This window comes from Toxorhynchites rutilus, chromosome 3, assembly GCF_029784135.1.
Source record: "Toxorhynchites rutilus septentrionalis strain SRP chromosome 3, ASM2978413v1, whole genome shotgun sequence".
In the NCBI taxonomy this organism is placed as follows: Eukaryota; Metazoa; Arthropoda; class Insecta; order Diptera; family Culicidae; genus Toxorhynchites; species Toxorhynchites rutilus.
Genome location: NC_073746.1, coordinates 75,305,646 through 75,419,895, shown reverse-complemented (window position 1 = coordinate 75,419,895; position 114,250 = coordinate 75,305,646). Strand labels below are relative to the sequence as shown.

At 40.2% G+C, this 114,250-nt stretch overlaps 4 protein-coding genes across 4 annotated transcripts; 2 read left to right on the top strand and 2 right to left on the bottom strand.

Annotated features, from left to right (window-relative positions):
• Positions 1–9,828: 9,828 nt before the first annotated feature.
• Positions 9,829–28,145, bottom strand: LOC129778550 (programmed cell death protein 10). The gene is made up of 5 exons (XM_055785518.1): positions 27,660–28,145; positions 27,030–27,207; positions 15,814–15,946; positions 10,359–10,523; positions 9,829–10,232 (listed from the first exon to the last, which is right to left on the bottom strand). Exons 1-5 carry the CDS (start codon positions 27,732–27,734, stop codon positions 10,148–10,150), a joined length of 636 nt encoding a protein of 211 aa, XP_055641493.1. The 5' UTR covers positions 27,735–28,145; the 3' UTR covers positions 9,829–10,147.
• Positions 28,146–46,447: 18,302 nt separating this feature from the next.
• On the top strand, positions 46,448–48,658 carry LOC129776232 (WD repeat-containing protein 55 homolog). Its single transcript, XM_055781762.1, has 4 exons — positions 46,448–46,606; positions 46,741–47,895; positions 47,959–48,110; positions 48,173–48,658. Coding segments are annotated over exons 1-4 (1,668 nt in total). The 5' UTR covers positions 46,448–46,604; the 3' UTR covers positions 48,532–48,658.
• Positions 48,659–59,855: 11,197 nt separating this feature from the next.
• Positions 59,856–62,291, top strand: LOC129775926 (beta-1,4-galactosyltransferase 2). Its single transcript, XM_055781193.1, has 2 exons — positions 59,856–60,312; positions 60,370–62,291. The coding sequence occupies exon 2, from the start codon at positions 60,449–60,451 to the stop codon at positions 61,403–61,405; it is 957 nt and encodes a 318-aa protein (XP_055637168.1). The 5' UTR covers positions 59,856–60,312; positions 60,370–60,448; the 3' UTR covers positions 61,406–62,291.
• A 17,311-nt stretch (positions 62,292–79,602) lies between these two features.
• Positions 79,603–84,849, bottom strand: LOC129773236 (uncharacterized). The gene has a single exon (XM_055776830.1). The coding sequence runs from the start codon at positions 84,847–84,849 to the stop codon at positions 79,603–79,605; it is 5,247 nt and encodes a 1,748-aa protein (XP_055632805.1).
• Positions 84,850–114,250: the final 29,401 nt, after the last annotated feature.

Below are 114,250 nucleotides of genomic sequence, written 5' to 3'. Positions count from 1 at the left end.
ATTATGGTATGCAGGGCTCGGCATAGTCATATTCAACTGAGTACAGTCAGCGAACTATGAGGAAATTCCCCTTGTATTCAACTGGAAATGACTTTTGGCTTCTTCACGCAGTTCACCGTCCATTAACGGTGTAACTACTTTTTTCACATTATAAATCAAGTTTTTGTTTCACTTTAAATGGACGCAAAAATAAGATTGTGTACGCGAGTAAAGTGATTCATGTCAGGGGGTAATAAAAGTGTGGATTGAAGTCAATTGAATGAAGAGGCAGGTTTGTATTCATTAGTCACGTCAATTAGAATAATGATTGACTAGAATAGTTCATCAGTCATTCTCGCTCTCAACGCTCGTCAATTCATTTTCTAGTCAATTCATTTTCTGTTGACGGCGAATGCCGAAGTAGTCCTAGTCGAAGCGAAGCTACAAAAATTTTCGAAGATTTCGGGCCATGCTGGTATGTAAACGAAGGTGCAAAGGATTCAACTATATCTTCTGCCAAACCAGTGATTATCTTTAGCGATTAGACAAACTGTATATAAGAGATGGCACTCACTTTCACTAAAAGCCATTGGCTCCTCTCTACCGAGATTTTCGCACTAGAGAGAAATATCTACTGTGACATTTTTAGGTCACTCTGGTATTCTCAGTGATGAGAAAGCCGACACACTGGCGGGTTTAGGTTGTAACTTTGAAATAAAGGCAATTGTTGGGTACTATTAGTACAAAAGTTTGGTAGCACAGACAAGGGTCGATGAATAAATGCTTTCACTGAGTGAGGGACGCTAACGTTTCGCGAAGCATTAATAAGCCAATTTGAGCAGATTCTCAAATTAACTCTCAAAAATAACATGTAATGTAGATTGCTCACTGTTCAAAGTGACACTGAGATGTTGAACATACTGAATATCCAAATGATTTTTCAGTATCTCTTGGCAAAATTACATTTCTAACGCTGCCAGAAACAACACTCCAAAAAACACTCAGAACGGCAACAGAAAAACAGGTACGGTGGAGTGACGGCGTCGACAGCAACCACTGCTGAACCAATTTTCACCTTCATTTTTCCACCGAAGAACGCAGCTCTCACTGCTAAAAAAATCCTTCTTAATTTCCGGCTTGAAATGCCGGAAATTAGTTTTGCAAATTGGCCTAGAGGCTATGAACTGAAAATGTCTGTCTGTAAATCTGAAAGAACCTCTATAATTCAAAGCATCAATATCATTACACCAATAAATCCGAATACGCTCCTAAATTCACAAAACCGACCATATTCAATATTTATCTTAAGCTTTACTCCTACCCATCAGTGGAAGCTCTGCACTGGGCTTACTTCGGGCATATTCTGAGAATGCTATTTACTTCTTTGCCGCTGGAAACAGTTGTTCACAGACGAAAAAACCACGCTCAACGTCCCTTGGGTTCAAATCATATATAACCCAAGTTCCTTATTGTTTAAATCATTCCCAACGCATGGAAGCACTTGGAAATGGCTTGGCGGATGATTCCTCCCAAGCTCTTCTTGCGTTTGGCAACGTACGCATCTGTGTGGCATATCAAACGCGATGTCAATAGAGCTTAACTTAGCGCTTAACCTGTTACGGGTTAGTACCATTACCCACCACCATTAGCGCAACAGTATGTAGCCGTTAAACGGGTAACGCTTCAACGCATACTCACACATAGACACGAGCCGAATATCTGCTCCTCCACATCACATCATTCCCACACTCTTTCATCGATACTTCACGAGGTGAGTTGCACATTTGGCGATCCTGCCATTTATTTAAAGTGAAACAAATGGAATCTTTTGTGTGAATTTTCAAATAAACGGGCCGCGCTTATAACAAGTGAATTGTGCAACCGCATTGCTAATGCATTCCAAAAAAGCCGGAAGTATGCTTGAATTGTTCTAAAACGACAACTGAGAAAAATGCAAAACTACAAAGCTGCTGTAATCGTTCAAAACGAGGCCATTGTAAAAATGCAAAACTGCAAAGCTGCTGGAATCGTTTCAAAACGACGCGTGAAATAATGCTGAATTGCAAAGCTGCTGCAATCGTTTCAAAACGATGCCATTGTGTAATGCAAAATTGTAAGCTGTTTCGTTTCAAAACGAAACCATTGAAAAATGCAAAATTGCAAATTTGCAGCAATCGTAGCAAAACGACGCCATTATAGAAAAATGCAAAATTGCCAAAGTAATCGTTTCAAAACGACTCCGTAGAAAAAGGTGCATCTACTGCAGTCAATCCATATCGACGCCATGAAAAAAATGCAAAGAAAAAATTTAGCCCAAAACGATGCATAAAAATTATTTGGCTAATTACTTTACAGCTCTTTTTAGCAATGGTTTATTAACTGGTGTCTAATAGCTGATATTAAGTATGCTGCATATCGCAAATCAAAACACGTAATCTCTACAACATAATTCCGAAAAGCTTGAACTATGGCATACGACGGAAAGTACGTTCTATCGAAAGAAAGATACGAGACGAGAAACAAGCATCCCAGCGGCATCGTTAGAGGTACGAGTCTTGATGATAGCAGTGAATTTTCAGCGCAGTGGGAGCATCTACGAAGAAGCTTTAGATGAAATCAATGTTAACGATCGGTGTTTCCAGTGATGTCTACGAGCCCACATCGAAAACCAAAAAACTCAGGCAAATCATGAATCGAGCCACAAAAACCGGCAATGGAAGCAACACGAGCGAATGGGTGAAGTAAACCCGGAAAAGTTTTTTGGTGATTTCTTGACGGCTATCATCACACTTCTCAAGTGTCCTGTTTTTACTGGCAGCTTTCCACAGTCGATGGTTTCCGAAGTCGATCAAAGCCAGAACTTTAGCCATGAGCAATCAAGAGCCCAGAATTACTAAACGACCGTACATCCAGAATGCAGCAAGCCTTCCCCCAGCTGTATTCGAGAATATTGCGTATATTGCTATGCGACTTTCAAGATTAATACCGTGAACGATTTACGCTCGATAACGGGCAGAGTTGCCGAACACCTATCATTCCAGAATATGAAGCAGCCACTCGCGACGAAGCCTTCAATGCAGAGACAATCGAACAAGCGCTCGACATAAATATACTTCTGGTTGATTCGAGCTACGGAGCAGAACAAGAACATACTCTTCAGCAATGATTGCAATGGTGATTGTAATTTTAATTAACATTTAGTTTTTTTTTTTTGAGAGAGGGGAAGATGTGTGGCATATCAAACGCGATGTCAATAGAGCTTAACTTAGCGCTTAACCTGTTACGGGTTAGTACCATTACCCACCACCATTAGCGCAACAGTATGTAGCCGTTAAACGGGTAACGCTTCAACGCATACTCACACATAGACACGAGCCGAATATCTGCTCCTCCACATCACATCATTCCCACACTCTTTCATCGATACTTCACGAGGTGAGTTGCACAGCATCCTTTTGGAACAATCCAATTCAGCGTCGTAAAAGGTTTCTGGCCGTCTTTCACGGTCGTCAACACCAAAATCACTATCTATGAAGCGACAAAACCAATCGTGGAACGTTGATTCATTTGGTGTAGCATCCGTAAACTCTTTGGTCCTCAAAATGAACTTCAGACATCTGAAATGTCTGATTTGGTGCAAAATGATCGTCATTGCGAGAAATGTTGTTCGCGTCAAAGCGATTTATTCACCATTTTTCTAAACTTGGTTTATGACGATTTGGATATAACGGAATCGACTAGGATTTATTGCTGAAGCCATCTATTGACAAACAGCGGGAACTGCGTATCCAACTAAAGAACACAGCTCTCACCGCTGGAGAACACTTTCTTCGCATCCGGCTTGAAATGTGCTGTCGTTTTTAACCCGGAAATAATGCATGAACCATCGAACCAGCACCATTATTCCACAATTCATAAACACCTCAAACTACTTTTGACTACGCTGAAACAATGTATGTGTGCGTGCGATGCAAAAATACAAAAGCACTCTTCACTAAACGACATGAAAATGCACACGGTTTTTCGGAATTCATTCGGGAATATTTAAATCTCGCAATTTCAACATCGTAACGCTGCAGGAGATGTGCTGGAAAAGTCCGACGGTGCGATTGTTTCAAGGTGATTTATCATCTACCAGAATTGCGGCAACACACACGAGCGTGGTACAGGTTTCATCGTGATGAAAGAGATGCAGAAACGGGTAATTGGCTGGTGGTCAATCAACGAAAGAATGTGCAGAGTGAGGATGCGAGGTCACTTTTTCAACATCAACATCATCAACGACCACAGCCCCCTTCTATGTAGCCCCAATGACAATGAGATTGAATTCTACTCGCAGCTAGAGAATACGATCGCTGCCCAAAACACGACATCAAAATCGTCATCGGTGATTCGAAGGCTCAGGTCGACCGAGAGGAGGAATTTAGACCGGTAATATGAAGGTTCAGCGCACAACTTCGAACCGACGAAAATGGTCTAAAATTTATCGACTTCGCTGCGTCCAAGAACATGGCCATACGTGGCACCTTCTCCCAGTACAGCCTCCAATACCGTCTCTTCGAAAACACCTCAGCAAACGAAAACATAAACGACCACAGCTTGATCCATGCGCGACCCTTCTCAGATATCATCGACGTCAATATCTGTCACGCTATCGTAGGTTCAGACCACTACCTGATGATGGTCAAATTGCGTTCTAATCTGTCAGCATATGCAGTAAACAAAATGACGAACCATCTCCGTAATGCACCAGGCAAACCTATGTTTCAAACTAACCAGGTAATCAGTGGAAAACAGGTTTGCGTGCGAGACACCGGCGCTTCCGACGGCGGGTTGGCAGTGGACTCGGATCGCGTCATCTTGGCGAATTGAGTCGCCTCGATTCCTTATCCTCGTTGAACAAGTTCTTCGTCCCCATTACATTGACCTCAGAATAAATTTCAAAAAACCAAAACGAGAAAATAAGTTTATAATAGAGGCATTTGTTTTTCCTGCGTCACAATATCTCTAGCTTACTACATTTCTTCTAAGCGGTTGTTTCTGTTGTAGTTTTTCACTGCGGCGATTTATCCCGGTCAGTAGTGATAACAATACTTTGAAAAAATAATCGATAGGAGTTCTGCGTATAGTTTATGCATCCAAAATTCTCATCCGTAAACTGAAGCAAATGCCGGCATACATATACCTAACCGGTCGCCTATTCGCGATAGTGCCGCAAACATAAACATTGCTGAATACAACACCCGAAGCAAAGTAAATAGTCATATATAAGTGACGCGCCGTTCGATTCACGTGCTTGCACAACGTGTTTCCCAGGTAAATCTTGTTATCCGTGAGGTGGTATCTATATCGCATACGTGCATGAAATCTTCTCTATTCTAGTTCTCAATCGGTTATGTTCTCACCGGTTACTTGTAACTTGTTGTTGACGCAACTGTATGTACTGTCGTAATCAGTACATACAGTCGCGTCAAAAACAAGTAATTTAAATAAATACAACAACCATCCCTTAGAAATTATGTTCCATATGTTCTCTGTTCCGCACTCTTTTTCGTGTGATTCTAATCCAAATTTCGATGTGATACAATAATGCACGGCGATGCGATGAAATACGTTTATACACTACGTCATACACATCCACAAGTACTCCGATGGTATTTGTTGTTTTCCTACCCACTAAAGCTTGTTTTTCAACCCTTCACAATAAAGGAAAGTATGCGCGAATTTTTGCGTTTTATTTCTACCAATAAATCAGAACGAAGCGCGGGATCACTTGCGAAAAAGCGCTGCGAAAAAACACTATTTCGTGTTGCTTTGACAGATAAGATGTCTGCGGTCTACACGTTATACGTTTGTTACTTATTGATCCAAAAACTTGTTTTAATAGCTCAATAATTGATTCAAAGCTAGCTATTGAAATTACAACAATCTAACTCATTGACGATGCTTGTTTTTGGGGTGATCGTAATGTGTTCCCGAACACGGAAGCAAAATCAAAGCGCCTCGGTTCTTTTCAGAGTTGAATTTCACGTGTATCCCTGTATAAATATTTTCATATTTATACTCATCCACTCACACACCAACTAGAAAACCTTCAGCGTTCTTTCAAAATATTCATTCATACATCCATTGAGAATTAAGGGACGAATGACCTTCGGGCTAAAGTCCCCTGAAAACAAGAACAGAAACTCAATGAGAATTGAATCAGATGCAGCTTCAAACAAATGGTTACCTTTCCAACGTTAGTCCTACGTCCTTCTTGCGGTTATATCACATATATAACCCACTTCTTGTTTTTCATGAGTCAAAGCGTAGCACTACAAATTAAAACATAGATAAATGTTATCATTCTACTGAGAAATATGATTTCCTTTCCGTTGCAACTTTGCTTTGCCACTTTGAAAATAAAAAAAAATCTTTTCAAAATATGCTCCATCTGTAAGTCACCCATCTTTGAAAAAAATTACAAATACTCAATCTTAAGATTTTCTGGTAGGGTAAATGATTTTGGTTTGTCCGATTTAGGATGTTTTCACGCAACTAGTAAACGCAAATCAGTTTTTCTTAATGAAAATCACATATAATCAAGACAAGTTTGGGTTTGTTGAAAAGCCCCATTTCTCTAGTTGCTAATAATACCATAAGGCGTTCAAATTATCTAAATTTTCATGTTTTTAACGATTTTCTTCAAAGCGAAATTATGGGCCCTATTATATAAATCGAATCGAGAAGTCGATACAATCACTATCGCTATCACACCAAGCAAAATCAGTTACCGAGCTCGAATTTCGTGTGTTGTAATTGCATATATTTAGGCGTTTATGAAATGTTTCTCAAAATAAGAGAGACGGAAAGCAAAACAAAATAATTCTCTGAAGATATGCGATAAGCAAACCAAACAACTCGAAAAATTCTAACAGTTCTATCGATAGCTATCACTCGGTTGATGCTATCGAATTGCTCGGTATCTCAGTATAATAGTAAAACAGAGCTAACGAGCAAAATTCTTATCGCCTCGATTTCTATAATAGGACCCTATGATCATGTTTTGTTCACCTCTGATCATGATTTGTCCGAAAAATGATCACGGTATGACCGGTTTTAGAAATCATGATTTTTGAATAAAAAAATTCGAATTTTCAAGTAAATGTTGCATTTCTCATTGCTTGAGTTTACTGTCATCATATGGATCCATTCATAATTTAGGCTTTCTTCACAATACTGTTTTTTCTTGGGCATTTTAAAGGTGAACACTCAACACAGAGAAACTTTGGACCCTATTATATAAATCGAATCGGGGATTCGATACATTAACTATCACTATCACACCGAGCGAAATCCTGTATTTTGTTAATCGAGATAATCTCGTACCGAGTGCTTAGAGGCGAATCAACTGAAAAGTTTAAAGCCTCTTTAATCCAACACCATCATCATCATCATCGTACCGAGTTCGAATTTCATGTGTCGTGGTTGCCTATATTTAGGCGTTTCTGAAATGTTTCTCATAGGAAAATATCAAGGACGCAAACCGAAACAAAATAATTCTCTGAAGGTATGCGATAAGCAAACCAAACAACTCGAAATTCTGTAATCTGCACCGGTATCTCGGTATCTATAATAGTAAAATAGGGCTAACGAGCAAAATTCTTATCTCCTCGATTTCTATAATAGGACCCATGAACAAATTGAAGCGGGCCCAGCGGCTGCCATAGTCAACCAACATCAGCGCATTGAACAAACCCTGATCAGAATTGAGGTCAACGAGATGAATTAATAACATAATTTAGTTATATAAAGCCCAATGGTGTGCAAGCTCGATGTTTACAGGAAAGGTCTGAATACGTACCAAATAATCATCTAGTGGTTCATTAAAAGTTAGCTCAAATGAAGGGCACATCGACACCAATGGAAGATGGACTTTATAAACCTTTAAAACTTCTGAAATCATGAAAAAGAGTATTTTATTTATATGTTTTGAAGCATTTGAATACCTGATTCAACACAGGTGCGCTGAACTAGAGCATTCAAAAAAATAATAGGAAGTCGTGTTCAAGACATGACCGAATTGTTGACGCAGAACTACGCTGTAGTTTAATTCAAGTCGCTTGTTTATAACTGCGGATATTATTTTATAATGCTACGGAAATTTTGAAATAACCATTCTACCAGTTTGGTCGCCCAGAAACGTTTTTTTTTTATTGTAGAATCAATTGGCGATAATTGTTTGATGGTTTATTCTTGTGCTCGCAGAACTATACATGCTCAAGATAAGTGCAGCTTTCATCCTTATTGGAGAAAGTTTTGCTACTGGTAAGCGAAACAAAATTCCAGAGTGAAATATATATTTTCACATACAAAATTCCAGAGTGAAATAAACTCTATCTGCACCCAAATAAATTCATGACTTATTCTAACTTATTGAATAACTTGGTATTCCCCTTTGTTCGCACGCAACCGTTCTGAACTTTTCGGATACTTTACAGACAAAACAGTTATTTAAATTCAAATACAGAACTTAACGCGAACACATATATTTGACCGATTCTGTATATTTCTGTCTCTGATTCTGTTCTCTGTCTAATCTGTTCACAATCAGCTGTTCTATTACGTGACAACGAAAACCCGCATAAAGCAAAATACAAAATAATTCTCTCTCGAGAGACGTGATCTTTGCTGCCTTCGCTGTTGTGGATCACATGTTGGCTCGGGGTGTTCAAAACTCATTCCTTGCTCAAACAACCTTAACACCTGCTTCACCATAGCGTCAGTTCAATGCATTGATGCAATGTCAAAGGCACCTACGAAGCCTTTATGACAAAAAACAAATGTAAACTGCTTGGAAAAAGGCTGAATATTTGCCTCAGCAGAGATTCATTACTAATAACCTAGCTATAAATAATTCCCTCCCGCTATCTCCCCCCCTTGTTTATATTTATCATTACCAATTGGGTTTTCGGCGTAACGAAGATGCACTATTTTTACGTACGGGTTATGAAGCACGCACGTACGAACACAAATATCCATATATTGATGGCTTGAAGCAACTAAATATACACACACTTATCTCTGTTTTGCGCTCTTCTCAACAGAAGCCCTTTCTGTTAATATTGCCAGTGTAGATTAGCTTAGCTGTCATCCTTTGTGGAGAGAGTTTTCCTACCGTCATGCGAAACCAAATCACTGACAAAATTCCAGAACATTTATTTTCTTGGTGAGCTGACGATAACCTAGCTTGATGATTCCCCACAAAATTGTGTAGCTCAAAACATGAATGCAATTTATTTCATAAAAACGTGACCTGTTTTCTGATTTGGCACCCTTAATGAAAGACGTAGTTCTACTTCAAAAAGTGGACAAACCATTATCATATTTTCGACTGGACAAACCATCATCATTTACCTTATTTTAAGACAAACCTTTATTCTGCGCCGCGAGTGACAAGAGATAACAAAGTTCCTCGTTTTATTCTGGAAGCAACCTCACTTTTTAGCTCATATTCGATACCCAAGTCGATAACATATGAGGACTTCAAATCTCATCAAATGACAAATTATATTCACGTCATTCGCTGTCAGGAATTATGTGACTTGTGTCATTTCACGACGTTTGTCGCGAGGAATAGAGGGAAAGAATTGTGCTTCGATGAGAATAGAATCGTGCTCCTATAGGATAAATTCTGATACTATTAAAAAAAATCCATCAATGAACAGATGTAAGTGTTAACATGATAGACAGCATTAAACTATTTTTGCACGATTCCTCAGAAGAAATTATTCAAAAACTGCAACTATGTATATGAGACATTTTCCTATTTGGTATTTCTTTTATTTGGTATTAAAGTGATTCAACTCATTTAAAAAATCTATTTTTATTCTTCTCTATCTCAATAATAATAATGATAATCATAATAGTAATAATAATAATATGAAATGATATAATAATACGACATCAGAAACGTTTTCTCAGTTCTGATAACGAAACGCATGCTGCTGCTTGCCAGTTCCCGTTTCCTGTTAGGTCTACTAAATAAAGAATTTCTTTACGCGTGTTTCGACCAGCATGGCTTCTATAGTTAGGACCGAAGCCTCAAGAAAACGTCAAGTAAAAACAACTTCTATATATATATTTTCTGTTCTCCAGAAGTTATCCTCCCACGTGGGCTAGCATCTCATTCGCACTTGTTCTTCACCGTGATCATAATTTGATTCGTCTGATGTATCAGGTACAAAGCACTTACGAAAACAGCGTTGGCTCTACGGGGAGAAAGAGCACAAAAAAAGAACCATAATGAGCTGCCCAGGAAACCTTACCTCAGACAGGCCACAAAATCGGAATCACGTTCAGACGACTTTGTGCTGTTAAAAATAAACTTTACTTACTCTCCCTCTTTGAAGTATTCTTTAAGCGTTGTGCTGAACTTTTTCGAATACTTTACGAACTCCTTTTTGCGTTGCTCCACCGCCTGCTTGCCGGAAGAGCCTGGAATGAAGCCAACCACTTCGTTCACTGCATCCAGCAGCTTTTTGATGGCACTGGCGATTTCCCTGTGGAGGAAAAGAATGGAAAAGTTTGTACCAACAGGTGCGGCAGAAAGGTTAACACGTTTTACAGAGTTTGCTGTGGATAACAATGTTTGGCGCATGCTGTTCGATGGTCATAGTTTGATGAAAAAAAATAGATTATGATGTTCAAGATACGACCACATTGCTGACGTAGGAATGCGAAATTAATTCATTCAATTCACTTATTCTTTATTATTATTATTTACTCTTTGAAGGAAAATATTAACTTTTTAGTATAAATTATTGACGGTCTTGAAAAAGGTCGATAGTTTACGTGGTTTCATAAAACCTGCTGGAATGGTTGATTCATGGTTGGTTTCTCACCTCCTTATACTTCGGGCAGACGCTCAAGGAATGCTCGATGTAGTTGTGAATGTTGTGGATGGTCGCAGAGTTGGTGGAAAGATCCCCTGTTGAAGTTACTTAGTTAGTTTATTGTATTATAGAGGCTTTAAACTTAAAAGTTCATTCGCTTCTAGCCCCTTTTGAAGCCGCGTGAAACCGAGCGATGTCCAGTCCTTATTCTAAACAGTACTCGCTGCTACCTCATTGGAACGATGGAATGAAATGGAATGGCGATGGAACCTTTTAATTTCCGCAGAAATAAACTTCCCTTTATGAATCGACTTTCGGCCCAATAGGTACGAAAGGAGTTGGTGATGCACAATTGCACATCGTCCAGCGGCATTTCCCGTGTAAGAAACTATTCCGTGTGACAGACAGACAGATGCCGGCAAGTCTGTTTCTGGAAACCAGTATGTTAAATCTGTCATTTAACCCGAAACAAACTTCCGAGGATGGCCTAGAACCGTCTGTGTACCTGATTCGTGGAAAACGATATTTTCCTGTTGTCATTGCCATGAAAGTCTGTGGTAGGCCAAACCCTTAGTGCCCTCCATCAATTCATTCAAAGATCCGAACTCTATCTAATGCATTTTACTCTGAATTAGATATCGTCGATAACGCCAGCAACATTTTCCAGTGATCGTACACCGATGTAAATATTGTCCTTTCCTGGATACCATCGACAGCACAATAAACTTCCTATCGTTACCATTATTTGGCAGTGGTGAGCGGCATAACTAGTAGCCACCATGACCCTTAGACCGTCTTACAAATCCAACGATGTACAGACGATCATAGACAAAAAAAGAGATTGTGGCTAGGGGACACCGGGAAAATTTTCTGTCTCTTGTATGTTTTGTTTTGTCCGAGTCCGAGAAGTCAAGAGAGTTGATAAACAACTGAGATGAAACCATTTCCATGAAACCAGATGCAGAAAAGTTACCAGTACTGTTTATCCATTCCATCATTTTAATGCGGTTTTTTCTTCTTCTTTTCCTTTGTTTACGGAGACTTTAAATATAACGATTCATTATTATTATTTTTATTTTATTATTCTCCGTAATACGGATTAGATATCCTATTCTTCGCCTCTTGTATGAAATTTGATGTGATAATATCTGGACTGTTTCTAGACGGATCTTGGCTCTTCTGTCAACATTAAAATCGTAATTAGTTCCGGTTTCAGAACACAATAAGAAACCAAACTGAAATGAGAACAATGAAGTTTGACTTCTCGCACACCGAGTGGACAAATGTGGGCTCCCAGAACAATAAGAAACAATAACAATAACAATATTACTAAGAAAGAATACAAGCTATGGGAATGAATGCGATGAATGCAATGCAACCGAACACAAGATGATATTATCCGTGTACCATCTAAAGGCGAATGAACTGCGAAGTTGAAAGCCAAAAAGAAGAAGAATATTCGCGCACCGATATCATTGTAAGTTATATTTACACCTCGATAATTAAGACGGTTTGCCGAGGCAAACGCATTATTTATTGCATGTAATTCTCATAATTTTTGGTTTGCTATAATGGTACCCGACGCTTAGCTTCTTATTCTTCTTTAATGGCCCTGACGTTCCTTTTTATTTACTTAAATTCTCTTTATTCTTTAATTTTGTTTACATTAAAATGTAATACAATGTAATTTTAACTGGGCGAACGTTAACTGGTCCTTGGACCAGTTAAAAAGCAGAATTTCGTAAGCAATCGACGCCATATTCAAATGGAAGATTTGCTATGAGGGGCATTCGAATGTGATTTGAAATGTTATGAAGATTGACATTATTTTCGCATGACAAAAAACATTGATAAAATTACAGAAAAATAAATTCCTCAAATTATATTTCATACCTGTTGTCGCACTCAATGTGAAACTTCCATTGGAAACCTTTTGTTTATCCAATTTCATGATCAACGCGAATCAAACAATTCATTTAAGTTCCCCTCGATTTTATTCGAAGTTTTATATGCCGGACCAGTTAAAACGCGAATATTGATAACTTTTTCTTCTTCTTCAATGGCACTAACGTTCCTAGAGGAACTTCGCCGTCTCAACGTAGTATTACTTGCGTCATTTTTATTAGTACTTAGTTGAGATTTCTATGCCAAATAACACGCCTTGAATGTATTCTGAGTGGCAAGCTCTAGAATACGCGTGATCACAGTGCAAGTCGGAGGAAATTTTTTTGACGAAAAATTCCCCCGACCAGAACGGGAATCGAACCCGAACACCCGGCATGTTAGTTATGACGCTAACCACTCGGCCAAGAGAGCACCCCAATATTGATAACTGGTCTTCCCATTTCGCCGCGAAATGCGAATGTTTACTGCGAATGTTTACTGTACTACATTTCAAGTGATCAACCGAGGGTTATATCGGGGTTTTCAATAAGAGTACTACAATAGTTTTTTTTAAATAAAACAAAAACGGTTTTGGATATCAATGGAATTATTCGTTCATTTGATGCCATTATGTATGGAACTCGATTTCTTTTACATGGTCACCACGGGCACGCTTGCAGAAGTCCAGACGCTCAATTTTCGACGGTTTTCAAGCATAAATCGGCCGATACTGCTGCAATTTCATGTTAGATATTCGTACGAAGTTCATCAATCGTCGCTGAATTGTTGGCATAGACCATAGACTTGACGTAGCTCCACAGGAAATAGTCTAACGGCGTCAAATCGCACGACCGAGGCGGCCAATTGACTGGGTCATTTCGTGAGATAACACGCTCACCAAACTTGGTTTTCAATGAATCGATTGTTAATTTCGCTGTTTGGCTTGTGATGCCGTCCTGTTGAAACCACATATTGCCCAAGTCCACATCATCTAATTCGGACCAAAAATATTCGGTTATCATTGAGCAGTAGCGATTCCCATTCACAGTAACGTGCCGGTCTTGATCATCACGGAAGAAGTACGGCCCAATGACGCCGCCGGACCATAAACTGCACCAAACCGTATTTTTTTCGGGATGCAATGGTGACTCATTGAGTACGCGTAGATTGCTGTCTGACCAATAACGCATATTTTGCTTATCGACGAAGCCATTCAGCCAGAAATGAGCCTCATCGCTGAAGATGATTTTTCGATGAAAATCCGGATCATTTTCAAGTTGTTGCTCAGCCCATTTCACGAACATGCGACGTCACAGAGATGCCCAACGCTTGAAAACGACCTGTGGGAGACTGATTTGGGTCTTCCTCAATTGATGCGCTAGCGGCAGCAATATTCTCGACACTACGGACGCTTCTTTGTCTCACTGGCACGGGAACATTTTATACTGTGCCTGTGGATTAAAATTTTTCCACTAGACGCTCAGTTGTTGATCTGGCAGGACGTTTATGAGGACCATAAATTGGACGTAGCGCTCTTAAAGTTAAGGCCATTGACTCCGAATTCCGGTAGTAAATTTTAATAATCTCGACTCGTTGTTGGACCGTATATCTTTCCATTATGAAATGGCAAACCTTACTGAAGAGAAATGTCAAGAGAGCGGGAAAAATATGGCGTCGTTTGCTGTCCCCATCGGTCTACTTTTGTAGCGTCCCTATTGAAATATCTGTTACATCTTTAAGTTGACACTAACATTCCTAGTAGAACTTCGCCGTCACAACGTAGTATTATTTGCGTCATTTTTATTAGCACTTAGTTGAGATTGCTATGCCAAATAACACCCCTGATCACAGTGCAAGTCGGAAGAAATTTCTTTGACGAAAAATCCCACGACCAGTACGGGAATCGAACCCGAACCCCCGGCATGATAATGTGTGACGCTAACCATTCGGCCACGGGAGCACATTCGATGCTTAGTTACGATATTGATGTATAATCGATATAAAAAAAATGCGCCTCTCCACTTAATTAGGTGTTCATTATTGTTTATTGATAGGTTAAAGGTTATTGATAGGTTAAAGGTTATTGATAGGTTAAAGGTTTTGTAGAATCATTTCGAGAAGCAACGATTCTTTCTTGCCTCTGCGACATTGTACATATACTAATTGGTCATATGTCGCAATTTGTTTCATTATATCAATGCACGCGTTGCACTGAAAATTTTACGAGACGCATCTTCCGTCCATCGCCATTCAACAAGCATCAAACACGCGTCTAACAGATGTACACAGTTGCAGCACTGAAAATTAAACATCGCTAGAATGACCGTTTATGAAAAATCGTTTCTCGACTTTCGGTCAAATCCGTCAACAAAGCTAGGAGCTTGTTGCATCAGAACAGAGCCGAATGGCAACTAAAAGAATCGAACGTGTGCTATTCACATGTACAGGAAATGAACAAGTTCTAAGTTTCGCGCAAAGAAAACAAGCAACACACACAAAGGATGGTTGTGTTAATTGCAATGCACTTGAAATGAAATATTCGCTAGCGTTCGCAGCTCGAGGGGAAACATAAAACGCAAAACGGAAGGATTCTGAGAATTTCCCTCAGAGGAGGATGCAATACTTATACGCTAGCGACAGCTTACTTAATATGCAAGGGGTTTGCTTCGTATATATTCTCTTTTCGATATCCGCCTTCGTTGTATCTATTCTAGCGGCTGCATGAGTTGCTTGTTATTAACAGCTCTGTTCGGGAAAGCATATAAATGGACAGAACAAATGTATGGGGAAATGGCAATGCTTCCAATTTAGTTCAATTTAAACCATATACAGACTATGGGATTGCAATGTATAGCATATAAAACAAATCTAAGAAAATTTCCGATTCGATTGGTATGCAAATCGTTGAAATCCGTTCGTAGCAAAAATAGTTATAACCATCAACTTTATTTCATAAAAACGTGATCGTTTTCTAATTTGGCACTCTCAATGTAAGACGTAGTCCTACGTCAAAAAATTCAAAAGAAGATGAACGCAGTCATACGTCCGTGAAGTCACTGATGCGTTTACTTACTTGATAGTTTCTAGGAACGTCTTCCGATCTGTGATTTCATCGGGGATCCGGCTGAGGATACGCTTAAGGGCGGACGATTTTTTGTTTAACTCCTGGAATGCATCCTCCGTACGATTCAAGCGATATTCAATTACTGTTAATAGAGAATAAGAGGTTAGTTACGTAATCAGATTTGAATGAAACAACTTTTCTCATATTTGTAGTTTTGTGTAGAAAAAGTTGATGGGTCTGAGCCTAGGGGCACGGACGGGATCTTGACATAGGACTGTGATTGTGTGTAGTAATTGCATTTAAATTGAATTTTTCATTGTTCAAAATCTGTATTTTTTCTCTTTTGATATCTCAAATGGTTGCCCTGGAAAAACCGTTTGCTGCATGTACTTGTATTCTTTAAACGGGTTAGATGACATAACGTAGTAGAATTCGGTACCGCATTCTGTCCAAAAATGTACACAAAAATACATTAAAGCCATTACTATCCCGTTCTTCGGTTTATGCAATCATACAGAAGAAGATAAAGAGTCATCATGTATCATTTTTAAACAGAAGTCTAAATAGTTAAGACCTACATAAATATAAGCCTGAGTCAAATCAATCCATGACTACAAAAATATATTATAGATAAAAATAGCATTATCTCCTTCGTTACCATGTTGTCCGGAACATTGTTTGTAATTACTTTATAACCTTGTAAGATCGCGACTACTCAAGCTATCATAATCTGATTTACGTGGGTATACCCTTTCGATCTTCTAAATCAGCAGCCATTCATTCATTGCATTTTCACATAACCGAACAATATACTCGATATTATGACATCCTGGACCACAATTACACAAATTGTTAGTAGTCAGACCTACACGATAAAAACATGAATTCAACACAAATTGATTAGACAACATACAATATCATAAAAAATTAATGCCAATTATCGGTAAATGAAGATTAATTCATTTTACGCATCAATTCACATTATGAGCTAACGCCCGAATTTAGATAAAAAGATTGCTCGTTGCGTCGGGGAGGAAGCAAGTGGATAGTGCAATCGAAAGAAAAGACGGGTGGGTAATGTCGGGGACATAACCGGAGTGACGTAGGACTATACAAAGGGGACAGCTTTTGTTAAATATATATTTTAAATATATTGTTTTATTTTCTTCTCCTACGTGAATACCTATCTATCTACCTGAAAAATGGATTAGTTTACTGTTTACTCTTTATGAACATGTTGATGGTTCTGAAAAGAACCTTTGGTGTTGTGTTTTTGTTATCACTCGATATTCCCATCTTGTTCGGTTAAACCTTCCTGTTTAGCTATTGCGTTTGCCACTCGCCACAGCTTTCACAGTTGGAAAATTTCTTCCCATCCAGCTTCTGACATGTTACATTTAATGCGATGTGCCGGAGAAACACTTTGCCACTCACTGAAACTAATTGTTGCCTTGATGAACGTCGAACCGAAGCTGCTCTGTTCTTGATGCGGGTTTTCTGATTGTCATGAGCAGTTTTGCAAGCCAACTCGAGCACTCCGACGGCCGAAACTCTATAATCGCTGTTAGGTATACTGGTGCTCCGGCACCAATCCGTTCGGCCTAGTTACCCTTGCGAAGCAATCAGTGAATGCGACCAACAGGGAACTGGAGACCTGCACGGTTCGAGTGAGACTTTCCCCTTTATTCCCCGCGCGAGTGACGTGAGATTTCAAAGTTTACTACTTTATTCTGGAACCCACTTTACTTTTTAGCTCCTATTTGACGCTCGAGTCGATAACAAATGAGGATACGACTTTAAATCTCACCTAGTGACGAACTATAGTCACGTCATTCGCCTACGGGAATGCAGTCACTTGAGCCATCTCACGTCATTCGCCGCGTAGAATAAGGGGGTTTGCCTTTCCCTTAACTTGTCCTCCTTTGTTACGTCCACGATGCCGATGCCGTACAACCACCCGGGTTTACGGTTTGAAAGAAAATAAGATTTTTTTTTGGGGTCCGCGTGTTTTATACTCTAGCGGTACACACTCACAGGATAGAGACAAATCGGCAGACTCAGCCAGAGGGGCGAGTCCAACGAGACGAACGAATGAGCGTTAAAAGGGAGCGATGGCAAAAAAATACATTCATTACGATTTGTTCGCTCGTTAGATTCACATGCAGGCTAAAAAGGGTCCTTTTCAGGATCACAAAATTATCTTCAATCTAAAGAGTTTATTGTTTTGTTATCTCTCGATATCCCCATCTTGTTCGGCTAAACCTTTCTGTTTAGCGATTGCGTTTGCCACTCGCCACAGCTTTCACAGTTGGAAAATTTCTTCCCATCCAGTTTTGTGACATGTTGTACAGTAAATTACATTCAATGCGACGTGCCGAAGCGCCACTCAGTGTCGCATTGGAGGCGATTTTAACCTGTAATTGAACATTTGCGATGACAGTGGTACAGTGTCGACTTTCAATGTGGGGTCATAATTTGGATCTCTATGTTTACAAAAATGTCCAACTAAATAAGTCGCATTACATGTCCGTCCAATTAGCTAAATGTCGAACTAATTGTAAATTAATGTACTTTCAATCTGGAAACAATTTAAGAATTGGTGAAAATTGAATAATCAGGAAAGTCCCCAACCATCAATAAGCTCAGAACAACTGCCAAATTCACATACTCATCATATCCTGGCAAACAAATTATGAAAAAATCAATTTGTGTTTTATTATTATTTTGGATATTGTTTTAGAAAGCATTGATCTGTATTTCCTAAACTCTTTTTTAGAAGGTTTAATGGCCCTGAAAAGCGCCTTGTTTTATGGAATGGTTCCAATTTAGAAAACTTAGTACTCGTGGTTTTGAAAAAAACCATTTCGAACGCCCTCGAAGCCGCCTTGTTCTGGATTTGCCACCAAAGCAGTTTGTATAAAGAACAAACCTTTTTCTTATGCTACCTGATGCCGTTTTGCGATTGCGTTTGCCACTCGCCACTCGCTGCAACTGCCTGTTGTCTTGATGTCCACCGAACCGAATGTGTTCTGTTCCGAATGCGGGTTTTCTTATCGTCGCGAGCAGCTTTGCCAGCTAACTCGATCACTTCGGCGGCCGAAACTATATAACGCCGGCTAGGTGGACTGGTGCACTGGTACTAACGCGCTCGGCCTAGCTACCCTTGCGGAGAATTCCAGATCAACACGGTTCGAGCGGGATTTTGCCTTTCCCTTCACTTTTCTTCCTTTACCATGTCCAGACATGGCTGCTTGGGTTGGTTTGTTGATGTGTTGTGATGCGAACCGATGTGGTGTACGGTTTGGATGAGAATGATCGTTACGGCAGCGGAGCGGGGTTTTTTAAGCTGACTGGCTGGCTCGAGAATTACGCATGAGTGAGACTGCGACCAATGTTTCGTTCATTTTTTTTCTTTTTCCTTTCCAATCGTGCTTCATTCTATTTCGCTGCTGCTCTGGTTGCCCGTTTTGGTCGGTTCGATTTGAGGAGCACAAAATGGACCAATCAAAAATGGGCACATAGTGCATTTGGACAATGCTTGATATTTCACAATTATTCAATTATTTATCTCAAGAAAAATTAAATGTTATTCGTTATGATAGATGCGTAGATATATTCCCTATCAATTGATGCAAAAACCTTTGCGATCTATTGATAAATGCTCGAGTTATAAGCGTTCCAAATCTTGCATTTTTTCCTACTTGTTCAGTGCCTAGATTTCCATTTCACCCCCTATATCTTCCGGTTAGACGTAGTCCTACGTCAAAACATACCCAATTTAATCGTCAAATTGTTAACTTTTTTTTACTATATTCACTGTTCGTGTTTCAAGCAAAAAAAAACTCTGGATAAATTTCCTGTCTAATGACATATTACACAATATATGTCGCAATAACCATTTTGAGTAATATGCGTTTGAAAACTCTTAATAAATCGTTACATTTTTCGTAGGATGACCCCCCTATATAGAAATCAAAGACATAGCCCTATGTCAAAACATATTGCAAACCATTCGTATATTCTACGCAACTGCTGCTGAAGCTTTAATATCACGTTCAGTTTATGAGTAAAATTAACTTTAGGTAAAATCCTGTTAGCCACATTTGAAAGCACTGTACAATGCAGAATCATGATTTATTTTGTTACAAAACGCGTTTTATCAAAACTACCTTGGTATTATACAGTCAATCGCAAAATTCAGTATACAACTCGTGCTGATTTGTTATTGTTGAGTTTTTCGGGGTTCAAAAATGAATAATTAAATGTGACTTATATTGGGTTGGGGAAAAAGAAATGTCGTATATTGTCAATATATGGCAACACTTAAAAATATCTTGTGTTGTACTTATCGCATCGGGTCATACGGCTATTTAAAGACAACAATCTGTGCTACAGGTGTCGTTTTGACAGTGTTGTGATTGTCCTCTTCAGTCTCAAGTTATAGCGCGTCAAAGATGGAGTCCACCAAGCAAGAAATTGGCCATATTTTACGTTTTTACTACCTGCGAGATAAAACTGCAACGAAGGCGGCCGAAAAAATTCGTGTAGTTTATGGACCCGATACTGTAACGATTCGCACAGCACAGCGTTGGATTGATCGATTTCGTTCTGGTGTAGTAGCTGTCGAAGATACACCCCGTACTGGTAGGCCAATCGTCGTAGAAACCGATAAAATCGTTGAAATCATCCAAGTAGACCGGCATGTGAGCACTCGCTCGATTGGCCAGGAACTGGGTATGACCATAAAACCGTTTGCAACCATTTGCAGAAGATTGGATTCCAAAAAAACTGGATATATGGTGTGGGGATCCATAGCCCCTTGGATAGAATATGACATTGGCTTGCGCTAGTACCGAATCATGTATTTGGCAACACATCCTCCAACAGATCGCGCACAAGATGAGCAGCCCTATACATCATCGTTTCAGCTTCATCGGAACTGATTGAGACACGATCATGTTGGCAAAGCCGAACAAGTGAGGCATTCGTTGGTTGTCTGTCTGAGAGGCAAGTCCATCATGTGTGCTTCGGAGGCCATTCTCTTTTGCTCTTACATAATGGTTTCCACATATGGGTGCCACACGAGTTGACGCAAAAGAAATCTTTTAGACCGAATCAACTCCTGCGATGCACTGCTGAAACGGAACGAACTCGACCCAGTTTTGAAGAAGATGGTGACTGGTGTTGAAAAGTGGATCACGTACGACAACCTAAAGCGAAAAAAGTCGTGGTCGAAGCGCGGTGAGCCGGCCCAAACCATCGCCAAGCCCGGATTGACGGCCAGGAAGGTTTTGCTGTGTCTTTGGTGGGATTGGAAGGGAATCATCCACTATGAGCTGCTCTACTATGGCCAGACCCTCAACTCGGTTCTCTACTGTGAGCAACTTGACCGTTTGAAGCAGGTGGTTGACCAGAAGCGGCCAGAAATGATCAATAGGAATGGTGTTGTTTTCCACCAGGACAACGCTCGGCCTCACACATCTTTGATGACCCGCCAGAAGCTACGGGAGCTCGGATGGGATGTCCTATTGCACCCAACGTATAGTCCGGAACTAGCTCCAGGTGATTATCATCTCTTCCGGTCCATGCAAAACGCTCTTGGTGATACTAAGTTGGCCTCAAAAAAGGCTTGCGAAAACTGGCTGTCTGAGTTTTTCGCATGAGGAGGGGGGTTTCATAAGGGGGGGGGATAATGAAGTTGCCTTCTAAATGGCAAGAAGTTTGCGAACAAAACGGCGCATATTTGACTTAAATTGGATAATTTTAAGTATGTTAAATAAAGCGTCATATTTCGATCAGAAATACGACATTTCTTTTTCCCTAACCCAAAATTTATTGTGAAATCGACCCACTTTATTCTCATGTAGTGATAAGAAAAAAATAAAAGGGTCACATTTCTACTTCATGTTTAAAATACAAACAAAAAAAACTCCAATTCAGACGATGCAAAATTGAGTGTACAGTTCAAGTTTTTCTTAAAACGAAAATTAAAATCAGTACAGAAATGTTAATAGATAACAAAAATCAATCCCCTAGCATTTGGTATGGCCCCCTTTGGCGTCCAGCACTTCCTACAAGCACCGAGGCAAGATTTCTGGTCACTGTAGAAGGAAGTGTCTCTCAGATCTCCGTAACCGTCGTTTTGAGCTCCGCTTCGTTCCCTGGATTTTGATGGATGGATGGTTCTTGATTTCCCACCATATATACACTATAGTGTTCAAGTCCGGTGATTGCAGAGGTGTTTTGGAGTTAATTGGGAAATTATAGAGCAGATATTCCCGCACGATGAGGTCAGTTTGCTTAGTTTGGTTACGGTTCAGGAAGATCAATTACGCCATTTTGTACATCGCCGAATCGATAAACACCATGGTTTCAGTTCCAGAAGCCGCCAATGTACCATTCATCATCTGACTACCGCCGCCGTGTTTTACTGTGATAACCAAATGCTGAATCTGAAGTACTGATCCTGGTTTCCTCCACGCCATCTATCTTCCATTCGATTCAAAGATATTGGTTTTTGGCTCATCCGTAAAGAAGACCTTGTGCCAGAATACCTTAGGTCTGATTACATATGCCTAAGCAAACTGTAGTCGTTTTTTTTTCATATTCACCTTTGAGATGTAATACTTTTCGCGGCCAACGCGACCTCTCAGATTGTTGCTGTATGCTGCTCTCCGGACAGTGTCTGCGCAGACAGGTCTTCCAATGATGCCGGCTACTTCGGTAGTCAACTTAGGATTTTTTTTAGGGTTCTTTCGCAACGTTCGAACAATTACCCGTTCATCATCAGAAAATAGGATCCGTTTGCGTTCTCTACCGGGAGATTTCCCATGGATTCTTCGTATTTCCAATTGTTTTTGATTTTCTTTACTGTAGAGTGGGTACTTCCGACAGCAGCTGCTATTTCCTGCAATGTCTTTCCACGACAATTCATATTTATTATCATTGTACGTGTAACAATATCTCTTTCTTTCCTCTAACTTGCCATTTTAATAAAAAAATTCAAACATCGCTAAAAAAACAAAAACCAACACTGTCAAACAAGTATTGACACCAATCACTGATGAAAAAAAGTACGTTAATTCGCAAAAAAAATTTACTTACAAGACTAATTTGTTCGAAGAAATCTAAGGTGAACCCTGAATTTTGCGATGCCTAGAATAGAGATTGCTTTCATTTTTTAGGAATAAACAATTAGCAGAAAGCTTTTCTCGGAATTTTATTGCACGTACCGCTAGTAAAATGTGTGAATAATAAATGTGCATCAAAAGATTCAATGTATTCAAAATATTGTATACCAAATACATGGAGAGTATCATCAAGTAGCATTTGTACACTCAATTTTGCGATAGACTGTATGTTGACCTTCTTTGCAATAAATGCGAGATTATATTATCAAAACATATATGCTTACTGAAATAAAAATCATATGATAATTGGTTGATTCAGTATATAAAAGACTCAAGCGAATTAACTTATTTTTGGCAATTTTTGTTATAACCACAAACTAAAAAATATTCACATAATTTGAGGTGTCTTCCAATTTATTCAACAAATGAAATTCATAGTGAGTCAAATGTCTTCAGAATTCATTTTCCTACTGAACCGTAGTGCCGCAAAAATACATGCACTGAAACGTGTTGACGTAGGACTACGTCTAACCGTAAGATATAGGGGGTGAAATGGAAATCTAGGCACTGAACAAGTAGGAAAAAATGCAAGATTTGGAACGCTTATAACTCGAGCATTTCTCAATAGATCGCAAAGGTTTTTGCATCAATTGATAGGAAATATATCTACGCATCTATCATAATGAATAAAATTTCATTTTTCTTGAGATAAATAATTGAATAATTGTGAAATATCAAGCATTGTCCAAATGCATTATGTGCCCATTTTTGATTGGTCCATTCTGTGCTCCTCAAATCGTACCGACCAAAACGGGCAACCAGAGCAGCAGCGAAATAGAATGAAGCACGATTGGAAAGGAAAAAGAAAAAAATGAACGAAACATTGGTCGCAGTCTCACACATGCGTAATTCTCGAGCCAGCCAGTCAGCTTAAAAATCCCCGCTCCGCTGCCGTACCGATCATTCTCATTCAAACCGTACACCACATCGGTTCGCATCACAACACATCAACAAACCAACCCAAGCAGCCATGTCTGGACATGGTAAAGGAGGAAAAGTGAAGGGAAAGGCAAAATCCCGCTCGAACCGTGTTGATCTGGAGTTCCCCGCAAGGGTAGCTAGGCCGAGCGCGATAGTACCAGAGCACCAGTCCACCTAGCCGGCGTTATATAGTTTCGGCCCCCGAAGTGATCGAGTTAGCAGGCAAAGCTGCTCGCGACGATAAGAAAACCCGCATTCAGAACAGAACACATTCGGTTCGGTGGACATCAAGACAACAGGCAGTTGCAGCGAGTGGCGAGTGGCAAACGCAATCGCAAAACGGCATCAGGTAGCAGAAGAAAAAAGTTTGTTCTTTATACAAACTGCTTTGGTGGCAAATCCAGAACAAGGCGGCATCGAGGGCGTTCGGAATGGTTTTTTTCAAAACCACGAGTACTAAGTTTTCTAAATTGGAACCATTCCATAAAACAAGGCGCTTTTCAGGGCCATTAAACCTTCCAAAAAAGAGTTTAGGAAATAAAGTTCAATGCTTTCTAAAACATTATCCAAAATAATAATAAAACACAAATTGATGTTTTCATAATTTGTTTGCCAGGTTCTGATGAGTATGTGAATTTGGCAGTTGTTCTGAGCTTATTGATAGTTGGGGACTTTCCTGATTATTCAATTTTCACCAATTCTTAAATTGTTTCCAGATTTAAAGTACAGTAATTTACAATTAGTTCGACATTTAGCTAATTGGACGGACATGTAATGCGACTTATTTAGTTGGACATTTTTGTAAACATAGAGATCCAAATTATGACCCCACATTGAAAGTCGACACTGTACCACTGTCATCGCAAATGTTCAATTACAGGTTAAAATTACCTCCAATCCGGCACTGAGTGGTGGTAATGCGACGTGCCATTGAATGTAATTTACTGTAAAATATGTCACAAGCTGGATGGGAAGAAATTTTCCAACTGTGAAAGCTGTGGCGAGTGACAACAAATCGCTAAACAGGAAGGTTTAGCCGAACAAGATGGGGATATCGAGTGATAACAAAACAATAAACTCTTTAGACTTTTTGTGATCCTGAAAAGGACCCTTTTTAGTCTGTATGTGAATCCAACGAGCGAACAAATCGTAATGAATGTATTTTTTTGCCATCGTTCCCTTTTAACGCTCATTCGTTCGTCTCGTTGGACCCGCCCCTTTGGCTGAGTCTGCCGATTTGTCTCTATCCTGTGAGTGTGTACCGCTAGAGTATAAAACACGCGGACCCCAAAAAAATATCTTATTTTCTTTCAAACCGTAAACCCGTGTGGTTGTACGGCATCGGCATCGTGTACTCAACAAAGGAGGAAAAGAGAAGGGAAAGGCAAAATCCCGCTCGAACCGTGGTGGTCTGCAATTTCCCGTAGGTGTATCCGCCAATTGCACCGGAAAAGGTTGCTAGGTCGAGTGCGTTAGTACCTGTGTACCAGTCCACCTAGCCGGCGTTATATAGTTTCGGCCCCCGAAGTGATCGAGTTAGCAGGCAAAGCTGCTCGCGACGATAAGAAAACCCGCATTCAGAACAGAACACATTCGGTTCGGTGGACATCAAGACAACAGGCAGTTGCAGCGAGTGGCGAGTGGCAAACGCAATCGCAAAACGGCATCAGGTAGCAGAAGAAAAAAGTTTGTTCTTTATACAAACTGCTTTGGTGGCAAATCCAGAACAAGGCGGCATCGAGGGCGTTCGGAATGGTTTTTTTCAAAACCACGAGTACTAAGTTTTCTAAATTGGAACCATTCCATAAAACAAGGCGCTTTTCAGGGCCATTAAACCTTCCAAAAAAGAGTTTAGGAAATACAGTTCAATGCTTTCTAAAACATTATCCAAAATGATAATAAAACACAAATTGATTTTTTCATAATTTGTTTGCCAGGATCTGGTGAGTATGTGAATTTGGCAGTTGTTCTGAGCTTATTGATAGTTGGGGACTATCCTGATTATTCAATTTTCACCAATTCTTAAATTGTTTCCAGATTGAAAGTACAGTAATTTACAATTAGTTCGACATTTAGCTAATTGGACGGACATGTAATGCGACTTATTTAGTTGGACATTTTTGTAAACATCCAAATTATGACCCCACATTGAAAGTCGACACTGTACCACTGTCATCGCAAATGTTCAATTACAGGTTAAAATCGCCTCCAATGCGACACTGAGTGGCGCTTCGGCATGTCGCATTGAATGTAATTTACTGTACAACATGTCACAAAGCTGGATGAGAAGAAATTTTCCAACTGTGAAAGCTGTGGCGAGTGGCAAACGCAATAACTAAACAGGAAGGTTTAACCGAACAAGATTGGAATATCGAGTGATAACAAAAACACAACACCAAAGGTTCTTTTCAGAACCATCAACATATTCATAAAGAGTAAACAGTAAACTAATCCATTTTTCAGGTAGATAGGTAGGTATTCACGTAGGAGAAGAAAATAAAACAATATATTAAAAATATATATTTAACAAAAGCTGTCCCCTTTGTATAGTCCTACGTCACTCCGGTTATGTCCCCGACATTACCCACCCGTCTTTTTTACCCATATTTCGGATATTTCCCGATTTCGCCATTATATGTAAAAGATTTGGCCAGTAGCGCAAACGGACTTTTTTCTAATCGGAAAAAAGATGGTGACATAAACTTTTGATAGTTTCACTCTTCCTCTCAACGTAATGTTTATAAGAATCTGTTGCACAACTTTAGAGGCGAATGAATTGAAAAGTTTAGAGCCTCTTGCTTGCTTCTTCATCGGTGGCATAGGAATAACAATAAAAACGGCAGTTGTTACAAACGTGGAACTATCGGCAAATTTGACCCTGTGCTTGATATTATAAATATCTAGATTATCTCATTTATAAACCAAATTATCTAGCTGAATCCATAAAAAGGAAGGAAGGTCTTGAATTATAGAGACTTTAAACTTTTGCAGTTCGTTCGTCTCTAAACCCCCCATAAAAAGTGTGAACAACAATGCTTTTATAATTATTCTATAATTGAACCATAATTGGTTTCCAAGATGACTGAATAAGTTTGCGCAAGAAGCTCTACTCACAGTCGCTATCGGTTGCTGCCCCCTGCAGTCTCAGGATGCTCTCGTTCATGTTAACGTTGATGTCGCCCTTCTTGATGATACCCATCACCAGATCGTACGTCATTCCCGGATGCGTTTGCTCTGCCTTAGTCAGAGCTGCTCTCAGTGTTTGCGAAGCGACCACATCTCGGCGTTCCAACTGCAAGACGCGGAAAAACAAGAAAGCATTCAGCACAAAACATGAAAAGCCATATCCTGTTTGAAACGGGCTAGAGTCAATCATACACAAACAGAAAACCAATCAATACAGCAGCGTGAAACACGAGCGGAACAGTTTATGATCATATAATAATGCACACTGCAAATTTAATTGACTCGCTGCATAACGCAATTCATGACTGTAACGTACACATGTTCATCCTAAACGCCTCATTTCTATCGATTTTGGAAGCTAATTACAATTAAGTCGATAACCCGTAACCGTTCAACAATTAAGCAGATACAGCTAAGCATGTAATTCCTGTTTTCTGGTTTCCATTTCATTTGTGTACAACACCAACAGCTTCGAAGCCAAATGGAAAAGATATATATAACTAAGATCTGGTGGAACCACTTTTCCTTCCGGGAACCAGTTTTCCACAAACAACCCACCTGAGATAGAATTGGGCGTATCAGAATTGGCAACATCAAAGAAGTGACCACTGGAGTGTCATCTCCCATTGTCATTGCTCACAGTAATCCAACGATTGTGGAACTAACTTGCTAACCAACTCTGCTTGAGATAATAACTCAGGAATCACCCAGCTAGCACCTTCAACAGCACAACTATGCGTAATAATTTGTTCCAGTATCCTTGTACCGTGCGACTATTGTTTGCGTTTTCAATGAATCACCACTGCTGCTGGAAGAAACGAAGCATTCTCCTTCACACCTTAGCACCACATATGATCACAACTCAGAAACGAACAGACTGTCGATTACAGACTCTGCATAAACTAGCAGCAGGATGCACAATCGACGCACGAAAATACTATTTACTAGATACAATTTTTGCCAGCAATTGGCTGTTTCTTCAATGTTTCCCAAGCACCCTTCCCTTTTCGCACATCAAGTGATGGGTTCACGTAAATATTTTCGTTTGACACATAGCTCCCACTTCCAAGGTGTTCAGAAAAGGTGAAACGTAATGTCAAAATTGGTACAGTAAGTTACCTCGAATTCGACACACCCAGCAAACATTAAATCGTATAAAATGTCATGAATGGAGGCAATATACATACATCCAAGCCACATTAGGGTGATATATGATGCGTAATACTTATGACAGACATACAGCTGTACTACCGTTGTACTTCGAAAATTGTATGTCTGTCACCATGTACAGCGCTAGAACCATGCAAGCAACTCGGTACAATCGCTGTACCTGTACCGACCTATTTTTCCGCTGTACATGGCTACAGTTGTACTGTGCGCAGCGCCATAGACGGTTAGTGGTGAGTAGCATGAACAAAACGAATCAAAACATTTGGTATACATTCATTTCATTGACTTTCTCTTGAGTTAATAACTCAGATTGGAAACATATTTGTTGTGTTCGATAGTTTAGACGCTATATAAAAACCCTTTTCATTGAAATATTGGTGAAAATACAATGCAATAAATTCAAACTTCTGATTGTCAGTCTGACATGCGGTACAATGTACAACCAAAGTATGTGTGTCATGCTATCGTGGTACCTGTACAACGCTGTACACGTACAGCGCTAGTACAGTTGTATGTCTGTCCATGGTATAAAACTGGTATCAATGAGATACATATAGACTTAGACTTAATAACTCAGATTGGAAACATATTTGTTGTGTTCGATAGTTTAGACGCTATATAAAAACCCTTTTCATTGAAATATTGGTGAAAATACAATGCAATAAATTCAAACTTCTGATTGTCAGTCTGACATGCGGTACAATGTACAACCAAAGTATGTGTGTCATGCAACTGTACTAGCGCTGTACACGTACAGCGCTAGTACAGTTGTATGTCTGTCCATGGTATAAAACTGGTATCAATGAGATACATATAGAGGTGGAGCAGTAGGCGAAGTGTATCTGTATTGGCAAGCAAAATATCGTGTCGTAATTATTTGCATTCAATATGGAATGTATATGGAAGAAACAAAACAACGTAGAAAGTACTGACGGTTGCATGATAATTTGAGCCAAAATTCTCATGAAATCATTCAACTGGTTGTTTTTTCACAGATGACAATTATATCGTGGCTTATTTCGATTATTCATTTGTTAAAAAGGTCCAGAGAGCAGTCGTATGCTTAGTTCTCGAAAGCAGTAACATTTTCGGTGAAATTTTGATTAATTGGCGATTATTACACACACCGACACTGAGATCCTTCGAAACATCATCTTCATAACTGTAAAATAATAAAACTTCGTTTGTTTCTATGAACATGGCAGAGTGAAAATGACACATGGTCACTATCACTTTTATCCGTCTTTTTCGATGTGATTTCACAAATATTCGCTCCACGCTATCACATTAGCCTCGTATTCAGTGGGAGCTCTACAAAAATGTACGTTTTTAATTGATAAATTACTTCCTGAAAATAGCATTTTTTCATAGATGCGGTGGGCAATCAAAGATAAACACAACGACTGACGTCACTATTTGCGAAATAGTTATGGCAGCGCATGGTATGTCGCTCGAAACTCGACCATCTTCATTACCTTTTTTCCAAGACATTGAACTGGCATAAACATGCAGAAGTAGAGGCGATATACGAATATTTTATATTATATGTGTATATAAAGCCGTATATAATGATATACAATGCTTGTCACACTGGTATGCGGTTTGACCTGACAATGCTATAGAAAATAAATACAGTGTACGTATCTATATAAATAAAGATGATTTGGTGTCCGTTCCTCACGATTTAACTCAAGAACGGAGCAACGGATTTGAACAGTCAGTATCAGGATTGAAGTGTCTCAGTCTGCGTCAGGTTTATATGCTAAGAAAATAATCAAAACCATTCGGAAAGTTGAAAAAATTGAAAAGTCATTTTGTGGCAAGTTTTGTATAAATATATAAATAAAGATGATTTGGTGTCCGTTCCTCGTGATTTAACTCAAAAACGGAGGATTTGAACAGTTGAAAAAATTATTTATATCTATATAAATAAAAATGAGTTGGTGTCCGTTACTCACGATTTAACTCAAAAAACGGAGCAACGGATTTGAACAGACAGTATTAGGATTGATCTGTCTCAGTCTGCGTGAATATGTGTATATGTCAAAAAAAGAAATTATATACAGTAAACATTCGCTAACTGGGTGAAAAGGGAAGACCAGTTATTGACATTCGCGTATTAACTGGTCCGGCGTGTAAAACGTCAAATAAAATCGAGGGGAACTTCAATGAATTGTTTGATTCGCGTTGATCATGAAATTGGATGAACAAAAGGATTCCAATGGAAGATTCGCATTGAGTGCGACAACAGGTATGAAATACAATTTGAAGAAATGATTTTTTCAATGTTTTTGTAATTTAATCAATGTTTTTGTCATGCGAAAATAATGTCAATTTTCATAACATTCCAAATTACATTCGAATGCCCCTCACAGCAAATCTTCCATTTGAAAATGGCGTCAATTGTTTACGAAATTCGGCTTTTTAACTGGTCCAAGGACCAGTTAACGTTCGCCCTGTTAAAAAGCAGACCGGTTAAACCAGGACCAGTTAGTGAGCGATTACTGTACTGTGAATATAGATCGCGAACAGAGAAATAATTTCCGGGAACGTGAGTGTTCGAAATTATATTAATCATAAATGCAATTGTGGGCGGGACGAAGTTTGCCGGGTCAGCTAGTATAATATGTTTTTTCAAGAAGGTCGAATTAACCCAGATTCAGGACAAATAAGTGACATTCTTGAAATCAATTCAATACATATTGGACAGCCATGCAATGATCCAGGCTCGTCTGCTGCGGGAGAATACGGAGACATCACTTCAATAATGAGGAATCTGGGTACTTCGAGACACAAAAACAAGCCCGGTCGAGTTCTAGTTCCACAGCTATACTGTCGGATTCGATCAAGGATAACCTCATAAACGTTTTGTCGACGATTGTGATCGGTGATTGGATCAAGTAAATGTTTTCTGGATTCGTCACGACGAAGATTCTATTTCCACTTGTGCTGCTCTTCAAGTCAATGTTGCAACGGGGCATAGAGCTGGCCTCACTTGATGTCACCTGTGTTTTGTCTGCTTCGTGGTATTTCCTGAATGTGTTGGGCTTAAAAGTATTCACATGCTGACCATGGGAGGGAATAATGGTGAGAACTGTGTAGTCCATCGTAGTTGTTTGTAGTTATCATTGTGTATTTTTTTTCCTAATTTGTAGCCGCGGATCAGACCCAAATAAAACTGCTGGCTTTGAGTTCATAAATGTTGTTAATATCGAATTTTAGATAGTTTAGATAGTTTAGATGGGTCATGCCGATAGAATCAAATTGGTCGTCAAAAAGAATCCAATAGAAATGTCGAGAAAAATCCAATAATCAGGAGGAGAAAAAGTGTTACTTTTCTTATAATAATCCACTACATAGAGAAAGTATTATTATTAAAGGTAAAAAAACCATTTAATAAAAATGAACGAGCTACATTTTTTCATGAATTAATGCTAGTGTTTCAAATCATAAGGATCCAACTGACATTTTGGCAGCTACTGAAATTTCAGTATTATAGACTTCCAAATATATTTAAACTTAATTAATTCTTAATTAATTAATAATTCAATTTTACTTTTCGCCAAATGCTAGGTGTTTATTATTCTGAAAGATAGAATTATATTATTTGAACAACTAAAAAATAAGAATTACACAAACTACAACATTCATTCAGAGAAAATGTCACCCTCTTAATCTCGAGTCCACCACGAGTAATCGGTTTCCCACATTACTAACCATAGATTTAAGAAAATTGTTCATATATATAGTTTTAAAAATATATTTAAGATTTCGGCTCCTTTAAACTTATGTAACTGAGCCTGTAAAAATAAACGAATTTATAAAAAAAAAACATTCATTCCAATTCTGGTTCGGTCAAAAAGGTAAAAAAACAAAGCCCGAGTCACGAAAATGTTTGTTCTTTTTATAGTAGAAACATCTGACAACATGCGTAAAAAAGACAGATTGCGGAAAAAGGTGCAAGAAACTTTTTTTCAAGCAAAATTCACTTGAAAATAAATTTTATTGACTCCCCATGGCCCAGATCCACACTAAAGCCGGGTTCAGACGGTGCGAGTAAGCATACGAGTCGGTCTAGTCAGTTACTGCAGTGCAGCTACTCACACCGTGTGAACACATCATGCCAGTTATTGTCATGTGTGATCCGGCGTGCGAGCTACTTCAAAGTTTTTTGAATTTACTCGCACTTGCATGCTTCACAACGTCAAAAACAGAATTTAGCGTTCGAATCAGTGATGCCAAATGTAATGAAATGTCTCTATTTTTAAGATATTTGAAAATATGTGAAGATATTTATAGACTTGAAAATTATTGGAAAAACAAATAAAACCCTCATAGTTTCTAAACGAAATAATTGTTATTTCGTTTTGCACGCTGGCGGGGCACGCTTTCTTTTTGAGATAGTTTTCTTGAGAATCTCTAATATAGAATCATTATCAGATCACAACTTACAAAAAAAAGTATTGTTCTAAGAAACAGAATACATATTCGATTTAAAAAAGTACATTTTCATTCATTATTAAAATTTTTGAAGCGTATCTATTGCACCTGCAAATCGACTATCATTTTCATTTCACAAAATAAATAAAATTAAAAAAAAAAATCTTTTAGACTACCATTTATAACATCACATCCTTTCGGAATTATCTGAGCTATGGATGTTTTCGAGATTCTAAAAAATATCGACAACAATCCCAACGATATTCCAAAACAAAGGCACATCAATGTCATTTCTAATTTAACTCTTGCAGGTACAGCATCCCTCATGACTGTATCTTGGCGTTGTATTCGTGGAGCAATTAAATCCAACAGTTTTTTCACTTGTTCAGGTGTTATTACCAACACTGCTCTGTAATCTCGGGGATCCTCATCGTAGAGTTCCTTCAATATTGTATTTGTTGCTCCTTTTCTTTGCATCTAATTCCTGGCCCGAATCCTTTTCTCTTTCTGCTTTTTCGGATAGTACCTTCAGTTCAAAGAAATTCAGCACAAAGTATGTATTTTTAAACACGATCAGCGTTTGTTTTGCTATAAAATTGTGTGATGATACATTCAACTGAAAACCTAAGATGAAAACTGCCAATAAAGAAGTCGATTTTGGACCAATCATTTGACAAATTCGGACCTGATTGCTGTTTCTGACTATTTGATGGACATTTGAAAAGTCGCCTGGCATCCCTGGTAAACCCGTGCCGTAGTATCTAGTTTCTCGCCAGCAGCTCACACTGTGTGAACGGACAAGGCGAGTCAACCAATTGTCAAGCGAGTCCACCGGGTCAGTAGCTGCTCATTGTCAAGTCAGCTACTAGCAACGTATAAATGGGCCTTAAAGGCCCATTTATACGTTGCTAGTAGCTGACTTGACAATGAGCAGCTACTGACCCGGTGGACTCGCTTGACAATTGGTTGACTCGCCTTGTCCGTTCACACAGTGTGAGCTGCTGGCGAGAAACTAGATACTACGGCACGGGTTTACCAGGGATGCCAGGCGACTTTTCAAATGTCCATCAAATAGTCAGAAACAGCAATCAGGTCCGAATTTGTCAAATGATTGGTCCAAAATCGACTTCTTTATTGGCAGTTTTCATCTTAGGTTTTCAGTTGAATGTATCATCACACAATTTTATAGCAAAACAAACGCTGATCGTGTTTAAAAATACATACTTTGTGCTGAATTTCTTTGAACTGAAGGTACTATCCGAAAAAGCAGAAAGAGAAAAGGATTCGGGCCAGGAATTAGATGCAAAGAAAAGGAGCAACAAATACAATATTGAAGGAACTCTACGATGAGGATCCCCGAGATTACAGAGCAGTGTTGATAATAACACCTGAACAAGTGAAAAAACTGTTGGATTTAATTGCTCCACGAATACAACGCCAAGATACAGTCATGAGGGATGCTGTACCTGCAAGAGTTAAATTAGAAATGACATTGATGTGCCTTTGTTTTGGAATATCGTTGGGATTGTTGTCGATATTTTTTAGAATCTCGAAAACATCCATAGCTCAGATAATTCCGAAAGGATGTGATGTTATAAATGGTAGTCTAAAAGATTTTTTTTTTTAATTTTATTTATTTTGTGAAATGAAAATGATAGTCGATTTGCAGGTGCAATAAATACGCTTCAAAAATTTTAATAATGAATGAAAATGTACTTTTTTAAATCGAATATGTATTCTGTTTCTTAGAACAATACTTTTTTTTGTAAGTTGTGATCTGATAATGATTCTATATTAGAGATTCTCAAGAAAACTATCTCAAAAAGAAAGCGTGCCCCGCCAGCGTGCAAAACGAAATAACAATTATTTCGTTTAGAAACTATGAGGGTTTTATTTGTTTTTCCAATAATTTTCAAGTCTATAAATATCTTCACATATTTTCAAATATCTTAAAAATAGAGACATTTCATTACATTTGGCATCACTGATTCGAACGCTAAATTCTGTTTTTGACGTTGTGAAGCATGCAAGTGCGAGTAAATTCAAAAAACTTTGAAGTAGCTCGCACGCCGGATCACACATGACAATAACTGGCATGATGTGTTCACACGGTGTGAGTAGCTGCACTGCAGTAACTGACTAGACCGACTCGTATGCTTACTCGCACCGTCTGAACCCGGCTTAATTCACAAGCCATTGTCATGTTTGTACAGTAATTCACATTTAATGCGACATTTTGCTAATTGGACATACCTGTAATCCGACACGTTTAATTAGACATTTTTACCTCTAATTGGACATTTTTGTAAACATCGATTTCGGGGCCCACATTATGGCCCCATATTGATAGTCGACACCAGACGTCGACACTGTACCACTCTCATCGAAAGGGTCCAATTACAGGTCAAAATCGCCTCCAATGCGACACTGAGCAGTGCCTCGCCATGTCGCATTAAATGTAAATTACGCTTCCACTTTTGCAATTATATGCCAGTTAGGCGCATCATATACCACCCAAAATATGGGGTATATGATGTTGCATATAGGCTAGTTATACGATTTAATGTTTGCTGGGTACCTTCAAATGGAAGAAACCCTAATGAAAAAAAAAAAAAAATACGGGTCTAATATTTTGCCATGAGTAACAAAACTACCACTTTTCACGAAAATCTGAGAATTCCTATTTCGGTTTGCATGGAATGGCTGTAAAGGCAGATTTTAGATTAACGTCTTTACAACATTGCCTGAGTCATAATATTTCTCCAATTCTCACAGTTTGAGAATTTCTCTTTTCAATTCCGTGGGCACTTCTCGCATCACGGAGAGCAACTACGAATTGTACAGTCTACCCAAGCTCAAGCTCAAACTCAATTCCGTGGGCACTTCTCGCCGTCTCGTACTTGATACCTTATGGATACTGAATACTCAGCACAAGGATGTCAGATATGGTAACATGTCTTCATTTAGAAAACAGTTGAATTATGAGATCATTTTTATTTATGAACATGGTAAATGGCCCTTAACGTAACGTTTTCTTTATATGCATTATGTAAATTGGAATAAAGTTATATAATTCATCGAACAAAGCGAAGATAATAATTTAACAACTCAATCTTTGTTTTCATTCGACGAAGTTCGATTGTGAAGATATTTATGAAAATCGTCTGGCAACCACCACTTGCGTTCACTCGCGACAAAACACTCCACACACAGTTTCGCCGAATTGAAATCATGTTCGCATCGAGTTTACTATCTCATGTCCGAGCGGTTTGCTTTTGATTTCCGCATTCGTGAACGAAAGAGCATTCCCGCAAACGAGCCCGCATCGCATCGCGTTCACTATGTCCTCGACCTTATATCATGGCCAGACATACAGCTGTACTAGCTTTGTACATTTACAGCGTTGTACAGGTACCACGGCAGCATGACACACATACTTCGGTTGTACATTGTACCGCATGTCAAACTGACAATCAGAAATTTGACCAATTTTCACCATATATTTCAATGAAAAAGAAAACTCAACTCAAGAAAAAGTCAATGGAAAGAATGTTTACCAAGTGTTTTGATTCAGTTTGTTCATGCTACCCACCACTAACCGTCTATGGCGCTACGCACAGTATAACTGTAGGCATGTACAACGGTGAAACAGGTCCGTACAGATACAGCGATTGTACCGAGTTGCTTGCATGGTTCTAGCGCTGTACATGGTGACAGACATACAATTTTCGAAGTACAACGCTAGTACAGTTTAGAGGCGAATGAACTGAAAAGTTTAAAGCCTCTTGAATTCAACATCGTCTACGTAATACAGTTGTACGTCTGTCATAAGTATTATACTTATGACAGACATACAGCATGAACAAACCGAATCAAAACACTTGGTAAACATTCTTTTTATTGACTTTCTTTTGATTTAATAACTCAGATTGGCAGTGGAGGCGATCTGGCGTAGTGGTAACATCCATACCTCTCACGCAGAGATCACGAGTTCAATTCTCGCTCCCAAAAAATGGAAGTAAAAGTGACGAACCAGCCAAAATGTGTTGAAAGTCACTCAGATTGGAAACTTTTTTGTTGAGTTTGATAGTTTAGACTAGACTTTCCGAGATCTCGCACAGCACACAAAAGAGACAGTGTGCTTTGCATTATCCAGTCTCGCATCTCACACAGTCATTGGGAGCTATCTGCAACAAACGAGCGAGGTAGAAGGCAGCCGAGCGAGCAGAATTCCTGTGCGTGCTGAAATTCCGAGAGACGTGTATCGATTTTCTGAGGAGGAGAAAATCAATACTAGTCTCTCGAAATTTAGCCGCGCGCGCACAGGAAGTCTGAAAACCTCTCAATATTTTACGAAAGAAAATAGAAAGAGCCAATCCCAAGCTCACGTGCTAAAGCCCGATCTCATCGCTTGCTCATGGAAGGATTGTGAGAAAGAGAAAACCGATACTCGTCTCTCGAAAATAAAGCGTGCGCACAGGAAGTCTGGTTTAGACACTAAACAAAAACCATTTTCATTGACATATGAGGTGAAAATTGATCAAATTTCTGATTATCAGTTTGACATGCGGTAAAACCATGTACAACCAAAGTATGTCTGTCATGCTACGATGGTACCTGTACAACGCTGTAAACGTACAGCGCTAGTACGGCTGTATATCTGTCCATGGGTGCCAGGGTGACAGAGTGAACGCGAAATGCGATGCGACATTACGTGATTTTTGACAAGCCGCGAGTTGTCGCGCGACCGAGCTCCGTTCATTCAATTCTGGTAAAAAACTATTTCATGTGGCAGAGTAAACGCGATGCGACGCGACAAGCGAATTTCTGCGCGACACAAAATCAACCTCGACATGCACAGCTTTTTCGCGCGTTAAACACGCGACAAGTGAATGTCAGTTTTATATTTTGTTTACATCATGGCGGAAGAAGATGTGTCTGTGGATGTGGTAGCACTAATCGGAGCTATATTTCAAAGAAGTGCACTTTGAAATCAGCAAACTCGACACTACAGGAACCGGGTTCTTGTTAGTAAGTGTTGGAAAGAAGTTTCGGATGAATTAGGAATCACTGAGACAAATGAAATTGTTTGAATATAAATTGAAAGGATTTTTCGAATTTCAGAGTATGCTGCTAAAAAAATGGAAAATTTTACGGGATACTTTTGCCCGTGAACTGCGAAAGCTGCCGCAGTCGAGATCTAGGGATGACAGCATTTACACTAGCTGGCCATACTTCAGTAGTTTGCTATTTCTGAAGCAACAAATGAAGCCCAGAATCCCGTTGCAAGAAGCCTAGAAAGCACAGAAAAAGGGATTGTGAAATAATGCCGGAAAACTACGTGAAGGGGAAAGAGATTCAAAATCGAACATAAAGATTATTTATGAATATTTTCTTACCTCAGTGTGATCAAAAGTTTTTCGCCAGGCTCAATTGGAGTTCTAAAATAAAGTTGGTCCACTTTTCATGAGAACAACTTCAATATGTCCTAAAATATATTCGAAAGTTTTGATGTTCATACGGGTATGGTTGCGAAATTTGTTCGGATCTTTAACCAGGTCTTGATATAGATGGTGGTATTCTCCGTATTCTCCTCTTTTCCTATTGATTGAATGGATTCCGAAGTCTTTTTTGTTTCCGAAAAAAATTACGTACGCTTTCGGACATTAAATATTCTTCGTCAGAATCCATTTCGAAACTTGAACACAAAATGAAAATAAAACCTCTTGTTTACATGTCTGTCGCATTCAATCGCGTCCACTCTGGCCACTATGTCGCTTTAAAAATCGCGTTCTTCTCGCGTCGCATCGCATCGCGTGTCGCGTTCACTCTGGCCGCACCCTTACACTTAGGCCGAGGACATAGTAAACGCGATGCGGGCGCGGGATCGATTGCGGGAAAGCTCTTGTTTACGACTGTGGAAATCAAATGCAAACCGCCCGGACCTGACATAGTAAGGCTGATGTCACATTAGGCGGATTCCGTGAGTAAAACCGTAGCGGAGGATCTACAGTGCATTGTGAATGAGCCATTTCACACAAAGCGGGGCGGTTTTGGAAGCGATTTCAAATCGAGAAAAAAACCGTCGCGATATCCGCGGCAGCGAATCCGCGTAATGTGACATCAGCCTAAACGCGATGCGAACGCGATTTCAATGCGGTGAAACTGTGTGTGGAGAGTTTTGCCGCTACGAACGCAAGTGGTGGTTGCCAGACGATTTTCATAAATATCTTCACAAGCGAACTCATCGAATGGATATAAAGATTGAGTTGTTGAATTATTATTTTCGTTTTGTTCGATGAATTATATAACTTTATTTTTATTTACATAATGCATATAATAAAAACGTTACGTAAAGGGCTTTCCATTTACCATGTTCACAGATAAAAACGATCTCACAATTCAACTGTTCAAAAAATGAAGGCATGTTATCATATATGGCATCCTTGTGCTGGGTTGTTTACATGTGGAATGGAGTGGAATAAAACATCAATAAACGCGCGATCTGAAGCGATCAGTATCATAGCACGCGAAGAGCTCCAATTCATCGCATCGCACCGCGTTTACTATGTCCTCATGCTTCCTTTACAATGCAAGCTTTTAATCGCATGCGATATACTCACTCGCGATATTTTTCAGTGCAGCTCTTTACAATTGTGCGCGATATCGCGCGATAATCTGTCATAATCTATCTGTCAAACCTGCATCCCTCTAATCAAACTGCCATTATTTGTTATGGACAAGGTTGATTAGATTGGTGGAACAAAATGTTAAGAACAACTGATTACTATGCCCTTAGAAAAATCCTCGGTCGAAAACTACTAAATACATTTGGTAATGCAAAATTAGTAGAATGTACAAATTTTTTGTACATATTGTCAACAAACCCGCATCCCTACCAGAGTTTAGTATATTTTACTCGATAACATTAGTAAGCTTGGATATTGTCATATCTGAAAATTGATGAGAAAAGCGCGTATTAACCATTTTCATTGTTCCCATAAGGCAATACGGAGGTATAATAAGGATATAATTCTGATACGTGCATTTTCGGCGAGAAAATGTAGCCGATATTGGGCTTCCGAATCATGGTTCTGCTTGACATATGTGTTTATTAGTACGGTCGAAAATGACTATAGATTGGTAGTATTTACCAAAAAATTCGTTATATTTACTAATTATTTCTCTCAGTGTGGTTTTAGAGCGTATGTGGAACCACCTTGATGTATACACCTTGTTCTAGTTGTCATTGATATCTCTCATATAACCGTTGAATAAAATTCACTTCTGTTTTTTATTTCATCACAAACACACGTGTTTTACTCTGCTTCTCGAATGTCTTTTCAGGTTATGGGCCCAGTTTACGTCCTAACCTGCAAATTGTGCTTGTTTCGCGAATTTATTTGAAAACGTGTTTTTTGTGCATATTCGAAAGTCTCGGTCGAGTGAGTGAAAAGTTGATTACTACCATGGAGGAGGATCGAAAAGTGTACCTGTTCGACGGTACAAATTTCGCCAACTGGAGTTTCCGAATGGAATTGCATTTGAAGGAGCTGAGTCTCCTTCATCAGATTCCGGAAGAAGTGGAAGAATTTCGAGTGCTCGCTGATGACAATGCCGAGGTTAAGCGCAGTAAAGAGAAAGCTCTTGATGAACGTAGGAAAATAACATGGTGTTCGTGGGGGAATCGGTTGCGAATAATTCTTGGAAAAGTGATGTTTCGTGGATTCTTGATTCGGGCGCGTCCGATCACATGATTGGTACCATCGAGTGGTTGCGTAATGTGAAGAAGCTTGATAGTCCTGTGTTGATCAGAGTGGCTTCCGGACAAACACTTGAGAGTAACTATTCTGGTGTGGTGAACATTACGACAAAGGTTGGAAACCGGAGAGAGCAAGCTGTTGTGAAAGACGTTTTTTCGTACCCGGCTTGCAGTATAATCTGTTTTCTATCCTACGCATCGGACTGTTGGGAATGTAGGTAGTGTTTCGGAAGAATAGTGTCGAGATTTTGAAAGATGGCGATATTGTTTGCACGGGCAAACGTAAAAACAAACTTTTCGAATTAAACGTTGACGTGTCGCGAGTAAAAGAGCCGGTTGCTCTAATGACCGAACATGCAATAAGCAATTAAGAGCTGTGGCACAGGCGCTTTGGTCACATCGGAAACAGTGGACTTCTGAAGATTGTGAACAGTGAGATGGTAAATGGACTAAATCTGAAAAAGATTGAAATAGTGGATCGTACTGTCTGTGGGCCCTGTCTCAAGGGAAAGCAGATAAGAAAACCCTTCACAGAGATGTCATTGCCTCGCAGTTCTCGTCCCCTTGAAGTAATCCACAGCGATGTGTGTGGACCCATGACACCGACGGCGTATAACGGTAAGCGATATTTTGTCTCTTTCACGGATGATTTCACGCATTTTACTGCTGTGTATATGTTGAGTACCAAGGATTAGGTACTGAAGCTTTCGAAACGTTCGCTGCGATGGCTGAATCGCACTTCGATTGTCATATTTCCTGCTGAAGAAAATTTTGGAAACTTTTGTCGAAAAAAGGAATACAGCTAGAATACACCGGTCCGTATACGCCGCAACAGAATGGTGTCAGTGAGAGACTTAATCGCACAATTATGGACAAAGCGAGAGCGATGATCGAGGACACTGGAATGTCGAAGATACTGTGGTGTTAGGCAGTTCTGGGGCGGTTTACATTATCCACCGTAATCCAACGACGGCGTTGACAGTCGCCGTGACAAGTGACAAGACACCTTATGAAATGTGGTATGGACACAAGCCTGATGTTTCGAAATTTCGAATCTTCGGTGCCAAAGCATATAGTTTCGTACAGAAGGAAAAACGGAACAAGTTAGAGTCCAGGAGCAAAAATTGTTTTTTCGTCGGGTACAGTGCCAACGGGTACCGACTGTGGGACTCGAGAAAAGTTTTCATAGCCAGAGATGTTGTAGTGGATGAACTGCCGTACTGTCAAGAAGTGATTTGCAATCCTAAGTCGAGTTGTAGCAGTGTTGAATTGGACAATCCGTTTACTCCATCGTCGGAGAGTCCTCCATCAGAGCAGATACAAGACTTGCTAGATACCGGTGAAGCCGTTGATGTTTGCGAAGAGGATGAGTTTGATGACTGCTTGGTTGAAATGGACTCGTTGTCAAATGAACCAGATCCTTTGGATATTCGTCGAAGTAATCGTATTCGAAACGCACCGGTGAAGCTGGATGACTATTTGTGTATCGCAGAAAACTACGTGGGAAATTTTCCTGCGACCATCGATGAGCTGAAGTTGCAGCCTGATTGGCTGGACTGGAAGGAAGCGGTAGAAAATGAGCTAAAGTCGTTAGCTGAAAATGAAACATGGAAACTGGTGGACTTACCACCGGGTCAAACACCTGTGGAGTGCAAGTGGGTTTTTCGACTGGAGATGAACCCTGATGGATTCATTGGAAGAAGGAAGGCAAGGCTAGTTGCAAAGGGTTTCACTCAACGCTATGGATACGACTACCATGAAACCTATTCCCATGTCATAAGAATATCGACCGTACGTATGATGCTCGCTTTAGTAAACCAACAGAATCTGATTGTTCATCAAATGGACGTGAAAGCTGCGTTCCTGCATGGGAAGATAACAGAAGATATTTATATGCAGCAACCGAAAGGATTTGAGGAGGGGAATAAGGTCTGTAAGCTTAGCAAATCCATTTACGGGTTTAAGCAAGCCTCCAAAGCGTGGAATGACAGGTTCAACGAATTTGCGGCTAGGATTGGGTTTCGGCGTTGTACAGAGGACAGCTGCCTGTATGTGCGACAAAGCAAGCCTGGTCCTGTATATTTGCTTTTGTACGTGGATGACGTGCTCATTATATGCAAGGATTTGTCTCAAGTAAAGGTTGTAAAGCAAATGCTGCAGCGAGAGTTCCTTATGGTGGACCTGGGCGAAGCGCAGATGTTCCTAGGAATCAGGATAGAACGAAATATAAGCAAAGGGATTATGAGTTTAGTCAGTCGAGCTATGCCGAAGCAGTACTTCGTCGTTTCAATATGGAATCGTGCAAGCCTGTATGTACTCCCATGTGTGTCAATTTACAATTGCAGAGACCGAAATCCATCTCAAGAACATTGGACACATCTTAAGAGATTACTGCGATACATAAGGGGGACGACGCAATATGGTTTAGTCTATCGACGACAGAAACAAGTTGACCAGCTTCGTAGGCTTCGGTGTATGTGGAACCACCTTGATGTATACACCTTGTTCTAGTTGTCATTGATATCTGTCATATAACCGTTGAATAAAATTCACTTCTGTTTCATATTTCATCACAAGCACACGTATTTTACTCTGCGTCTCGAAAGTCTTTTCACAAAATTATATCGCTAGATGTGTGAATGCAAGTATTCCAGATAATAAATAATTGAAGAACTAGCTTATTCAATAGGATATAAACAAAAATGTGTAAACATAATTATGATTATGCAGCAATACGTTTGCAATAGGTGGTCGACTTAGCTCTCACTAATTGAAGCGGTTCGTATGTATAAAGCTGAACATTTATTTCGATATATCATTCCTTCCATCTAGCATATCTTGTTCCACCTGTCTGATGTATGTAGCGTCTCCTGTCAAAGCAACGCGATTTTCGCAGCAAAAGCTTGGAGAGTTCCAGGGTACGTTTATGACAAGGTATCCTGGACTCGAAGTGTGTCCGACACGATTCACTTATACACTCTCAACTATGACATCTAAGCTTTGACGGAAAGCAGCGATCGCATAGCAATTCATAACAAGTGTTTTTTTTTTGTTGCGAATATTACGTGTTTTGCTACTTTTTATTTGAAAATACGTCAATAATACGTGAGATAGAGGAGTTAGTGAACCATTAAAGCTAAAATAATTGAACTAGTACCCATGATGGGTTGTTGTTGTGTTGCTTTTTAAAGTGGTTTTTTACGGCGTCTCGGCTGCGAAGGAATATATATAAAATATTTCTATTTTCAGATAACTCTATGGCTCGATGTGTGGCACCCGGATGCGTGAGCGTTCGGTCATTGATACCCGGGCTCGAGTCCAACTCGAATTATGAAAACATATCCCACAAATTATCATTCCATCGATCTCCAAGGGATGTGACTTCGGAAGAAATGGCTTCGATTCTTTGGACAGGAATACTAAAAACATGTACATTTGCTCGCTTCACTTCAGTCCAGATTGTTTCATTCATATTGATGGCTTGGAAGTACAATATCGTCGAAAACTGATACAAACAGGTAAATTTGAACAAGTACATATTATATGTGGAGCTTCCGATATTCACTGCAAGGGATGAAATATTAAGTGTGGCTTACCTATTCGACCGTTGTCTGCTGAAGGAGGAAATGATGTGAAATGTGTTCTACTACTGCTGCTATGATATAACACCAACATCACTGTCAGCTTCGAGGGGTAGGACATTGTGCATTTAATCTTTCTTCTACGCACCTCACATTATAGTTACAATTATTACACACAACTGTTTATTTTTAGCTGTTCCTACTGTCAGAAAGGCTAACGATTCTTATACCTCGGGAAATCAAAACCGGAAGGCTCGTCGAAATGTCTTTATTGACATCAAGCAAAAGTTGAATCCATTAAAAACATCCGTAACATCCGCAGAATCGGCGCAGTTTTCTAATGGGAGGAAACATTACTATTCCGAGAGGGATATTCCGTCAAAGGAAATCGGGAGCAGCACCATCAACATCTTTAATGAGAAAACTAGCGATTCGGCCGGTTATGATAGTTTAATTCAAGAAAGCTTTAGGAAGCTAAAATCCAAATTGCCGGACCACAATTCCCACTAGGTTTTGATTAGAAAAGAAACCTAATTGGATCATCTTTACGCTGCAATGAGTAAATGTATACATTAAGTTAAAATCAAATAGAAATAAACTCATTTACTTGCAAAGCTAACACGTCACAGCCTCACTACTATTGATGCGTTAGTCAATCCAGACGTACCCTGGGAGAGTTCTATCTTTTTTCGCACTGTCATGGCTGATTTCTTTGCTCTGATTGGTTGGCGAATAAAAATCGTTGTTGAAGAAAAAAAATCGCGCTCAATGTGAATGATTGTAAATCCGGCATCAGCCTTATACTTATGACAGACATACAGATGTACTAGCGTTGTACTTCGAAAATTGTATGTCTGTCACCATGTACAGCGCTACCCAGCAAACATTAAATCGCATAACAAGCGTATATATAACATCATATGCCCTAAAATTTGGTTGGCATATCATGCGCCTAACTGGCATATGCATGCAAAAGTGGAGGCCATATACATACATGGCAAATGCTTACCGAATTTGTTTGGATGAATATGCAACTTTGACCGGCTATAATAGCGATTATGTTGTATTGAATTGCGATCTAATGTGAATATATTCATGAATTGTCAAAGCACCTAATACGACTTTTGCCATCCTCATATACGATTTATTACAGACATAGAAAAAAAAACAAATGGCGCAAAATATTTTCGTGAAATGTTTATTATAGCCTCACGAATCGCCATTTTTATATATGAGTATTTATGTTTGTAGAAATAATAATTGTTTGATTGACTTGTGTTGGGAGTGGAATATGAATGTTTGAAATGGCACAGATTGATTTTTAGTGAAAACTGTTCCGATATGGGTTCGAACTCCAGTCGTCTAGATTATCATCCACCAGCTTGTCGTGCGGCTATCTGAAATTTAATTCAACAGCGCTTGAAGCTTTCGAGTGCAACAGCATTTCATTGACATTTCGATATGATGTAATATGTTCTTTATAAAGATCTAATATGATTTAATGTTTCATGATTTTCTTCAGCATGCAACACGATTTACTACAGTACTGAATCGATTTAAATTATAAGCTTATACGACACACAAACTGCATCAGCGTAATATACGCATATGATGCGGATTAAATATATTTTACGACAATGTACATCATAAAACTGATGTTTATTATACCGAATTGCGACTTAATTTGATAATGGCATATAAAATCGAGTTTTTGCATTTTATGCGATTTCAAATATACACGACACATACTTTGATTGATATTATATGCGATTATGATTTATTCGGATTTCTTGTAAGACTTGGCACGTGCAAAATTATACGATTTAATGTTTGCTGGGTAGAACCATGCAAGCAACTCGGTACAATCGCTGTACCTGTACCAACCTATTTTACCGCTGTACATGGCTATAGTTGTACTGTGCGCAGCGCCATAGACGATTAGTGGTGGGTAGCATGAACAAAACGAATCAAAACATTTGGTATACAATCTTTTCATTGCCTTTCTCTTGAGTTAATAACTCAGATTGGAAACATATTTGTTGTGTTCGATAGTTTAGACGCTAAATAAAAACCTTTTTCATTGAAATATTGGTGAAAATACAATGCAATAAATTCAAACTTCTGATTGTCAGTCTGACATGCGGTACAATGTACAACCAAAGTATGTGTGTCATGCTATCGTGGTACCTGTACAACGCTGTACACGTACAGCGCTAATACAGTTGTATGTCTGTCCATGGTATTATGAGCGGTAATTTGTGAATTATCCGTAATCTATTTGTAAATTTCCTTCAGTGTAATACATTCTGAGACTCTAAACGTGGGGAACCTTCGGCACATATCCCGTTGTCAAGCGGTAAAGTGTCAAAACATCAATGTTTTCATTCAATGTTTTTGTTGTTATTTTCAATGTTACAAATGACCAGTCCCGTCGTCGTTTCTATCCACATGTGAATCCTCTGCAATTAATGTTTCCTTCTTGTCCCCAGCATTGATTTGTAAGTTGCGGATAGTTAAGTTTTCCAAATCAGCCTCAAAATTCACGACAGAATGTAAGTAGTACGATGCCAACCACGCAAAATGCATGAATCATTTCGAAATCCTGATTCTAACCTCTATTTACTTATTACATTAGTTTTTGCGCGTCTGCTTTTTATATGAATACTATTTTTTTTTATGTTTTAAGGAGAAACTTTGTCTCGCCCAAGCTGGGCAACGCTGACGATTCCGACGACGATGAATTGGATTCGGGGACAGAACCCGAGATTTTCGGCGCATACCTAGTGGAACCATTTCCTTACGAAGAAGAGGAAGACGGTTTGGATGATCCGTACGGTTGGATTGTGGCCGGGGCGTCATCGAGTGATGGTGAAGATTCCGATTGTCCAGAGACCGCTGCTACAGATGCTGAAGTTGATGGCAATAGAGCAAATGAAAACGCCAGAACTTCCAGGCCAATGGGTCCATACCTAGTGGAACCGTTTCCTAATGAGCAAGAGGAAGATGGTGGGGAGAACATGAATGATCCAGATTATGATCCACACGGTTGGACAGTTGCCGGGGCGTTATCGAGTGATGGTGATGACTCCGATTCTTCAGAATCCACTACAGGTGATGAAACTGGTAATAGAGCAAACGGAAACGCCAGAACTTCAGGGCGTATGGGCGTATATCTAGTGGACCCGTTTCCTGAAGAAGATGACGATTCGGTAGGCGATGGGGAGGACGCAACAACCAGGAATTCTCCACCCAGACGAGCTATCGACGATTATGATGAGGAAATGGAAGAGGACGAAGTGATAAAGGCAATCATTACGGAGATCAAGAAACCACGATCCAAACCGCCGGATATTAAGACGGATGATTTTGTTACCGATCTTTGCTTCCATCCTGAGCAGGATTTGCTGGCGGTGGGGAATACTGCCGGTGATTTGCTGGTTTACCAGTTGACAAACGATGAATGCACGCTGAGAGACACTCACGAAGTTCACACGAAGTCGATTCGGGACGTAGAATTCACTTTGGATGGAGATGCGCTGATTTCTACCGCGAGGGATCGTTCCATTATGGTTACGGATCTGGAGACTGGGAAGCTGAAGCTGTTTTGGGATAATGCCCACGAAGAACCAGTTTACACGATGAGTGTCATCACCGAAAACACATTCGCCACCGGAGACGACGACGGCGTGTTGAAAATGTGGGATCTGAGACAGAAGGAACCGGTGTTCCGATTGAAGGAGGTGGAGGATTTCATCTCGTGCATTCTTACCAATGATCAGAGGAAGTATCTGCTGATGACCAGCGGAGATGGTTATCTTACTTCGATTAATTTGCCACAACGGTTTGTGCTTTTTGCTCAATTTCCTCATTGCCTACTGAAATGTTCGATTTTTGTTTGTTCTAGAAAAATGTATGTCCAATCCGAGCCATACGAAGAGGAACTTTCCTGTATGGGAACGTTTCGCAAAGACAGCAAAGTTGTAGCCGCTTCCTCAAAGGGGAACTTTTACACCTTCAATTGGGCACAGTTCGGGTATCATTGTGATGCTTTCACGGGTAAAGGCTTTTAATTTGTGAGCGAAATTATGGCATTTATACTTCTTCGCATTCATTTACAGGTCCCCAAATGGGCGTGAACAAAATGGTTCCCATTACGGAGCGGATAGCGGTAACTGGCGGGGAAGATGGGATCCTTCGTGCAATGCATATGGTGCCGGGTCGAGTGCTCGGTATTGTCGGCCAACACTCGCTGGCAGTGGAGACCATGGATATAAATAGCACCGGAGAACTGATCGCATCAAGTTCGCACGACAACGATATCAGATTTTGGAACATCAAATATTTTGAGGATTTCGACGATATTAAGTACAACAGCAAACCGGAGAAAAAAGCAATCAAACATAATTTGCCATCATCCAAACATACGAACGCCGTTGATTTCTTTTCCGATTTGGCCGGTCCAGCTGACGAGAATTAAGCACTACGGGATAGATGTTTCTTGTTATATTCCAGATGTAGAGAGAAAGTGTTTGATATAACTCGTATTGCATACTTTACGGCGAGTTTTTATGTCTACATAAAATATACTGTTTACCATTTCATAAGTATGGAAGAGGATGTGATTAATATAGAATCCGAATGATCGATAAATGATAGAACAAAAATGTTGTCGATCTGCGCCATCGAATAGACGTTTTTGTACCTAGGTTCTAGATTGAGCTTGAGCTTGGGTAGACTGTACAATTCGTAGTTGCTCTCCGTGACCTGAACCAACCAAATTGCACAAAGAACACACAGAATGACGCTTGGGGCTAGCAAATCATTCTCGTTGTGCAATTTTCGGTGATTCGAGCTTTAACGCTTGAACGGGCCGTGAGAATTAGGCATGTAATCTACGCAAACTCCAATACAACGACATGTTTAGATGCTAAAATAGACTAATTTCATGCCAACTCGTCTTAGGAGTTGGCAGCACCATCTCAGATAGTAGTGAAACGTTGTGGGTGTTAATACATGGGCCATTTAAGCAACTTTGCATACTTGAAATATTCGAAAAAGAATTAGACTACTTTTTGGAAAAAGACAATTTTTTTCTAAATTTTTCACAAAAATTTATAATTTAAAAACTGATACCTACAAAATTCTTGTCAAAGGACGAAATGTAGGAAATTGTTTAACGTTTTATTGCTATCTGAGATGGTGCTGCCAACGGCCAGTCGAGTTGGCATGAAATTCGTCAATACACAAAATATTTCTTTTCAATACACAAAACAATCAAAAACATTGAAAAAATTGATGACACTATAGTTGCCACTGCCCGGCTAGCGTAATATGTTGGTGGCAATGCCAAACTCCATTTCAACGACATGTTTACATAATAAAATACACAAAACATTTTTGACGTAGAACTACGTCTTTCATTAAGGGTGCCAAATCAGAAAACAGATCACGTTTTTATGAAATAAAGTTAACGTTAATAACTATTTTTGACGTTAACGGATTCTGGCGATTTACATTCCAAACGAATCGGAAATTCCCTAAGATTTGTTTGCTATGCTATACATTACAATCCCATAGTCTGTATATGGTTTAAATTGATGAAAATTGGAAGCATTCCAATTTCCTCTTACATTTGTTCTGTCCATTTGTGCGCTTTCCCGAACAGAGCTGTCAATAACGACCAAATTATCGTCGAGCAACGAAGGGGAAATCGTAAGATGTAAAGTCTCCGTGAATAAAGTAAAAGAAGAAGAACGAAGGGGAATATTTGCCTGGATTATAAACAGTGGATCTTAGAGGCGAATGAACTGCAATGTTTAAAGCCTCTTAAAAACAAAGAAAGAAAGAAACAGTGGATCTCACTGAGATGAACTTCATTGTTCGTGAGGACACCGACTGGACAACATCGTTGCTAAGCGAGATAAACGGCAAGGAATCGAATGGTTTTCTCAAGGCAATTGGGGTGGAGGAGTAATATGAGGAAAGAGTAAAGGTTTCCAAAGGCCTTTTTGAAGGCTAGAGACGAATGAACTGAAGAAGTTTAAAGTTTCTTTAATTCAACAAGGAAAGGACGGAAAGGCAAACTTTCAGTATCGTTCTAGATACGAAACAATGAACATCGCTTGTTCTTCCTTGTTTTGCGCCATCACATATCTTCGTTTTGGATTGAGCTGTGGACGTCACCTAATTACTGACTCGCTGATGTCTCTAGCATAGCAATCATTGTATCAAACTTAAGCCATTGCATTAAGGTTCTAAGCTACACAATTGTGTGGGGAATCATCAATCATCAAGAAAATAAACGTTCTGGATTTTTGTCTCTGATTTGGTTTCGCATGACGGTAGGAAAACTTCCCCCACTAAGGATGAAAGCTACTCCTATCTCGAGTATGTATTATTCTGCGAGCACGAGAATGACTTATCAAACAATTATCGTCAAATGATTCTACAAAAAAAAAACAATTCAGGGCGACCAAACTGGTAGAATGGTTATTTCTAAATTTTCGTAGCATTATAAAATAACATCCACAGTTATAAACAAGCGACTTGAATAAAACTACACACAACCTCCTATAATTTTTTTGAATACGTAAAACAATCAAAAAAATTGAAAAAATTGGTGGCAATATAGCCCGGCTAGAGTAAAATGTTGGTGGCAATATAGATGCCACCTGCCCGTCTAGCGGAAAACGCTTGATAGTAAAAATGTTTTTGTATTTGAAATTTTGAAATGACTGTTTTTCAATAAATTTCAATAAATTTTGAAATGACTGTTTTTCAATAACTTTAAAAGAAAATTGCTGTTGCTGCGCTGAGTTGGGTGTTGTTAACCAAAAAATTGCTCCGAAATGAATAGTTTTTAATTCAAGGTTAAAAGTGATAACGATTTTATTTTTTTCTCTTCTTTAACAATAAAAAGAAGAGAGAAAAATAAAATCGTTGGTGGCAATATAGATGCAGGTACTCGTTAAAGGGTGGAATGGTCCATAACGACGCCAGCCTCGTCCTTACAGTCAGTAGGAGAAGGGAAGGAACGTTAGTATGATATTCGCCGCCCGAAGGTCAGAAGGGTCGCCTCTAGGGTGTGGTTCCCTAGCGAATACCATGGAAGGGAAATTTGTTAGCGGGATATGTTAAAAATCAGGATTCACTGCGGTAAGTGATGTGATTCTGTAAACGCTAACTCTAAACTGCTCGACGAAATGAAATCTCAAAAACCGAAAGTATTTAGGGTAATACACTGCCGGACGTACGGTTTCACTACATATCTCTATTATTTATCGCAAGTACTTTGTATCTAAATTGCAATAGCGATGACGGAGTGCGGAAACCAGAAAAGATAACCGAAATCTTTATATTCTATTATTTATCGTACGTACTATTCGTCGAAATTACTCTCCGCGTTATCTTTGGGAATGATGAAGTAATGAAAGAATTATAAAGCCAAAGAGTAAAAGAATTAAAAAAAATAATTGAATAATCGATGAATTCAAGAAGAATTAAAGAATGAATACAAAAAATAAAATGGAACCAAGAAACACGTAAACACTCAATTTTATGCATCGGCATGTTATTTCGATATGTAGTGAATCAAACTGCAAACCAAACACATAAGAACGCAGTTTCCTTCGTTATCTGAGATCTGCTGTAGTGGACCGAAACCCTGGAAAATGTAGAATAATTACCAATCCACTTCAGATCTCGAATTTAGAATCTGGATAGAGTTATAAAGTTTGAAACTGTCTCACTGGAGAATTTTCAATCCTTCATCAGAAATCCGAATACACGAATTGTAATTCAAAATTGAAACATAAAAACTCAATTATTAAAAAAAATATAGGAGGTTGTGTCCAAGATACGACCGCATTGTTGATGTAGAACTACGCTGTTCGCACGACTACAGTCGATTATATACATGCTGCACCAGCACCATTATTCCACATCTCATAACTACATCAATATATCTTTGGCACCGTATGGAAACAACAACAATGACAACACTTGCATGTATCAAATATCATGCTACATGTTATTTAGTCTCAGTGGAATCACACCTCTAGGCATCGTTCGTACAACGTAAACCAAGCGCCAAATAAGCGTTCGCCATAGCATGCATACAAAGCCATACATTGGTGGCTTGAAACTACTAGGAATATAAACACTTCTCATCATTTTGCGCTATTCTCAAAAGAAACGCTTCTGTTAATATTACTGGCCTCGAAAAAAGTTGCATTACTTTCTCATGCTCGAGAGAAGCGCAGCTGTCACCCTTAGTGGAGGAAGTTTTGCTACTGGTAGGCGAAACCTGGTGACTAAACAAGCGAAATAAACTCTTTTTGTTAATATCAACAACCCCTTAAAACGGTAGCATTGCTTCATTATAATCAAGATTAGCGCAAATGCAATCCTACTTGGATACTACTACCGTATCCAATATTGGATGCATAAAACCTTGTGCCTCCAACGTAACGCTCTCGTTTTCGAAGTTCTCCAAATATTCATTCATTCAGAATTCAGAATCTGAATTCAGATTCAACTTCATACAAATGATCTCTAAATCAACGATAGTCCTACGTCACCCTTGCGGTTATACCATAGATATAACCCACTTCCTGTTTTTTGATAAAACTATCGGTATATTGTTTTTGCATCCAAGGATATAAAACTAAATCCACTAAAAGGCGCAACGAGAAATAATTATTCGCGATGACAAAGGTAACAAAGGGACCATTATCAATCATCAGCATTTATGCCGGGTGGTTTTCTGAATTGTTTTGATTCAGCACGCGGAAATAAATTTATGTGTTTCTACAGTCATGTTTAAATAACAATATAGGGCTCTTGCTGCACATACATGCAGAGCATCTGTTGGGCAAACACTATTTGTTTACATTCGTAGCTTCTATGCAGCAGAAGCTGATTCATTATCAATCGACGTTCTTGTAGATGATTTAAATATATTTGCGATCTCTTTATTAACGCGAAGTATTTCATAGAACTAACATGAACTTTGTGAAACAGTTAGACAGCTATTTACCGAACAAGAGCTTTTGTGTGATGCATATTGCTTAACTTACTAGCATCCATTTCACGATGTTCATTGAGCGACTTTCCCACTAGATTTGAATCGAAAAAATAACAGGAAAGGATTATCAGCATGTTCGAACCTAGATTCAAGACACAGAGGCTCGAGCTCACGTTCGAATGCTTCCTTGTATTTTCCATGAATTAGCCAATTGATGAATTTTCTTCGTTTCCGATCAATTTTCTTATAACCATATTTCACTTCTCCGCAGAGCATTCAGGTACCCGGAAAACATATCTGAGGGTTGTTTGATCTTTATGGCTGTTCTTAATTTCAACATAATCATCTGCCTTTTTGGCGTAATTAACCACCGATTAAGGATATCTGCACACGAATATTCATTATGGTTTACTTCTTCACGAGACCAGCATTTCAGGGCAAAAAACACAAAGCCTAAATGGGAGTACACTTCACATAATCCGGCTGTACAATCGCAATGTGCAATTTGGATTATTTCTGTGAAACTATTTGAATAATCAATCTGCTTCCATTGATATGGATCATAGCCATAATAGAAATATCTATTTTTCTCCGTGTATATGGCTTTGACGCTAAAAGTAAATATTTTTATGTAAAAAGGCATATATTCGCATATTATTAATATAGTGTAGCGCGTAATTTCTATAACTATTTCGCTAAAATAATTATTTAAACAAAGCTCAATCTTGTCGATCCATACAAATCCTTATAAGATTGTGTAATTCCAAGGGTAATAGTAGTAAAAAAACGAATCCGAAGGCTTCTTCTCGGCCAGTTCCTGGTTGCAGTAAGGATTTTACGCCATTACCCAGAGAAGAAAGAAATAAAAACGCTGCTCCTCGATCTTCTTATAGAAAATTCGCGTCTAATCGAAGATTGTTAGTTTTTTCGGACATTGTGAACTTTATATTAAAGATCTTCAATATTCAAGACCCCCTCAGAAGCTTTATTCCTGCCTTGATTTCATCTTTGAAGTCTTATCTTAAGCAATTGACTATTTCATGGCCCCTCCTTGCATCAATCATATCTTTCGATAGATAATTCACCCGACGTAGTAGAAGATATGATCCCTGTGCTACAGTGGAACTGCCGTAGTCTAGTGCCTAAACTAGATTTGTTCAAATTTTTACTTCAAAATTATGACTGTGATATATTTGCCCTTTCTGAAACATGACTTTTTTTTCCGATACAGAACTCAACTTCCACGATTTCAACATTATTAGCCTGAATTGAGATGATTCCTATGGAGGAATATTTTTAGGGATCAAAAAGTGCTACTATTTCTATAAAATTCCTCTCCCAGCTCTATCAGACGTCGAAATTGTCGCTTGTCAAATAACTGCAAAGAATAAAGAACTTTGCATAGTTTCAGTATGCGTTCTTCCAAATACTTCCATCAGCCGTAATCAACTTTGGAATCTAGTTTCGATTCTCTCAACCCCAGTTCTAATTTTGGGTGACATAAACTCCCATGGTACTGGGTGGGCCGATTTTTATGATGATGCTAGAGCGGTTATTTTCTACGATTTATGTGACGATTTTAACTTGACTATCTTGAACACTGGTGAAGCGACACGAATTCCAAAACCTCCGGCTCGAGAAAGTCGACTCGACCTATCTTTTGTTCAAGTTCGCTATCATTAGATTGTCAGTGGAAGGTCATCAATAATCCCCATGGTAGCGGTCACTTGTCAATCAATATATCAATCAAGTTTGACCCGCAACCCTCTGAACCATCTCGAGTTCCATTTGACCTAACAAGGAACATCGATTGGCAAAAATTTGCAACGGCGGTAATAATCAGTTTCGAATCAATAGATATACTTCCACCATTGGAAGAATATCGATTCTTCGTCGATTTGGAAGCTGGAAGAACGAAAAAGAAAAGTTCCAAGCCTGGCTGGCCTGGCTGAGACGATGAATGCGCAAAATTGTGTTTGAAAGATTCTGATGCTTTCAAAGCTTTTCGTAGACATGGAACATCCACACACTTCGAGAAATATTCAAAGCTTGGATTACAGCTTCTCGATATCGCGAAAAGACGCTTGCTAGACTTGTTCAATTCCCTACTATAGAAAACAACATTGTGCCACCCGAATGGAGATAGATCTAAGCCCGGCATACCAGCATCTGACCATAACTCATATCGTCCGATTGCTATGCTCTCGTGCATCAGAAAATTGTTGGAGAAAATGATCCTTCGAAGACTCGATCAATGGATCGAGACAAATAATATGCTATCAAGTACACGCTTTGGGTTTCGCGAGATCAAAGGAACAAACGATTGTCTAGCGTTGCTTTCTACAGATATTCAACCGGCCTTTGCGCACAAAGAACAACTGGCTTCAGTATTCCTGGATATTAAGAGAGCTTTTGATTCGGTTCCCATACAAATTCTTTCAGAAAATCTGAACAGATGTGGACTTCCTGGAGTTTGAATAACTTCTTGTACAATTTGTTGTCAGAAAAGCAAATGAACTTCACCCTCGGACTACTGTCAACTTCCAGAAATAGTTATATGGGTCTACCCCAAGGCTCATGTCTCAGCCCCCTTCTTTATAATTTTTATGTGAAGGTATTGACAGTTGTTTGGCAGAACAATGCACGCTAAGACAGCTTGCAGATGATGGCGTGGTTTCCGTCAGAAGTTCCCATGCCGAAAACTTGCAAAGACCATTGCAAAATTCCCTAGATACAGTAAACATTCACTAACTGGGCGAAAAGAGAAGACCACTTATCGACATTCGCGTTTTAACTGGTCCGGCATGTTAAACGTCAAATAAAATCGAGGGAAACTTCAATGAATTGTTTGATTCGCTTAGTTCCTGTAATTGGATAAATAAAATGATTCCAATGGAAGTTTCGCATTGAGTGCGACAACAGGTATGACATATGATTTGAGAAAATTGTTTTTCTGTAGTTTAATCAATGTTTTTGTCGTGCGAAAATAATGTCAACATTCATAACATTTAAAATTACATTCGAATGCCCCTCACAGCAAATCTTCCATTTGAATATGGCGTCGATTGTTTACGAAATTGTGCTTTTTAACTGGTCCAAGGACCAGTTAACGTTCGCCCAGTTAAATAGCAGACCAGTTAAACCAGGACCAGTTAGCGAACGATTACTGTAACTTGTCTTCCTGGGCAAGGATCGTAGGGATCGCATTCTCACCGCAGAAAACTGAACTGGTAGCGTTTACTCGAAAGCGGTCCCCAGCCCAATTGCAACCTATGTTTTTGGCCAGAAACATTACCCAATCATTGACCTTCAAGTACCTTGGTGTCTGGTTTGATTCAAAATGCACTTGGAATTCCCACTTCATTTGAAGCAAAAAACGTATTTGAAGCAAAAAATGTCAAAAGAGGGTCAACTTTTCCCGCTCGATTTGCGGCACGTGGTGGGTGGCTCATCCGGGAGATCTCATAACGCTTTATAACACAAATACAAAAAAAATTATAGGAGGTTGTGTCCAAGATACGACCGCATTGTTGACGTAGAACTACGCTGTTATTTTATATAAGTCGTTTATTTATACCTTTGGATATTATTCTTTAATGCTGTGATATTTTAGAAACAATTGCTTAGTAGAATATTCTCTGAAATGGTTTTTTCATTGTAGAATCAGTTGACGATAATTGATTGATGATTCATTCTTGCCCTCGCAAAACAATACACTAGCTGATCGTATGTCGCAATTTATTTCATGTCAATGCATTACAAATTTACCTCGAACGCTATTCCGGCTACAGTCGATTATATACATGTTGCACCAGCACCATTCTTCCACATATAACTACATCAATATGTCTTTGGCACCGCATGAAAACATTTAGTATTGTCTCAAAGGAATCGCACCTCTAGGCATCGTTCACGTAAACGTAAACCAAGCGCCAAACAAGCGTTCGCCATAGCATGCATACAGAGCCATACATTGGTGGTTTGAAACTACTAGTAATTTAAAGACTTCTCATCATTTTGCGCTATTCTCAGTAGAAACGCTTCTGTTAATATTACTGGCCTCAAAAAAAGTTGCATTACTTTCTCATGCTCGAGAGAAGCGCAGCTGTCACCCTGAGTGGAGGAAGTTTTGCTACTGGCAAGCGAAACTTTATCACATACACAATTCTAGAACGACATTTATTTTCTTGGTGACTGAACAAGCGAAATAAACTCTTTTTGTTAATAACAACCTCGAAAACAGTAGCAATGCGTCATTAATCAATATTAGCACAAATGCAATACTAGTTGAAGGCAGTTTTGCGACTGGCACGCGAACCTAAATAACTTATATCATTCCAGTAAAACATTCAAGATACTTGGTATTCCCCAAATAATTTTTTGGCGCATAGCCTTAACGCCTGCTTCACCATAACGTCAGTTTAATGCATTAATGCATTCTAAAAAGGCACCAACGAAGCCCTTATGATTACGGAAAACAATCAATGTTAACTGCTTGGAAAAAGACTGAATTATGCCACACAGCTTGTACTCTGCTGTAACACCCATCTGTAGAGTTGTGATGAAGCAAACTCAGTAACGGCTAGATAGTACGGTGAATTGCCTAAATAATGTCATCCGTGTAAGTGGAGAGTTTCTTGGTACTAGAGCAACGAGGCTATAATTACACACATATACACGCACATAAGTAACGAGCGTGACGATGGATGTGTTGCACGAGGAACGGGCAGTTCGGGGAGTTGATAGTAAGCCCGACTGGCGAATGGACGTTATAGCGACAGAGTGCAATAGGCGTTGACTGGCGAATAAAAGCGTGAGGGACTTGTGGCGCGACGACTGCTGGGATTGTACACCATCGATGCGAATTCGCTGATGAGTTTGTTAAGAGTGACCGCCTTCACCACCAGCGGGGGGAGCTTGTTATTGGTTGCTGCCTGGGTAACGGCGTTTACATTTTCGACCGACGTGCCGAAATCGTCTACTTCGCTGTTGTTCCATGCGGTGTCACATTCGCGAAGGCTCGGTTCAGTGCGAGCGCTTTTCACTACACCAACATCGCGTGCATCATTAGATGACGCTTGTCTCGAAATGTTTTTGGCCCTTGGCAATTGCAGGGCTCGAGCCTGCCTTCCTCTTCTTCTTGCTCATCACACACTACGCGAAGCGTCCAATTTATGACGCGGAAAGAAAAACACACGATACGAATAACGCGAAAAACAAACAGAAAAACCCAAACGACGATATCCAAGTTGGATTACCACTGGTGAGGTCCAATCTTAGATCGAAGCGCAGCGAAAGCAAAGTGAACTGGATTGCTCAACAGTCCGATGCCGAATGAAAGTTTGCCTCAGCGAGATCCACTGTTTATACTCTAGGCAAGTATTCCCCTTCATTCTTCTACTTTTCCTTTATTCACGGAGACTTAAATCCTACGATTTGCCCTCCGTTGGTCGTCGATAAGTTGCTCGTTATTGACAGCTCTGTTCAGAAAAACACACACATGAACAGAACAAATATATGGGAAAATGGAAACACTTAAAGTTTTCATGAATTTTAAACATTTACAAACCAGGGGATTCTAATGTATAGCATATTTGAATAATCTTACGGAATTTCCGATTCGTTTAGTATGTAAATCGCCAAAATCCGTTCGCGGCAAAAATAGTTATTAACGTTAACTTTATTTCATAAAAACGTGACCTGTTTTCTGATTTGGCACCCTTAATGAAAGACGTAGTTCTACGTCAAAAAAAAGAAAAAAACAAACACAAATACAAATCCATTCTGGAGTATGGCTCTTTCTGCTTTCTCTCAGCAGCTAAAGTCTAAAAGTGGAACGAATCCAATATCATTGTCTGCGTACAGCTCTCGGCTCTATGCACTCAACCCATAACATGAGTCTCGAGGTTCTAGCAGGAGTAACACCTCTACCAAACCGCTTCTGAGAATTTTCTCTCAGAATACTGGTGAAATGCGGAGTTACGGACACACTTGTGATTGAAAACTTTGAAAAAATTCTTTATCTAATATACATTCTTGATTTATGAGAATTTATCACCATTATATTTTATCAGATATTTGTCTTCCATCGTTTACTTCAGACCGTGCTCACTTCACCATCAGCAGTTCCTCAATTGAATATGATATGTCGATGAAACAAACAACTCTTGGGATTTCAATGAAAGTCATTGAATTTTATTATTTAAATGCTAGAACCCCGTAGTCCTGACCCTTATTCAACATTACTAATAAATAGACTTTTTTTTCAGCTATTCGCGAATGATTTTGACTCCGAAATTTGGAACTAAGAGATATGTTGGCATAAAAAATACAACCAAAATCGAAACAAAAGCCGAGACACAAAGCCCAGACAAAAACCCAACGAACCGTCCCTCTCCGTCAATTTTTCTTTTCTACAAATCCTGCCGGTCGTTTTCGTTGAACGTATGCTGACGGGTCGTTACGTTGCTGGTGTATGTGAATGTTTTCATGAGAATTGCATGGTAGAATCATTGACGTATCGTGACGTGACGGGACGTGAACGTGACGTGTATGTTGTATGTGAATCGCACTTAAGTGTTTCCGAGATAACCTTTTGAATTGAGGTTTTTAGATAAGAATGTACCACACTCCACAGGTAGATGTATTGTCTATTTTCCGCAATTACGTTTCTCTTGGCGCGAATTTTGTCTTTAGTATTATGCTATTTTGGGAATGTTTGAAATATGATACATAATTGCTAAATAAATGTTGGATTATTGTCTGAATATGTGTGATTTGATCCTATGTGATCCTCAAAAATACCATAGAATGTTTTGAACCAGTACAATACTTGAATTACTCTTCTCGTGTTTGTATACATACAACATGCAAGTGTGTTCGTGTTGTTATGATTGCCGCATGCTAGAGCTATACGTGCGGTATCCCATCCAAAGCAGCAGCAGTGACAGAGGAGGAAATCAAACTAGCACAATCCGGTGGCAGTTTTCCAATAATTCACGATAGATCAATCGGAAGTCGAAAGAAAAAATGGGTTTTCACAAAACCACCAGTATAAGTCCTCCTGTGCATTAACAGATAATATTTCATCTAAGTTTTAATTTCCACTTCAATTTCTCTCGAATCGATAAATTCTATGCGGTCGTCTGTTTCCGGAGTGTGCCACTGTATCTGCTAGTCGCCGGAATTGTCGCAAGTTGCAGTCGTCGGTGACTCAATCTTCCGTCCTTTCAGGTAACTTCTATTGTGTAATAGAAAGATGAATTGTGTCATAGTTCGTGTCCTCTGCAGATTTTGGAACAAATAGCGGCAGCAGCTGCAGCGATAACCAGCTTGACGAGAGAGGCGGTGGTGCGCGTGACCGAGAGGTATGATAAAGTTCCGCATTTCATCGCGACAGGTGTATGCTGTTGTTGGCTACGGTTTGCTGTTGGTGTTTTTGTTATGGCCGGATCGTTTCGCGAGCCGGTATGAATATATTGATGGAGAGGAGATATATGACCAGCTGGTACGGAAAACAACCAAGAATGTCAGTCTAATGCGAAACGGCATTCGGTGTGATTACAGTGATGTGATTGAGGAAAATGTGTACCTTTATCGGAGGCCTTTCACCGAGGAGATTATTAATAATAATGTTAAATTAGGCGGCGAATGGTATCCGGAAGACTGTCTTCCTAGCTTCAGCACGGCAATTATAATCCCATATCGACAGCGCGAGCAACAGCTTGGCCAGTTCCTGATGTACATGCACAACTATCTCCGCCGACAGAGGATCCACTATCGGGTTTTTATAATCGAACAGTATGATCCTAAACCCTTCAACCGGGCAAAGCTTTTCAATATTGGCGCGCTCATTGCGATGAAATTGGACTATCCGTGCTTGGTGTTGCACGATGTGGATCTCATGCCGCAAAATCTAGGCAATCTGTATGCTTGCTCGCAACGACCCCGACATATGTGTTCAAGCTTGGATGTGTTCCGGTATAATTTGCCCTACAGAGGACTTTTCGGTGGGGCGACTGCTATCCAGTCTAACCAATTTATGAAAATTAACGGCATGTCCAATATGTTCAGCGGCTGGGGCGGCGAAGATGATGATTTCTTCGCTCGCTTGAAGAACAAAAAGATCGATATATGCCGGTTTAGTCCCCAATACAGCCGATACACTATGCTCAAGCATCGCAAGGAGAAACCGAACAAAGATCGGGTTGCGTTTTTAAGGAATGGTCATCTGAGGTACCATTCCGATGGGTTGAACTCGCTAGTTTATAAAGAGGTCGGGTACAGACTGGATAATTTGTTCACACATGTGTTGGTAGAAACGTAAGTTGAAACCAGTACTTGAGTATTTCACGATTTTTTTTCGCGGCAAACACTTCTACATAGTATTATAGTTTAGACACCGTAACTAACCGAAGACATACTCCATAACTGAAATATAATACGCAATAACTTGGATTTTCAACTTCAGAGAAATGTACTTCCCAAAGCACGAACAAAATTGCTCGCCAATAACTCCAACATGCTTTTCACAAGACTAGATTCTATACTTATCACACAAAAGATTGCAATAACCGGAAACGTCAATTGTCGAAGTAAAACAAACAATAACAGTAGATTGCGGAGCAATAATTTTAAAATGTGATTTTAAAGAGACTAGCAACTCTCATCATGCCTTATGCGGCTCCGGAACACAAAACAGCGGCGTTTGTTTTGAAGTTGTTAAAACACCACACTTGTAGCGTTTTAAATGCGAGAGTTATTATTATAAGGGAACACCCTAGAGTATGCAGCTAGTGAAAAAAAAGAAAGGAGTAGGATGTATTTCACATTCGAAATCCATTAGTTTTACGATAAGCTGTTGATTAAGTGAAATGAAACCTAAAACTAGTACGTAAGTAGGATTTTCCAATTATCCAATCTGCAAGCAGCAAAAATATCAACGGTCCGGGGTATTAGGTCGAAAATCTCTTTCGCTTGTTCAAACAATGAACCTTTCCATACTTTTGAGAGTAATGAGGAGCAGGAGGGTACCATTTCTATAAATCACGCAATGTGAATAAAAAAATAAAAAAACAGGAAGTGGGTTATATTTATGGTATAACCGCAATGGTGACGTAGGACTATCGTTGATTTAGAGATCATTTGTTTGAAGTTGAATCTAAATCCATCCTGAATGAATGAATAAATACATATTTGGGTGACTTCAAAAACGAGAGTGTTACGTTGGAGACTCAAGGTTTTATGCATCCAATATTGGATACAAAAAACCTTGTTCTGAGAATAATCTTCAGAAGCTTTCCTGCTAACTGCACTTGATTGACAAATCACAAAACCAAATGTATGTGGTCGCAGTATTATATGGATAGAAAACATTAACATTCCAAGGGGAACTGGCAGATTATTTTTCAGCAACGATCATTTCTTTCCAGGTTTCCTCTCGATAACCAGCAAACGAAAAGAGTTGCGCGCGTGTATGTGTGTGTGTGTGTGGCGGCTGCTTCTATGTCTTCCCGAGGAACCGTATTTCGATGCTGATACTCTCTTGGTCATGAGAGTATCACGGCTTTTCTGCGCTCCCTCACAGTTAAAACAAACTGATTGCATTTCAGGTCAGGTCAGGCCAGGTAATGAATCCCTCGATCCCTCGCCGTTCAGCTCGTTCAGTAACGATGTTGTCTTGTCGATGTCCTCAGGCGTCGTGCACAATTACGTAACGCTAAAAATCCGAATTTTGAACCCCCCCCCCTTTCGTAACGCAATTTCCTATCTCTAATAAACAGAAAGTAACGCAACATCTACCCCCTCCCCCCTTATCGCGTTACGTAATTTGTGCACGACGCCTCACGAAAAATGAATCGGTTTCACCACCAGAATATCATTTCAGTATGCTTCTCGTGCGTGATTGAATCGAGAGAAGGTGTGGTTTACGATGGCAATTTGGAAGGCAAACTAGAGGAGAATGAACTCTCTGAGTATGAAAATTTCGGCGACTGAGCAATAATCGATTGAAAATTATATAATTTTCGCGATACGAAACATTTTCCGTTGCGCGCGCATACAATATTAGATACGAAAATATCCTACTGATGGGAAAGAATAATCTTCCAAAGCTTTCCAGCTAATTACACTTGATTGAAAAATTACGAAATCAAATGTATTTGGTCGCTGTGTTATATGGTTAGAAAACATTAAAATAAACTCTTTCGCATGAATGTATTTTTCAATTCCTAGGGAACTGGCAGATTGTTTTTCAGCAACGATTAGATCTTTCCGGAATTTTCTCGATGCTGTATGGCATCCAAACGAAAATTCTCGTTTCAGTTTAGCCTGCAAAAAACTTTTCTGAACTCTAATCCATCAAATTTGGAGCCCTGAAAAGGGCCGTTGATTATATGCTAAGCTAATATAGCACCCTCTCCTTGGATTCGACGGGCCAGCTGTATGTCCTTGGGCATGATGTGACGCGTTTTGCATGGATAGCACACAAATTTGTATCTTCGAATAAGCCTCCTGCAGCGTCATAACCGCGGAACTTTGGGAGCGCAAGTCGGTTTTGAAGTCCTGAGCAATTTCACGAACCAAATGCTGCAAAGGTAGCTTGCGGATCAGCAATTCGGTCGACTTCCGATAGCGATGAATTTCACGCAAAGTTCCCGGTCGATAGCGATGTGGCTTCCTCACCTATCCCTGCGGCTGGTGCGCTTATCCGAGCTGCTTTCGTGTGCCTTAACACCGAAAGACTAACGAGCTGTCTGCTTGGTCCCAAACAAACGAGTCGTCACGGTGCGAGAGTAGAGTAAGAAATGAACGAAAGCAAAGGAAGCGTCATTTTATAAACCATAAAAGTATAGAATCTAAACCCCACCCTTATTATATTCGTTGCTTACCCTGAGAGAGAAACGAATAACATCGAAGTAAGTATACAGTAATGTATTTGAATCCGGACACTTTGCGTTACATTTAATACCATACCGCAGCCACAACATTTTCTGCATGTTGAATTAATGCGATTGATTAGTAACTATCATGAAACTATCAGTAACTATATTAGTAGCTATTATTCGCATAAATTCAACATGAAAAAAATGTTATGGCTGTGGTATGATATTGAATGTAATGCAAAGTGTCCGGATTCAAAAGCATTACTGTAAAAAAGAGTTAACTCGACTGAAATTTTTTCGGTTCGGCCTGCAAAAACGAAATTAAGAGCCCCCGCCGACTGCAGACTGACTTGTCGACCGATAGTTCGGTCGGCTTCTTAATCAGTACGGAGAAAAAAAGTCTGTAGTGTACAGCATAATGCATAGACGTAAGTATGAGCTTCCCCATCTCACATTCCAAGGCACACGAAGTCAGCTCGTATAAGCGCACCAGTAGCAGGATAGGTGGAGAAGCCACATCGCTATCGACCGGGAACTTCGCATGAAATTCGTCGCTATCAGAAGTCGACCGAATTGCTGATCCGCAAGCTACCTTTGCAGCATTTGGTTCGTGGAATTGCTCAGGACTTCAAAACCGACTTGCGCTTCCAAAGTTCCGCGGTTATGACGCTGCAGGAGGCTTATTAGAAGATACCAATTTGTGTGCTATCCATGCAAAACGCGTCACATCATGCCCAAGGACATCCAGCTGGCCCATCGTATCCGAGGAGAGCGTGCTATATTAGCTTAGCATATAATCAACGGCCCTTTTCAGGGCTCCAAATTTGATGGATTAGAGTACAGAAAAGTTTTTTACAGGCCGAACTGAAAGGAGCATTTAGCGAAAATCGTGGTTTCGATAATAATTCGTTACCGATAGGTGCCATGGATATGGATTTCCTTATGAAGAATATGAAATACATGACATGATGTAGTGAATATATCCGAAGAAATCACTTTGGTGAAACTGCATTATAAAATTATTTGTGTACGAATGCCGCAATCGATAGTCGACTCTAATTTGCGTTGGGTAATTTCCTCGGAGGACTCGATTCCTCCTTTGAGCATTAATAATCTCTTTCTGGCAAAACGATGTGGTATGAATCACATTATTTGAATGATAGAATGAAGAAGTTTTCTGCCAATTTCCTTCAACCTCCACAATCTTTCTCCCGTTTGTCGTTTTCGCGTTCGCTAATCCTTTCTCACAACACCCATTTCTAGTTTGAGAAATTGTTGAGTAAACATTGTTTGCCAGTGCGCGTAGAGCGGGAATTCCTAAAGACTCATTGCACCTCTAATAAATTACCGAAAGACGTGATCTTACGTTGATCGCACTTGATTGAAAAAATCCAAAACGAAATGTGTTTGGTTGCAGCATTATATGAGTAGAAAGCAAATAATCGCTCGAAAATGACTTGATTTTCGCGATGTGAAACATTTTCCGTTTTTCATGTTATGCATCCAATATTGGATACGAAAATTTCCACTGATGGGGAAAAAAATATTCAGAAGCTTTCCTGTTAATTGCGATTGATTGAAAAATAACAAAACCAAATGTATTTGGTTGCAGTGTTATATGGATAGAAAACATTAAAAAAAACTATTTCGCATGAATGTATTTTTCAATTCCCAGGGGAACTGGCAGATTATTTTTCAGCAACGATGATAGCAACGAGAATTCCGCGCGTGTATGTGTGTGTGTGTGTGTGGCGGCTGCTCCGATGTTTCAAACGGAACCGTGGCATCACTCTCCTCCTGACGGATTCCCTTTTGGCCTTAGGTGCACAAACAGGCTCTTGGTGACACCGTTCATCAGCGCTTTCATGATAAACGAAATTAGCTTCACAACAACAGCGTCAACATGCTCCAATCGCTGTTCAATCATAACTGAGTGGGTTTACGAGCGGCGCTCGCTTATATACCGATTGGTGATTTCAATAGCCTGTTTTGAAAGCAATTTTAAGACTATTGAAACAAGTTTTTGGATGAAAAAGTAACAAGTATATGACGCGTAGACATTTTATCTTTCAAATGAAGTGTTTATCATACCATTTCGTTCAGTTGTTTAAGAGCTATTAACGCTCAAAATCTCGGTCTCCGGCGTAACGCTTTCGTTCTCGAAACTTTGGTTTTACACCCCGGTATAGAAATGAAAGACGTAGTCCTACGTCAAAATATACAGAATTTTGATAGGATCAAGCTAGAATCACAATAGTATCTACCGTTATAGAGGCGAATGAACTGCAAAGTTTGAATCCTCCTCAATGCTAACGAAGAAGACCTACCGCCGGTGCTGTAAGTTGACATATAACATTGGAGCAAAAAAATATCAACGCTGCATGCATTACCAAACATATTTCAATACCTTGTCACAACCTTGCATAAGTATAGCATTGGAAGAGAAACAAGGAAGAATAATGCAATTTGTTATTCTAGTGAATAAAAATACAAACCCTGAGGAAAAATTTAAAAAAATAGGCTTGTTCTTTCACATAGGAGAATCAAGGTAAAACCGACACCCTAAAGATTTCCCCATATTTCTTCGACTTCAAATCGTTACAGAATCTCCCTTAACTCTTTAACGGGCCGTGAGAACTAGGCACGTGATCAACGCAAACTATAATACAACATATTTACAATATTTTTATTTACAAAATATTAACAAAAAAAAATTACATGCTAAAATACCCAAAACTTTTTTTTTTCAATACGCAAAACCACTGCCCGTAAAAGGGCTAGCGTAAAATGTTGGTGGCAATCAGTTGCCACATTTTTATTTGTACCAGAGGGGTTCAAAATCTTTCCCATCTGTATTTTTTTCTAAAAAATCTGTACCGTAAACCAGGGTAAACCATTTCAGAAAAAATGTGAATATTTCCGATTTTTAAATGTTAGATTTATACCCAATTATTTTTAAAATCGGTACTGGTGCTAAAATCACAAAACGTTATGAAAAGTTTTGTTCAAAAAAAAAAAAATCCTCAAGCGTTTATTTGGAAATTTTTTAGCAGAAAATTTCAAAATGTAGCTTCGGGGTGAAATTGATCAATCTATGTTTTATATGAGTTTTTAGTATCATATGCACAAAAACGTATAGAAAATCAATTATTTTGAGGATACTAAAACCTGATTTAATCCACCTAAAGGTGTGGTCATGCCTTCCATAATTCGATTTGAACACTGATCTGCAGGTCATCCAGAGACCATTCGGGTTATCCAATTGTGGCCAAAAACCCTTGAAATAGTCACCAATGAGTTAGTTTTGACAAACCAAGACGATCGATATGTCGCATGATGGGATTTGGTTCTGGTCATTCTTGGTGCTTTTTTGTGAAAAAGTTTTTTAATTACCTGTTTGAATAGTAATTACAAGTATTCGATTGCTTATTCAACTCATCAAGTATCGGTTAGAAGTGAATTAATTTATTTAGCGTCTATGAATATAGCTTTGGTGTGTTGAAAATATGTTTTTTACCACAGTTAAAATTGAAACGAAAATGCAATTCAGAAAAATGTTAATTTTCATGCAATTTAAGTGATTCGTTGAGAGCCATTGACAAAAAGAACCTTCAGATGATTATCGAACAAGTCAGATTAAAAATGTTCAAAATTAAATTGCATAATACCTCTAAAAGTTTATGTTTGTTTTCAGTAATACGATTGATCAATTTTCACCCCGGAGATCAATTTGCCCCCGGATGACGGTACCATCGCAAATATTCGTTGTAGAGGAAAAACTAATTTATTAGTATAAAAAAATACTCATTTATTTACTTCAGTTACATTTGCAAGTCATTTGTGTGTTTTATTATGCTCATACATCAAATTTTCGAGCTGCCGCCACGATGTTTGATCAAATCTTTTATTTATTTATTTATTTATTTATTTAATCGTTATCAACAGGCGGAATTTCGCCCTAATGATATTAAGCGCTTTTGATCTCAAAATAGCGTTCATCGTATCGTTGCCAAGCCGATCTCGAAGCTATTTTGACGTAGGACTACGTCTAAGCGGAAGATTTGGGGGGTGAAATGGAAATCTAGGCACTGAACAAGTAGGAAAAAATGCAAGATTTGGAACGCTTATAACTCGAGCATTTCTCAATAGATCGCAAAGGTTTTTGCATCAATTGATAGGAAATATATCTACGCATCTATCATAACGAATAACATTTCATTTTTCTTGAGATAAATAATTGAATAATTGTGAAATATCAAGCATTGTCAAAATGCACTATGTGCCCATTTTTGATTGGTCCATTTTGTGCTCCTCAAATCGTACCGACCAAAACGGGCAACCAGAGCAGCAGCGTAATAGAATGAACAACGATTGGAAAGGAAAAAGAAAACAATTAACGAAACATTGGTCGCAGTCTCACACATGCGTAATTCTCGAGCCAGCCAGTCAGCTTAAAAATCCCCGCTCCGCTGCCGTAACGATCATTCTCATTCAAACCGTACACCACATCGGTTCGCATCACAACACATCAACAAGCCAACCCAAGCAGCCATGGCTGGACATGGTAAAGGAGGAAAAGTGAAGGGAAAGGCAAAATCCCGCTCGAACCGTGTTGATCTGGAGTTCCCCGCAAGGGTAGCCAGGCCGAGCGCGTTAGTACCAGTGCACCAGTCCACCTAGCCGCCGTTATAGAGCTGCCGGCTGCCGAAGTGATCGAGTTGGCTGGCAAACTGCTCGCGCTTTGGTTCGGTGGACATCAACACAACAACAGGCAGACGCAAACGCAATCGCAAAACGGCAGCAGGTAGCAGAAGAAAAAAGTTTGTTCTTTATACAAACTGCTTCAATGGCAAATCCAGAACAAGGCGGCATCGAGGGCGTTCGAAATGGTTTTTTTCAAAACCACGAGTATTAAGTTTTCTAAATTGGAACCATTCCATAAAACAAGGCGCTTTTCAGGGCCATTAAACCATCCAAAAAAGAGTATAGGAAATACAGTTCAATGCTTTCTAAAACAATATCCAAAATAATAATAATACACAAATTGATTTTTTCATAATTTGTTTGCCAGGATATGATGAGTATGTGAATTTGGCAGTTGTTCTGAGCTTATTGATTTTCACCAATTCTTAAATTGCTTCTAGATTGAAAGTACAGTAATTTACACTTATCTCGACATTTAGTTAATTGGACGGACCTGTAATGCGACATATTTAGTTGGACATTTTTGTAAACATAGAGTTCGGGGTCCAAATTATGACCCCACATTGAAAGTCGACACTGTACCACTGTCATCGCAAATGTTCAATTACAGGTTAAAATTACCTCCAATCCGATACTGAGTGGTGGTAATGCGACGTGCCATTGAATGTAATTTATTGTAAAATATGTCACAAGCTGGATGGGAAGAATTTTTCCAACTGTGAAAGCTGTGGCGAGTGGCAAATGCAATCGCTAAACAGAAAGGTTTAGCCGAACAAGATGGGGATATCGAGTGATAACAAAACAATAAACTATTTAGATTGAAGATAATTTTGTGATCCTGAAAAGGACCCTTTTTAGCCTGCATGTGAATCCAACGAGCGAACAAATCATAATGAAGGAAGGAAGGAAGGTATTGAATTAGAGAGACTTTAAACTCTGAGAGTTCATTCGTCTCTTAAATCGTAATGAATGTATTTTTTTGCCATCGCTCCCTTTTAACGCTCATTCGTTCGTCTCGTTGGACTCGCCCCTCTGGCTGAGTCTGCCGATTTGTCTCTATCCTGTGAGTGTGTACCGCTAGAGTATAAAACACGCGGACCCCAAAAAAATATCTTATTTTCTTTCAAACCTTAAACCCGTGTGGTTGTACGGCATCGGCATCGTGGACGTAACAAAGGAGGATGAGTTAAGGGAAAGGCAAAGTCTCACTCGAACCGTGCAGGTCTCCAGTTTCCTGTTGGTCGCATTCACTGATTGCTCCGCAAGGGTAACTAAGTCGAACGGATTGGTGCCTGAGCACCAGTATACCTAACAGCGATTATAGAGTTTCGGCCGTCGGAGTGCTCGAGTTGGCTTGCAAAGCTGCTCACGACAATCAGAAAACCCGCATCAAGAACAGAGCAGCTTCGGTTCGGCGCTCATCAAGGCAACAATTAGTTTCAGTGAGTGGCAAAGTGTTTCTCCGGCACGTCGCATCAAATGTAATTTACTGAACAACATGTCACAAGCTGGATGGGAAGAAATTTTCCAACTGTGAAAGCTGTGGCGAGTGGCAAACGCAATAGCTAAACAGGAAGGTTTAACCGAACAAGATGGGAATATCGAGTGATAACAAAAACACAACACCAAAGGTTCTTTTCAGAACCATCAACATATTCATAAAGAGTAAACAGTAAACTAATCCATTTTTCAGGTAGGAGAAGAAAATAAAACAATATATTTAAAATATATATTTAACAAAAGCTGTCCCCTTTGTATAGTCCTACGTCACTCCGGTTATGTCCCTGACATTACCCACCCGTCTTTTTTGTTCTGATTATATTCAGAAAAAAATCGCTCGACAGTTGCCGAGGATTGAGGCATAGTTAGAACGTTACAAACAAGACATCGAAGTGCCGAAATGCGAGCCAACCATCAATTCATTTTAGACATCCAATTTTTGTCCACCAATCCTGCACATACTCGTTTTCTGAATTCCTTATCGAGTAATTTTACCTTTATGATACGGAATTAATTCTCCAGGTCTTGTGCATTCCCATCGTAGAACCCTGGAAACAAATTTCGTCGTTATGAAAGTGGTCAATTATTGCATTATAAATCTTTCATTAACAGCAGCACCAAGCGATACTGCGGTGTAAAAGTCGTCAGGTACCTTAATGTTGCTTTGTTCAAATATAAGAAATTTCACAAGTGGAAAAAATCTGTTCTAATCTGTTCTTTTTGACGATGATGCCTAGGACTACCAAAGTATGTGAACGGAAGAATTTTTTTATGACCACCGCTATCCTCGAAAGAGTCCCCAGGTAGTGGACACAACTATCTCAGCTCGAACTGCACAGCAAAAAATAAAAAAAAAAAATTAAAAAGCTAATATAATAATAAAAATGAGCTGAGAAAATAAAAATAAATGGTTTCAAATATTCAAATATATATATATATATATATATATATATATATATATATATATATATATATATATATATATATATATATATATATATATATATATATATATATATATATATATAAGACTGGCCATTTGAACTTCATTATTGTGATGCGCTAAACACTAAAAAAATATAGGAGGTTGTGTTCAAGACACGACCGCATTGTTGACGTAAAACTACGCTGTAGTTTAATTGAAGTCGCTTGTTTATAACTGCGGATATTATTTTGTAATGCTACGAAAATTTTGAAATAACCATTCTACCAGTTTGGTCGCCCTGAAATATTGTAGAATCATTTAACGATAATTGTTTAATGATTCATTCTTGTGCTCTTGGTAACTAAATAAGTGAAATAAACTCTATCTGCACGTGAACCCAAATAAATTAATGACTTATTATAACTTATTGAATAACTTGGTATTCAATGCATTGATGCAATGTCTAAGGCACCAATGAAGCCTTTATGATGACAGAAAACAAACAATGTCAAACTGCTTGGAAAAAGGTTGAATATTTGCCTCAGCAGAGATTCATTAATAATACTTTTGCGTAAATAATTCCCTCCCGTTATTTCCCCTCCTTGTCTATATTTATCATTACCAATGGGGTTTCAGCGTAGCGAATATGCACTATTTTTAGGTACGGGTTATGAAGTACGCACGTACGCACACAAATATCCATATATCGATGGCTTGAAGCAACTAAATATACACACACTTATCTCTGTTTTGCGTTCTTTTCAATAAAAGCCCTTTCTGTTAATATTGCCAGTTTAAATTAGCTTAGCTATCATCCTTTGTGGAGAGAGTTTTCCTACCGTCATGCGAAACCAAATCACTAACAAAATTCCAGAACATTTATTTTCTTGGTGAGCTGACGATAGCCTAGCTTGATGATTCCCCACACAATTGTGTAGCTCAAAACATTGATGCAATGACGTCAGTGCCAGAGTAATGTGTAATGCAATGCCAGAGACATCAGCGAGTGAGTAATTTGGTCGCATCCACAGCTCAGTCCGAAACGAAGACATGTGATGGCGCAAAGCAAGGAAGAACAAGCGATGTTCATTGTTTCGTATCTAGAACGATATTGAAAGTTTGCCTTTTTCTTCGTTTCCTTGTTGAATTAAAGAGACTTTAAACTTCTTCAGTTCATTCGTCTCTAGCCTTCAAAAAGGCCCTTGTAAAATTCTATTCTTTCCTCATATTACTCCTTCACCCCCATTGCCTTGAGAAAGGCATTCGATCCGTCGCCGTTGAGCTCGCTCAGCAAAAATGTTGTTCAGTCGATTTTCTCACGAAGAATGGAAGTTTGGCTCAGCGAGATCCACTGTTTATACTCTAGGCAAATATTCCCCTTCGTTCTTCTTCTTTTCCTTGGTCACGGAGACTTTACATCCTACGATAGAGTGGAGGCGATCTAGCGTAGTGATAACATTCATGCCTCTCACGCTAAAGGCCACGAGTTCAATTCTCACTCCCGACATTCTTCCAAAAATGGAAGTAAAAGTGACGAACCAGCCAAATGAGTTGAAAGTCACTATAATACAGATAAAAAGAAATCCTATGATTTCCCCTTCGTTGCTGGTCGATAAGTTGCTCGTTATTGACACAAATGGACAGAACAAATGTATGAGGTAATGCTTCCAATTTTCATCAATTTAAACCATATACAGACTATGGGATTGTAATGTATATTATATCAAACAAATCTTAGGGAATTTTCGATTCGTTTGGTATGTAAATCGCCAGAATCCGTTCACGGCAAAAATAGTTATTAACGTTAACTTTATTTCATAAAAAGACGGGTGGGTAATGTCGGGGACATAACCGGAGTGACGCAGGACTATACAAAGGGGACAGCTTTTGTGAAATATATATTTTAAATTTATTGTTTTATTTTCTTTTCTTACGTGAATACCTACCTATCTACCTGAAAAATGGATTAGTTTACTGTTTACTCTTTATGAACATGTTGATGGTTCTGAAAAGAACCTTTGGTGTTGTATTTTTTGTTATCAGCTATTTTCCTGTTTAGCTATTGCGTTTGCCACTCGCCACAGCTTTCACAGTTGGAAAATTTCTTCCCATCCAGCTTGTGACATATTTTACAGTAAATTACATTCAATGGCACGTCGCATTACCACCACTCAGTGTCGCATTGAAGGCGATTTTAACCTGTAATTGAACATTTGCGATGACAGTGGTACAGTGTCGACTTTCAATGTGGGTTACAAAAATGTCCAACTAAATAAGTCGCATTACATGTCCGTCCAAGGCTGTAAATATCTACGGTCCGCAGGGCCAAACGGTACGAAGCCAGCTCACGCCATTGCTTGAGAATCAATCGACACGGATATCGACTAGCTTACGAAACACTTCTTACCTCGTCAAGAGTATGCGGAGAAAGATGCCCGCCAGCGCTGACGTACCCACATCCGCTGTGCCGTACTGTCAAACTTGACGTCTGTCGTACCACCCAAGACGGGTCTATGGTACTAGGTGAGGCCGTTTCGTCACTAAGTTGGTTAGGGGAGCGGTATATGAAAACAGTACGGAAGAAAGCAGAAGGGGATTTCTTTCCTTCAAGCATGAAAGAGATAGACTGATCACGAGCGAGCTTGGGCACAAGCGTATTATGTTTTGTTTACAAACAAAACACAGTAGACTTCCAAGATGGCTGAAGGATACACTTCTACGCGCCTTGGTACCACCATTGCATGACAGTGTTACCAGTAGTTCAAATGTGAGAGAAATGAATCTATCATTGTTAAGCCCAGCATGCACCTTACAAAGGCGAACACCACTCAAAAGTAAATGGGTGTTCAAAATCAAGAGGAATGGCGACGAATCGGTAGAGCGTTACAAAGCCCGGCTTGTAATTAAAGGTTTTTCCCAGATAAAAGGCTTAGACTACACAGAAACTTATGCACCTGTAGTCAGATATGCGAGTGTTCGTTATTTGTTAGCAATGGCAGTTCAGTTGAATTTACGAGTATATCAACTAGATGCAATAACAGCATTTCTTCGGGGTGAATTATTTGGAGAAGGATTTGTTGACCCGACGGCTAAAGAGAAGGTATGCCGTTTGCGGAAAGCATTATACGGTCTTAAGCAGTCCAGCCGAGTTTGGAATATTAAATTGGACACAGAATTGAAGACGATCGATTTCAGACGGTCCAATTATGATCCATGCGTATACTATATGACAGATAAAGATCGAATCATCGTAGTTGCAGTATATGTTGACGATCTACTTGTGTTCTCGAATGAACCAAGTTGGGTTAATGATGTTAAACGAGAATTATTTTTGAAATTTAAAATGAAGGCCAGATACTTGGTATGCGGATCACACGTAATGGTGACTCGATAATGTTGGATCAACAAAAATACATTGAAGAGTTGCTCGACGGTTTAATATGGAGAAATGTAACCCGGTTTCAACGCCGGAAGTCAATCTGTTTCGTAGGCAAGAAAAAGCGATGTTCGAAGGATTTAGTGATGCGGATTGGGGGAATGATCCTGTATCTAGACGATCTGTCACCGGTTACTTGTTTCAGTTTGGTGGCGGGTCGGTTTCATGGAGCTGTCGACGACAACCTACAGTGGCCTTATCTACAACTGAAGCCGAATACATGGCGTTATCTTCGGCTTCGCAAGAGGCGTTATGGTGGCGCGGTTTTCGTAGTGAGCTAAATAGTAAGCACGAATCGGTGCTAATAAGTTGCGACAATTGCAGCACAATATGTCTGGCGGAGAAGGAAGTAGGATATTCACCGAGAAGCAAACATATTGACGTGAGGAATCATTTCGTCAGAGAGCAGTTAGAGGATGGGCATATCAAGTTACTCTACGTTGAATCGAATCATCAAAGGGCCGATTGTTTAACCAAAGTGGGAATTCTTCAAATTTCCGGTTAAGGGGAAGTGTTGGAGTGTAACCGAATATTGACCGTACACCACATCGTTTCGCATCACATCACATCAACAAACCAACACAAGCAGTCATGGTTGGATATGGCAAAGGAGGAAAAGTGAAGGGAAAGGCGTGTTGGTCTGGAGTTCCCCGCAAGGGTAGCTAGGCCGAGCGCGTTAATACCAGTGCACCAGTCCACCTAGCCACCGTTATATAGTTTCGGCCGCCGAAATGGTCGAGTTGGGTGGCAAAATTGCTCGCGACGATAAGAAAACCGGCATTCAGAACAGACCACATTCGGTTCGGTGGACATCAAGACAACAACAGGCAGTTGTAACGAGTGGCGAGTGGCGAGTAGAAAACGCAATCGTAAAACGGCAGCAGGTAGAAAAAGGAAAAAGTTTGTTTATACAGACTGCTTTGGTGGCAAAAACAGCTACCGTAAAACACGGCGCTTTTCAGGGCCATTAAACCTATTAAAGAAGAGTTATTAAAAGTTATTCACAATACCAATGCATTCTAAAGTGACATAATATGACATATAATATGAACTGATTTATTTTGTTTATGCTTGTTTTTGAACTTATTGGAGGTTGGGCTCTTTTAAATTGATCATTCAGTTTTCACAAACCCATGCATGGTTCCTGAATTGAAAGTGGCTTCAAATTACAACACATTGTATGCAGGATGGCATTCACGAATTTTCTCGGTAGCAAGAACTGCTTTCTTTGGTTGATAACTGATGTTGAAAATTGACTGACGTTACATCTGCATTGTATAGAAACATAACTAAGGAGCAACATGATGAGCTATGTATTTCCTGCTGCTCTGTTCTTATTTTAAAGGACTTTATTCCGAAGGTCATCCGTCCCTATATTTACTGTTGGTTTTTCAGAACGCTTATAGCTCATCTGTTTCTCGACAGATCTTAAAGTTCGTCTCCAAATCCTCAGTTCTTTTTCATTTTTATTTACATTGTTTGTGGAGACTACAAATCTTACAATTCATTCGTCTCCGAAACCACAGTTTAAGGTACGGTAATGTGAAATTTATGATAGTGAATGAGCTGAGGACCACTATGCATTCCTTATCATAGCCATCATTTTGATTTTACAATATGTGCATACGCCAAAGGATGCCCGGAGTTGAACATTCAATAAATAAAAATATCAAGAAGCAACTATAAGATAGTGAGAAAAAATTGAGAAAGTTTGTAAAAAAACGCAAAAACACAACACCAAAAGTTCTTTTCAGAACCCCCAACATGTTCATAAAGAGTGAACAATAAACTAATCCATTTTTCAGTTAGATATGTAGGTATTCACCGAGGAGAAGAAAATAAAACAATATATTTAGCAAAAGCTGTCCCCTTCATATAGTCCTACGTCACTCCGGTTATGTCCCTGACATTACCCACCCGTCTTTTTTTTTCAAATTTCTAGGCAAGAATACTGCCTTAAAGTCATAATTTTTCAGAACAAAATAGTTTTCGAATGTGTCGTAATTTAAACTCCACCCCCACTAACGAAGCTTTAGTATTATGATGAACCACGAGATGGAGACAAAATCTCTTAGCGGATGCTCAACCCAACAGAGCCGGTGAATCAATGCTCTCATCGGTGGCGCTGCTAGTGGGTGTAAAGTGCAGAGAATCTAGATGTTGTACTTCCAGCACCCGTCACCAGGAAATACAGAATATGCTAAGTGCCTAATGGGCGGAATTTGAAAGAAAGGTGAGCATTATGATGAATATTCATGGATTTTCCAAGATACGCTATATGTACATGTACACTATGCCACTTGAGTACGACAAACATTTCTCAATTTCATATAATTACACATTACACAACCAATTACCGATTTGATTTGAAATTTACCCATCAAATAATGACCGTCCAACCAATTGACACTGTCTCGTAAATCACTATAAGTATGTACCTTTTTTCCGCGAACAGCCCCTCTTCCTCGCCCACACAGAACGTCATCATATGGTCGCGTTCAACATTAGCGCAAAGACTTTCCACGTCTTCGGCCCGACCGTTCTGATTTCGCGCGCAGTCGGCATTCGAAACGTGAGTCTATTTAGCGTGTCACGAAAAAAAGAGATACAACGCGGAAAATGTGGCGTAAAATAGCTCGTTGTAGTAATTAATTTTTATTAATCGTTTTCCAGTTAGCGCGCTGATTTATGGCTGTGGCTGAGCTGAGCCTCCCTCCCAATGGCTGCTCGGACGCCGGGTGCCGAGTCGACTGGTTGGCACTGGTTGGCATGGTTTCTTCTTCCGCTGGGCAAGACTTTTCACGCCACGGAATCAGTGCAATCGGAGATCTCTTCTCTCGTTAGTCTTGCATGACTGATGGGTGGGTATTTGTATTGACGGTAAACTACCTGTTCGACGGAGGCGTTGGTGGATTCCTCAGGATCTGACGGATTGATTGGGGTTAGGTGGTCCGCACGGAACGTATTTAATACATCGTTTGGCTAATTTGGCAAGATTGTTGCGCGCACGGGGGTGATCCAATTCGTACACGTGAGCGAGAGCGGGAAACCCGATTTTCACGTTCAAGCACATAGTGCCTGTGTGTGTTCAACACGTTTCGAAAATAGCTCGAGTTGATTTATTCCGTAAATGCAGCTTAGCATTCTTCCCAGGCTATGGGGTTAACAATGACGCTGACGTACCAGCACCCGTCATCATCGAGAACAGCAGCTCGGGTTCGCCCAGACACCCGAACACACCAGGTGCGGTGACTTATTGGTTATTGATTGATACCAATATATGTCCTGATCGCGAATAGTTGGCATAAATGTGGCAAATTTATTGACGAAATACATGAGAAATGTTGCACAGATACATTTCAATATCGCTTAAATTGATGTGGAACAAAGCTGGCTGACAATTTAATCATATTTTGTAAGGCTGCGTTCGCGAGAGGATAATTCCATGACGTACGGATATCGAGTGCTTTTGGAATAACTGGGACTTAAGCTCATGAACAAGACGTCATTTGTATACATTTACAAATTTATTATTACAAATCGTTCACGACGCAATCAACCAAATTGTTGTAGTATGTCTTAGGAGCGTTACAAGCTGCTCACTTAATCGAAACCTGGAAATTATTTGCCTCTCATAAAGTAAAACTCAAACCGGACCATCAATGTCCAACTGTTTGAGCTTCCCTGACTAATGAGCAGACGGGATGATAGGGATGAATTCTGAGAAAATAACTTAGAATAAATACAGTGGAACCCCGATTATAATCTAAGGAACTGGAGTTCCCTAGATGCTTGCTATGAAGGCAAGACTTTTCGCTCGTCCTCTCTCGAGCGCTTCGTGATTAATCTAGGGAACTTATTTCCCTAGATGTCGGCAATTGAGGCCTGAGAATCACGGTTTAAATTTATTAAAGCCAGGGATCTATTTCCCTGGACTTGGTTGGTCTCTTATGGGCTAAGCCCCTTTGCGTGAACAAATCCCGGCTAGGGCAGCCACAAAACTTCAACCTCTTCCGGCTCCAGTGCGGTCCGGTGAAGCGAAGCAAATGGTCTGCTTTTCGGATTGGGATTTGTTCCTTTTGGTTATACCTTTTATAGCGTGGCGCCTGTGGTGTCAACGCTTGGTGGATTTTCGGATCACGAATTGAACTTTGAACTACGAACTTTGATTTTGAACTAACGAATTAGACTTCTGATTTGAACTGTTTGATTTGAATTTTGAAATGGACTCAACAATTGGACTGTGAAATTGAACTGGCTTCCTAGGCCAGAATCCCCAGTATATATACCCAAGAATTCATTCCTAGGCGTTAAAACTATAAAGGAGAGAAGAGATCTCTCTTTCCTTCTCAGACAACCGAGCCCATATCGATTGTCTGCCTGCTATTTCCCTACATGTTATTACTACCCGCTTATCTCTGCGGACCTTTGTCGCTCTCGCTAGAGGGGTACAATTTAGAAAGTTTATTACTCATCGTCGGCTTAAAATGTTATTTTTGTTTATAGCCCTTCGTATATTCGATAATGGGCGAGGCCAGGCTTATTACCAGCAATAATCTTTCGCCTGGTGCCTTGTTGTCTTTGTGTATTCCAGGCGCCTTATCTGTCTATGCTGCCTGCTCACGGTCTCAAATGAACACGTGATTTCCTATCTTGTATGCCTGCGCTACACTATGAGTAATACGATCTATTCAGAGGATCGTGCGGGTCACAGATTTGTTTATTGGCCGGCCTTGCTATCTAAATTGGGTCCGTAACATTCCGGCCCTGATAAATCTACTTGTTCGATTTATAAAATTCCTGAACGGACCCTATGCTACCTGTGTTACTTATATCTCTATTTGTTTACATGTTTTCGGAGCATCATTTATTTTACATTCATCCTTATATTCTAACAGAGTTTAAAAACACTTTTAAATTTCAATTCTTCGGCACGTTGCCTGGTTCCAAAGGATGTCCTCTTCAATGCTTGGTCCATGGATCATACATCTTAGCTCTGACGCGAGCTTACATCAGTTGGCTGCATCTTTCGGATATTGGTGCTCTGGTAGCGAGCACTGACGTCTTCTTCCTGATTAGTTGATGGCTGGATCATTTCCCTTGATAATGTCCAGTACTGCAATTTTAACTGCCGGTCGTTTCAGGACACCTTTCGCGGTTTGGATCTTTGCTTGGCGAACTTGCCCGTCGCTCGCCACAAACGTTTCGATGACTCGTCCTTTAAGCCATTTTCCTGGTGGTGCGTCGTCGTCCGTGATTAAGACGATGTCGTTGACTTTGATCGGTTCTACTTTCTGCGTATTTTTATTACGCTTTAACAGAGTTGGTAAGTACTCCTTCTTCCATCGGTTCCAAAACAACTTGGAATAATGTTGAATGCGTCTCCATTGCGCTGTGTCATACTGACTGGTCGTTGGTGCATACGGTGGGGCATACTCTCCTGCTCTTCCTATTAACGCGTGGAATGGCGTCAACACTTCATCGTCGATGCAGGAGACTGGTATGTGTGTCAACGGTCGAGAGTTGACTAAAAATTCCGCTTGGATGAATGCAGCTTGCAACGTTGCTGCTGATGGCTTGCTCCTACCCCAAACTTTCAGGATCTCTGCTAGTGCTACTTTGACGTTTCTTATTAATCTCTCCCAAGCGCCTCCAAAATGTGGTGCTGAAGGTGGGTTGAATCTCCACTGGATTTCCATTTTTGCTGCTTCATTTTTGCCCATCTTCTCGTTGATTTCATTGACTAGCGACTTTAACTCTCGCTCTGCTCCAACGAAGTTCGTTCCGTTGTCGCTGTAGATACTGGTGACCTTTCCTCTTCGGTTCTGGAAGTTCCTTAACACGACCATGAACGCATCAGTACTGAGATTTTCTGCCATCTCAATATGTACTGCTCTTGTTGAGAGACAGGTGAATATGACGCCCCATCTCTTCTCGAGCGATCTCTTTACCGCTACTTCGAAAGGTCCGAAGTAATCTACTCCGCAGTTTGTAAATGGAGGTATATGCGCTTCTGTGCGGAAATGTGGTAAATCTGCCATCATCGGCTCTACCGGAGTTGCACGTCGTATTTTGCACCTATTGCAATTCTTCTTGACGTTTGCTAATACTGTTCTTATATGCAGTATCCAATACTTCTGCCGTAATGCTGCTATGACGGTGTTTTCGCCGTGGTGGAAATATCTTTCGTGTGTTGCTTTCACGATCAAATATGTATATGGATGCTTTTGTGGGAGCAATATTGGCGTTCTTGTAGTCCATGGTACTGACATGGCTTTCTTCAAACGTCCTCCACTTCTCATTACCCCTGCCTCGTCTAGGAAGGGTGCGTAACTGACCAATGGTCCTGACGATATTGTTCCGCCATTGAATAAAGTTTCCATCTCTGTTGGAAATGCTTCCCATTGCATCTTTCTATAGAGCACGTTCTCAGCTCTTTGGTAGTCCTTGTACTCAATGTCTGGAATATATCCACGACGTAATCTTTCCTTTGTCCTGTTTAATACACAAAGGTTCTTCACCAATTTCCACCAATCTGAGTATTCCTTGTACTTATCGATGAAACTAAGTTTGCTTAGTTCTTCGTGAACTAGCACTGTTTCTCTCAACTCTTCGTCTGTTTCCTTCTCTTCAATGGAAGGCCATGACGATTCTGAGAGCTTTAGGAAATCAGGTCCCTCAAACCATTGTGATTTTCCTAGCTTTTCCTTTGTGCCTTCATCGGCTGGATTTTCATCTGTTGGCACCCATCGCCATTCATTTTTCCTGTTATCTTCCAGGATTTCACCTACTCGATGCATCACAAATACGCTTCTTCGTTTTGGACTCTTGATCCATGACAATACGGTCTGTGAATCACTCCAAAATGTTTTGCTGACGATTTTCAACCTCGTTTCATCTATTATCGTTTTGGTTAATCGGCTTCCTAACACGGCCGCTTGTAGCTCTAGGCGTGGTATGCTCAATGGTTTGACTGGTGCTACTCTAGACTTTGCTGATAGAAGTCTTACGTGTGGTGTGTTTCCAGATATACTTCTTACGTACACACATGCACAAAATGCTTTCTCAGAAGCATCTACAAAGGTGTGTAGTTCTACTTCACCTGTTCTTTCTTCGAGGATGTATCTTGGTATCGTTACGCTATCAGCAGATTCAATAATTTCTAACCAGTGTTGCCAGTCTGACTGCAACTTCTCGGGAATTTCGTCATCCCAATCTATATTTTCTATGTGCAGCCTTTGCATGAGGATTCTTCCATGCACAGTTATATTTGAGATGAGTCCAAGTGGATCGTAGACACTCATCACGAAAGCTAGTACCTCTCTCTTTGTTGGTAAACGTAGCATTTGTGTAACATCACTTCCTAGCTTGTCTAATTTGATTTGATAGCCGAGTGTGTCAGACGTGGTGTTCCAATATACACCAAGTACCTTTTCTGTCATTGAATCCTTTTCTTCGAACATTTTGATTCCGGAAATTTGTACACGTTCCGAGGGTAAACTTTGCAGAAGTTCTCTGCTGTTTGACACAAAGTTTCTGATGTGGAAACCCGCGTGATCGTGAATTTTCATAACATGTAGTACTATCTCTGCTGCCTTATCAAGCTCTTCGAAACTATCCAAATAATCGTCGACGTAGTGTTGCTTGATGATTGCTTCAGTCGCCACTGGACAATATTTTCTGAATTTTTCTGCGTTGTGGTTTTTAACCGCTTGTGCACATGACGGTGAACAGGTTGATCCGAATGTCATCACCTGCATTACGTATACATCAGGTTTCTTACTGCTATCACAATCTCTCCATAAGAATCTCTGAGCGTGTTGATCTTCAGCTCGGATTCGTACTTGGTGGAACATCTCTTTGATGTCTCCACATACAGCAATTGCTCCTTCTCGGAATCTTACTAAAACACCGAACAATGACGTAGTAGCATCCGGCCCTGATAACAGTTCCGTGTTGAACGATACACCTTGTGTCTTTGCCGCCGCATCGAAAACCAACCTTGGTTTAGGTGGCAACTTATTTTTGTTGTGCACAATAAAGTGTGGAAGATAATACACTCTTGATATCGGCTTCATAATTTCTTCCTCTGACAGTTTGCGGATGTAGCCTTTCTTCTCGTAATCCGCAAATGTTTCTATTGCCCATTTTTTCAACTCTGGGTCTTTTTTTAACGTTCTCTCACTCGTTGTCAGCCTCTTTGCTGCATTGTTGTAGCTATTTGGAAATTTCGTTTCCTCATCTTTCCATAGAAGTCCAACTTCGTATCTACCATCCTTGTATTTCATAGTACTTCTTAGAATTTGTTCAGCCTTTTCTTCTTCAGCTGATTTTGGTAGATTCTTGACTACCTTAACGCCGAAGTCTTCGGTGGAGAAATATTTCTGCAAAGCCTTGTTCATTTCATCTTCTTGCTGAATGACCATGATGTGTCCGCCTTGCACATTGGACGATATGTTGCCGAACATGAACCATCCAAGTTTGGTTCGTAGCGCTGTGGGCTCGTTCGGTTTTCTCATTCGCCTTTCGAATGGAATTAACAAGTGACTGTGACTCAGTCCAATTAATATCGTCGGGCGTATACTGCTGTAACTGCTCAACGGCAGATTCTTGAGGTATGGATACCTTTTCTCCATCACCTCCTTGTTGAAGCTTTGCTCTGGGAGTTGGAGATTCTTTATCGTTCTCACTCCTTTCATGACGTATTCTTTTTCATTGTTGCCGTTGATTCGTACCTGAACTCTACGGCTGTTTTGTTCGTTTCTCGTGACGTTCTGCGTCCACTTTAGCATTAACGGATCAATTCTTCCGTTGAGCCCTAACTTGTTCGCAATCTCCTCGTCTATTAGAGAGAGTGATGACCCCGCATCCAAGAAAGCGAACGTGTTGATGATTTTGTCATTATTTTTCAACGTCACAGGAACTATTTGGTAGAATACGTTGGATTTTGTTAGTTGTTGGTGATTGTGTATCTCACCATCTGCTTGTGTATCTGGACTATGCTGTCCTTCCGACTGATTTGAATCACTTGATTCTCTCTCATGAGATTTATGAATTAATGGATGATGTTTGAACTTACATCCATTAATTCCACATTGTTTTGCTCTTTTGCAGTCTCGCATCATATGGTTTGTAAATGCGAGACAGCTCAAGCATACCTTTGCCTTAAAGGCTAATTCATTTCGCTTTTCAGGCTTCATAGCCTTAAATCTGGTGCATTCGAGGAGTTTGTGGTTTCCCCGACATGCTTCACAATTGCGTTTTATTATTGTCGATCTATTTTCCTGATGCGTATTTACGTTAAATCGACGCTCAGGCCTCGTGTCTCGCGGCTGCGATCTGTTAATTTCTCGCGGCTGCGGTCTGCTTGTTTCTCGCGGCTGCGGCCTGCTGGTGCCATTCAGCAGTCTATTGGTTCTCGAATGAGGCTTCAGCCACTCATTGAGATCAGCTAAAGTCTTTGCCCCGTCGTACATTTCTTCAGTCCACTTCACCTGTAGACCGTAGGGCATTTTCCTTATGATCTCTTCCACCAATCGGTGGTCAATCAGGAATTCTTCTCTATCCATAAGAGAAACATTACAGACGAGATTATCCAGTGCTTCGGATATTTCGGTAATCAAATTCCGACTCTCCCTTTTGATATTGGTGAGTTCGGCTAGTAGTTCTTTATAGACTAGTTCGGGTCTTCCGAAATTATCTTCTAGTCTATCAATTATTTGGTCCATATTATTTGGATCCATCATTAACTGTCGGACGCTCCTCTCTGCGTTCCCGTACAGCACTGTTTGCAGGCGATTCAAATTTTCAAGCCTGTTAAATTGACCTTGTTTTGTGGTCTCATCAAAGGCCTTTTTAAATTTCGGCCATTCTCTGGCCGCACCTCCATATTTTGGCAAGCTCATGAGTGCTTGTCGCTTTAGGTAGACAGTCCATTCTGGCTCTGCCTCCTGATTTTGACCTTCGATGCTGTCATTATTGTGTGCTGAACTTGTACCTGGTTCAGCTTCGAATCTCGTTGTCCTCATGGACTTTACCAGAGCCTCCATTGCTGCTCTGTTCTCTTGCAAAATTTCTTGCAAGCTGTCTCCGGAAACTGATTGTCTGACTTTGACTTTCAGTTCCATCATTTCCCTTTCTGTGCTCATGCACTTAGGGCATACCCACCTTTCATCTTTCTTGGGTAGGTATGTGAGTCCCACACATGAAATGTGGAACCACCGATCGCATTCATCGCATGCGACCATGTCCTCTTTCTTGTCTTTGTCCGTATACAGACGGCAGTGCCCATTAGGGTTGGCTTTATATGCGTATGTAGCCATTTTAATTAACGTGATTCCTTCTTGAATACACGTGAGTTCAATTCAGATCTTTTTTGAGTGCTTAAATTTTCAAGTCTTATCTCTTTCTTATAAACGTGATTCCCTTTTGAATGCACGTGTGTTCAAATCAATTTCTATGAGTGCTTGAGTTCCAAGTCTTATCTCCTCTTACAACGTGATTCCCGTTTGAATACACGTGAGTTCAATTTCACTCTCTGGCGCGAGAGTTCAAATTTCAATTCTTGACTTCTTAGTCTTTTCAAAAAGGCGTGATTCTGAGCCTCCCGATTTACTCCTCTTGCGCGAGGGATCGTGGTTCTTTTCTTGGCGAAGGTGTGAGTTTTAAATCTCCTCTCTGGAGCCACCAAAATATAATCTAAGGAACTGGAGTTCCCTAGATGCTTGCTATGAAGGCAAGACTTTTCGCTCGTCCTCTCTCGAGCGCTTCGTGATTAATCTAGGGAACTTATTTCCCTAGATGTCGGCAATTGAGGCCTGAGAATCACGGTTTAAATTTATTAAAGCCAGGGATCTATTTCCCTGGACTTGGTTGGTCTCTTATGGGCTAAGCCCCTTTGCGTGAACAAATCCCGGCTAGGGCAGCCACAAAACTTCAACCTCTTCCGGCTCCAGTGCGGTCCGGTGAAGCGAAGCAAATGGTCTGCTTTTCGGATTGGGATTTGTTCCTTTTGGTTATACCTTTTATAGCGTGGCGCCTGTGGTGTCAACGCTTGGTGGATTTTCGGATCACGAATTGAACTTTGAACTACGAACTTTGATTTTGAACTAACGAATTAGACTTCTGATTTGAACTGTTTGATTTGAACTGTTTGATTTGAATTTTGAAATGGACTCAACAATTGGACTGTGAAATTGAACTGGCTTCCTAGGCCAGAATCCCCAGTATATATACCCAAGAATTCATTCCTAGGCGTTAAAACTATAAAGGAGAGAAGAGATCTCTCTTTCCTTCTCAGACAACCGAGCCCATATCGATTGTCTGCCTGCTATTTCCCTACATGTTATTACTACCCGCTTATCTCTGCGGACCTTTGTCGCTCTCGCTAGAGGGGTACAATTTAGAAAGTTTATTACTCATCGTCGGCTTAAAATGTTATTTTTGTTTATAGCCCTTCGTATATTCGATAATGGGCGAGGCCAGGCTTATTACCAGCAATAATCTTTCGCCTGGTGCCTTGTTGTCTTTGTGTATTCCAGGCGCCTTATCTGTCTATGCTGCCTGCTCACGGTCTCAAATGAACACGTGATTTCCTATCTTGTATGCCTGCGCTACACTATGAGTAATACGATCTATTCAGAGGATCGTGCGGGTCACAGATTTGTTTATTGGCCGGCCTTGCTATCTAAATTGGGTCCGTAACACCGATTATCCGCGAGCGGATGATCCGCGGTGCGGATTGTCCGCGAAAGCAAGCTCCATAGTAAATCTACAGGCCTTTCCCGAATTTGTCGGTGAATGATAGACTCATATACTTTTGTTTTGGTCATGGCTTTCACATTATCTGATCACTGGTGTACTCGACCTGATAGATGGATAGTTTAATGATTTATGTATCGATAAAACATAGTTTTCATGCCGAAATATCTTTTTTTCGTGTATGGAACTCATCTTTAGTCATTTACAGCGTTATCTGCGATTTTCGTTATCCGCGGTGAGCTAGCCCAACTATTCCGCGGATAATCGGGGTTCTACTGTATTGTAATATTGAATGTAATTAAATATTGAATAGTACTGAAACGGGTACTGTTGATAAGGTTTACTTTTCTGAGACGACTTGAAATAAAAGACAACACATGCGCCTGTGCTTGCCTCCAAACTCATAACCAGAGTTGCAAAATCTCACACTCACTTTACTGACAGCGCAAGATATTGAGACAACATCAAAATCAACCACCAATTCCCCTGCAGTTCATGACAAATGAACCAAACTTAATTCCATGCAACCGACACTCCGTCACGTGGAACATTTGGTTTTTGCATTATTCCCCACACTCATTCGTTCCACTGTCTCACTGAGAATTTACGCCCAAAATTTTCATACGCATCTTCGATCAGCTGACAGTGGAAGGGTACAAAATTCCATACAAGGAAATATCATCTCACTGACACCGCGTCAGACGTTTAAACGCGTGTTCGTGTGTGTTTTCCTAGTATGTTTCTAGCCCCGGTCCCATTTTTGTGCCGCTTATTGCACACACATCGATGGGCAACGGCACATTTGAGTGCTGAGTTTATGGGTGTATGACCAACGAAAATTTCACCAGGACGCAATGAAAGGTGATATTTTCGGCTTGAGCATTCACTGACATCGAGAATGAACTGATATTTCTGTTGATGGAACGAAAACTATATCAAAACAAACGAGATGGTGAGCCAGCGGTCATAGGCACAGCGGCACCGCGATAGAAAGAAGTGAAGAATGCCGGTGGAGATATTTTGCACTGATAAAAATTGCTTTTCGATTTCAACATGTTCTTTCGAAATTTTGCATCCTTGCTCATAACCCGTTGATTGGATAAATAAATACTACTTCCAGTACACCTGTGACAACACTGGACTCATTCGACTGAGGTTGGCTACACTTTATCCAATTTCTATAAGACCAATTGAATTTGACTTGCCATCTGTTACGCGAAAATGACGAAAATGATTTAAATTTAGCAAGTACAGAGATTTGTCTCTACTTGGACATACCGAGACACTACTCAGTGTGGCATTAGATACGATTATGACCAGTAAATGGACATATCAACACAACACAATGTGAAAACAAGTTAAAATAATCGAAAATCTAACAAATAACCATCAGAAAAGTGTGCAAAATACATAATCTAGTAAAATGATTAATAACACTACTAAGAATTTCACGTGTTCTAGAAACTTCCACAAAGGATGTTTACAAAAATGTCCAATTAGAGGATCAAATGTTCAATTGTTGGTGTCGCATTTCAGGTCTGCCCAATTAGCTAGATGTCCAATTAGAGGCGAATTCTGTATATGAAACCGGAAACGCAATGTATCATAATGCAGTATCGGCAAAATTGCCTCCTTTTGAGATCTAGCAAAGGCTTTCAACTCAAAATGTAACATGTTTTATTCTGCAGCATCAGATCGGCGCCTTTGTGCTTGAAAAGAACGATTTGTGATTAGCATTGATTTTCTGTTAAAGGGTGTGTCACATCTAATTGCATCACGGAACAAACGCTTTAGAAATTCGCCCAGTAGACCGATCCTTTTGAAAATTTTAGACAGTGAAATAAAAACTATTAAACAACTTTTGGCATTTTCTTTTTATTCATACTTCGAGCCCAAGCCCGTATGCTCGCACCTTCCACTTTACCCCGTCCATAAGGTTCTGTACAACGTCAGGTTGTAGTTTTTTTTTGAACAGAAAGCCATTTTCTCTTGAAGTCCGCCTCCGATTTGACAACTTTTGGGTTCTTCCGGAGGGCCTGCTTCATAATCGCCCAATATTTCTCTATTGGGCGAAGCTCCGGCGCGTTGGGCGGGTTCATTTCCTTTGGCACGAAGGTGACCCCGTTGGCTTCGTACCACTCCAACACGTCCTTTGAATAGTGGCACGAAGCGAGATCCGGCCAGAAGATGGTCGGGCCCTCGTGCTGCTTCAATAGTGGTAGTAAGCGCTTCTGTAGGCACTCCTTAAGGTAAACCTGCCCGTTTACCGTGCCGGTCATCACGAAGGGGGCGCTCCGCTTTCCGCAAGAGCAGATCGCTTGCCACACCATGTACTTTTTGGCAAACTTGGATAGTTTCTGCTTGCGAATCTCCTCCGGAACGCTGAATTTGCCCTCTGCGGAGAAGAACAACAGGCCCGGCAGCTGACGAAAGTCCGCTTTGACGTAGGTTTCGTCGTCCATTACCAGGCAATGCGCCTTCGTCAGCATTTCGGTGTACAGCTTCCGGGCTCGCGTCTTCCCCACCATGTTTTGCCTTTCGTCGCGGTTAGGAGCCTTCTGAACCTTGTATGTACGCAGGCCCTCCCGCTGCTTGGTCCGCTGGACGAATGAACTTGACAAATTCAGCTTATTGGCGACATCCCGGACCGAACTTCTCGGATCACGTCTAAACTGCTTAACTACGCGCTTGTGATCTTTTTCACTGACGGAGCATCCATTTTTGCCGTTCTTCGCCTTCCGGTCGATGGTTAGGTTCTCGAAGTATCGTTTTAGAACTCTGCTGACCGTGGATTGGACGATTCCCAGCATCTTACCGATGTCCCGATGTGACAACTCCGGATTCTCGAAATGAGTGCGCAGGATTAATTCACGACGCTCTTTTTCGTTCGACGACATTTTTCCAAATTTACGAAAAATTGACAGTGAAGCATGGCCAACGTGATCTATACACTCTTATCTGATTATAAGCGAAAGCTGAAGATATAATTCCTAAAAATTAAATTTCTACAGCGTTTTTTCCGTGATGCAATTTGATGTGACACACCCTTTATTAGGCTGTCAAAAAAGTCCTGCGGTATTTCCGCGAGGTGTCGTTGTAAGCGTGTAGTTCTAGTTGTATTCATTGTATCGAGTCATACTATAGCTTGTTGGAAAGGTATTTTTGCGCGCTATAATATAGTCCTTGACAGTGTTTTGTTTGGCTAAGTCGTTCGTGAGTTATAGTGTCGCAAAATAAATAAAATAAATAAAATAAATAAAATAAATAAAATAACGTTGGTTCTCAAATGGGGATCAACACTAGGGTAGGAGCCTACCTGTTGGTCTCAAATGTTCCTATCTCATGCCTCCACGATGATCATATGACGACATTTTTAGATCGGGCGTGAACTGGAAACACACACGTGGTTTTGGCTCCGAGAACGGGTGTCGAAAGTGGCTATGTGAGGGGGTGCGAGCGAGTCAGAGCGCTATATCTCTCCCGGGGAAGGCCTCCCGGGTCATTGGAGGTTTAGGGGTGCGTCTGTCTCCATGTTAGGGGCGGCGCCCCGAAAAGGTTCCTCTAGCAAGGTGGGACTCTGATATACCTTGCCAACCCGCTGTCTCCCGGAGAGACAAAGGAGATAAACCCATGAAATGGAACTACGATCGAGAAGAATATTGAGAATGCGATCACCCGAGGAGGGTCCCCGAACTGGAGCTGGTCCTGGAACGGGCGTAAGAGCGAGCGGCCAGCGGCTGGAGGGCGTGGTGCAAGAGCGGGCCACCAGCCGGGTTCAACCCGAAGAGCTACCGCCACACGGAAACAGCAGCCATCGACATCACCCAAGAAACGCTGCGCCTACGAGACGTGTTGCGACTGCCAGACGACAGTCTTCCACACTTGTGGATACCACTAGGCGACGGATCATGTGGACACACGAAATGAACGAATTCGTGATCCGCGCCTATTACATCTGCACTGCTTTGGAGACGGACATGAGCAGTGGCCCTCGAATACTAACAATGTTCGAGGAAGCGTATCCAGAGTTCGTCGGGAGGCTTAATCAGAACGCGAGGAACGCGAGGCGTAGAGCGATAGTACGCAACAACATGCTCTCCCAAACGCAAATCGACGAGATCAAGCAGCAGGTGCAGAGAGAACTAATCTCCAGAACGAACAGAGCAAGCGATGTGTCGAGACGAAGTTCAGTACGGCTGAGCAAGACATTCGCAAGTGAGGCACGCGAATCAGCACCAGTGGAGGCCACAGTACAACAACCCCCTGAGCCGGATGATCCACAGCCAGATCAACAACTACTACGCGATCTGGTCTTCCACTACGACGAGGCGATCTCACAGTTTCGCGACACAGATCCTTTGTCGCGCCCCAGGATTCCGAAGTTGCAGCATTCCCGCAGGCTGACAAGTGCAGTAAAGCTCATGAACGAGCACGTTCTTCCGCTGCACTTGGTTGATGCTGAGGACATGGAGGAGCTGCAACTGAAAGCTTACTGTGAAGCTGTGGCGATCGCCAAAAGTTTAGGTTACCGTATAAGGCCAAGAGGCGAACTGCTCCAACATTTCCGTGAAAGGCGTGAGCCTCCATGGCGAAGGAGATTGGAGCAACGGATCCTAAACAAGCGCGCCACAATTGGAAGACAGATGGCGTACAAAAGAGGCAGCAGATCGGCGAAATTATGTCGCCAAGTTGCTGTGATCGTGTGGCCTACTGAACTTCGCCAGCTGGGAGCTCACCAGCTGATGGAAAAACTCGACACACTAGTATAGCATTTGAGCGTCCTTACAAAACGGCTGAAACGTTACTCTGACTCTGCAAAGCGCCAGGAACAAAATCGGATGTTCAGAGATAACGAGAAAGCGTTCCACGACCACATTAGCGACGAGAAGCCTGACTACCGCGAAGGTTTACCAGATATTAGCGATGTGACGAACTTCTGGGCTGGTATTTGGGAGACCCCAGTAGAACAACGCGACGGGCAAATGTGGTTAAGACGGGAGGAGGAGAGTGGTTGATCAACTTGTTTCCCAGTGATTTAACTAAATATCACAAATAAAACCTTGCCGTTTTCTACACATCGATCGCATGATAACGGTTGAAACAGTTCATCATCTTTGGAGTTGGCCTTGTCTGGTAAATTGTAGCATTCTTGATCAATATTTTTAAATCCTTGGAATCCAGGAACAAGGTTATCTAAATATTTAGAAACCAAGGTACAAAGATTGCTAGTTGTTTCTGAAGTGTGACGAGGCATCGGCCCCCCTCCGGATACCACCCAGCCGAATACTGATTCGTTTAGTTCTGGTAGTTGATTTCCTAGGAGAATTCTTCGACCTGTTTTGAACAATTCGAAGAATGATTCAATGCCCAATACAATGCCTATTTCCTTGGATTGAAAGAATGTAGGATCTGCTAATTCGATCCCGTTCGGTATCGACCATTCATCTGTATACACTGTAGAAGTTGGAAGGTCCGCCGTTACTTTTGGGAGAATTAGAAAATCCATATCTTTTGAATATTGAGTTGTTCGTGAACGTACTAGTATCCGAATATCCTCTTGGACCTTTTGAACCACTTGACCTATTCCTTTCAGTGTGATAGATACTTCCTTTCTTATCACATTCAGCCGTTGAACGAATCGTTCAGAAACGAAATTGCTTTCTGAACCGGAATCTAGTAATGCACGGGCTGGGAACCTGTTGCCTTTGTCATCCTCTACAATGACAATCGCAGTAGCCAATAAAATCTGAGATGAATTCTGCTGAAACGGAGAAGCCATGTTGGCTGACACATTTGCTGTTTGTGATGATACCGTTGAATGGTGCGATTCGTTAACAGACTGATGATCGTCATTCTCCACTGGTTCTATATTTTTTGCTTTGCTATCTCCCTCTGTTTTAAAACAGACCAACGTGTGATGTCGACCCCTGCAATTCCGACAAAAATATTTAGACCTACAATCTTTTGCTCGATGACCAATCCTGAAGCAGTTTCGGCAAAGTGAGTGCAATCTCAGCAAGCTATCTCTTTCCGATACTCCTAGTTTCTGAAAAGCCTCACATTGATATAACAAATGTTCTCCGTCACAAGCTATTGTTATTTTTAATGGATCTATCAGACATTTTGGTTCTCCTTGAAGACAGCCCTTCAAATAGTGGAGTTTTTCTACTTCTGGTAAATCCATATTTGAATGAATGAGCGAGGTAAACAGATCTCGAAACTAAGCCAATCGTCGATTTCACCGTTGAAAACCTGTAGATTAATTTTTGGCAGACGGACGCGGTCGAACCCATGTCCTGAAGCCTCGTTAACCCGGTTTGACTCTTCCATTTACAGTGGCATTTGTCGTTTTTGGGATTTATCTACGAGAAAAGCCTTTGCCCTGTAATATCTATCGCTACAATCCTGTCTCTCCTTATCGTAACTCTTGTCCTCATCTATAAAATCTTCATGAGCCCTGATTTCTATCAACGTGTCACAGTACTTTTCCCAAAGCTCGTCTAACTTTTCTAAACGAATATCAACAGCAGTCCCCATATCGTCTTCCGTGAACTCTTCCACAAACCGCCAAATGTCGTTGAAGGAGCTTTGTACGTCATTGAGTCTCGCTATAAGCAGCCTCATGGATGAACACTTCTTGACAATGGATGGCGTAGGCGGCATGATGACGTAATGTTATCGTGGTACCGATGAGAAGAAATAGGTGACCCAAACCAATGCACCTCTATTGTCACGGTATGCCTACAGCGCAGCGTTGAGTTGTTGATCACCACAAGAGTATGTTCCTTACACTCCGTTAGGATAGTGGACGAAGAGAAGAGGATGGATATACCATGTAGTATTCCAAAAAAAATAGCTTCGGTGAACATATACCGTTCAAACTCACCCGAGAGACTAATTGTTGTACCGAAATTCAATAAAACAGTTGAATCTGATCAAAACAACGATGAATGAATGCTTCGTATAGTGGAACCGCTGTCCTTTTATTGTGGTGGTGGAATCGTTCTGGGTGGATGAGCCGTTCGATGCAACAATTTCATTTTACATTTCGTTGAACATAATTCTTATGCTGTATGCTCTATGATACCAACAGCAGGCGATTCGATGCAAAGCCTGGTTCACTCTTCGGGATTCAATTTTCATGGATTGGCAATCCTTGTTATCGCAGTCCAATCTCCAGTCTCGTAAAGATAAGTGTGTCCACAAACGTACCGAAAATATTAGGCTGTCAAAAAAGTCCTGCGGTATTTTTTTTGAATTTTCATTTGTTCATAAAATTAGTTACAATCATCTGTTTTAAGTTAAATATGCGCCATTTTGTTCGATGACTTGTTCCCAACGAGATGCCAACATCGTAATACCCCTGTTATAGAAGCTCGCTTCCTTATTGGCAAAATACTCGGATAGCCAATTTTCACAGGCCTCTTTTGTGGCTAACTTCTGACTACCTAGCTCGTTCGCCATGGACAAAAACAGGTGGTAGTCACTTGGTGCAAGGTCCGGACTATACGGCGGATGCAAAAGAACCTCCCATCCGAGCTCCCGGAGCTTCTGGCGCGTCACCAAAGAAGTGTGTGGCCTGGCGTTGTCCTGATGGAAGACAATGCGGCCAATGCAGTGTTTATCAAAGATGGCCTCTTCTTCATGAGTGCTACCTTCAAGTGGTCCAGTTGTTGGCAGTACAGGTCCGAATTGAGCGTTTGGCCATAGGGAAGCAGCTCATAATCGATTATTCCTTGACAATCCCACCAAACACACAGCAGAACCGTCCTGGCCGTTAATGAGGACTTGGCCACCGTCTGAGCCGCTTCAGCGGGCTTCGACCACGACCGTTTGCGCTTCACGTTGTCGTAAGTGACCCACTTTTCATCGCCAGTCACCATCCGCTTCAGAAACGGGTCGATTTTGTTGCGATTCAGCAGCGATTCACATGCGTCGATACGGTCAAAGATGTTTTTTTGCGTCAACGTGTGTGGCACCCGTACATCGAGCTTCTTTGTGAATCCAAGCTTCTTCAAATGGTTAATAACGGTTTGATGACTTATCCCCAGCTCTTGGCCGATGCTACGGCTGCTACTATGCCGGTCTTTCTCGGCTAATTCAGCGATTTTGTCGCAATTTTCGACGACAGGCCTTCCGGAGCGTGGCGCATCTTCGACGACCTCTACACCAGAACGAAAACGTTGAAACCATCGTTGTGCGGTGGAAATGGAAACTGTATCGGGTCCATAAACTGCACAAATTTTATTGGCAGCTTGAGATGCATTTTTGCCTTTGTCATAGTAGTACTGTGAAATATGTCGGATTTTCTCTTTATTTTGCTCCATATTTGCGACACTATAACTCACGAACGACTTAGCCAAACAAAACACTGTCAAGGACTATATTATAGCGCGCAAAAATACCTTTCCAACAAGCTATAGTATGACTCGATACAATGAATACAACTAGAACTACGCGCTTACAACGACACCTCGCGGAAGTACGCGTTAGTACTGGATATAGGTGATAGCTCCGACTGGACATATAATGTTTGTTCTTACTAACCTGAACAATATAAAATGTTGCTGAATGTCCAGTGTATTGTTTTCCAATGATTCCACTTCAATGTTGTTTTGTGCTGCTAGTTGAAATGGCCGCAGATCTATTCTTTCCACAATGACGATCGTAATGAAGAACGGTTGAATTGGTGACTTCCTCAAGCCAATGTTCCTTCCACAGGTTTATATTCCTTCCAAAGGCTATTACTTCCGATTCCTGATCCGGTTCGAAGGACCAAAATGATCAACTCCACCCAAACTCCTTTCGCGCAGACTGTATTCCAATGGGTGGTGGGTGGACGAACACTCGTTTGATTGTTGGGTGTGCGGAATTATCGCACAATTCGAAGGATGAAAATGAATCATGAATAAATGACCACGCACTTCATAGCAACAGCACAAACAACGTTTATTTTCAACCACTATTTACATTTATTCTAACATAACACAACAAATTCTACAAGTAATAACACTGATGACTATTAACCTGAACTGACTGGACAATCTTTTCTCTCTACTCTGCCTGTCTATTACTTCTGTCTTCGAATATACAACAAAAAAATAGAACATACATGGCTCTCACAGCCGTTACCAATTGTGAACTCTTCTTGTGCTAGGATCGTTCAATTCTCAGAGTGGTTATAATATCAGTGATGTAGTGTTGGGTGGATGATAGCATTCCAACAGTGGTGGTGAAATTGGAGAGATGCCAGCTATCATCGTCGGAGAGAACGATGTCCGCGAAGTCTCGCGGTACCTGAGGAACTGGGCAGCACCGGGCCCCGTTGGTGTTCAGAACTTTTGGCACAAGAAGCTGACCGTCGCACATCCAAAGATAGCTGAGTGCTTCAACAAGGTGCTACGTGACCCACACAACCTTCCTGAATTCGCCACCCGTGGCGTCACCTTCCTCTTCCCGAAAGACAGCAACACATTGAACTCATCAAAGTACAGACCGATAACGTGCCTATCGAGTCTGTACAAAATACTTAACAGCATAATTACCGCCAAAGTTTCTGCTCACTTCGAACAGCATCACATCATCGCAGAAGAGCAGAAAGGATGCAGGAAAAATACGCATGGCTGCAAAGACCAGGCCATCATCGACGCAGCCATAGTCGGTCAGGCGGTATATAACCAGCGGAACCTAAGTATGGCCTACATCGATTACAGGAAGCCTTATGACTCCATATCTCACTCGTTTCTCGTCCGGGTATTGGAGCTCTACAAAATTGATCCCGTCGTCGTTTGGTTCCTGCAGCATGCGATGAGGCAGTGGAGTACGTCTCTGCACCTCAGTGATGGGGAAAATGTGTTGCAGTCTAGAACGCTGCAGATAAAGAGGGGGATATTCCAAGGCGACTCTTTCAGCCCGCTTTGGTTTTGTCTGGCACTGAACCCCCTCAGTAGGACGCTCAATAGAAACGGTCATGGCTATAAAATAAGGTATGGCGACGGCGCCCACGAAGAAGTGACCCATACCTTCTACATGGATGATCTCAAGGTCAACGCTGATTCACGTCAGCGTCTAGGTGTAGCTATCCGGGTTGTCGAAGAAATAAGCAGGGACATCGGCATGGAGTTCGGCCTCGACAAGTGTCGCTGTGTCCACCTGCTGAAGGGACAACTTACCGAATCCGGAGGCTACGAGGTCTATGACGGCGAGTTTATACAAGACATGGTTCATGGCAAATCCTACAAATACCTTGGATTCCGACAGCTCACCGGGATTCGCCACTCCGACATCGAGACGGAGCTGCGAGACAAGTTCTTGAGTCGAGTGAACTGTGTCCTGAGGACTTTCCTCAACGCGGGAACAAGGTACGCGCGATCAACACATTCGCGGTTCTCCTGTTGACCTTCAGTTTTGGTGTAGTCAAATGGAGCAAAACTGACCTAGAGGACCTGGAGAGGAGGATGAGGAAAGCATTCAAAGAGGCCGGAATGCACCATCCTCAATCGGCGCTGGAGAGAGTTTCACTACCACGCAAAGAAGGGGGACTTGGAATCGTCGACATATCTGCACTGTGTGTTGCCCAGGTACGACAACTGCGCGAGTAATTCGCAGAGCGCGCCAACCAAAACGCGCTATACCGGGCTGTCTGCGCCACTGACAGAGGATATAGCGCTCTGCACTTGGCGCAAGCGGAGTACCAACTCAACTGCAATCTGCAAACAGTGGATTGCAGCTTGGAAGCAGAAGGCAGTGCATGGTGCCCACCCCATCAACTGGACCGGCCACACGTCGACAAGGCCGCATCTAATCTGTGACTAACGCGTGGTGAACTCTCTTCAGTAGTAGAAGCCGACATGATAGCCATCCAGGACAGGATAATGCCGACGAGAAACTGCAGGCGGTACGTCTGGCATCAAGACATTGATGACATTTGCTGGATGTGCCATCAACCAGGTGAAAACATAGAGCACATTATGGGAGGCTGTCCCGTTTTGACCAACGCAGCCTACACCGAGCGCCACAACAACGTGGCCCGTATTGTTCATCGACAACTGGCGCTCCAATGTGCTCTACTGGAAGACAACGTACCAAACTACCGGTACCTGCCAGCACCTGTCCTGGAAAATGACCGTTTCAAGCTGTACTGGGATCGCACTGTTCTGACCGACCTCTCGATCCACCACAACCGCCCAGATATAATGGTTTAGGTTCCGAAGCAAAAGCAATAAGGACTGCGGATCTGAAAAAAAAACAAATTTCTGGAACAAAATACCTCTGCTGAACAAATCAGCTCCGGGTTCCGTTGACAAGCAGCCGACCGACTAATGCTCTCCTGTACAATGCCCAGATGTGCACCAGGCAAATATAAATTTCATTTGCAGCCAATAGAGTGCTGCTATCTAAATGAGCAGCAGCACATGAGCGACTCGGCCATACCCGGGTCAGCCAGCAGTCGAACCAAGATAGCAGTGGCGGCGTACGAAATATAACACACGCCCACGCCGCAGTCTGGAGGAGACCCACAGCTGGCTGGCAGGCTCCATTGGTGATCAATTTTGGCTCATTTCACTCATAAATTGCGCAGGAGACAGTGTGCCGGTCGCGTCAAGTCCTGCTTCGAGCGCCAGGACGCCTATGACCGATTCACCTCCTTCCCCGGGGAATAACTCAGACAACAATGGGCTCGCGAGCCCGAGAACACAACGCACCACTGATGGAGCGTATCAAGACTGCGGTTGGTCCCGGTATCTATTGGAGCTTGTTTACATCTCAGAGCACCTCCCGATAGACACTGACTGCTGCCACGGATATTGATTTTAATGTTAATGTTATTGCCCGTGTTATTGCTGTTATATATTTTATTGTTATAGTTATTGTCGTATTTATTTGCAGCTAAGTCTGTCGCTGTTGTTGTCTGAAAGTATTTTGCAAAAAGAGGACTTTCACTAACCATTGTTGGTTGGGTGAAGTTAATGGTTAGAATGGCATGTTTACATCTATATTCCGTACCCTTTGGTGTAAAGTGCAGCAATTAATTGTCATAAGTCAATGAATTGATATAGGTGGTTAATAAACAAATTAATTTGCATCATAACATAATGGAACTCTTTTCTAGTTATCACAACTGCTTCACTCAGAAGCAGTTCTGATGTCACAACATGAAGAGAAATAATGCAGTTAATTGTAAATCAGCAGTTAACCGTTCCCAAATCTATTCATTTACACGAACAAAATGACTGAACAATACGACTGCAGATCGTGCAACGCTCGCACCATTCGTTCAATGGCAAATTAATATTTATCTTGATAGACTCGCGAGTTCTACGAGTGCAGAAGTCCGATTCGCCTCCGCACATAAAAACCCGGTTCTTTACAGCATAGTTACGTTCGATCTTGTTCACTGCACAATTGAAAATAATATTTTAAGTTCCCCCCATTGTTGGTTGCAAATTTACGAACGGCGCCAACATCGGTCTCGCACACCCATAGTTTGTCTTGAGCAGGTTATTTGGTTTGGGTAATCTCAACACTTCCTAGGCGACGTGACATTGCCATACTTTAATCGATTTCGTCCGCCGCGTGACCAACTCAAGCGCATACTTTGCCACTCAAAATAACGATTTTGTTATTTTTTGATATTGTAATTTGTATTGATACTTTTCAATCCTCCGTCGCCTGGTTTTGTTTGCCCATCGGCGGGGTTAGGCATCAAAACAACAGACAGTTGGATCAGATTTTTTTTCGGTTACCATGCTGCTCGATCGAACTTAGGACGAATCCCCGCAGGGCGAATCTTGTTCGCCGTCTTCGAGTGGTGCGATTCTCTCGACTTTTGACGGCACACGAATGAAAATGTAGACAGCAAAATATGGTTCTACACAAACGTTCGTCGCAGTGCCTAATTTCTATTCATTTATTCAATTCTCACCCCGCCACCAGACCAGCCACTAGCGAATTGATCCTCGCTAAATCTCGCTGAATCATAGAGGGAAGCTAACGGAGCCTCCGTGCTTCGGTGTAACATTTGGAGTTCGATCTGCTGTTGTTGTTTGTTGATTTTGGCGAGACTGCTAACAAGGTGCGTACAGGAATTAGATGTCTGTCCTAATTTGGAGTGTGGATGCGAAATGGTGAATGTAAAGGATCCATGATGTGAATTAAATATGCTTCAATTAAGTTATAAATCATGAATGGAGACATGCGCTGAAGTTACAAGATCTGTACGATGAGTCATACTCTGATTTTGCTTGGAATAAAAACAAATATGCAAATTTCGCATCAACTTCCCGGTTGATATTATTACGTGTGCAATATTTTTATTTGTTTCCATTTTAGCTTGACCTTTATCAGCTCTCTCCGATTTTGTTTTAAACTTGGTACTCATGATAGAAACAATCTAAATTCACATTTTTTATTGTTATACTAGCTGACCCGGCAAACTTCGTCCCGCCCAAAATTTTTGCTATTTTTTGCTATCAATACCTTCAAACATTCACGTTTTCTTACTATGAGCAAGTTCATGGGTCCAACCGCAGAACTGTTCATTGATTGATCTTCTAATCGACCCCGTTTAATTTACCTTTTACTATAAAATTTATAGTATTCCTAACAAAACTCATCATTATAATATCAGATTATTTTCAGGCACAATCCTCGTTCAAGATTTTTCAACCAATTGTAAATAACATGTTTCTCCGTTACATGGAATAAATGTTTTATACAGAAAATATGATAGAATAAAGACAGCCCTAAATCGGACAATTCCTTCCTCGAGTTCTGCTCTTATCAACACATTCGGTGATCCATTTTTATTTATATAGATAGAAGAAGATATAGAAGTGCGTTGCATCACATTTAAACCGATTTCCAGTTTCGAACGAAGATCAATTTCGCAAACAAAGATCAAACATCAAATGTTCTGTTAGTCCATTTGATGTTTGCGCTAATTTTTCGAATTTTTTCTTTTTCCTTCAGAGTTTCCCGAAAATTTTCAATTGTCATGTTTGGTTGGAATTTTTCCCCCACCCCAAGAGAGGGGGGAGGAGTATCTAACCACCATATAATCATTTATTGCACCCTAAAACCTCCACATGCAAAATTTGGTTCCATTTGCCTGATTAATTCTCGAGTAATGCAGAAATTTGTGTTTCATTTGTATGGCAGCCCCCCTTTAGAGATGGGAGTGGAGAGTCTAACCATCATAGGAACATTTATTGCACCCTAAAACCTCCATATACCAAATTTCATTTCATTTGCTTGATTATTTCTCGAGTAATGTAGAAATTTGTGTTTAATTTGTATGGCAGCCCCCCTTAGAGAGGGGGAGGGGTCTCAAAATATCACGAAAACCTTCTCCGGCCCCAAAAACCCCTACATACCAATTTTCATGTAGATTGGTTCAGTAATTTCCGAGTCCATAAGAATCAGACAGACAGACAGACAGATATCCATTTTTATATATATAGATGACCAATTTATGCTACGACTGATTTTTCGAAAGGGCGTATTTAAAATAATTGATCTTAATAAAAAAAAGCTATCTCAAAATCCTGATTGTCAAATTGTCTGATGAAAATGTGATGTTTGACAAAGATGTCAGAATATAAATAAACTATTTAAGAAAAATAACATTTTATTTGAGCTATTAATACATTTTACTCAAAAATTGAATTTGATATTAGAACCTTCCATATCTCAAAACAAACTCCCCTCCCACCTCTTTGAGATATAAAAGTTTTTTCAATAATAAATTGAGTTTAATTATTAAACAGTGCATCTAAAATGTTATTTCTCCTCAAAAGTTCATTAATTTTCTAGCAACTTTGTCAATTAAACACTTTTTGTAATAATATTTTAAAAACCTTAATGTCAGCTGAATATATTTATTTTGATATGTCACCTAAAAAAATCATAACCTCCGAACTACTGGACCGATAGTAGATCGAAAATTAGGATTTATTGAAAAAACGGGAGTATTTGTTGCACTATGTTTTTTTCGGACCACCATAAAATGGAAACGGGCACCCTAATGAAAAAATAATGGAACTATTTTTTTACGATAAGGAACAAAAGTACAACTTTTCACGAAAATCTGAGAATCACACGAAACCGATGCATGGAATAGCTGTATTATTATACAATGTTTAATGCAGAAACATGAAATTCTTAGAAAAGGTTTCTATTACAGAAGATTTAGACTACAAATTTCACTCACCTTTAGCCTTGAAAATATTAGTCCGTGCGAAACCGTTGAAACTGAACACAAATAAATAAATAAATAAATAAATAAATAAATAAATAAATAAATAAATAAATAAATAAATAAATAAATAAATAAATAAATAAATAAATAAATAAATAAATAAATAAATAAATAAATAAATAAATAAATAAATATATAAATAAATAAATAAATAAATGAAGGCGAATCCTATAAATATCTTCGCCACTCCGACAAGGTATGCCCGGTCAACATATTTGTGGTTCCCCTTCTGACCTTTGGAGTTTTTTGGCCAATTTTGGAGTAGTTACGTCGAGCATTTCCGCACTGTGTGTTGCCCGGTTGCAAAATCCGACCATTGGCCGTGGAACTCAAATTACTGTGGGGGCTGAGAGAGGTCTCATAAATTGTTCGAGCCGTTCGCTCTGGAGCTGGAATTGTTCCGAAAACACTTCTACAAGCGCTGAAGGTGTTGAACATTGTGTGAACAGGTCACCTGTTCGTTTCCGTTTTTTTGAGTTCTATCTCTACCCACGGCATTAAAAAAATAGGGAAAAAAGTCGATTTTCGATTTCCGGCGAATCGCGACGTGACGGTGGTGATGGACGACGAGACCTATCTCACCCTATCTCATGACGACGACTGGTGGTGAAGTGAAGTTTATTTCAAGCATCAAGTTCCCCAAGCTGGCAATCAGCGAGAAAGGGATGTCGAAGCCGCTCTCCTTTAGCTCCGGACTGGCCGTGAACGGGGGAGCCACTTAAACTTCACCTTAACGTTGAAAGGCTACATTTATTCATGAAATAAGCCAGATAAGGAATATAAAAAATATATTTTTTTTCCAAACTGAATATAATCGAGTCAAAAATTGTATATAATCGAATCACATATAATCGAGTCTATTAGTCAAATCATTTCATTTGATACCGATATTGAGGGGATTGCAAAAAATACATAGTCCACCATTTTGTGGCGGCGACCTTTTCGAATTTATGTTGTTCATAGTGTAGTGTATTTTCCAAATCAAGCCATTCAGCCATTTTTTTTGCGGCGGCCAAATTGAATTTTTCAAGATTATGGAATACGTAGTTTTATAATGACAGTAGAATTAAATGTATGTTCCAAATTTCAGATCAATCATTCAACAGGAATGGGGTCAATTTTCTATTAATGTCTATTAAATATATATAGCGCCATTTTGTGGTGGTGGCCATTTTGAATTTGAATTTTTCATAAATAACTGTATTCTACTAGTCAAACCCTTTCTTTAGATACCCATATTGATGGGGTTCTGAGAAAATATGAAATCCGCCAGTTTGTAGTGGCCACCATCTTGGATTTGCATTTTTCTAGATTACTGTGTTCTACTATTCAAGCCCTTTCATTTAATACCCATATTGATGGAGTTCTGAGAAAATATGAAATACGCCATTTTGTAGTGGCCGCCATCTTAGATTTGCATTTTTCATAAATAACTGTATTCTACTAGTCAAGCCCTTTCATTTGATACTCATATTGATGGGGTTGTGAAAGAAATATGTATGGCACCATCTTGCGGTGACGGCCATTTTGGGTTTGCATTTTTCATAAATACCTGTGTTCTACTAGTCAAGCCCTTTCATTTGATACCCATACTGATGGGGTTCAGAGAAAATATGAAATCCGCCATTTTGTAGTGGCCGCCATCTTGGATTTGAATTTTTCATGAATTACTGTGTTCTACTAGTCAAGCCCTTTCGTTTGATACCCATATTGATGGAGTTCTGAGAAAATATGTAATCCGCCATTTTGTAGTGGCCGCCATCTTGGATTTGCATTTTTCATAAAAAACTGCATTCTACTAGTCAAGCCCTTTCTTTTGATACCCATATTAGCTATTCAATATAGAATTATTATACAAATTTTTCAAAATTTCCGAAAATCAAAAATAAAACACTCCGGATAATCGAGTCTAAAATTCCGGATAATCGAATCCCGGATAATCGAGTCCGACCTGTATAATAATTTTCCAATAAATATTAGCTAATTGACTTTAATTTGATTTGTCAATCATCTGAATTAGTCTAGTAGTTTAAAAGTTATGAATTTTGGAAAAAGTCATTTTTGGGAAAAGTGAAAAAAAATATTTTTGAAAATCGGCTCCCTGATGAAAAAAATTAAAAAAAGGTGGGGCTAATATTTTGCGATAAGGAACAAAACTATCAATTTTAACGAATATCTGAGAACCACTATATCGGTTTGGCATGGAATGGCTGTAAATTTGTCATGACTTTCATTCCGACTGATTCGAGTAGTATATGAATAAAATTGGTGAGATGGGAAGATATATTATTGACATCTAGCCGTAACTAATACAGAGACGTTATTTTTAAAAATAAGTACATTCTATATATAACCCAAAAAATCTGTAATCTGTAACTTCTTGATTCTTGGTTTCAAAAAGTCTGAAAATTTGTATAAATAACGATTATTCTGTACATATGGTAACTCTCTTCAGTAGTCGTTTCCATGTTAATATTTACTGTGAGCAGTGGTCATCAATATACATATAGATGGACAATGTTCAAAAATGCTTATGTAAAGAGAATCCGAAACGCATAAAGCTTAGGCGAAGTCAGGTGAATCCAGTTTAAAAAAAAATGTTTTTGGGCCAATGCGCAATAATTTGTTGAGGAGTTCGGGTTGAGCAACGGAGCGTGCTGGACGTGTTTGTCTGTGTTCTGCATTTTTTTGCGTCGGTTTCTGTGTATTACAGTGAAAATGTCTGTTACTCACGTAAAAAGTGTGTTTCTTGCCGCCATACATTTGAATTCAGTGGAAATCAGCCGAATTTCTTAGATAATTGTCAAAGAAATAGTAATAAAGCAATCAATTGTTCGGTGAAGGAATTTTTTTTCTTGTGTGTGTGGTGTTCGTTGATCGGTTTTGTTCGTGTTGCGGTGTAATTTTCATTCGTTACGTGCCTATGTTATGCAAAATGAAGTGTGTTTTGTTTCCATCAATTTGTCCAGATTATTTATCTATAGCGCATGCGATGTTTATGCGTGTGTACGTTTATTGAAATAGCAAAATGAGGAAGATTTTATATGTGTGGGTATGTTTAGCAGCGATACTATCACAGCGGATTACACACAGACGAAAGACCGAGCTGCCAGTCGCGAGAGAATAAGTTCTTTTTGTTTTTCCCATATGAATTCGTTCTCTTCCACAGTATGTGTACCTGATCAGGAGCGCCATCTCGCTGTGAGGGCGAAGTGAATTTTATGCATGTTTATATACACTTCATTCCGTTTTCATCGTGGGGTGGTGTTCGTGATCAGACCCTTCTTCTTCCTTTAAATCATAACATCAGCGCGAGACCATGCCTCTCTATTATTTTAATCGAAATAATGTGTCGATATGTTTTTTGTATACAGTAGAACCCCGATTATCCGCGGAATAGTCGAGCTAGGTCACCGCGTGTAACGAAAATCGCGGAAAACTCAATGAAGGGTTAAAAATGAGGTGTAAACACGAAAAAAAGACGTTTCAGCATGCAGAATATTTTTCATCAACGCGGATCATCCGCTCGCTGATAATCGAAATTCTACTGTATTTGTGTCGGGGATGACTATACGTCACTATACGTGTTCGTGATGTCAATATTGGTTCGTTAGTGCGTTTCTATGGAAAAAATAATGAGGTTTCCAGGAAAAAATGAAGAGTACGCGCGTAGAGTAATAGAAAATAACTCCGCTCCGATTTATTCTAGACGAGTGACCTTCTCAGGATGCCCAAAGATAGCTCTCCTTCACCACGATTGGAGTTATATAGTGAGTACGCGCGTTGAATAGTAGAACATATATCCCCAGTCCGATTAATTTTAGGAGAGTATTCTCGGCGACCTTCTCAGGTTGTTCAGAGCTATTTCTCCATTGCCTCGATTGATTTTAAATCTGACCTTCTCAGGTTGCCCTCCTTCGCTACGATTGGAATTATATAAAGAGGACGTGCGTTGAATAATAGAGGAGCTTTCTCGGTTACCTTCTCAGGTTTCCCAAAAAGTAACTCTCCATCGCCGCTAATGGAGTTATATGCTTTTACATAATCACATCACTTACCTCAGTGAATCCTGATTCTTACCTTTTCTCACTAACAACTATCCCCCTCCCATGATAAACGCTAGGGAACTACGCTATAGAGGCGAACCTTCTGGCTTTCGGGCGGCGGATATCATACTAACATTCCTTCCCTTCCCCTGGTGACTGTAAGGACGTGGCCGGCGTCGTTATTGACCATTTAAGCTCGAACCACCGAAAATTGCACAACGAGAATGATTTGCTAGTCCCAAGCGTCATTCTGTGTATTCTTTGTGCAATTTGGTTGGTTCAGGTCAATCACGGAGAGCAACTACGAATTGTACAGTCTACCCAAGCCCAAGTTCAAGCTCAAGCTGAATGCGCAATAATTTGTTGAGCTTCGCCAATATTTGGTAAAATCAGAAAGGTTATCAGGCTAAAGCAGTTACTGAAACCATCTGATATTCACCGACGACCTTTTGAAGTATGGTAGAATTGTTATAATGACTTAATTTTTCCAGCATGACATCGTCAGTTTGCATAAATACTACCGATGTGTTGAAAAAAGTTCGATTGGACCGAACTGCAAACAAATGAAAGTATGAAAGTTTGTTTTGATTATTGTATTACCTTACTAGTGATCTTTCGGGCATGAAATGTGAGAATTCCTTAAACAATAGGTTAAGTTTGTAGATTCAGATGTTGTGATGTAGCAACGAAATTATAGTTACATGCTCGTTGTTTTTTGAAGTGGTTACAGTACCTACAGTTTGCTAAAATAACGTAATCTGTACAGATCTTCAGTTTATAGTCCACTCAAGTCCCATTCAATTCTAATACGCAGAAAATTGTTTCCCGTTTAGCCTCTCCACACCATTCTGACGTATAGAAGCGCCAAACTGAGCTGGGGATCAACCGAGCTATATGCTCAAATCGCCTCCTAATTGGACAATCTAATGATCCGAGTGGATGAATTTAAAGCCACATTAGAGATCTATAAAATCGTCACATCGCAAGCGATACTCTAAAATTCACACTCCCACTGTCCGATTCTGCTGCTGTACTTTGCATAAACACACAACGTGACGATCGGCTAATGAACCGGATTCGGTAATATGATTCGACGCATACACCCCGAACGCACCTTTTTCCGTCCCACCTAAGTCAACCAACCGCAGGTGTCACCGAACGTATTAGGAAAGGTTGTAATTCGATAATGGTGCAGCATCTCAATCAGGCGAAATCTGCAATTATGGCACCGACCGCTCGGCGGAGGTTGTCCCATAAAATTGGATCCATCACACCGGAGAACGGAGCGAACGAGAATCCCAAAACGTAGCGGCGATCGAGAAATAATGACTTTGGGGCACAAGTGTGAAACGACCACGGTTTAACGAATCGGGAAAAGGCGCTCTTCTTCAAATTTGAACGATTAACGTGGTGTTGCATCGTCCGGCCGCGGTTCGATGCGACCATTAATGGCTGCACCATATTTATTCACACCGGCTGCTCGTAAATTTATTTATAGTATCAATTAATGTGAGCTAAAATATCATTTAATCTTAAATTTACACTCATTACTTATTCGTTGTCGATAAATTAATGGTTTTTATTCGTTAGACTGATTGCTCCCCCGGTTCGAGTTCTCACCTTTCCGAATCGAGCTTATTATGATGCCTTTTCGCAATTCTCAGTGTCACTTCACCGTGACGCGTTCCATCCGACCGCCTGTACAAGGAATTTGGGGCGCTCGGAACGAAACAAAACTCTCGCAAACAAACGCGCCGATGAATTATTGGCGTTTGACCGTGTATTCATGTTCGAATGCGGATCGGAGATCCCTGGTGACAGTTTTTCGGGCGCTCCGAAGATCAACAGCCGCACATATTTATGCAAATGAGTGAATTGCTCCTCAGAATGGCCAAGGATGTTTGTTAACGCTGGCAGGAAATAATTTATTCTTGTGCCGACTGGACACCTCCGCTGATTGAGTCACTTGTCAACCTGGAGCGATAAATTTGTACAAACACGTGTAATTTAACGCACCTTTATGACACTCGACGGGGAGGGTTGAATACGCGGGAGGGTAGGGTCCTCTCGTACTCATTTAGATGGTAATCACAACAGTGCCATTTCCAGATACGAGCTGTTGTGGGTTAGCAGGTTGTTGAATTTTAATTCATGACATAATTTTGGCGAATCCTTTCCGAATGAAACATGATATGTTTGTCTAAAGAGTTACAAGTGGCATTCGCGTTGGGAAACGGTAGGGACCCTCCAAGCTCTAATCGGGTTACGTTATTTATGGCAAACTCTTCTATCATGAGTATAATTTGCAATCGTCACGAACCTGTCGTAATCAACAAGTCCAAAGGGCACCTGTTCGACGGCGGGGAGACCAACGCGAAATGTCGTGCACTGCATTCCATACATGACATCTCACTTTGCACCCCGCATAAATCACAACCACCCCCACCATTGAGCGAGCTGCAATATTCACACTTTTATTGAGACTTCTCACACATTCTTCCTTCAGCAGACGGGATGCGGACCTTGACAGTTGCCTTCGGCCACGCTAAACGGCCGACGGGAATGGGCATGATCGTTTTAGAGGCGTACACCTAACACACATACTCGACACACTGGTAGAAAGAAACGGTGGGGATAGCGGCTTAGTTCAATTAAATTCCTAGACAAACTCTCGATATCCACTCATATATGTGTTAGGCGCAATTGCAATGGCTGGCGTTGAGGGGAGCGTTGGAAAAATTTATTACCACAGCAAAAAACGATGTCCACCGCTGGTGGCTGAGATAAATTAATAAAACAGTTTTTTCGCCAAGGTTGGGGGGGGGGGGGTGGCGTATCAGAATGTGTATCACTATGTAAATCATTTGTAAAATTAAATTATACTGTCAGTTGGGCTGCAAAGAAGTTGTGATATACGATTTGTTTCAAAAAGGATCAGAACGCGGCTCGTCAATTCGAAGATGGATTTTGATGATAAATAAATATTTAACTAGACATTCAGTAACAATTTGAGTAGCGACTCATAAATCTTGAATAAAGTAAAAAAATGAATTGACTTTTGACACAAACGGGCACCAACAAGTAATAAGCATTCTTGATATTTGAAAACAAAATGTTTCTTCATATTTATGAAGATTAGACATTCAAGAATATACTCTTGAAAATCCCCTTTTTTCGAGTTATAGCCATTTTTGTGATGTGGTACCTAATCTAGTACGGACTTGACGCAAATCTTCAAATGCGTCTTCTACGAGGCCAGAAGGCCAGCTGATTTCATCCAAATTTAACAAATCTTTATATATCTCTGTATCGCATGCACCAATCAAAAAACCTATATTTTTTCATTTTACTATTTTAAAAATAGAAACTGTCATTAAGAAAGGACGAAAAGGCAATTTATTTTTTCAAACGGCCGTCCTTTTACCAACAATTTTTTTTTTACTTGTCTGCGGTTCATACGATAGTGGAATTTTTAATGATTTAGATTCGATTCTTGATTTCAGAGAAATCATATAGCAAAACTTTTTTTAAGCCTCCTCACTTCACCAGCTTGTATGTATTCTAATTTTTTGTATTAGAAATTTGTATATTACCGTTTAGTTCTTGTTGTTTTATTACTTATTAAATGAACAAATAATGAAATAATGTTAAGTAAGAATATTTTTTGTTTTATTTGTTCAGAGCTTGAAAAACGTTCGAAATTTTTGCCTCTATATTGTTGTTTTGGTATGTTCGAAAAAAAAGTGATCGTATCACTGCTTCGAATGAAGGCAAGATTTAAAACGCCTTTCCTCGAAAACGGTACCGTTTTGATCTCTTACAAGTACAATCAATGAGCCTGTTGTGTTAATCTGTGTTAGATATATTCGTAGAAAATTGGGAACAAAAGTGTCGTGTCTCGGAAAGAATAGAGGTGGTGAAGTCTAGGAAACCTTAGCATTGTTGATATAGGACTACGGAATTACTTGATTTAATTCGTTTGTTTATCACTTAAGATATTATATTATTATAGAATAGACAACATTTTAAGAATTTTTTTGTAAGAATTTTTGCGTGATTTTGTACAAGCAGCTGTACATTGTTGATTCATGTTTCATTTTCTCATTTTCTCACGAGAACAAAACACAAGCTGTCTATGTGTCAAAATTTGTGTTTTTATTATCTATGCACGAGCACTAATGAATATGCACCGCGAACGTTCCTCTTCTAGACACACACCGCGGCCAAAGGCGAGTATACGTTCGTTCCACCACCACAAACAACAATTAGAACGTGTGATTCAGTCATACACAAACACTCACCACCTGTAGGTATGAAAACCGATGCGGTTCATCTTTTTATTGAGCCCCTACTTCAGGTTTGAAAACACAAATTTAAATATATATCAAAATTGCACTCCGGTGTTAGATATTTCATTAACAACATAAAGGGTGTGTCACATCAAATTGCATCACGGAAAAAACGCTGTAGAAATTTAATTTTTAGGAATTATATCTTCAGCTTTCGCTTATAATCAGATAAGAGTGTATAGATCACGTTGGCCATGTTTCACTGTAAATTTTTCGTAAATTTGGACAAATGTCGTCGAACGAAAAAGAGCGTCGTGAATTAATCCTGTGCACTCATTTCTAGAATCCGGAGTTGTCACATCGGGACATCGGTAAGATGCTGGGAATCGCCCAATCCACGGTCAGCAGAGTACTAAAACGATACTTCGAGAACCTAACCATCGACCGGAAGGTGAAGAACGGCAAAAATGGATGCTCCGTCAGTGAAAAAGATCACACGCGCGTAGTTAAGCAGTTTAGACGTGATCCGAGAAGTTCGGTCCGGGATGTCGCCAATAAGCTGAATTTGTCAAGTTCATTCGTCCAGTGGACCAAGCAGCGGGAGGTCCTGCGTGCATACAAGGTTCAGAAGGCTCCTAACCGCGACGAAAGGCAAAACATGGTGGGGAAGACACGAGCCCGGAAGCTGTACACCGAAATGCTGACGAAGCCGCATTGCCTGGTAATGGACGACGAAACCTACGTCAAAGCGGACTTTCATCAGCTGCCGGGCCTGTTGTTCTTATCCGCAGAGGACAAATTCAGCGTTCCGGAGGAGAATCGCAAGCAGAAACTATCCAAGTTTGCCAAAAAGTACATGGTGTGGCAAGCGATCTGCTCTTGCGGAAAGCGGAGCGCCCCCTTCGTGATGACCGGCACGGTAAACGGTAAACGGGCAGGCCTACAGAAGCGCTTACTACCACTATTGAAGCAGCACGAGGGCCCAACCATCTTCTGGCCGGATCTCGCTTCGTGCCACTATTCAAAGGACGTGTTGGAGTGGTACGAAGCTAACGGGGTCACCTTCGTGCCAAAGGAAATGAACTCGCCCAACGCGCCGGAGCTTCGCCCAATAGAGAAATATTGAGCGATTATGAAGCAGGCCCTCCGGAAGAACCCAAAAGTTGTCAAATCGGAGGCGGACTTCAAGAGAAAATGGCTTTCTGTTCAAAAAAAAACTACAACCTGACGTTGTACAGAACCTTATGGACGGGGTAAAGAGGAAGGTGCGAGCATACGGGCTTGGGCTCGAAGTAGGAATAAAAAGAAAATGCCAAAAGTTGTTTAATAGTTTTTATCTTACTGTCTAAAATTTTCAAAAGGATCGGTCTACTGGGCGAATTTCTACAGCGTTTTTTCCGTGATGCAATTTGATGTGACACACCCTTTACTATAGACACTTCGAAGCGATTTCGTTCATATGTTTTTTTATAGTTTTCGTGGTCTCGGGAGCACACTGTACTTTGTGTTTCTTTTTCGTTTTAAAGTTATGATTTTCCAAATTCAACCAATGGTCCAGAAAACAAATTTCTCCACTTTGAAATAAAAAAAATCATAACTTTTGAAATACTAGACCGATTCAGATGATCGGTATATCAAATTGAAGCCAATGAGATAATCTTCATTGGTTTGCAGTTTGCTTGATTAGTTCTCGAGTTATGCAGCCCCTCCTTTAGAAGAGGGAGAGCAGTGTCGAATTACCATAGAAATATTCATAGCCCTTTGAAATTTCCACATGCCAAATTTGGCTCCATTTGGTTGATTAGTTCTCGAGTTATGCAGATATTTGTGTTTCGTTTGTATGGCAGTCCCCCCTTATAGAGGGCGAAGAAGTGTGAAACCATCATAGAAACATTTCCTGCTCCGTGGAACCTCAACATGCCAAATTTGGTTCAATTTGCTTTGTTAGTTCTCGAGTTATGCAGAAATTTGTGTTTTATTTGTATGGCAGACTAACACCTAATTTGGTTCAATTCGCTTGATTAATTTTGGAGTCAAGCAGAAATTTGTGTTTCATTTGTACGGCAGCTCCCCTTTTGAGAAGGGAGAGAAGTATCAAACCACCATAGATACGTTTGTTGCCACCTAAAACCTCCACATGACGTGGAGCCGATCTGGCGTGGAGGTGACATCCATACTTCTCACGCTCAAGATCACGAGTTCAGTTCTTACTCCCGACATTCTTCCAAAATGGAAGGTAAAAGTGACGAACCAGCCAGAAGCGTTGAAAGTCACTATGATACAGAAAAAAAACCTCCACATGACAAATTTGGTTCAATATGCTTGGTTAGTTCTCGAGTTATGCAGAAATTTGTGTTTCTTTCGTATGGCAGCCCCCTATTGTAGAGGGAGGAGGGGTCTCAAACCATCATAAGAACCTTCCCCGGACGAAGGACAAATATCGCCACCATACCTCGAAACTGTACATTCGTGATCACGGATTTCGTTTCCAAACCACACAAAGAGGTTCTGTCTGACGCGAATATTTGTTCGATACCGAAAAATAATTTTCATTCACATTTTTCATTTCGAAAGTGTATTTTTACCATTTTTGGTAAAATTACCAAAGTGTATTTTTGTGTGCTCATTGCACACAAAGCTCAATGCTGTCAACGTGAATTATTTTTATACTTTCCTAGTTATTATTGATCATCTGCATTGCGTCTGCACGTCAGTGCAAGTTATGCACTATGCTTTGTGCATGTTCTGAGAATGCATTCTGAAGCAAGCTTTACACGTCCGTTCAACACGGTAGCAAAATAGAAACTGAGGATGGCCAGAGCGAATGCAATATTGACGTAGGATTACGTTTTTCCTTTCTGTGCCGGGGTGTAAATTCAAAGTTTCTAAAACGAAAGCGTTACGTTTGGAAGGCAAGGTTTTGAACGTTAATACCTCTTCCCCGGCTGAACGGAATGGTATGATAATCATTTCATTCGAAAGATAAAATGTCTAAGACTTATATGTTTGTTACTTATTGGCCCAAAAACTTGTTTCGATAGTTTAAAAATTGTTTCAAAACCAGACTATTGGGATCACACATATCTGTATATAAACGGGTGTCCGCTATATTGGTGACGTTTCGGTACTGGGGTACAGAGAAGAAAGACCTACTTCGACGTCAAAATGTCAAGCATTGAGATAAAGATTAGCTAACTTCACCGTTTTTCACGCCTTGTTAAAATAAGCCTCATCTAAAGGGACTGCAATATGCGCAACAATGAAATCTGCAATTCCTATAATATAAAATCCCAACAACCTCACCAGAGTCGTAATAGAGTTATGTTTAAAGCATCTAGAATACAAGCAAAGGAAAGAACCATAATTTCACAAGTTACTGGGCCAGCCAGTCGACCGTAGAGATGGGCAAATCAGCTCATCATGGTGAGCGGCTCAGAGCCGTTCAGCTCATACAAGAGAGCTGCTCAGTTGAATTTTGCGGTTGTCCACACAATTGCATAACTACCATGGGACATTTTATAGTGTGCATTTTCATAATGGACGGAAAGCAGAAAAATAAACGAATACAAACAAAAACTAATATGAATTCTAATAATATGATATAAAACAAAAATTGAATGCTGCAATCCAACATAGAAGATGCTTAGGATATGCTGAACTTAAACAACAGAAAAACCAGCAGTAGCCAAATAAAATGTCTTCAGAAATATTGGCCGACACAACGTCTTTTGATAAAACTTCCGAGATATTTTTTGCATCCAAGTATATAAAAATAAATCCACTAATAGGCGCAACGAGAAATAATTCTTCGCGATGACAATGGTAACAAAAAGACCATTATAAATCATTAGCATTTATACCGGGTTGTTTCTGAATTGTTTTGATTCAGCACGCGGAATAAGTTTATGTGTTTCAACAGTCATGTTTAAATAACAATATAATACAGTAATTTCATTTACAAGCATATAATAATGTTTATTATTTTGTTTGGTAACGAACGATTGAATATCTTCAAAACAAAAACCTTTTTCCTATCTGGCATCTCTGCTAAAGCTAAAGAAGAAGAGGGACACACGAAAACAAACTGACGTCATATCATAAAACGCGGGAGATGAAAAATTCTTTCGCGTCTCAAAATTCACACTCTCTACAGCTTTTGCGCTCCACAGCTATGCAGCTCAGCAGCTCAACAGCTCATCAGCTTAACAGCTCATCAGCTCAACAGCTCATCAGCTCAACAGCTCATCAGCTCAACAGCTCATCAGCTCAACAGCTCATCAGCTCATTAGCTCAACAGCTCCATAATGAGCTGATGAGCTGCGTTGTTTTGATTGCGAACCGATCCGAATCCGCTCACTATAATGAAGCG

What these genes read in the sequence shown, in the direction of transcription:
- LOC129778550 (XM_055785518.1), bottom strand. Translation starts at nt 27,734, where the DNA reads ATGACAATGGGAGATGACACTCCAGTGGTCACTTCTTTGATGTTGCCA. An exon ending in TACGCCCAATTCTATCTCAG is followed by an intron (nt 27,208 to 27,659) that starts GTGGGTTGTTTG and finishes CGCGTCTTGCAG; the next exon opens with TTGGAACGCCGAGATGTGGT. An exon ending in GAATACTTCAAAGAGGGAGA is followed by an intron (nt 10,233 to 10,358) that starts GTAAGTAAAGTT and finishes TTCTCCCCGTAG; the next exon opens with AGCCAACGCTGTTTTCGTAA.
- LOC129775926 (XM_055781193.1), top strand. Translation starts at nt 60,449, where the DNA reads ATGATAAAGTTCCGCATTTCATCGCGACAGGTGTATGCTGTTGTTGGC.
- LOC129776232 (XM_055781762.1), top strand. An exon ending in TCGATTAATTTGCCACAACG is followed by an intron (nt 47,896 to 47,958) that starts GTTTGTGCTTTT and finishes TGTTTGTTCTAG; the next exon opens with AAAAATGTATGTCCAATCCG. An exon ending in TCATTGTGATGCTTTCACGG is followed by an intron (nt 48,111 to 48,172) that starts GTAAAGGCTTTT and finishes ATTCATTTACAG; the next exon opens with GTCCCCAAATGGGCGTGAAC.
- LOC129773236 (XM_055776830.1), bottom strand. Translation starts at nt 84,849, where the DNA reads ATGGCTACATACGCATATAAAGCCAACCCTAATGGGCACTGCCGTCTG.